The sequence below is a fragment of the Giraffa tippelskirchi genome, chromosome 1 (assembly GCF_054371585.1).
Source record: "Giraffa tippelskirchi isolate mGirTip1 chromosome 1, T2T-mGirTip1v1.2.pri, whole genome shotgun sequence".
Classification (NCBI taxonomy): domain Eukaryota; kingdom Metazoa; phylum Chordata; class Mammalia; order Artiodactyla; family Giraffidae; genus Giraffa; species Giraffa tippelskirchi.
The window spans coordinates 95,117,435-95,261,613 of NC_137275.1; the positions used below are offsets into that span (position 1 = coordinate 95,117,435).

A 144,179-nucleotide genomic window follows, 5' to 3' on the forward strand; every position below is an offset into this window, starting at 1 on the left:
TTATAAAACTTCTCCCATCCCATTGCATTTTGATATTTTTGTCTAAAAGCAAAGAGCTGGCTCAAATGAATAAAAATGATAAGGCAGAGAGCAACCAAAACTAATTAAATAATACACATTTGAGAGAACTGTTTAAAAGTGTGTACATTTGTATAAAAGAATTTATAGATATCGCTTACTGATTTAAATTATAGGACCACAAAATTTTAAAGCTGACACTAGGGTGCTAGGGAGCAAACTTTTAATCCATAACTATAAAGATACGGAAGCAAATGTGCAGGGGTGGTCTACCACTTGTTTCTGTTGTGAGGCAGCCCTTGTTTACCTCTCCTGGGCTTTTCCCACTGGGAGGCGAATTCGGGCTGAGTTACTTCAGTCGTGTCTGACTCTGCGACACTATGGGCTGCAGCCTGCCAGGCTCCTCTATCCATGGGGTTTCTCCAGGGAAGATTACTGGAATGGGTTGCTGTACCCTCCTCCAGGGGATCTTCCCAACCCAGGGATTGAACCGGCTTCTCTTATGTCTCCTGCATTGGCAGGCAGGTTCTTTACCACTAGTGCCACCTGGGAAGCCAGTTGCTCTATAATGCTGTGTTAGTTCTACTGTTCAGCATAGTGAATCAGTCATATGTATACACATATCCTCTCTTTTTTGGATTTACTTCCCATCTAGGTCACCACAGGGGCTTCCTTGGCTTGGGAAGATCCCTTGGAGGAGGGCATGGCAACCCGCTCCAGTATTCTTGTCTGGAGAATCCCATGGACAAAGGAGCCTGGTGGGCTACAATCCATAGGGTCACAAAGGGTTGGACACGACTGAAGCAACTTAGCATACACACAGCAGGTCACCATAGAGCACTGAGTAGAGTTCCTGGTGCTACACAGCAGGTTCTCAGGAGTTCTCTATTTTATACGTAGTATCAATAGTGTATATGTGGCAGGGGGTGTGATGCATCGGTGCATCTCTTCTGGTTTTGCTCTACCCACTCACTTGAGGGGATAGGCACTGCATTAGTTTCCTCGGTGGTTTAGAACAAAATATTATTCTTTCACAGTTCTGGAGGCCAGACTTCTGAAGTCAAGGTGGCAATAGCCTTGCCACCTTGGCAATAGCCTCCAAAAGTGGGGAACACATTTCCTTGCCTCTTCCAGCTTCCAGAGGCTCTAGGCACGCTTTGATCTCAAGACTCTGGGCTTTGCCTCTGTCTTCACATAGCCTTCTCCTCTTCTGTAACAAGGACACTTACCATTGGAATGAAGTTTTTTTCTCACATCCCTCCCCCTTATCATCTCCAGATCCTTGACTCAATCACATCTGCAAGTACTCCTTTCCCAAATAAAGTCACATTCATAGGTTTGGGGGTTTAGGATATGGACATGTATATTTTTAGGGGGGCGCCATCCCACCCACTACCCATATGTTTTCTATCTTCTAAGTTCCTGCAGTCATCTATTTGCTGGTGGTTCTATCACTGTATAATATAGGTGGCCTATATTTTCAGTCTCTTAATAGCAGTGTCTTCACTACTTTTATAGCCTTTATGAGGTTTCATTTTTAGGTTTTTTAAAAATGGTAGCACCCCATTTCCAATGCACATTTCTGTGTCTTGTTACTTAACCTACTTATTTCTCTGTCTTTGGTATTCCAAAATTTAGTGACTTAAGACAATAACCATTTTATTTGCTTAAAAATTTAAGGCTAACAAATTGTCCTTGTTTCAGCTGGACAGTTCCTCTATTGGTCTTGCTGAACTCCTTCATGTTGTTACAATCAGAGGGTGGATAGGCTGGACTGAATGGTCTAAAGCAGCCTCAGTCACATATCTGGGGCTTGATGCTGACTGTCTGCTAAGGCTCCCTCTCTCCACTTGGTCTCTCATCCTCAAAGAGGCTAGTTGGAGAGCAGAAAGATCCAGCTACCAATCCCAGGTAAGGATTCTCAATGCATGGGATGGCAAAGATCATCACAATGCTAACCACCAGCAGGCGGGGCTCATGGTCCTCGGTCCACTGCTTCTTGTAAGGGGTTCTGACTCCCAGAAATGATTCAACATACAATGCACTAGTTGGAACAAACTTTATTTGCTTTACAGGCAACTGCAGCATGTATCCGGCTCTCATGGTCAGAGGGTCCCTCCTGATAACCCAGCAGAATGGTGGGTTGTACCACCTATCTCTCACTGTGAGACCCTGCTTTCTTCCAGCTGGGTGGGGTGGAGGACAGATGTTCTGATGGGGTTGACCAGGTGCCATATTAGGCACATGCTTAAGCAGTAAGACATTCACTGCATACCCAGGGGGAAAGCTTCTGCTAATAAGGAGGAAGAATCTGGGGCCAAGGGAAGACCCAGTACCCAGCTTCCATAAAGAGGAATGTTCCAGGTCCAGGGAGTCCACTGGACAGTCCTGGAGAGGGGTGACATGTGGCTCAGTGACTGCTTCTCAGTACTAGTCTGGGTTTCATTGCATGGTGGCAATGTTGAAAGAGGGCAAGAATGGAAATGCAATGCAAATTGAAGTCTAGGTTCAGAATGTATTATATTCTATTGGTTAACATTCTGTTAACAAAAGCCAGTCCCAGACTCACTGGGTGCGAAAGTGGGGAACCTCTTCTTTTCTCTGCTTTTGAAATCTTCCTGGCCCAGAAAGCACTGTGCTCTCCTACTCACTGCTGCAGATTGGGGGAGCCATCTCCCCTCAGAGAGGCTTGTTGGTGTCCGGCTGTCTGTCAGGAAGTGGTAAACTGTTCTATTCAAAGGTTTAGACCTAGGAAGCCTGTTTGTCTGCCAGTATATGTCACATTCTCTAATGTCAACCTCATAAGTAATGAGAGTGATATTTCGCCCTCCTTTTGCCTCAAGTCAGTAACTCTTTTTTAATCTGTCTAGAGCTCATGTAGAATATAGGGACATCACTTACTGCACTTTAAATAACTCAGTGATTATACAAACAGTAAATGGTCAAGCAAGTCCTCGGGCTCAGGTCTCTTGACTTGTAGCCCAGTGTGGTTTTCCTACTGTACTGCCCTGGAGAGGCAGTACATCCTGAATGTACACAAAAATCAAACACTCTCTGATTTAGATCTAAAATTCTAGGAAATTCAGAGATTTTTCTGGAAAATTTAAATAATTGAAATAATAAATTAAACTGCTTCATGAGTGCAAAGTTCGAACAAAACAGTAATGCAATTATATGTAATATATACTGCACCTACTATAACTACTATACCTTTGGATAGACATGTAGATATGAAAAATATGTAGAAAGTTTAAGTACTCTCACTTGACAAATGAAGCATGACAGAGTAGAGTAATAAGGTTGGTAAACCTCTAAGTGATGTCAGTGTTTCATGTTGCTCCATATAGGATATTAGCAACAGGCATTTGTGTTATTTATTGCTGTCATTATACATTTTTTTTCATCCATGGCAACTTTTCAGAAACCATGTTATTAGTTCAGATGAGGAAAGATATTATTTCAGGTTTTGGTCTAAAGCATCTTAGTGGTATTTTTATTATACAGAGGACCACATACTGTTTCAGACCATGTCTTGCAATTTCTATGCTTATTGAGTTTGCAATTAACACTCATGTATTCTTTTAACTTCAGATATATTTATAATATGGTTATATACTAAGAGATGGATAATTCTATTTTAGACTTTGGGTTTCAAATGAATTATACCTTTAAGAATTAGAAAAAACGTATCCTGTTCCAAAGGTTTGAAGGCAGTGATGGACTATGTAACCTGTGACCATATGTCTTTGCTTTTCTTTGTATCTCATTTAGACATTAGGCCTCACAAGTCTAGCCAGTTGAAAGCAAATCCACAGGACATGAGAGAGCATGAATGAAAGAGTAATTGTATCAGGACAGCAATTCTATTCCACTCTTTTGTTTTTGCTGTTGTTAAAATGATTTCTGTATGGAAAATCTTCGAAGCAAAGGAATCCTTTTCAATACAAGTATTTTAAGGATTTGTGCATTTACATATACACATGCATACACACACTTGCTTGATATTGGGTGAATATTTAAATATTTAGTTCAAGCTGCTCACTTTGGTATAAAATGCTATTCTTGAGGCCAAGGTCATGAGCTCAAATTCCAGGTGGTCAAGAGAATTTTGCATGGAAAAGGACTTGGTTCCAAAGCAATGGATTGCCTCCTTAATCTCAGTCCATCATGCAGCATTTTTATTATTATGCATGTCAAGTCAAGTGGGTTGACAGATTCATGCAAACATGTTACTGGAACTAGCGTGACCACTCAGTAAAACACAAAATTGCTGAATTACCAGCAGTCTATCTGCATGTAAACAGCGTATACATTTAAGATGATTTTCATGCTTACTCTGGTGAAGCAAGATTGAAGCTGAAAAATAATGTCCACTTTTGTGAGTACTCACTAAGGTGTTGGTTTGGGGATTTTATTCTGAGAAGAAAGACTTTGAATTGAAATATCTGTACTAAAAAGAGGCAAAAGGAGCCGTAGAAGCCAAACTTTTAATAGTATCACCTGCCTTCTAAAGAATCCTTCTATTCTTTCTTGAATTTCTTATTTCATCTCCTCTATTGTCTAGCAAGAATTATAATTGATATATTTATAACATGGAACTCAAAGCTGTTATAAAAATTCATATAGACTTAAAGTTTCAAGACTGCTGAAAACCTTCCTTTATGTATTAATGAAGTAAATTAGTTCATTGCTTGGGAGGTCAGGGAAGCAAATACTAAAGAGCAGTTAAGCCAAACCACATGCAAATAAGTAAATATAAATAAAATATTCTGGTTTCTGAAATCAGCTATTTTAAAAAGTTTCCTCAGAACGGTTAAGGTCAGATGAACTCATTTAGTGAGTTCTTTAAGTTCATTCGTCTAGTAAATCTCACGCACGAAATAGATTCGGAGGAAAGGTGTGTTAAGCACAGGCTTGTGCTGTTGATCCACACATGTTACTGAATTCGTTTCCACAACAGACTAGAACTCGTTAGATAAGAGCAGAAAAGTGCCACTTAAATGTTTGCTACTTTGGAAGTTCATCAGATAAATGTTCTCTTTCAAGCTGATTTCAAGTTGATGTTATGTCTGTACTATCAAATTGGGATTAAACATCAAGCTCAGTGTTTGAGATCGTCCCTTACAACTGGAATGCTCTGTAGCCCTGGGTCCCTCACTGCTCAGGGCAAACGTTTGCAGCTTATGAAATGCCCACACTAAATATCAGTAAGCCTAATCCAAGGAGGTGAGAACTCTGAACTAATTTAAATCTTTACAGATTGAGGCTAAAATTTATTTTAGAAGTAAAAAAAACAAAAATCCGAGAGCGAGAGCCTTCCCCTCAAGCATGCCAAAGACATTAAGCTTGCAAAGGCATTTCCCTAGGAAGGAGATTGATTTTTTGTTCTTGTTCAATGCTGATCCATGAGAAAGCTTATACTGTCATTGCATAAAACTTCATGGAGAAGGGAAATTGAAAATAAATGTAATATTGTTGGTTGGGCTGACAACCACAATATTACTTACACTTTAGAATTTGGAAACTTGAAGCATATTGAGGTTAAATAAATTATTCTCAGGTAACAATAAAGAAAGATAATAAATCAACATAAGTACTCTTAAGATTTTGGCTTTACTTGTATGCTTGGGGGCACTGATCTATACTACCCTTGTGTAATTTATTCCTTTCTTCCATATTTTTTCAGTCATCATAAATTTTGCTTTACGTTTGACCCCAGAATTTTTATTGTAAACTGAAAGTGTATATGAGCATGTTTGTAATTTAGAGAGACAGAGCTTCTTTACAGGGATTTTCCTCAAAAGAGGGCTTGGTGCACTGACAGGGATCAGAACCTATGGTAATCTTCAGACTCATCTCTTCCACTGGTGGCAAAATATTTTTCCTGGGTAAAGAATCTCAGATGCTATTTCGGGCAAAATGAAATCAGACAGCCATATGTATATACTTTTCTGTACATTATATCTGACGCTCTTAATATTGTATCTATGACAACATTTACTGATTTATCTTCAACAAAGTGAGGAGAATTTAAATTTTAAATATGACACATGTTCAAATTTTTCAAATAAATGCTAGATAGCAGGGGATCAGCTGCTCCGATAAGAGATGTGTCTGGTGATTATTAGTGCCAGACAGTGATACTAAATGGCAAGTGCATCTCAGGAGCAAACAGCTTTAATGACATGATCTCTATGCCTTTAATAGTTTTCAATAAAAACTTTATTTTGATGTATAGGGAAACCAGGGTTGAAATAATTGAATGAATTTGTAATGGTATGCAGCAGTTTAGAATTGGATGATCTACTAAATATAACAGGAATTCCTAAATCTATGCTATTTTAATATTTGAATACTAGGTATTTTCATAGATGAGCTATGCATACAAAAAGCATAGATGCCTCCATGTGCAATTTATTTGTTAAAGGTCCCATTTCTAGGAGTCATTGAATAAATAATTTAATTAGGGAAAGATAGAAATCAGATCACTTAAATTTTTTAGCAGTTGCCAGTGGTAAATTTCAAGTTCTGCAGCAAATTCTGTAAATCATTCCGCCCAAATAAAGCCTACTTAAATGTTATACTTCTTGTTAATGTTTTAAAGAATTACTGGCATAAGCAAAAACTGTGCTTTATTTAAGCCTTAAAATTCATCATCATTTGACCCATATTACCCTGAGTGTTGTAGCCTATAAACAGACTAAAACCAAAAAAGACATACAGTCATTCTGGGAATGAACATGGTGTAAAAGCTGTAGGAGTTTACTGGAAAGACCTAGAAGCCTTAGAGTCCAGATCTGGTTCTTGTACTGATTTGACATCTTCTCTTGGATGTTTCAAAGACACCTCAAAACCGGCATGTGTGAGACTGAACTCATGATCTTCTCTCAGACCCGGTCATCTTTCAGTGTTTCCTATCTCAGCAACAGCACCGCATCCACCCACGGCTGCAGCTCAGAAACCTAAAAGCTGTCCTTTACACTCCCATCTTTTTAATCCCACCCCATTCAATCCATCACTTGATCCTGTGGATTCTACCCCTGTAATATCTCAAATCTGCCAGTTTATCTCCATCTCTGCTGCCTCCACCCTACTCCAGGATGCCATTGTCTCTTGCCTGGACTCATGTCTTCTAATTGGACTGTGAGTAATCACTGTGTGCACACTACAGCAAAGCGATGGGTTCAAAATGTAAATCTCCCTCTCCTTCCCTGCATAAAACTTTTTACTAATCTTCAGATTAATGGAGGGCAGGGAGGGATCTTAATCAGAACTGGAAGGCACCACTTGCTGTCCGCTGCTGGCCCCTCCAGTTTCATGTTGCTGGCACATTCTCCTTTCTCTGTGGAGGCCAAATGAATTCACCTTTGTTTTGGTCCTCATACTTGCTGCCACAGGACTTTTGCACTGGCTTCCTCTGCTTCTTTCTCTTTTTTGCCTTGTGAATTCCATCTCAGTTTTTAGGTCTCAGCTTGCATCAGTTCCTCAGGGATATCATCCCTGACACCATTAAATTAAATTTCCTACTTTGAGGCTTTCATTGCCCTTTACGTGGCACTTGGTAACACTCTGAAATACCTGTTACTTCTCACTTCCTTCCCCACTAGAGGCTACACATTTTATAAGATTGGAAACAGAATCTATGTTTCTTTATCAGTATGTTTTTAGTACTTGGTAATGTACTAGATGTCGAGTATTTGATAAATATTTATTGAATGAATAAATGATCCATCTATATCTTTGGAAAAGATACTGACTACATGTGCCATGGTATTCTTATCTGTAAAATGGAGGAAGATTTAATATTTTTAATATTTAAAAAAATCTTTCAGAGAATTTTTTCTAGTTGTATCTAAAATACTGCTTATTTGAAACTAAGTATGTGAATTAGTTTGCAAAAACTGTTAGCACTCACTCACTGTACCAATCCATGACTATTGGGTAGAGAAAGGGTCCAGATAGAGAGAAAAAGAGGAGGAGATGAGAGGAGAGAGAAGATGAATACATGTAAATATCTGGAAGGAAAGCAGAGAAGTCAGAGATGGGTAAAGTCGAAAGTGGATAAAAAGAAGGAATAAGTGTGATCTTTTTCTTTACTCCACACATTAAGGAGAAAGAAAATTTTAATTCCATAGATCTAAGTGCTTTCAATCTTGTTCCTCCCCCACAACACACATGCACGTGCATACACACGCCCGCACGCACACACACGAACGTGGCTCTCTGCTTGACTGAATCGGTGAGCTGAGCTAAGGCAAGATTTGTGAGCTGAACTCAGGATTCCTGACTCCTGGTCACTTGCACCCTGGCCTTTCCTTTCATCAAATTAAAATCTCTGCACATCTTTTGTGTTTGGGGGTAATGAGCTTAACATATATTTGAGCTGTCATTTAAAAATTTGTGGTCTATAAGGAAATTAAGGGAGAGGGAAAAAAGAGAGAGAGAGAAAAATCTGGATTGCATTTTCCTGACCCATAAGGGATTTTACTAAGAAAACAGACTTTAATGTAAACAACCTCTATATTCTTCATGCTATCTTTTAAAATAACAATTTTTTAAATAACTTACTTTTCCTAAAATGTATAAATTAGATTCCTAAGATCCCTGCATTGGAAGCCTTGTTTCAGGTTCAGCCAAACGCAAAATCTTCCAAACTCTTGATATTCTTTTGCTCCCAACAGCTTTTCCAAAGGTAGACTAGGAAATGCACTTTCAGTCTCCACTTAGTGCTCTAACATTAGTTTGACTTTAATAGGCTGGGATGATTTCAGCTTATAAATCTTCAACTGGAGGATAAAGTTCAAGTAGATAAAATCAAACAGATGTTGGTGGGAGGATTTCTTCATGACCCATAAAAGTGCTATCATCAAAGCTGAGAATCATTTGTTTTGAATTATTACACTGTTATCAAAAGGACTGTAGCAGTCTGTTTGTTGAGGAATTGGATCTGTTTATCTGAAAACAGAACAAAGATGCCATGCTAAGGCGTTCCTGGGAAAGTGTGGTTCAGATGATAGCTGACATGGTGGGATAGCACTGAGACGCTGTGATTGACATTTGTCAGCAAACATGGTAGTCAGACATGTCATTGTTGGAGCATTGTGAAGAGCCCTGTGTTAACCAGAACTTGGCCAGGGTTGCGGTGGGGGGGTGGGCGGGAGACAGTGGGAGGGAAACCCTCTAAGTCAAACAGGAGAGCTCATTCCTAAGTGAAGAATTAGCTGTTGATGGGGGAAAAGAAATAATTTACTAAATATTTAAATAGATGGTAAGTAAATGGTACTGAAATGTTCCCCCAGCAATACTTGTCCTGAAAGTGGTGTTAGCACACAGACCATTTCATCTTCATCTTATTTACGTAGGAATAGTACATACTTGTGCACAGAGGCAGGCCCATGCTTTATAACTTGATTCTTCAAAATGTCTCTACTCATTCTATTAATTTGGTTTGAGGACCAGGCACGTTTTGTGTGTGTGTGTGTGTGTGTGTGTGTGTTGGATGCACTCTGAAGGAAATGGAGAAATTAAAAATATTAAAACATAACACAAAGAAACAATTTGCTTAAGCTTACAGGTAATCATGTTGCTACTGGGTGAAAACTATGTATCAGAGTTTTGTGGGTTTTTTTTTTTTTACAGTTAAGACATTCAGTGGGGCTTCCCAGGCAGTGCAGTGGTAAAGAATCCTCCTGCTAATACAGGAGATACAAGAGACCTGGGTTGGGAACATCCCCTGGAGTAGGAAATGGCAACCCACATTCCAGTATTCTTGCTTGGAGAACCCCATGAACAGAGTAGCCTGGTGAGCCACAGTCCATAGGGTGGCAAGGAGTTGGCTATGACTGAGCATACACACACACACACACACGTTCAGAATACCCCGCTTTAGTTATCAAAGTTGTGAGGTATGTACAGAATTATACTAGTAGTACAGTTGAACTCACTGCAGGTTTTCTACTTACTGATACTAACCCCCCATCTCCCTCCAGCCTACCAACCCCCCATCCCTTCACCCCCACTTCGGATTTTTCAGACCCTCTATACCCTGGCCTCTCTCTAAGGAACCTAACTTTCCTCACCCCCAGCACTTACAATGTGCTCTGCTTTTTCTTCATCTCCTGCTCTCATTGCTGTTAATCAATGTCCAGTGACTTGTCTTCCCCTCTCGCATCTATGGTTCTCTGCTTTAAAGTTCTTCAGTATTTTATTTTTTTGCTTCAAGAGCTCTTTTGGGACTTTAATAAAAGCAAAAATCATTTTCCAGAAAGCACAGTTATATTTAAAATTTTGCATGCAATCTTGGGACATCCAAAGACCTGATGTCATTGTTGGTCCCCAGCCACACCCCTCAGGGTATGAGGCTCTGATAAATCCTTTAAGGCCCAACAAAAGCTCTATTTCTTCATGAATCTAAGCTTTTGTAATTCATAGTGTGGGCTATTTTATACAACACTTAGTGAAGAAGGCCTCAGAGTTGAAGAGGCTGGGTTCTAGTCCTGTTTTCTACTAGCTCTGTGACTCTAGGACCCAGCCTTTCAGGAATTTCCTGCACCATAAATTATAGGACTGATCTTCATTTCCTCTCAAAAGTTTATGACTCATGGCTTGCTCTTATCGTCCTAACTAGATTGTAAGCTCTTTGTGGGAAAGAGCCATATTTCACAAGTTCTCTCTGTGTTGTAGATAATCTATTTAATAATAACATAAAGCTCACTTTCAGAAATTAACCAGCAAACATTTATCAGTTACATACTTATAAGAAAATGAAGCAAGCAATGTACCATCTGGCTTTTTCTCTGATCTGAAATTTCTTTGTGTCTAATTCAGCAGCAAAGGCATTTTAACTTAAATGAAAAACAAATCATGTGGCATCCCTTTTGTTTTATTTTATTACACTTTACCCCCTTTCTCCAAAAGTTTAGTCTACTTTGTCTCTATGTAGTATTGTCTACAATATTCTATTAATGAAGAATCTTGGTTTTCTTTCCTAGAAAGTATTTTTCTTTTTCTTTTTGGTGAATATGTATGGCAGTTGTTTTAGTGGATATACAATCATGCTATATGAATATCATTTCACATTTGCCTCTGAATAAATCACTTCTAAACCCATTTAATTGCAAACATGCAATGCTTTCCCTATATAATTTTCTCAAAGGACTAAGAAGAGCAAACACTATAAATGGGGAAGTGTTACATGTGGGGAATCCTGCTGGGATGGAAATGCAATGACAAGCCTGTCTTGTCCTCAAGAGAATGCCTGGTACATCTAGCACCCCAGAAAGGGGCACATTTCAGCAGAGAGTACCTCCCTTACCTGACTGAGCTGCAGGTTTGGATGTGGTGGTGGTGGTGGTGGTGACATGTCTACAGCTATTCTAACATTCTAGGATTTTCACAGTGGAAGTTACTAATCCTAACATTGTTCAGAACATTAGGTAGCATCCAAAGCTCTTTCTCTTCTTGCCCCAAAGACATCCTTCAAGAAAGGGAGCTCTGATATGAATCAGAAACTCAAGGAGTGACCTTAATGACAGAGGGTTTCTACAGGAGAAACAAAAAGATTTAAATAGAATTGATAAAACCAGGGAAGGGTTTATCTCTCTTTGCTTTTTGTTCTTTCTCTTTGGGGGCCAGTGGTTGGAATTTCTTCTCCGTGGGGCTGGTATTTTGGATGGGGCATGGATGTGTCCTTCTTCCACCCAGACTTCCTCATCTCTCCCTTTAACACTCACACAGAAACACACACACACACACTCATGACTAGGTGAATCTCAAGTAAAGAAGAATATGTAATTTGAAACTTAGCATATTGTTTTGATTTGGTTGAGTTCATCTTCCTTGTTTATTTCCTACTTAGCTCCCTACAGGACTAAGATGGGGGTGTAATCCTGGAGGAAAGGAAGCAAAGGGGGAGACTGTGGAAGCCTTGAGCTCAGAGAAGGCACACTTTTGATGGAACCAAGTTTACCAGCATTGAAATTAACAGGAAGTTGTTGAGAAGATCCCCTGGAGAAGGGATAGGCTACCCACTCCAGTCTTCTTGGGCTCCCCTTGTGGCTCAGCTGGTAAAGAATTTGCCTGTAATGCAGGAGACCTTGGTTTGATCCCTGGGTTGGGAAGATCCCCTAGAGAAGGGAAAGGCTACGCACTCCAGTATTCTGGCCTGGAAAATTTCATGGACTGTATAGTCCATGGGGTCGCAAAGAGTTGGACACGACTGAGTGACTTTCACTTTCACTGAAACAAAATCTAAAATAGTGGGAAAAGAAAAAGAAAAACAGTGAGAGAGAAAGACAGAAAGAAGGAAGGAAGGAAAGTGTTCATTTATCAGTCATGTCCTCTATACAAATAATCTTTGAAAATCTAACATGATGGTTGGAAATAGACTTGTGAATGATTATTTTAATCTCTCTTCCTTTTGGAGACTGCTAAAGTTTCATTGAAAACAAAATGAAATGAAACAACAACTTAAAGAGCTTTGTCCATACTCAGGGCAAAACTTGTTTTGTTTGGCCCACCCAACACAAGTGGATTTTTTGTTTTGATTTTTTAATGGCTAATATTTAAAACTTGAGAAATTTCAGATAAAAATATTTAGTTTGGGGATTCTACTAAAAATGGGAATTTCTAGCAAATAGGGACCCTAGTTCCGCCAGGGTACAGTTATCTGGAACTCTTCTCCAGCTGAATGTGCCGGGAATGGATTCATTCTCTGGTTTGCAGAGACCCTTACCATTCCTGAGAGCTTTTTCCCAGCAATGCACTCATTGGGGATCACTATGCTAGATATTAAAGGAATGACTAAGAACCATCTGTGAGTTATAACTTCAGATTTCAAGATTCACCATTTTACTGAAAAGGAAAGTGAAAGCTGTAGTTAAATGGTTTGTCTAAGGTTGTGTGGGCATTTAAATAGGCAAAGTTTTCTTAAATGTTTTCAGGTGAAACCTGGTAATACATTTTCTTCAGTCATAAAAGTTCTGCAAAAAAGTTATGTAATAAAAATCATCACCTATCCTATTCCAAACACCGTCACTTTTATGAAGACATCAGGTCACCAAATAGTCATTTCCTACTTAGGGAAAATAAGAGTCTTTCTCTAATAATTATTTTCTAAGGATTTAATCATTGACACTGCTTTTCAGACTATCTTTACAATCTATGGAAAGCCAAATCTGTAACATTTTAAAACCACTTGAATACGGACTCGACTCAGTTTATGTGAAGAAAAGGCTTAGGAGAAGAGTACTATTACTGGCTCCTTAGCATACAAATGCTCTTATGCATCTCTGAGTAGTGTTACATTTTTTGTTTAAAGTGTTTTGGCATTTTTAATATTTGGCAAAAATTTACAGTTGCTTTTAGTTATTTTTAGAGTCTATTTTCTCCATCCATCTTACTTACCTACCTACCTACAAGCCACAGCTAGCAATTAAGTTCATTAATATTTATAGATGGGAAACCAAGTTCAATCTTCTTATTTGGGGTTCATTCTTTCACTTATAAACCAATAAATATTTGTGTGTATACAGTCTGTATTTTATTTCAGACACTGTGCCAGATATTAAAGGAATAACTAAGTGTGGGTCATAATTTCAGATTTCAAGATTCACCATTTTGCTGAAAAGGAAAGTGAAAGCTGTAGCTAAACGGTTTGTCTAAGGTTGTATCATTAATTAAGGTGGAGCAAAGACGTGAACATTAGTCTATTGGATTTGGAAATCCTTGTTTTTTCCATTATGCTGCATTCCTTTCCTAAGTATTAGTTAATCACAGGCAATCAGCCGTAAATAATCACGACTTATAAGATGTAACTGGTCCATTATTTTCAACTTCTCTCTAATTGTCCCAGTTCTTGGATGTGAACTCTGGCAGACTCTAAGGGTCACTCTTCAGTAAAAGAAAGTACAATGGTCACTTTAAATCACACACTAAATCTCAATTCAAAAATCAGAATACCAGATGGAATATATGAATCAACATCTCCCCTCCTTCCCTCTCCCTATCCTTTGCTCCTCTGTCTCTCCATCCTCTCTCCTCCAGCGCAGAGCTGTCTGAATTCTGCAGTCTCGCCTGTGGGTACTTTTATATGTTTCATAAAATCTCCTCTTCTGGGCCCTTTGAACTTGAAGTGCTTGTACCTCTTGTATCCCAGCAAGTATCTCTGTTTCCCTGGAAGCATGATATTAAATACAAAACAAACAAAAACAAAGAAAACAAAAAATTAACTGAATATTATCACAAGTTGAAAGAGAGAGACCATGAAAGAAAGGAAAAAGTTATATTTTTATGTCTCCAATGGCACTTTTTTCCCTGATTTTTGAGTGTTTACTGGTTCCTGCAAATTCCATAGCTTGTCTTGTGTAGAGACTAGACAGAATGGCTGAGGTGGAAGCTGTGCGATCATGAGCAAGCATGGTGTTAGGTCAGACCATCGCACAAGCACGGTGTTAGGTCAGACCATCGCACAAGCACGGTGTTAGGTCAGACCATCGCACAAGCACGGTGTTAGGTCAGGCCTAAGATGGCAGTGCCTTGGACTAAGGTGGAAGCAGTATCGGTTTATTTCTGATAGAGATATATATCCTTCTAAATATACATACCTGTACTTATACATATATATGTGTATACACATAGAAAAGTTGTATTTGCAGGATTTTCTTGCCCCCTCGCTTCTATTCATATGGCAATTCATGTAATTCTTAAAGAGAAGGCTATTAAAAAATAGACTTTGGATAAATTAGATAGAACAGTCATTGCCAATTTGTATATTTAAAATTTTTTTTTAATTGAAATACGGTTGATTTGCAATGTTTCAGGTGTATAGAAAAGTGGTTCAGTTATTCATATATATGCTTGTGCTTAGTATTTAGTTGTTCAGTTGCGTCCAACTCTTTGCAGCCCCATGGACTATAGTCCACCAGGCTCCTCTGTCCATGGAATTCTCCAGGCAAGAATACTGGAGTGGGTTGCCATGCCCTGTTCATTCTTTTTTAGATTCTTTTCCATTATAGGTTATTACAAGATATTAAATATAATTCCTTGAACAAACAGTAGGTCCTTGTTGTTTATTTATTTTACATATAGTAGTGTTTATCTGTTAATCCCAAATTTCTAATTTATCTCCTCAACCCTTTTCCCCTTTGGTAGCCGTAAGTTTGCTTTCTATGTCTGTGAGTCTATTTCTGTTTCATAAATAAGTTCATCCATATCATTTTTTTAAGATCCCACACATAAGCAAATATCATATGGTATTTTTGCTTCTCTAACTTCAGGCATGGCCAACTTAAATGTAAAAATACTCTCTAAAACACTTTTCTGCTAAATCACAGTAGCAATTACACTCAGTAGGTGTTTTTTACTCAGCAAATCATTAACACCATGCTTTGTTATGGTTGATATTGGCATTTCTTGTAATGGATCATAAGTTCATATTAAATATGTAAATAGATTGAACACAATGTGTGAACAACCCTCCCAAGTACAACACCAACTCTTCTGAGACAAACATTATGTGTCTATTAAAAAAAACAATAGCTCTAACATGAAGAAAGACCTAAAATATTTGGATTTTAGAAAAGCTCATTTTGCTGAAAAGGAACCAAATTTCCCTCCTTATCTGGCCACTGCTGATTCTAAACATCAAGTCTTTAAAAAACTGGAATGAAATCTGTTGAGTTTCTATTTCTTATTCCTGGTAGGTCATGATCCATCCCAGACCTGTTTTGGGCATTGGCTCAGGTGCTCCTTACCTGGATGCTTCCCATGGGATTCTGTTTCTCAGGGAGCGAGTCAGTTATTACCATCAGCTAATAACTGCTGTTGAAGAAGAGGGTACGTGCTGAAGAGGTAGTGAAAGAAAGCAGAGGTTAAGCAGAGACTGCCCACAAGGAAAGTAATTGTGTACCTGCATTTTGGCTGGATCAAGAATTATAGCTGCTGTAATTAGCAGTGAATTTTTGTATTATGACTCGCCAGGCCCGTGCCTTCATTTATTTTTTTTTTTCCTTTTTCTTTTTTCCTTTTTCTTCCCTGAGACTTGTCCTAAAGAGAAAGTCAGGGTGGGAGTGGGGGGAATGAAGTGAGAATTAGATTAAAGCTGCCTTGCACTGCCGAATGCTGAGCCTACATGAGCTGCTGGATCAAGGGCCAGTGCTGGAAAATCTTTACTACAGTTGCTAAAAGTAAGCACAGCATCAGAATTTTGTCCTTCTCCAGTGCTAGCTGCTTTTAGTAAGGGTCATTGGTGGTGGGGTGGCCTCGCTGAAAAATCAAGGATAAAGAATAAATAACTGTAAGCCTTAGTGGCTCAAACAAATTATTTTCTGGTTGGCAGACTGAGTGCTAAGTGAGAGGCAGTGAGCTTGAACCTGAGAGTCTCGATTGGTGATCAGTGCCTGCCCTTCTCTGTGTCTGAAAAGCTTCCAACTAAAAACACATTATCGAGTTTGAGTAACACTTCTTGAGCCCACAGAAAGGCACAAAGAAAAGACAGTCAAGTACTTCGGGGGAAAAAAGAACCATGTCGTTTTCCAAACTTCTGTGTATTCTTGCTGTGGGACATAAAAGATGTAGCTTGGATGACTTCTTTATATACGGAAGAAATATTTTATACAACTCAGTCATTGCTTTAAGTTTTTTCTCATTAGTGGTATGGAATTTGATATGTCTTTTGTTCACCACACATTTTTAAAAGTTAGCAAATTCTAGACCATCAACCTCAAAAAAGCTTTTTTATATCTTCTTTACTGGAATTTCTTTTACTATATTTGTCATGCAAATATTTGAACTCTTTTACTGAAATGCTACATTTTCTATCGTTGGCTTCATATTTTCAAAGTAACTATTATCCTGAGATATATGAAATTTAAAGACAGAAAAGAACAGCCCTCCAGCTGAATTTCCACTTTCTGGATGGTAACTCTTATAAACAATGTCTGCTCCTTGGGCTGTTGGCAGCCACAGCCAAACTGTCAAGGAAGTACTTATGACAATTTCTTTTTTTCTAGAGCAAGTGCTGAAAACTTACAACCTCTTTGGGAATTTCACTTTTCTTCATGAAACTGTGAGGGAAGTCTGTTAAGTACTTTTAATTATAAGCTATTTCAAATGTTAAAAGTTTCTTTCTAGCACATAAAATTAGGAGACTGAAAAAATCTCTAGTCACTCTAAACAATGGTAAGCAATTTTTTTCTTAAGCTAAAAAAGGGACATAAAAACTGAGATACTTACAATGGAATCATAATGACATCAATAATACTGACTACAATTATCACTTACTTACTGAGTGTTTATTATGTTTGGGACACTAGTCTCTATACCTTACATGTACCAAAGTTACATTTAACTTTCTCTGCAAAGTCCTAAGAGGAAAATAAAATCATTCTCAGTCTGAAACACAGAAAGTTAAAGAAATTGGTCCTAAGTCATATTACTAGTGTCTTAGTCTGTGTGGGCTGCTATAACAAAACACCATAAACTAGGCAGCTTATAAATAAAAGACATTTATTTCTCACATTACCAAGGCCAGGAAGTCCAAGATCAAGGAACTGGCAGATTCGATGCCTGAAGAAGGCCAGCTTCTTGGTTCATAGTTGGTCATTTTCTTGTTATAACCTCACAGCTAAAGGGATAGGGGAGCTCTCTGGGATCTCTTTTATAAAGGCACTAATAAAGCACCTTCTAAAGGCCTCAAATCCTAGATTGTAGGATTTTGTTTCAACATTGTAAATTAAGTTTCAACATATGAATTTTGGAGGGACATAAATTTTTGGTCATTAGCTGCTGGTATGTGGTAGCCCACACATGTAGCCCAGATCCACATACATAAGCATTAGTTTTATGTAGTTATATATTTCATGGTAAATGATAAATTTCCTTACTTCCTGAAGTTTAGAAATTCTGAAAAAATAGTAACTGCTACATTTGGGAAAATACAAAAACTCAAGATTTTCTACAACTCTACGGAAAATATCTTAATTTATCAAGATTAATTTGGATTCTGAACCAACATTATCTTTAAAATACTAATGACTGAGTACATCAGTAGACCACAAATGGGGCATCGTGGGTTCAAGGTAATGAAAAACAAAACTATTAAGAAAATATCCATAAGTGGAGAAATAGTTGAAAAACAGTGGCAGATCAATACCATGAAATCTTATGTAACCACTAAAAGAATTGATTAGGAGGGAGTTTCAAAGTATATTAACTGTGAAAGCAAAATTCACAGAAGCATTTATAATATTATCTCTTTGTAAGCCTAATGATGTCAAATTCTCCTATATATCTATGACTGTGTTTGGTTGGGTGAGTGGGTGCATGTTTGCATTTGCCGGTATTCATGTCAGCATAGAGAAATTTGAGGAAAGATAACTGTTAAAATTGGTTCTCTGAGAACAGTGAATGGGGTCTAAGGTTAGTCCTGGATGTGTGGGGAGGTGTGTTTGTGCAGAATGAGAGGGAGAAAAATAAAGAAAAAGAGTATAGCTGTATAGAAGGATGCATAAATGATCATTATAATAGTAATAGTTATAATGGGATCACAGGCTTAGCTATCAAGAACCATGGGTACTGATGCCAGTTTTGACAATGGCTCGCTATGGCACCATGGAAGTTATTCTTTCTATTGATCAGCTTGCTCATCTATAACATGGAAATAGTTATAGAGTTTTGACCTATTTTGCAGAGTTATTATGATGATAAATGATATGTGTCAGCGTGTTTTGAAAAACCTAAGGACTATGCTTACATAATACAGCACTAAATACTATATGTCCATTTTGATACTGACAGTAGAAACTAGAAAGAAAAAATAGGTCTTCTATTTAGATACTGTGGTTGCCAATTTTTTTCCTTGTGTTGCTTTGTGTTAAAACTAGTGCAAGTTCTAGTCCTGGAAACACAATAGTGCCTTGAGCAGGAATGATGCTTATCACTGAATAAGAAACTATACAAAGTTTTAAATATCCAAATGTACTCAGAATAAAAAAGTGACTTATCAGTATTATTATTATTCTATTTTTATTCTAATATTATAGTTAGAATTTTGGATTAATTATCATCAAATCTACTCCCTCAAATGAAAAAGTATCTTTTTATGTAATAAGGAAGTATATCTCTTCTGTTAACACTTTAAAAAATGGTCAAAGTGAACATTTGGTCACTGAGTATCAAAATGATGGGCCATTTTACAGATAAGCTCATTTTTTGTCATTGGTGTCATCTTTTATCCACAGAAGATATAATATATTTGTAATCTGCATCTATTCAATATATTCAATGTATCTGCATCTATTCAATATATGTCTTTCCATCATCTGCCTATATTTAGTGTATGAAACAGGAAAGACAGGATACAGGATGCAATCCAAGAGATAGTAAAAGGTCAAAGCTGTGAACTGTGTGTGAGGACATTTGGACCAGATTGGATCAGGTCAGAAAGGTTCAAGAAGAGATTTCTTTAAGAAGATGAATATGTAACAGTCCTAAAAACCATGATGATCAAAAGTTTGGATTTTAATTAATCAGAAGTAGTGAAAAGTACTGAAAAACTAGGCAAATTAAAAATAAGACAATCATGAGCCCCAGGAAAGTTAGAATATTATGCAGAAAGGTAAACTAATTCATGATGTACAAATGCTTTAGTTGTGAATATAATTTTGTAGAGTCACAATGTAAATTCAGGATAGTTTTCCATTTTCACTATTATGCTGTGAATTTTTGAGATGATGGAGCACAGGGAAAATGATGTATCTGCGGTATGTTAGGTGGGGAAGAGGTATTGTTAGTGAAAAAAAAACAAACCTAAATCATAAGCTCCCTAGTGGGAAATCAATAGAAGATGGTGCTAGTGGTAAAGAACACATCTGCCAATGCAGGAGATGTAAAAGAAGTGAGTTCAGTCCCTTGGTCAGGAAGATCCCCTGGAGGAGGGCATGGCAACCCACTCCAGTATTTTTGCCTGGAGAATCCCATGGACAGAGGAGCCTGACAGGCTATGGTTCATAGGGTTACAAAGAGTTGAACTTGACTGAAGAGACTTAGCACACAGGCATAGCTGAAAAAGCAGAGTAAGAAGAGAATACCATTTAGAGATAGGAAGGTGTTTGACAAAAAAAATCAACTAAAAGAGTTGACAGAGTTTCCCTCTGGGATGCAGACATTGAAAAAGAAGAGCAAGAGTCTGCTGATTTTATTTTGCTTTGTTTTCTTAGTGTTATTTTACACTTTATGCATATATAAAACTCTGTTAAAAATAAAAAATAATAATTAGGGACCTCCCTGGTGGTCCAGAGGTTAAGACTCTGCACCTCCATTCCAGGGACATGGCTTGCATCCCTGGTCAGGGAATTAAGATCCTGCATGCCCTGCAGTAAAAAAAATTAATAATAATAAATAATATTAATTTAAATCATTTGCAACCCACATGATGCAGTAAAGATTTTGCATTGAATTTTCCATAATCTTTTTGTGATTCATTGGTGGCAAAAAATGATCTGTGTCAGTCTTCAAAGACATTTATACCACAGAGAAAACATTTGGGAAGATATACTTGTACACGAAATTATATTTGGGATATAGGCAAGTAGGAATTCACTGGACCTTGCCTTACTTCTCCATAATTGTGGGATTTCAGAGCAGAAAGTATCCTTAAAAAGTCATCTCATTTAATCCTTTCTTTTAAAGGGTAAAGAACGTGAAACTCGGCTTAAGAAATAAGGCCAAGTGAAGCATGTTTTTTAACTTAGTTCACTTGCATAAGAACAAATAGATTTTGTTGACAAATAAATATTTAAATGCTGTCCTGATGGCTCAGAAGTAGAAAATCCCCCTGCCAAGAAGGAGACATCAGTTTAATCCCTGGGTCAGGAAGATCCCCTGAAGAAGGAAATGACAACCCACTCCAGTATTCTTTCCTGGAAAATCCCAAGGACAGAGGAGCCTAGCGGGCTGCAGTCCTTGGGGTCGCAAAGAGTTGGACACAACTTGGTGACTGAGCACTCACACAAATATTTAAATAACCTAGTATTTTTGAGGTCAAATATACATAGATTTAAGATAGGCAAAACATGTTTTCATTATCTAATGTTTGCCATTGTTGCCTTTTGCAATGAATCCATTTTTTAAAATAATTTTTATGCTTGAATCCAGATGATGACATAAGGGAGAAAGTTTGAGGATATTTCCGAGTACAATTTAGGGAAATACGTGGGCATGGGTAAATGGGTAATCTTAATTTCTAATAAATGAACAGTCAACTTGAAGTAATCGTCACTAAATTTTCTCTGTTTTGGAAACACCATCTTGATCAGATGAATTTCACATATGGATTCAGTGAAAATCATCTTAATGCAAATATGAAATAGTACCTCTTTCTCACTCTCTTTGATCTGTTTCTTCCTCATTAAGTTACATTTCAACATCAGTATTTTCTGTATGTAACTGATGGTCCATTATAGATACACATTAAAATAAAAATGGCAAAGAATAAGCATAATTTGAAACTGCATAATGTTCAAAACCAGCACAGTGGCTGGCAGTGCTCAGTGGAGTGGTAAACTGAGCAACTAAATTGTGAACATACAAATCTGGTTTTCCAGTAGCTGAATGTGTTCGGTCTCTCAAAATTTTCCATTGTGGAGGCATAAAATATTTTGAAAATTATTATTTTTTTTAGTTAAAAAATAGAAACAAAACAGATGCCTAACTGCCAATAATGGTGTGAACCCTGTGGAAACATGCCTGTTAACTGCTGTGAGTTGTGGAATCACCATTCTTGCACTATGCTCTAGGGCTCTGAGTGAGTGTATGTGTTTTTTAAACACTTTCGGAAATCATACTCAGTTTTTTATTCAATTGTATAATATGCCTATTCCAATCATAAATATTTTTTGCTAGTATAATATGTTTTTTTATAAAATATTTCATTGAATAAAAGTTGCTGGTTTGTATCCTTCTTAGAAATTGCTTGATTACAAAGAATGGAAACAGACTCAAGCTGCATTGGGAAAGGGCGATTTGTGGCGGGCTACAGCGAAATCTCATGGAATACTATGGAGGTTAAGTCAGTAGTAAAGAATCCACTTGTAAAGGCAGGAGACACAGGAGATGCGGATTCTATTTCAGGGTAGGGAAGATGCCCTGAAGAAGGAAATGGCAACCCACTCCAGTATTTTTGCCTGGAAAATCCCATGGCCAGAGGAACCTGGTGGGCTACAGCCCATGGAGTCACAAAGAGTCAGACACGACTGAGCACACACACACTATTCAGAATGAACAGCAGGGTGAAAAGCAGACTCCATCTCCTTTGCTTCTGCCCTCTTTCTCTTTCTGGTAGCAGACTGTGGGTTTGGATTCAGACTGAACATCTCTCTCATGCTTCCTCTGTGTGCAGACCAAGATCCTCACTAAGGTCCTTAACAGCATCTGGAGCCTTGCCGTTCGCGTGATTTGGGTTGTCAGAGATCCAACTCTTATCTACTCTGGGCCAACTTTATTGCTTCAGGCCTTACTAGGTACATTCTCGCTGTGTGACTTCATATTATGGAGAAAGAATCTTCTTGGAAGCTGGGAACCATGATCTAGCGCGTTTTAAAATTACTCCGTGTTGAATGTGCTGTACAGGTGAGTGGGAATGTGGTTCTAGAACCTGCAGTACAATTCCCCCTGAACTTGATCTCTTAAGAATAGAGAGAATGAATTATAGGCAGGGCAGGCAAACTGACTGACTTAATTACTCTTTAGCCCCAGGCTTCCTCCCTCTTCTTGAACGTTAACCTTTGAACAGCATCCATCACATTGCATTTATCTGCCCATCTTTGTTTCAGTAGCTTCCTTTCTCTCCACTTTATACTACTTTGTTTTCCAAGGTGAGGCAATATTTACCTACTATGAAAGGAAGGGAATTTTGCACTTTTTTCATATATATCACCTTAGTGAACTGAGCTCAAATGGGATATTCTAATTTCAGAGATCATTTTTACATGTTATTATGTGTCTAAGAATATTTTAAAGTTCTTCATCCTTAGTTGTATGACTCTTATCCATCAATTTTATTTTATTAATTCTACCTTTCGTATGTTCAGCATCCCTAGTTTCACTTCTAGCTACAATTCACTCCCAGTTAATTTTAAATTAAGTTTTAAAAATTTAAGCTGTCCCTGTGAACATTTAGAGAAAGCAAATAACAACAAAGCAAAACAGGGAGAGGAATGAGGATAGATGTAGGGCTGGGAGAAGAGAGGACCGTGCTAGAGGAAATCAAGGAAACTGAGAAAGAACAGTGTGACATAGTGTGAAGTGAGGAGAGTTTTCAAATTGAAAGACAAAAGGAATCAATACAGAGACCAAGTAGAGTTAGGAGTGAGGAATACTCACTGGAAAAATACGGTGAAGCTAGTTTGTCCATATTTTAATGGTTTGAAATTGTTAGGGGAAGCACACCATTGAAACCGCCCACTCTGGTCAGGCACCATAGTAACCATTCGCATGAGTTGTTTTATGACAGGAGATCCTGTTAAAGAATATGGAACTAATAAGCCGCTACCAACCGGAAGAGTTCGGGAAAGATCAAAAGGAGACACCACGGGTCCGTCCACTTCCCAGAATCCCTCTTGCTAGCATCCATCTTGGCTGAGCGATGCGTGCGCCACCAGAAAAGACTCTGAATTAGAATGATTGGCCAAAGACCACCCGGAAACTAATCCCATCACTATAAAACCCGAGACTGCGAGCCACATGGCAGAGCTGTTCTCTTGGGTTCCCTTACCCTACTGTTCTCCACCCGGATGCCCTTTCCCAATAAAATCTCTTGCTTTGTCAGCACATGTGTTTCCTCTGACAATTCATTTCCGAGTGTTAGACAAGAGCCCAGTTTTGGGCCCTGGAAGGGGTCCCCCTTCCTGCAACAAAATGAAAGTTGATAGAAACTTCTTTCTAAATTTATTTTTGCACTAGGTCTTTACTGCTGAACACAAGTTTTCTCTAGTTGTTACAAGCGGGGTCTACTCTCTAATTGCGGTATACGGGCTTCTCATTGCAGTGGCTTCTCTCGTGTTACAGCGCACAGGCTGTAGAATGTCCCTTACATTGGCAGGCAAATTCTTAACCACTGGACCACCAAGGAATTCTGATAGTATCTTTTATAAAGCAATATGACAGTACAATGATTCTGGGTGATTTTCATTACAGAAAAGCCTATTTGCTTGGCAACTACGGGAAATTGTTAAAATTTGAGATTGTAATTTTTTATATATAATGGGACAGAAAGCAAAGCTTAAAGGAGCAACTTGGGACTGAATGGAGAAGAAATAGAAACTTTGAGAAACTGCCATTTGGTTATAGAAACATGGCTATGAATACAGAGGAGTGGCGTCCTAACAGAAGGTAGGTTGTGGTAAAGACAGGAGGTGGACTACAGTAAAAGTCTGATCAAGTATAGGAAAATGCATGCTTCAAAGCTGAGGGGAAAAGTCAGAGTAGACAAAGAGATTGGCGATGCCAGAGTGAGAGAGAGGATGATAGGTACCTTAGGGAAAGAAGGTGTAGTCAAAACAACAGGCAGTTCATTCATTCAGCCATTCAATGCATATTTATTGAATGGGCTAAGTGCTGAAAAAGAAGCATTTAACAAAGCGTATACAAAGCAAATATACTTCCTACTTTCACTGAGCATAGAGTGCAGTGTGGGAGACAGAGGTTACGCAAATGAACACATAATCACCAACTGGATTAAGGGATTCATAGGAAGTGCACAGGGTGTTGAAAGAGAAATAGGAAAGCAGGGATCAAGGAAGACTACGCTATGGCAGGGTGTTTGAACTGAAACATAAAGGGTAAGCAGAAGCTAACTAAACCAACAGAAGAGAAAGACGGTGACAAGAGTATCTTGGAAAGAAGGGGAAACAAGTGTAAAAGCCCTGGGGAAGGAAAGAATTTGATGTCTGATGGAACTGAGCCTCAGTATCCTTCTCTATAAAGTGAGGATAATGTCACTGATCTTATGCAGCATACGTGCATGAGTGTGTACTAAGTCGCTTTAGGCTTGTCCGTCTCTGTGCGAGCCTATGGACTGTAGGCCACCAGGTTCCTCTGTCCATGGAATTCTCCAGGCAGGAATACTGGAGTGGGTTGCCATGCCCTCCTCCAAGGGATCTTCCCGACCCAAGGATCAAACCTGTCTCTCTTACATCTCCTGCATTAGCAGGAGGGTTCTTTACCACTAGCACCACCTGGGAAGCACACATATTGATGAGTATTTCTGAGGTTATGTTACAGTAAGAAAGAATCCTCAAATCTGAATGACTTACAGTAGAGGTTTGCTTCTAGTTCTCTTTACACGTTGACTTTTCTTATTCTGGAGTCTAGACTAAAAGTTTGCTCCTGTGTGGGACATACCTTCATGACAGGAGGAAAGCGAGAGAGCTGGCAGAAATATATATCACGCCAAATAAAACTTCTGCTTAGCACTGTTTACAATAGCCAGGACATGGAAGCAACCTAGATGTCCATCAGCAGATGAATGGATAAGGAAGCTGTGGTACATATACACAATGGAATATTACTCAGCCATTAAAAAAAATACATTTGAACCGGTTCTACTGAGATGGATGAAACTGGAGCCCATTATACAGAGTGAAGTAAGCCAGAAAGAAAAACAACAATACAGTATACTAATGCATATATATGGAATCTGAAAGATGGTAACGATAACCCTATATGCGGGACAGAATGAGAGACACAGATGCATGGAACAATTTTATGGACTCTGAGGGAGAAGGTGAGGGTGGGACGTTCTGGGAGAATGGCATTGAGACATGTGTATTGTCATATGTGAAACAGAGCACCATTCCATGTTCGATGCATGTGACAAGGGCTCGGGGCCGGGGCAGTGGGATGATCCAGAGGGATGGGAGGGGGAGGGAGGTGGGTGGGGGGTTCGGGAAGGGGAACACATGTAAACCCATGGCTGATTCTTGTCAATGTATGGCAAAAACTATTACAATATTGTAAAGTAATTAGCCCCCAAGTAAAATAAATAAATTTATTAAAAAAAAAAAAAAAAAAAAAACTTCTGCTTAAAATCGTCACCCTACTACACTGTTCATGTTGCTGGCCGGAGCAAGTCACATGACCAACCTTGATGTCAGTGGTACAAGGAAGTGTACCCCACTTGCAAGAAGACACGTTAAGTCACATAGTAATAAATGGGAGTGTATAATTTTCCTGTAAGAAAGAGGGGAGCTAAACTTGTGGCCACTGCTGTGATCTACTATGTTGCCCATCCGTGTCCAACTGTTTGCAACCCCCTCTGTCCATGGGATTCTCTAGGCAAGAATACTGGAGTGAGTTGCCATTGTCTTCTCTAGGGGATCTTCCTGACCCAAGGACAAACCTGGGTATCCTTTATTGCAAGCAGATTCTTTACTGTCTGAGGAAGTCCATGATCTACTACAACATAGACTAAATATATAATACTATAGAAAGACATTGTACTTGGTGTTTATTTCACCATGGTTACAGTTATGAGTTCATTTTTTCTTACTTGTAATGCCTTCAGGTAAATCTTAGAGCTTTGAAATAAAGTGCTGATTATAAAATGAACCACTGGCAATTACTCTTTCCTCTTGACTCAGAGAAAGTTTGGCCATCAGTTTGCATCATTAAACATATATTAAATATATTTGGACTTACATAAAAATATTTGGACTTCTCCTTGGAAGAAAAGCTATGACCAACCTAGACAGCATATTAAAAAGCAGAGACATTACTTTGCCAACAAAGGTTCATCTAGTCAAAACTATGGTTTTTCCAGTGGTCATGTATGTATGTGAGAGTTGGACTATAAAGAAAGCTGAGCACTGAAGAACTGATACTTTTGAACTATGGTGTGGAAGACTCTTGAGAGTGCCTTGGACTGCAAGGAGATCCAGTCAGTCCATCCTAAAGGAGATCAGTGCTGAATATTCATCGGAAGGACTGATGTTGAAACTGAAACTCCAATACTTTGATCACCTGATGTGAAGAACTGACTCATTGGAAAAGACCCTGATGCTGGGAAAGATTGAGGGCAGGAGGAGAAGGGGACAACAGAGGATGAGATGGTTGGATGGCATCACTGACTAGATGGACATGAGTATGGGTTAACTCCAGGAGTTGGTGATGGACAGGGAGGCCTGGTGTGCTGTGGTTCATACTGGGATTCTAGATTTTATTTTATATATTCCATAATAATGTGGTTCATATCAATGTAAACATCATGTGATTCTCAAAGACAGTAGTTAATTTCTTTTTGCTGATTTGTAATTTCAGAAATATTTCTCCCAGCAATCTTGATTCCAGCTCGTGTTTCTTCCAGCCCAGCATTTCTCATGATGTACTCTGCATATAAGTTAAATAAGCAGGGTGACAATATACAGCCTTGATGTCCTCCTTTTCCTATTTGGAACCAGTCTGTTGTTCCATGTCCAGTTCTAACTGTTGCTTCCTGACCTGCATATAGGTTTCTCAAGAGACAGGTCAGGTGGTCTGGTATTCCCATCTCTTTCAGAATTTTCCACAGTTTATTGTGATCCACACAGTCAAAGGCTTTGGCATAGTCAATAAAGCAGAAATAGATGTTTTTTCTGGAACTCTCTTGCTTTTTCAATGATCCAGCGGATGTTGGCAATTTGAACTCTGGTTCCTCTGCTTTTTCTAAAACCAGCTTGAACATCTGGAAGTGCACAGTTTATGTATTGCTGAAGCCTGGCTTGGAGAATTTTGAGCATTACTTTACTAGAGTTCAGAAAACTAAGATCATGGCATCTGGTCCCATCGCTTCATGGGAAATGGATGGGGAAACAGTGGAAACAGTGTCAGACTTTATTTTTTGGGGCTCCAAAATCACTGCTGATGGTGACTGCAGCCATGAAATTAAAAGACACTTACTCCTTGGAAGGAAGGTTATGACCAACCTAGATAGCATATTTAAAAGCAGAGACATTACTTTGCCAGCAAAGGTCCATATAGTCAAGGCTATGGTTTTTCCAGTGGTCATGTATGGATGTGAGAGTTGGACGGTGAAGAAAGGTGAGCGCCGAAGAATTGATGCTTTTGAACTGTGGTGTTGGAGAAGACTCTTGAGAGTCCCTTGGACTGCAAGGAGATCCAACCAGTCCATCCTAAAGGAGATCAGTCCTGGTTGCTCATTGGAAGGATTGATGTTGAAGCTGAAACTCCAATACTTTGGCCACCTGATGTGAAGAGTTGACTCATTGGAAAAGACCCTAATGCTGGGAAGGATTAGGGGCAGGAGGAGAAGGGGACGACAGAGGATGAGATGGCTGGATGGCATCACTGATTCAATGGACATGGGTTTAGATAGACTCTGGGAGTTGGTGATGGACAGGGAGGCCTGGCGTGCTGCGATTCATGGGGTCACAAAGAGTCGGACAGGACTGAGCGACTGAACTGAACTGAACTGAATTTCAGAAAAAAGATACATCAAACTAAAGTATCAACAAAATTTTAGGCCTAAAATATATGCATAATGTTAGTATGAAAAGACTATTTCCCACCACTATCAGAAGGAGAAGAGCTCAACAAAAAAAACAGAACTGTTTGAAAAATGAAGAAAAGTATTTATTCACCATAAATAAAATAGTTCATTAGATAAATTCAATTATTTATGTTTGATAATTTTGACTATGTTGATTCTATACTGAGACTATATGAAGACAATCAAGACAGTAATTTGCCACCCCATGGATAATTATTCCTTTATACTTGTCTTATCATTTGTCTTATTTCAAGATGATTCTGTATTTTTGGAGTTATCGTCGATGAGGGTTATTATTACTATCATTAAACGGACTGCAGATATTTTCTTGTTTAGAATGTTGGAATCAATATACACACACTGCTGAATATAAAGTAGACAACCAACAAGGGCCTATTGTAAGCACAGGAAACTATACACCATATTTTTTAATAACCTATAAGGGAGAAGAATAGAAAAACAGAATAGCTGTGTGTGTGTGTGTGTGTGTGTGTGTGTGTGTGTGTGTGTGTGTGTAACTGAATGTATGTGTTGTACACCTGAAAATAACATAAAAATAAATAAGATATAGTGACACGTTTTTGTAATGTAGCCTATTCTTTAAGGGATAACTGTATTTATAAATCATTTTCTGTCAACATAATGTTTTCTATACTGAGTTTTGTTTTATCCCATTACAGGGTCATTCAAAAGCAAGAAAAGCTCAGCAAATCTGTCTATAAGAGTATCTGTGGGGTTCAGAAAGTTTTAGCACCAGAAAAAGCAAAACTTCAATTTTTTTCCTCTGGTGAAGAAGACTTTTATGGCAAGAAATATCTGCAGTCCAAAATAGAATAAATAAAATAAGCATTTACATGCAAGGGGTTTATTTTCACTAAAAAAATTAAAATGGTTATGAATAGTACTTTGTTGCCAGCAAGAGGAAAATTGTCATGAACAGAAAGCAAAGAGATTCCTTGAAGCTTCACAGTCCTCTGGAAAAAAGGTTGAAACTACTCAAGGATTACTGTGTCATCAATTTCTTTGTTTAAGTATTAAAGTTAGTAAGAGACACTTGCATTACTGTAGATTGCATGATTATTATTTAAAGAAACATTTGTCTTTGCAATGAAATGGAAAATTATAATTGAAAAAACTAATTTTCACAGTTAAAAATATATGTCAAAAATATCTTCTCTCAGGATGTTATTGCTAAATTGAAAATTTTAGATTTTAGTTAAGTAATTGAATAGGAACAGAGGCAAAAATAACATATTTATAAAGTGAAAAATGGCCACATATTTTCTTATTAAATTATTTGTGTTGAAGACAACATCTTCAGTATATCAGTTATCCTCAGAGATAACTTATCCTCACACTTTAGTAACTGACTGTAGCCCTCAAGGCTCCTCTGTCCATGGAATTATCCATGCAAGAATACTGGAGTGGTTAGCCAGCCATTCCCTTCTCCAGGGCATCTTCTCAACCCAGGGATCAAACCCAAGTCCCCTGCCTTGCAGGCAGATTCTTTGTCAACTGAGCCACCATGGAAGTCCATTAGTAAAACAGTTTTGCTTTGTTACCAATTCACTGTGTTATTTTGGATCAATCTTTGTCTTTTAGGTCCTTATTTTCTTCATCTGGAAAATATAAAAGATGGTTTTGGGCAGATGACCTCTACATTTCTTTAAGCTGTAATAACTAAATATGACTTTTCTTTTCTTTTTTGGCTGAGTTGCACAGCTTACAAGATCTCAGTTCCTTGACCAGGGATTGAACCCAGGCCACAGCAGTGAAGGCCTTGAATTCTAACCACTAGGCTACCAGGGAACTCCCTTAGACACTACTATTTATAGTGTACTAAAGGCGAATGGGACTCCTCTGGTGACTCAATGGGTAAAGAATCTGCCTGGAACGCAGGAGATGCGTGTTGGATCCCTGAGTTGAGAAGATCCCCTGGAGGAGGGCATGGCAACCCACTCCAGTATTCTTGCCTGGAGAATCCCCTGGAGAGAGAAGCCTGGCAGGGTACAGTTTATAGAGCCGCATAGAGTCAAACATAACTGAAGCGACTTGGCAGGTGCAAAGGTAAATGACTTTCAGGGTCTTGGGATTTGGTTTAAATGTTATAACACTTGTTCTATAAATACCCTGGGCTATTCTTCATTCTTCATATAGATACTATTTAAGTGTATCTTTTTCTTCCCTAGAAATGTAATTGGCTGCCATTAATTAATTTTTGTAAAGAGCTTTGAAGATGAAAAGTGGCATATAAGTGATGATTCATCAAGCATGAGGAGTTCAAGTTCAATACCACTGTAATATAGTCAGACTCTGAAGATTAGATTAAATTATAATGATATTTAATGACACAAAAGAAAAGCATGAATCCCTTTCTGAAGGAAAGTATTCATAAAATTATACATAAGCGATAAATGCTGGAACATTTTGTTAAATACATTTACAATGACAAAAATGCTAATTTTCAAGTCAAAAATTTCTGAAATGGATATTAAGGAAAACTGTTACTGAAATATAGGAGACATTGCTTTAGAAAAAATATTTAAATAATTTTTTTGCTATTATGATGTGCATTTGGGTAATTATAACTAAAACATTTTGGTTAACCAAGACTGTCAAGGTCTCTACACAGTTCGATTGCAAGAGAAAATTTGATTCACAGTGCCTCTAAGTATATGGAATGATGAACTAGGCTCACAAATAGTGCTATGATGCTACGCAGTATAAAAGACTTAAGATATGTAAGCACACACTCCAATTTTGATTCTACAATTCATTATATAAGAGTGTATTTTAAAAAGAAGAACACAGTATCTAAAATACTTTCACATTAGCATTTTATTGATCCTATACATTACCTATTTGTAGAAGTTTACTGTTAAAACAGGATAAAGTATCACTATGAAACACTATTTATATAATTTGTAGGTCCTATATGATTCTTAGGAAGATAGAGAAGCAAGAGCAAAGAATATTTATAACCCCAAGCTATGACTATCTAATGTAGTCTCATATACACAGAAGAGTAGATAATATAAATATTCTGTATATGTTTTTTGACTTGTATCTTAAGAAGAATGCCTAACATTCATCTTAGTAGCCCATTACATTTTATATACATGTAAAATATGTAATCCAGAATAAACCATAATTAAAATTATATCATATATTCACTTTTTCAAAATCACCAGATGTTTGGTGGCAGCTTCATGTCTATAACTTTCCATTTTGGTACACAGAGAAAAAGTGACTTACTCTCACATTATAGGGCACATAAATTTCCTAACATAAGTTTTGTACTAATTGCAATCATGTTTCATTGCACTACGTAGAAGGCCATTCATCAATTAATCCAAGTGTTTCTTAATCTTAGATGTTTTAAAAAATTGGCAAAAGAATTATCATCATCTTCCAATAAAAACACACACAAAATGAGGATATGATTTGTGTAAATATTTTACCATTTTATATGGCCAATCTTAATTTCTTGTAGCACATATTTTTCCTTCACAGTAATCCAGTGTTTGTGTATTTAACAAAGTAAAGCTGAGAGATTTTGAGTTTCATAAACTTCTTAGCAGAATCTCTTGGCATCATAATTTGCCTGTTAACTTTTAATTGGTTCACTTATTTCAAGATGAAAAAGTAAAAATGTTATAACTTGCTGATTAATATTTTATCATTCATATTATTGCTCTTTCTTAAAAATTAGAATATACTGCTGAAGAATATTTGTTGTAAGCATGACTCTGAAGATATTTCCCTAAGACATAATTCAGTTTCAAATTATGGTGATGATCTTGAGCAAAAAAATTGATGCTATAAAATGAATTTTTATAGGTCAATCAAGGGCCATTCTATGACTAGCATTTGTTTTCTCAAGACCTTAGCAAGTCTATGAGAAAAGCCAATGGAAAAAAGGATACATAAACTAGATTCAAAGTATTAATGTACCAATACATAATATATTTTGAAAATGTTCCCCATATTTGAGAGCTGGAATTTTTAAAAAAGAATAGTTGGTGAAATTTTTAAAGTAATTTTCTGAAAAGTTTGTCAAGATTCATTTCCATAAAGCATTTATAATCTACATGAAATCATACTAATCTTTCCAGTAGAGATGCAAGAAAGAACAAAGGATTTTATGGGAGGATTCCATAATAATTAGTTCAAAGGTGAAAATTCTGTGAGCCAGCAACTGTATAGTTGTAGCTTTAGTCATGGCTTAAATCTCATTGAGGTCTCCTACAAAAAAACATATCTCTTCCTTTGGTTTCAAGTATTAGGCAGTGGTCCATTGTTTTGGACATGTATCTCTAAATTTGGCCTGGTTTCTTCTCTTCTTCTATCGCTAAAACTTTTGAAAGAAGGATGTGATGAAGGAGATGATATTTCCATGTGAAGAGAAAGAAGATAAAGGCAATGAAAAAGAAGAACACAGTATCTTGACATGTTAGAGAACCCTAAACCTATTTTCCTATCTACCTACCTATCTGTCTATGTAGCTATCACCTATCTATCTACGTAATCCTTCCATCAGTCAATCATACTTCAAAAGCTCATCTTTTAATTGTGCTTTGATTGGAATGATTCTGCCCTCCTGTTGATAGTGTTGCAGGGCTTGTTGTAGTTACCAGTTTCCACATCCCTGTACACAGAAGAAAAAAATCCTGTGATGTGTAATAACCAAGTTCCATCGCATTAGATATTGTGGTTTCTTCTATTTGATCCTGACTTGGCTTACCAAACACCTCTCTAACAGTGCCCCATTTTCTGAAAAGAACTCCAAAATAAGAGACATTTTAAGTTTATGCATGGAATCGCAGTAGTTTTGAAGCACTTAAATATCTAGAAATTTCCATTCCAGCCATTGTTTTAAATATTAAATAATTTTACTGACATCTGTTTAAATATTCAATCAGTTGACATCAGCGTGTTCTCAATGATTAGTAAGGATAAGTGTTCTCAGATACTGAATAGTTATTTAAATTGCATTGCAGATATAAGGAGCATCCAAAGTTCAACATTCAAAATACCCACGAAAGTATTTTCAAAATATTGGATAAACTGGAAAAAAAACAAGTAGTATGATTAGGAAAAAGTTAAATCAGGATGATGTTATATAAACTCCTTAGTTTGTCAAATATTTCTTTTACTTCTTAAAGTAAGTATATTATAACCAGGCTTAAAAAGTAGCGATTTATTAGCTAAACTTTAGAGAGAGATTTGTCATCATTTTTGGTATGATGGAATTTCGTCTTTAAATCAGAAATAGCATCCTCTGAAAAGTTTTCCTAAATCTAAATTTCTCAAGTTAATTGAAGTAGTCATCTACAATTTTTTTTTCAAAATAAACATCATCATGATTAGCGACAATTACTATCAGCAACTACAATAGATTTTTCTAAAGAATACTTTACACTTATTTTTCTGTGGCCTCACCGCTTGTCCTGTGAGATCCTCGTTTCCCCATGAGAGATGGAACCCAGGCCCTCAACAGTGAAAGTACGGAGTCCTAACACCTGGACCACCAGGGAATTCCCCAGACTCCTTTTTTTATTCTTGATATATTGACTAACAAAAAATAATCCTACTGTTTATTTTATGTAAAATATATTTTCCTCTCTTTGCTTGTACTGAATAAACAAGAAAAAGACATATTTTAAAGAATAGGAATGCAAAATATTCTTTTAAAAAAATCTATCATATTTGCTGATAGTAATTGTCACTAAGTTGCCTCTCAGTTTCTCACTGCTTTTGTCAACTATTCGGAGGCACATAAATTTTAACATAGCCTATATTGCTTTTAAAGAATTGTTTAGAACAAAACTCAACTGTCCTGGTGTCTCGTAGACCAAGGCTGGTACCAAAATAACAAATACTTTCCTCGGCTAGTAAATGATGCATTATCACTTTTTGAAGTTGATCTTCAGCTAAGAACATAGAAAGGACACTTAATAACATGATTTATTTTGTACAATTTAATGAAGAAGCTTGTTCACACAAGTCTCTTGGAAAAAATTTTTCAGAGAAATAAATACTTTTACCTTATAAATGTCATGTTTACTTTTAAAAATTTCATATTTTATCTGATATCCTCTTACGAGTCCTATTTCAAACATATATACATTGCAGAATTTTGAACTATTTGAAATGCTTTTGCTTTTGTAAACAATAAATGTATCTTTTCAAAACATCAATGTTAAGTTCTCTTAAACTGGGTGCTATGTATTGGGGATCAGGATTTTTAAATCATCGAATTAAAAAATTTAATAAAATTCTTAATATCATTAGTGTTGCTCTTTTAAGAAATTTCTTTGCCAAAGAATAAATCATTTCCTTACCAAATTTTTTTAGTAGCTTTGAGCCACCACACAAAATTTCCAGCATTTGCAGGCTCTAGCAGGAAAACATGGAGATACGAGCATGCACAACCTAGGAAATTTTCTTGTCCCACAGGTACATGTACTCACTTAATGAAATTCAGAGCCTTCCCAGGAATAAAGCTCTCAGGAGAACCCAGGATCTTCAGTATTAATTGTGAGAGTCTAGAATGCTGTATTGTGTAAAGCACTCATTGCAAATTTATACTAAAACAAACAACAAACAGCAAAAGCAAAAGGAGCTAAAATAGCTGTATCCTTTGATACGTTGCTTATTTTTTTAAATGAGTACTAAACTGTTTATTTTTATCTCACATGTAATCTAACCAGACTAGTTATCCATGTCTTAAAAAGGCAAATCCTTGTGTGGCCATCAATGCGTTCGTCATTTTTTTTATTGCACTTGTCATCCCAACTTAAATATTTCCCCAATATTTAATTAAGATGCATCAATGCTCTATGTGAGTAGGCCTGGGTATTAGAATGAGGAATAAATGTATTTGGGAGTTATACACAGTTGATCTATAAGCCTAAAACATAATTAACTAATTTATTATTGTGAAATTATCATCTAAAATAAAATTTCACTAAAAAATCAAATTTTTAGAAAGAATTTATTTCATATTTGATTAAAAATGTTAAAAATTGAAAAATTTAATATTTATATGATTTATAGAATTTATAATTTCTTAGTGGTTAAATGTACAATGCATATTTTGAATTTAGTGACACGCACTGTTACTTGTATGGGATGCTGGGATTGTGATGGAATGTTGAAATAGAATGGTGTTGAAATAAAAGAAACTACTCCAAAAAAGTAGTGAGAAAGATTAAGAATGTTATGAATTGTTTTCTGGCTTTGAAGTGTGCCACATTTAATATGTGTGTTTGTCTTATATTGTCTTTCTATGGTATTATACTTTGACTTAGTGGTTAGTGCCAAATCCATCTCTCTCTCCTTTTTTTTTTTCCTGAAATGATTTAGCTGTAATAAGAAACTTGTTTTTCTTTTCCCCCTTTTACACTTTTTCTGCACAACTTTGCTTTATTCTTTAACCCCTCCTCCTCAAATCCAAATGAAGTATCATGACTTAGACTTCAAAGCAATTTTTTAAAAAATCCAGTTACTCACTTGAAAGAAGGGGTAACTCTCTTCCATGCTGTATATGATTATTTTCTTCTCTATAAGATAGGTCAGCAATTTGAATTTATTTCTATAATGTTGGTGGAAAATTGATTTAAAATACTTTAAAATTAATGATGCATTAAGAGTTTGCTTATTTTCTAGTTTATCTAGATTGGTGGATTTTTTACCAGCTGAGCCACAAGACAGGCCCAGATTGGTTTAAGAGCCCTAAATAAAACTTAGGTGCCAAGATCAAAGTCTGTTAAAAGAATAAAACACTAAACGATTTGCAACTTATTTTGGAAATCTAAGCTATTTTCTAAGTTTGTTATCAGGATCTGATTTAAAGAGTGAATAGTTATTGTATAGAGTAAATGAGCTAATATCGATAAAATCCTGGAAAGCACAATCTATATATGTTTTACTGACCAACTGGCCCAATATTAGGAATGCAGGAAGTCATCAATATATACTTCTGGAATTGTGTTGAACTGGAGATTGAGGATAACTGAGCAAGGTCTCAATCACTGCAAAAATGTCTCACATCTAAGGACTTGTCTTTCTAATTGGTAAATGGACCTACGAAAACTTAAATTTTGAAATTTATGTTATTAATCTTTCAGTGAAGTTTTCATTTTTATTCAATAATCCTCAAGAGTGCATTAACAGTTAATAAAGCAGGATTTTTAATACAAAATTGGGTATTTTAATTTTTATTCTTCTTTCCCAAATATGTACCTTTCTTGCAAAATTTAACGAGAAAGAACTTTGAAGGCAGAGTTTTCTACAAGCCGACTTACATTTACTCCCTTGATTGATGTGGACATCCTTTTACTGTTTTAGGACCCATTTATGGTCCTTAAACTCACAACAAAGATATTACTTTTGTAAGTTATCCTTTGTAATGTATTATTTTTCTGATAGCAAATCTTAAATATATTAATGACCACATTTAGAAAAAAACACTTAAACTTATATTTTGTCTCTCTAGTGACTAATGTTTTGTCTTTTCTTTAGTGTTTAGCAAAATGCCTGGTGCACAGTAAGAATTTTGTTGTGGTAAAGAAGAATACAATCACTTTGGACAAGACAATTAGATGTGTGACAATTACTCCACTATAAAGCCTGAAAAGTAGACATATCATATATTCTATCACTGGAAGTATGTTAGTATTACATACATTTAGAAGACTGTGAATCACTTCTAAAATTTCTAAAATAAACTAAGGAGGTCCAACTGGTTTGTAGGTGATCTTACTCTGTGCTAAAGTTGCCTCTTCAGGTATGTATGTATGTGTGTGTCTATGAGTCTATGTATACACACACTTAATATGTACATATAAGTATATATACTGTGTGTATGTGTGTGTTCATATACATTGGAAGTAAATACATGCATGAAGTATGTACATGCATTTAAAGTAATTCAGGTTTTCTGTTTCATATGCTAGTTCCATGGATGCTTTATTTTCATCATTTTTGATTGATCTCCAATTGGCAGTGTGTCTCAGCAATTGAGCTCTAATTTTTTTGCCCCCATAGCCTCTTTGTCAAGTAGCTAATGATCTGTAAACAAATACTTAAATAGAGAGCTCTGTATTTACAGGAAGCCATCTGTGAATTCTTTTGTGATGTGAATAATCACATCCTAATTTGTCTATTTTCCAAGTTATCTGGCTTTCTCGAAGCAAGGCTATCTGGAGGTATTATTTTAGAATATGAAAAGAAAGAAAATTGATCTCTCAGGTACTCCTACTCTTTGAAAATCTTGAAGAAAATTCAACCAAGATTTAAGAACATGTTTGATGAGGTAAGAAACATATAATTAATAACAAAACAGAATTCTCAATTAGGACCATACAGATCAAGGACAGTGAGGAAGTTCAAAGTTACTACTGCTTAATATGCAGCAATGTATTCCTATGGTTCATGAAAATTTGTAGTGAAGTTATAGAGAAATGTTACTTTATTAAAATATTTTGTAATAAAATAAAACCAATATTATTTGAGGAATTCATTGCTCCCTTGCCTTTTCATGTCTCTTTGTATTTGTATAAATATGCTTTTTATTAACAATATGATGAAATTGAAACCTAAATATGTATATCCTGTGTAATTTACTTCCACATCAAGTTTTAGGTGGAGAGGGAATCATTAGTGTAGTGTACAAAAGCTTTTCTAAAGACCAACGGTTAGAGTTGTTGTGACCTAGAAAATGCATGAAGTTGTTTCTATGGAAACCATGAAAGCTAAGCAATGAAAAAAATTTAGGTAGCATTTACTATTAACAGGGAGGCCTGGTGTGCTGAAGTCCATGGGGTCGCAAAGAGTCAGCCATGACTGAGCGACTGAACTGAACTGAATATGTGTCTCTACTTCCTTTGTAATAAAATAGCAACCTAAGCTTTTCAGGTAATTTTGCATTTTTCCCAAAGTGCTGCATTTTTAAGTCCTTTGGATTTAAAATATAAATTTATATGTATAAATTATATATATATAAATATAAATTAAAGTGACAAAATACTGAATCTGTGAGGAAAAGGGAACACATCGTGTTTCTTCACTTCCACATAGAAACTTTTATCCAGGAGCTATATGAACCTGCTACCCAAAGAACACTGTCTAAATGGTGTAGTAAAATTTGAAGGAAAAATGCAGAATTTTGTTTTAACTGAATTATTGAACATAGAATATGAGTATTACAAAATTCTATATGGTATCCAATAAAAGTTAATAATTTTATTTATCTGTATTTGCCTAAAGTTTTCTTTTTCTGGTAGGCAGGAGGTGAGACTTGAAGTTCCTTGTTCTATGAAAGTAAAATTAAATCTTATGAACTAATATCAGTGTTTTGTTTCAGGAGAATAAAATTGTGCCTATTTAGTTATATATTTGGATACACAGTAGATCCCTGCTTTTTGAAGGCCAAATGGAGTGATTAGAATAAATTTCTTGCTAGAGCTTTATTAAAAGCTTGAATATATATTTTAAAATAAGATGATATTTTATTTTCTAAGAATATTTATTCTTTTATACATATATATGTGTGTATACATATTTTTTCATTTTATAAAATCTTATATTTTAAATATTAAATTCACCAAATCATGTTTAAACTAACATCTCAGAATTTGGTTTATAATTGAAAGCAAATACCTTTATGAAACATAACGTATTTTTTTCTTAAATCTTTCTTAATCCTTAAACCAACTGTTTTTCTTAAAATAGCAGAAAAATAATTTAAGTAGGGAATCTGAGATATTAGTGCTGTAGCATTATTTTTGTGATGTGTGTTTTCCTCCATCTTTTCTGTGCAGTCATAAATTTTATAAGCAAGTGCTTGCATTTCAGATAGGATTCAGAAATTTCCTCTCCTGTTTGCATAATATCAAGGGTATCTACAAAGTCCTGAAAAATAGGATCTACTTGGAGATAATCCAGTATAATCCCAATATAGAAATCAGGAAAGAAAATGGTCACAGCAATAAATTATTCTTTCATTCATTCTTGTTACCTTGATTCCACCAATTTTTTCAAATCCCCCTGATTAAGGCCACCGCCCCTTCCTTCAGTAAAAAAATGTCTTTTAACTATAAATACCGGGAAGTATCAAGTAAACAAATTAGGTCAACAATTTTGATTTAGTTTTAGAATTATAAAAGGCACTTGAAATATTCTTACATAACAAGATTGTGAATATGGCACAAGGCAACAGCTCTCAATTTCCTGTTATAAATTATATAAGAGGGCAAAAATGTTCAGAATATGGCTCAAATATTCCAACCCTACAATTCTCAGTAATAAAGTGAATGATGTTTTACTTTTCTCATTTCAGTACATAATAAACTTAATGTTTTCTCATGGGAATATTTATTTAGGAATACAGTGTAGACTGTATGTTAGAGTTACATTTTGTGTGCCCCACTGTAAAGAATAGAATGGTTATCTAGGATTAGCATAGTCAGTTTTCATTCAAAAGCCTATCAAGTTAAAGAAAGGTTGATATATTACACACGGTGAATGGTATTAAAAAACCGTCCTTAGTACTCACAAAAGTTTCAGAAATAGTGACAAGGACAGGACTGTGAGAGAGCTCAGTGCCCCGCTAGAATGCAGTGGCTTTAATAGCCATAATGTCAATCCACACGTTTTAAAGATTAAAACGACCCTGTTGTTTGTGTTTAGCAGATTGTAAGTTCCAAAGCCTTCCCATTTTACAGCTGCTGCAGTTTAGTTCAGTAAGTTAAAGTTTCTTTCTGATCTATAAACACCTCATTTTTATTTCCTGCGGACACAGCATCATTTCTGGGGGCAGGAGCTTATTGTCTCAGGACTTTATATTCTAGGTGGTTTGATCCTGGTGAGCAGGTATGCACAGCACAGTGTACCAGGGAAGGTTACTGAATGTGAGATCTCTGCTTAGTATGTTTTTACTTTACAAAGAGATTCTTCAGAAGTTCTGAAGTCCCTGGATTCAATTAAATTTCATTTTTCATACTTAATGTGTTTATTTTCTCTCACAGAAATAAATACATTTCAAAATCTTATATAATTTTTCAAATTCAAAATGCCCAAGAAACAAAATAACTTCATGAATATGTATTATTTCTCGGCATTACACTCTCACAGATTATAGAATGCTGTGATGTGTGTGTTAGCAATGCTTCGATTTGTTTAAAAATGCAGCTATTTAATGAGTTTTTATTGCTAAGAATAAAAATTGACTCTGCTGTATGATCATGAATGTGCTTCTGACCCAACATACAAAACGAAAGCTTTGCTTATTTATTTGATTAAAATGGAAAAGTGCAAGCGCGTTCAGGTTTGTGTTGTATAGAATAGAACTTATTTTATCAGTCACTTTCATAACCTTTAAAGAGTCTTAAATAGTACATATGAAAAACACATTCATATCAGGTTCCCCTTGGGGATTTTTTCTTTGGTTTAAGAAAATTTTATTAAAAATCGGCATTGCAAATAACATTTTTCATAACTATATGTAGACCTGTTAAAATTTTTATTAAAACTGGAGTTCGACCTGTTCTTTTTCATCATTCTATCAGATATTAAACTCCTGCAGCAGCTGTAGGAAATAGAGAAAGGGATTTTCAAAGGGATTTGAGTCTCCCTGTCTCTGTGCCTTTAGTGATCATATTATCATAACTATCACACATAACAAAGCTCTAAATCTGTAATTCAGATAAAGTAGTCAGGACTCTGAAATACAAAAATCCAAACATATGCCGTAACATTTTTTTTTTTTTTTTGCAATGCTGGCTCCTTTAACATGGATTTTGTAAACTTGGAGAGGTATTCAAGAGATTTTGTATACGAATACAAACTAAACAACATTGTTAACAGGATGTTTGACAGAGATTTAATTAGAGGTATTTTCATATATCCAAGCAGTTCCATTAAAAGACCATGCCGGCATGTGCTAGCAAATTATGATCAAACCTCTAAAGGTTAATAACAATGAAACTAGAAGCTTGTTTTCAAGCCAGGTCTATTCGCATCTATGTCTGACTCTTCAGCAGGGTCTGAGTTCTCTCTCAAGAGAGCAACATTCCTTAAGCGCAGTGTTAAAAATGGTAAGTGTGACCACGTAATTCCTTTGTGAATTAAGCAAGTTAAAAATGAGGCTAATAAAACTGTGAATGAGCTGAAATCGAAATTAATATTATACAAAAAGAATTACACTAGTTTTCCTCATGTTTATAGGACAAATTGATAACTTAATGTCTGCATGAAAAAAAAAAAAGACTTGTGCTGTGAAAAGTTAGTAAAACTCTCATCAGAATTTCCTACCAGTTTGTTAATGAACAGCTATTTGTATATATTTATTGTAACAGTGCCTTCTACTGGTCACACCTTATTTATGATATAAGTGAATATACTGAATAGTAATGAAAACTTCCATTTATCCTAAATTATATTTGGTGTATTTCTTACTTTGGTTTAAGTATTTCTGTGAATTGCAAATTCTATGCATAAAAAACATAATGTATTACAAATGAACACATTTAATTTTTGTTATACTTTAGCAGTAATTAGACCATTTGAAAAGTTTCTCCTATGGTGCAAGGTATTTCTTAAATAATACAGTTTGAAATGTGGAATATTTTCACCTGTATATTTTTATTGTCTTTATGATTTTGAAATTGATCTTGTACATACTAGCATTTTCCTTTTTAGTTTTTCAGTCATATTGTGTCTAACTAAAATTAGTGGAATTCTTATATGTTATCAATATCTATAACATTTTTGAATCATGACATGTACTTCTAAATTGAGAAATACAGCAGAATTTAAAATATAATTTAACTGACAAAATATTTAACAATATTTAGTGAAAAATTATGTCTTCTAAATAGGAAGCCATAACAAAGATGGTTGGTTTTAAATTTGCTTTGAAAAAGAATCAAATAATCAAAAAGAGAAGCATTTAGGATTGTGAATGAAAGTTGTGTTTCCTCAGAAAAATATTATAGATAGTGTGACTCTAAGAAATTAATCTTTAGTATGCAATAAAATTGCCAATAAAATCTAGTTATGAGTGTATATTAATTTGAAATAATATTTAAAAAAGAATGTACTAGATGGTTATAGAATAATTGTTTTCCTACCAAAAATGCTCCCATTAATTTTTATAATTTACACTGAATGAGCTGTCTTGCTGAAATAGTTTCTTTTTTAAAGAAATTCTGGACATGGACATATGACGATTAGTAATAAAATCTATACTGTGAGAAAAATATTTTACTTTGGTTTCCTAAGTGTTAAATCCCACCTTTATTGCTTGAAGCAAAAGCTTTATCACACAAATTAAAATTCTGAGTATTTGATAAAATTTATTCTATTTTATTAAAAACAATCACTTTAATAGGGACAAGTCTGCTTACGCTAGAAATAATGTAAATCAGAAGGAATCCTCCTGATTTCCTATACCACAAATAGCACACGAGGGCTCACTAGTGCTAACTCGACTAAAATCTGAGAAACTTCCTGAAGAATATATCCCAACAGGGACAAATTGTTAGGATGCTCAATTTGGAATCTGGAATAACCCACATGACCATAACATTCAGCAGAGAAAATATATGTATATTTCTCTGAAACTGTTTATTTCAATAATTATCTTCTCTAGGAGTGAAATTCTGTCATTATAATTATATCTTAACATGGATGTGAGAAAGATAAGAATGAGAAACACAAAGTGCAATATTTTTGGAATAGTGTTTCAGTGAGTTTTAATCAATGATGAAAAGAATTGCCTTAATGGGAGAAGGAGCTAAAGAAAGAGTTGTTAAAGATGTTAAGGGCTCTGTTTCAGGTTTAGAGACCAACATCTTCAGTCTTTCCTGTGTGAAAAAATCCCTCATTTGCTTTATAATGATGTCATCTGTTTGGTTTACCATGTGGCATCCATAACAAAGGTAGAGGTGTTCCTTGTAAAATTTGGTTTTTTGGAATGAAGTACATTATTTTTTCACAAACAAATGTCTAGTTGCTATTTATCCACGGGTGACTATTTCCATATTATATGTGCACATTTACACTTGCATAGATGCATCCATGAATAATGAACTGTGGAATGTGTGCACAAGGACAGGGAAAGAGACAATGCATGACAGTGGGCAGTTAATGCACTTTCATTTCCATGAGTTAGGGATAATTGCATAATTCATGAATGGCAGAGAAAAGTCACAAGTGTGAATTGCATATGGGCATTATAATATATGTTTAATGGTGTCCCTATCATGCTAGTTAAAGGAAACGTTTAAACTTACATCAATTGTAGTTTGGAATTAAACCATTTTAAGTGGCATTATTGATAGGAATAAAAAAATCTGCTTGACATAATGTAGTTCTTTCCTAATAAGGATAGAATATTTATAATCAGTACATCCTGTTTTTGCTTAATTTGCCAGCACACTAGCTTTTCATATCTTTCTACTAACTATGATTTATTCATATTTTATTTTATGCAAAGCATTAATATAAACAAAATTGGGTTCTCATTTTGTTTTGAAATGATCTTGTGCCATCACTTAAGCTGTTAAATTCACTGAAGACCATCAGATCATATTTATACCATGTTTAACACAGACATTACAATGATGTGTATTCTACAGAGAATAGTGATCTTTAGTTAGAACTTACAACATCTCAGTAGTTTCTTGAGATGTATAATAAATAGAATTCCCAATGCTTTTGTTTTCTTTTTTGGTTGGTAGATTTAAATCATAGTACTCAGCAATTAAATATTCATTGAGAAATACTTTCCAGTATTATTTAAATAGTACAGACAAGTGACGTTGTTAAGATGCTTCCACGAGTAGAGCAATGGATTAGCAATTTTAAAAGATAACCCTATATGCGAGACAGAATAAGAGACACAGATGCATAGAACAATTTTATGGACTCTGAGGGAGAAGGTGAGGGTGGGACGTTCTGGGAGAATAGCATTGAAACATGTATATTATCATATGTGAAACAGAACACCATTCCATGTTCGATGTATGAGACAAGGGCTCAGGGCCGGGGCAATGGGATGACCCAGAGGGATGGGATGGGGAGGGAGGTGAGTGGGGGGTCCAGGAAGGGGAACACATGTAAACCCATGGCTGATTCATGTCAATGTATGGCAAAAACTATTACAATATTGTAAAGTAATTAGCCCCCAACTAAAATAAATAAATTTATAAAAAAAAAAGATTTTGAATACAAAGTGCTGTCTGATCCAACAATAACACGGTGTTGTTATGGGGAATGGGTATTGTATGTTTATACACTTTGACACACTGTATAGGAATACCAAATCCATATGTCAATTGACAGACCTAAAATTGTCCCTGAAAGATATACATTTATATCATTATTCTGAGGAGTCGAGGTTAACCTTATGTTTTATATACAGATCTCCAATATGCAAGGATATCTCAACGCCTTCCCTTCCTGGGAAACTTCGCAAACACAAATTGGTAGTGTCCACATCAATGCCCTGTTCTCCCACTGCAGCCTGTGTGTCACTGAGCACCCATGAGGAAGCAGAAACACTGAACCTGTCATCTCAAAGACAAAAGCATTCACCTTTTGGACAGAAACTGCCGGATATTAGTTCTCTATGAGCCGCAATGCTTAGTGAAATAATATATTTTCTCATGTATGAAAAAAAAAAGCGCTTGAGATTCAAATCTATATACCCTTGCATTACATAACTGTAAAATGTACTAATATAAAGTATTACCAGAAGAGTAATATTTTAAGTGCAATGAACATAACGCTGTACCATTAATGAAATACAGCACAGAATTTCTGTCTGGATCATGAAAATTGTCTACAATTTGTTAACATTGTAAAGCATACATTTCCTCTTCTATTAACTGTAGAAGACTAATGGCACATTTTCCGGCTAGTTGTGGGAGATTCCATAGGCAATATCATTATAATCATTCTCAGGCATCAGACAGGTATTTAACAGTTTGCTCAGGTTGTCTAGGACAACAGGAATGTTGCTATGCTGCATCTCCAAGCCGCTGGGATGAAATCAGTTGTGACAAAGCAATGAAGATTAAATTTGTAACAGATGCAACACCTTTGAAGGACTAGCTTGTGATTTCACAGTGGTATTATAAGTCTTATTTCAGTATTTAAGCAGTTAGAAAGAATGCTGGTTATTAGCAGTTGAATTTTGTAAAATAGGATTTTATTGTCGTTAACTAGCCATGGCAGCAGTTTGTATTATCCTAGTACAATATTTTTATAGCATGTATTAGAGTTGGTGAGTACTTTTTCATGCTCTTCGTTTTCCAGGTAAATTCTTTTATCTACATGACCCTCTGTTATACAGATATAGGGCTATATAAATATGTACAAGTCTAAGCATATATAAAACATAAAATATAAATATATATATATGCATATATATATATATACACACACACATATATAATGTATTTGGAAAATTCAGTAGTATTTTATAAAAGACCAAAGGAAGAAACTCTGTTTTCTTTCTCCCAGATGACGTTTTAATGGTCAGATATAATGGCAACGCACTCCAGTATTCTTGCCTGGAGAATCCCAGAGACAGAGGAGCCTTGTGGGCTGCCGTCTATGGGGTCGCATAGAATTGGACACGACTGAAGCGACGCAGCAGCAGCAGCAGCAGCAGCAGCATCAAAGTATCTCAGAGCTCACAGAATTGTAACTTAAAATATATAATACTGTAAAGCTGAACTATTCTCTTAATGATCTTGAAAGTACAGCATCAGCGATATAGAAAACAGTTATGCTTTGTTACTAAATCTGATCACTTCTAACTTTTCTGTCTTATCATGTATCAGAAAGAGTCTAGTTCCTAAAAATAATGCCTAGAGACTTTGAGATGTGCAACCAGCCATTTTTTGATGGGGAATATGATCTCCACAGATGTTTCATTAGAGAAGCGTCTGAGGGTCAAATTCAAATACAACAATTTTATGTAAGTTACTTAATATTAAATTTGTATAATGCCACTTGGTTTTACTCAGTGTGCAGACTTCAATGGGTTAATTTGGTACGAGGGTCAGGTTTTATATGTTTATATTTTCTTAGCCTTGGTCAGGAGAAGTGGCTTTGCTTGCCCTTGTGCGGTGCTGGAGCGGTAGGGTTTCACTCCGTTTGAAAACCTAGCACATCCCAAGAGGTTACCTTGGTGTAGATTTCTTTCTTTCTGTATTAAATCGCTCATTGTCACAAAGTGACTGGTGCTGCTGGGCTTTGAAAGAACTTCTAAGAGGTTAAAAAAAGCTTCTGTATGAAAGGATTTTTTACTTCTGCAGACAGAATACAGTTTGCAGCTGTTTGACTTGCGACAGTGATATGGATCTGATTGTATACAGTAGAGCAGGAACCGTGGATGCAGCTGGAATAGAGGTTATAAATTTTAAAAGCGATGCAGATTTTTGCCATTAATTGGCTGCTAATAAAAGCAAACTCAATGGCTTCTAACTGTGGGAGCCTTTGGCTGTGTATCTGATATCAGGAATTCATACACATTACACAGTTTTAGTGATTCAGACCACGACTAATTGAAATATGAGGCATACTGATCAAATTTAGCATTACCAACATGCACTATGGTTTGGGACTGTATGGCGACAAGGTAGCATTTATTACTTATTCTCCATAACACTCCTTGATTGAAATATCTAGCTATGTTGTCAGCAGAGGCCCAGCTGGGCTTTAGTACAGCTAATTAAGTCATTAAAAGAGAGGTCAAGCAATCTAATTCTTGCATACGAAAGTACAAAAAAGTCTTTTATTATATTTTTTAATAAGTTAAGATTTGAATTTTTAAAGAAATTTCTTTTTAATAATAAATGCATTTACTGGTTTATTTATTTAAGTCAATTTGAATATATAGAGGTAAAAAATTACAAACTTGTCAATATACAATTTCCAAAGCAGTTTATATGGTTATGTTCTTTAATAAGTACATTGTGCCTGTGATCTTTGAAAGTTATCTAATAAATTAAATACTGAATTAAGGGCTATGCATTCTGATGCTTTCCGAATGATTATTTCAATGTAGTGGTCTGTTTTAGGGAAAAATTTTCCAAGATGCACAGAATTGAGTTTTCTTAGTGTATCTTACAACTCAAAGCAAATATATACTATGATAGTCCTTGTTTTGAGTGCTTTGGGTGTAAAAATCTGTAATCTTTTATTTCTCTGTAATTTTTATCTGTAATCTTTTATTCCTCTGTAATTTTTCAAATGCCTTTTCAAACTCCTCTCTACTTCTCTGTTCGAGAGAGCCCGCACGCTTCTTGGTGCTTGATGAGTAGTGGGGATGGAAGCATTAATTTATTTGCGAGAACATGTGTTAAAACTGCTCAGAAATATATTTAAAGTTGTGGGAATTACTGACATATCACCCAAAACGCTGCTTATTTCAAAGTTTCTGAGTGGTATAATGAAAATCTAATATATTCTAAATGATGGCTATTTTGCTTTTCTTTATTATTTTAATATGTATGCATAATCCAATTTATATTTTCTCATGATAAGTGCTTAAGGTAAACACTGAACATACTAAATGTTCTGGAGGTGATTAGCCAACAGATGAATGAATATCTTGGGTGCACAGTATCAATAATTTGCAGGAGAATATAAAATTTTGTGTCTTTTTTTCCATTAACATTAACTCTCAATTATTCATAGTCTCCAAAGCTAAGACAGAAGATAGAGTACAAAGCTAAAATTTGTTGATTTTTTTTTTACTATATATAAATGGCTTGAGATAATGTTTAGGGAAAATATATTTTGGTTGTATGTTGAATTAAATTATCAATGAAATTAATTTCTGTTTATTAATTATTTCCTTGTTATGTATCATTCACAATTAGTAGAATTAGGAGATACCATGGATTGTGGTTTTCTTCTTAGAGGATTTATTGTATTATGAAGAAAATTCAAAAATCAAGTAAGTAACAAGAGAAGAGTGATTAGAGAAGCTTTAAAAAGTTGGGGCAGAATGATACAAAATAGTTCAAATTACAAGTGCTGTCTTAGTTCAAAATGGCTTGAAATATCAAATGAGGTCTGCTTTAGAAAAATCCTAGAACTATAAAGAGATGTAGGTCTCATTCGAGTTTTCATATCTGCTGAGGATCTACTTTCAGCATGCGATTGACATGGGACAACTGTTAGTAATCTTTACACTTTTATTAGAGGAGAGCATGCAGATCTAAATAAGCTACTGCTATTTTGGCAGGAACTGTACATTTTCAAGTAAAATATGCATGAACATCAAATATTTTTGTGATACTAGCTTTCCAAAGATGGAGAACTCTGGACTATTTAAATATAGCTAGCTGTTCTCTAGTTTTAACTGCTTAAAGCCTTTGGAAATAAAATTGTCTAAGACGCAACTTTCCTTGCTAATGCATTTAATTCTGTTGGAATCATAGTTATTCATATCTATTGCAGAACTGATAGTAGTACCCTAGCAATTGAAGCACCTGTCCTAGGACATAGAGTATAAGAAGCTACATAGTCATAAATCAAAAGTCCTTCCCCATGATCACTGTATAAGTTCTGTTAAAAAAAGATTCTTATGGTGACCATACTGAAGACTGTTCATCATTACATATTCAGTTCATATTCCAGGTCATCTTTCTTAGAGAAGAGTAAAACCAGGCCAGACTCAGAATCATGCTAATAAACACAGGACTAGTTTGTGGTTCAAAGCTAGTATCAGACATTTTTTTTTCCTGAAAATATTTTGACCTCTTGTGAAAGTAACTTTTTACATAGCAGATTTCGTTAATAATAATAAATCTTATGTGAGCCATCTGAAGGACACATTTAATGAGACACATGATAATTAGACCAAAGAATGATTATATTCTTTGAAAGGTAACTCTCACTGCTCAGTTAAAAGGAGTTCCTGCAGTCAGAGTGACAGACAAATTCCTTGTCAGCTCTCCCAGACCCTCCTGCCTGCCTCCCAGGTTACAACACATAGGGAGTCTGGGAGGAAGGTTGACACTAGTTAGGCATCTATTACCGATCCTCACAGATGAATTAGAACGTGCTTGAGGAGTTTACCTGTCCCCCAAAACCTATTCAAAAGCTTTATTTTTTAAATATTGTTTCAAACTGGATTCAAATAACAATGTTCCTAACAAATCTTTATATCTCCTAGGAAAAAACGTTTGCAGTTTTTCTTCAAAATCTTAAAACAGATTAATTTTGTTAGTTATCTATTTAAAATCAGCATCTCATTTTTCAGGATTCCGACAGTTCTCAATTTCTTAACATAAATTTATTATGAAGGACTACAAGTATGGAATATGACCGAAGACTGAAAGCCTGGTCTCAAAGGAATTCTAGCTCAATTTTAAAATCAGAAGTTATGGAAGGTTTTGGGTAAGCCTGTGAATCTCTGGGCACCTGTCCAAAATGAACCTCTAAGTCTTTTGAAGTCTACCCATCACTAATATACACAGTACAGTCTAATCCAGCTGTCTGCCCCTTTTCCTGTTTCCCTTTCTCTTTCTTCAATCTGTCCTGAGGTACCAGTAGCTATATACTGTGGGAGATGTTTAGTGGAGTGAACATTGCCTCTTGGAAATGTTCCCATATAATGTATCTAGGGTTTATTTGGGGGAGGGGAGAGGGGAGAACAGGTAATATTTTAGTTATTTGTCTTTCTGGTTGACATCCATTTATACCATAATTATTCCTACCCAACTTCCCAATTACAAACTATTTTAGCTACTGGTAATAACAACAATATCTTTGTGAGATTTGTTTTCTGTTTCAACAAAAGATCATACAATTTTAAAGAGCAGTACAGATTCACAGATGAAAGTAAACAAATATAATTTTAGAAAATCAAATTAACACCTCTTAATACTACAAGCATTTATATTGCATACTATTAAAAGTTTTGCATGGGTCAAGTCAGTGGAATTTAAACATTTTTTTTACATTTTACAACTGATTTGGTTAGTGACCTTATTATTTTAATACATATTTAATTTGAGAGTCTTTTTCTTAAAAATAATTTTTGGCTAGGGATGGATTTGGGGTAAAACAAAAAAATTAAAATTACAACAAAGAAACATCTAAGCCTAGTTTCTAAGAAACCTTTGTGATATACGCACTGAAAAATTCAGATTGTGGTCAGGAGATATTTCAACTAACCAAAATACTTAACATAGTGTGCCTTTTGAGCTTTCCTTTCTTGGTCATTTTGTACTATTCATAATTGGATATTCACTTTTTTTGGACTCACTCTATTGAACTGTTTCTGAAACGGAAATTCTTTACATATTTCTATGCATATCTTCCAAAAACAGTAGCAGAGTCAATTTAAAGCATTTTGTGTTGTTATCAGAGAACTTCACCCAAGTTTACTGAAAACACAGGGCAAGAGCAGAGAAGCGTGTTTCATCACTGCTCTGTGTAATGAAGCCCGATTTTATCTAAATAAAAATCCAGTGAGTTGGAGGGAAGAAGGATCATGACTGAAGAAAAGACTGCACGTTCAAGTAAAGAAAATATTGAAGTCTTTTCTTTTTTTCTCTATTCACCATGCCCTTCTTGTTTTTCTCTTTCCTTATGATCAAAACTGTCAAAGCATTGAACAAGCCTTGTGTGCAGATTACCATACCAAGAGCTGTGAAGTTGTATTGATGTAAAAATAGATGTTCACAATCTTCAAAATAAGTAAATGAACAAATCATACACATACACAAACACACATAAACATCATTTAAAAATCTGTTTTTACCCACTGTCCCCTATGATATTAGGCAATTTATTAAATATTCCTAATATGTATACATTTTAAGTCTCTCGGATGAAATATTATTGTAACCCATTACTTTTTGGATTTGTTGAGAGAATGAGATGAGAAAATGTTTGTTAAAGAAACTTGAAGTTTAATTTCATTCAAAATTCCAACAAGGTTTTGTGGGAAGCTTGCAAGCTGATCCTAAAATTCATACAGAAAAGAAAAGAACAAAGAATGACCGAGACAATTTCTGAAGATTAAGAAAAAGGAAGTATTGGTGCCATTAAGCTATAGTAATCAAGATAAAGTGTTACTGAAATAGTAGCAGACAAACAGACCAGAATGAAGAGCTTAGACAGAGCCTCCTTCATAAACAGAGACTTGGGCTGGAACAGTGGCTGCTTCATTATTCAAAATGATGTATTTCTCAAAAAATGACACTAGGGCAAGTACGTAGTTTAGCCACATGGAGAAAAAGTAACATAAACTTTGAGATGAACTAATATCTTAATGTGAAAAGGCAAAGGTTTGAATCTGTTAGGAGAAAATATAATATCAGGACAGAAGAAGACCAAAAAAAAAAAAAATAAGCACACACCATAAAGAAAAAGGTTGATATATATTTGGTTATATTAAGTGATAAAAATTTCTGCATATCAAAGGATTCTATGAAAATAGAAGATACAATAAAACTGGGAGAAGATACTTGTGCAGTATATAGGCAATAAAGAGTTAACATACAACATATATAAAGAACTTCTACAAATCAAGAAGGAAATCCTGAAGCTCAATAGAAAAATAGCTAAAGATGAGGAGAACAAGGACTTCTCAGAAGAGACAAACTAATAAAATAAACAAACAAAACACAGATGAAAATATGCTTAGAGGCATGGAATGTAGATTACAGTAATGATAAGATATTATTAATATTACTTGGTTGGCAGAAATTAAAAGTCTGGAAAATATCAAGTGTTGATGAGGATATGAAGAAGTGGGAACTTTTATGCACTGCTTGTGTGAATATAATTTGGAACAATAACCTTACAGGATATTTGGCATTTTACTAAATTGGAGAGTGCAGTTATTTTCAAAATAGTTTAGAAAATGGAGATGGTGACTATCAGACCAAAGAAATCTTCTACTCTGTTACTTGTATACAGGGAAATACACAAAGATATATTCCAGTACTCTTTACAATAGGAAAAAATGGAACATCTTAAATTTCCATCAGTGACCACTGGCTAAATAAAATGTGATACAATCATGCAACAGAATACTAAAGATCAGCTGGAATAAATGAACAGAGGCTCATGTATCAACAGGGAGAAAACTAGAAAACGTAAGGCTAAGTGAAAATGTAGGTTGCAGAATCACACAGAGTATATCATTTTATAATGCTTGAAAAGAAAAAACCATTATATATTGTTTACAGATAAATATATACATAGTGAAAAACACAGATGTCAAATTTGCACACCCAACTTTAGAATATTAACTCTGTACAGGGAGGGAAAGAGAGAAATGTATTCCAGGGTAGGTTCAAAGGGGCTTCAACTCTATTTGTAATACATTCTCTTATAAAAATTACCAATATAGAAACATGTTAGAAATTCTTTACATCCATATTCTATGTATTTTTCCATTTGATTGAAATAAATTTTAAAGTTTCAAGAAATTTTTGAGGCAAATTTTAGATGTTCATATTTGTTAAAAACAAATACCCCCAATTAAATATATTCAATATATGGACTTGCGATCAAGTGAATTATATTAAGAGGTTGGGATTATTACAATTTATTAATAGAAGCTTGGAGGAGGAAGTGTGCAGAGATAGAGTTGGACCTCTTTAGGAGACTCTGGCTGGCTGAAGAGGGTGTCTCTGAGCAGAAAGATGAGGCTGGACTGGGAATATGGAAGGAGTAGAGGGGTCACTTTCTGGTACTGGAATATGTGTTCACCGGCAGGTTGGAGAAGGACTGATGAGCTTATGATAGAGAGACAGGAAGGACCACATCCTCTCTCCCTCTTTGGGCCTCCTAGTCTCCCTCTGATGTCCCCTAATGTTGAAACATAATGAGGATAGCTGGCAAAGCCTAAATGTAGTTTGAAGTGTCCTAGTTCCTTAAAGTGTGGCTTTAAGGCTGAGAGGCAATAATTTGATAAGTGCGTACTAGAACACCTATTTCCTATCACCTCACACTGTAGAATATCTCTCTATTTATAAAGGCAAAAGTAGAGCCTTCTTATTCTTCCAAGGCCCATTTTATATAGACGTCCAAGAAGTCAACATTATTCTGGTTTCTGCTGCTTGCCTGCGGGTAATTCTATTCACTACTTCCACTTTCATAGTAATAAATGAGGATTCATGTCTTTTTAATAGACCTTTCATTTTTCCTTGTTCAGGTTTTCCACAGATTTCATGCCCACAAACAAAAACTTTAGCATGTGGCTCAGCCTTTTCCCAGACCTCAACTCTTCCATGATCTTGAGGAATAACAGTGATTGTGTGAAAAACCTATGAGAGATTCCACCTCAGAGTTCTTCCGTCTCAGGGACATCAGTAACTCCTGCTTGATTTCACAAAAGTAACCCAGCCCCACTGCTCCACCTTAGATTTTATGATCTCTCTCTCTTTTTTAAAATATATTTTTGGCAATACTGTGTGGCATGTGGGATCTTCGTTCCCTGACCAGGGATTGAACCCACATCCCTTGTGTTGGAAGCCCCGAGTCTTAGCCACTGGACTGCTAGGGAAGTCTTTAGATTTTATGATTTCTTGAATATCCTTCCATTGTTAAATCTTCTTTACTTTATGGTTTCAGAATAACACATAATCACCTCTCTCTTTCAGAATCTTCTTTCCATTTTGCTTGTTTTCTAACTTGGTGAAATCATTGCTATCTTCCTTTATCTCTTCACTTTTCTGCTTGTCTATTGGTGCCTCTCTGGGTTGACTCATTACCTTACTTGTCTGAGACCCTGAGAGCAACATTTTTTTTTTTAATTTATTTTAGTTGGGGGCTAATTACTTTACAATATTGTAGTGGTTTTTTTGCCATACATTGACATGAATCAGCCATGAGTTTACATGTGTTCCCCATCCTGAACCCCCCTCCCACCTCCCTCCCCATCCCATCCCTCTGGGTCATCCCATTGCCCCAGCCCTGAGCATTTGTCTCATGCATCAAACCTGGAATGGTGTTCTGTTTCACATATGATAATATACATGTTTCAATGCTATTCTCTGAGAGCAACATTTTAACAATATTATTTTAATTACCTTTTACTGTTACTCTCCAGTCATAATTCTCTTACTATAGACATCTTGCAGACCATCAATCCTGGATTAACACACAGATCAAAATTCTTTACTCCTGTATCAGGAATGCTGCTGGGGCCACCGCAGACTCTTGCCTTTTCAACCAAGATTCCTCAAAGTGTAGTCTGCCCTTGCAATCTCGTGTCTTTATCTCTACCCACTGCAGTCTTTCCATTACTTTGCTGAATCTTGTTTAAGGTAAGGACCACATTATAATTTCAGAATCAGAGAATGCATGTTAATCATTATCCTACTTGGTCTCTCAATGTATTTGATATTACTGAATTTGTCTTCTTTAAACTCTATCCACATTTGTTTTCTGTGTTATTTTCTTCAGATCTTCTTTCAGCATTCTGCTCTTTCTCAGTGCATTTTTCAAGCTTTCATTTTTTTCAGCCTCTGTCTTAAATATTGGTGTTTCTTTGGCTCTTTTTTGTATTATGTGATTTTCTACTGAGTGACACTTCATTCTTGCAGTTTCAATGACCACACAGTTGGTGTCTCATCTCCCATCTGGTTCCAACCCTGCACATCCATATTCCTATTGATGTCACATATCGACCTTGACCCATTCCACTCAAGTCTCTTATCACACTATCCACTCAGTTTATCAAGCCAAGAATATGGGTGGTCAAATAAAACATGCCTTTCCCTCTTTATACTGCATATTTAAGCGATGTGAGTGCATGCATGCCCAGTCTCTTCAGTTGTGTTCAACTCTTTGCTACCTTATAGATTGTAGCCCATCAGGCTTCTCTGTCCATGAAATTCTCCAGACAAGAATACTGGAGTAGGTTGTCATGCCCTTCTCCAGGGGGATATTCCTGACCCATGAATTGAATCCGTGTCTCTTATGTCTCCTGCGTTGTAGGGCAGATTCTTTACCACTAGCACCACCTGGGACTCAATAGCAAGTCTTAAAGAATCTACTTTCTGAAAATCTTTCAAATAAGACCTTTTCTCAAAAGTCACTGACACTTCCTTCAAGTCCTTCTCCTATCCTCCATCCTTGTTCTCTTTTAATCCATCCTCCACATCATCATGAAAGTGAGATTTTAAAAAATCTCATCTCCTCATCTTCTTGCCTAGCCTTGTCCCCTGTTTCTTCACTGCCGACAGAGTGCCTTTGGAAGGTATACACGTCTCTTTGGAGTCTGACCCCTGCCCCTTCCACCTTTCTTCTCCCTAAAAGGTCCAGGGTGCAGCTGTTCTGAACCTCTCTTCCAGTTCCCCACATACATTATGCTTTTTCACATCTCTCATGTTTGCACATGCTGTTGCCTTTAGCTGGAATAACTTCTCCCTCTGCCCTCTTCATCCCTGTGTAGTCTGCTTAGAAATATTGAACTTCCTATCTTAGCCTTTAAGTCTCTGATGAAGCACTTTCTTCTCTGTGAAGCCTATGGAGGCATCATGGTTAACCATGAGCACTGGTTCTTGGTGTCAACCACATATGGTTTTTAAACCTGGATCTGCCCTGATTTGGTGCATAAACAATCTTGATGAGCCTTTAAAATTTAATGGTAATGAGCTTCACAAACTTTAAGGTAGGATTACACATGATAAACGGTAAAAGGGGTGAATGAGATAATATACTCAGCCAGTATTGGGTATCTGGTAGACATTCAATCAGTGATTGGTGTCATGAATGTGACTGTGAATATTAACAATAAGGGTGATATTATTAATAGTAACATTCCAGGTGCTGTCAAGCAGAGTTCTAACTCTATCCTATAGATCTATACAGCCCATCTGAAATTTGAGTATGTTACTCTTCCTCTCACGACTGTGAACTCCTTCAAAACAGTGGTCTCCAAGTTATAAATTAAGTTAAATATGTCAAACCTCTTTGCCAAGAGGATTAGAAGCAGTTTTATTGAAAGAGATATTTAATAACAGGACAAAATGTATAGGGATAAGAATTATGACAAAAGAAAAACATGGGTTAAAATAAAATAAAACCAGAATAAATTAGTTCATAAAAATATGTGCCATGTAGTTCTGTGCAGTTACCAGGATAGACAATGGATTTATCTGTGAGCTTCCTAGTAGGCAAGGTCAAGAAGGAAAGAAGGTTTACAACATTTATAAAGGAAGAATCAACCAGTTACTGAGGATAAGCATGACATTTTCCAGAACTGAGAAAATTTTTTCATGCATTCATTAAAAAGTGAAACTGTTGTAATGTGAATATTTGCTACTCCAATTACAGTTCTTGGGCCAATATCAATAGGAGCTCCTTGGACATGTGGAATCTCAGGTCCCATTCCAAACTACTAAAGTCAAATCCAGATTTTGGCAAGATCTTTAGATGATTTACACCCACACTAAAGCTTGAGGAGTGCTTCTAGAGAATAGTTATTTTCAATAACTTCCTCAAATAAGAGAGTTTTCTATGATGTCTTTTCTATATGCTTAAGTTTTGGATTCCAAATTTCACGTATAGAAAAGTATTGCAGAAAACATAATCCAGTTCCCCAATTTGATATATTTTTTATACCTTTCCAAATATGTTTTAAATCACTCTTTTAATGAAGAATAAAACATCGTAGATACATTTACATTTCTTTTCCATTCACTTTCCCCTGCTTCCCTCCTCAAATCACTATTGGGAGGTTAGGGAGCTTCATTCTCATGCAGGCTTTTACAGTTTACCACTTATGTATATTTCCATAGAATATCATTAGTATTTAACTAACTCCTTCTTTGGAAGATCCTCAGTGGAAACCCAGGACAGAGCTTGAAAACATAATTCAGTAAGAGCAATTAAAACAAAGTACATCTGTGTGAGGGAAGTGCTTTCTGCTTTAATCCAAGGAAACAATTTAGGTTTTAAAACTATGAGAATGGGTGGAAAAATGAAAAAGATGTTTGGGCAACATATTGTTTTGGTAATGTACCAGGATAAGAATTGAACATGGCAGAATTTAATTTTCTATTTGGTGGTTGCAGTATTGGGGGAATATGACTGTACTGGTCATCAGAATTAAAATCGGACATTCTCTTTTCCCTTTCTTTTTTAAGGCAGAGATATTTACCAACTTTCATTACATTCTGTCTTTAGATACTACTCCACCTGAGAGAGAGGCCAGTGCCAGGTGTGAGGTCCCTCTGAATAAAAGGAAAGGTTCTGATTAAATGATACAATCCCAGAGGAAAGCATCAAGGGCCTCAGAGAAGAGAGCTGGCTCTGCCTTCAGAGAAAAATGGCAAGGGGAGAGACAGGAATCCAGAACCGAGGAAGGGCAGGGAACTGACCTTGCTAACATCCTGCCTGTTCTTTCCTCCTCCCTCATCGTCTGTTTTTCCTACCTGGCTCTTTTTCATTCTCCAGAAAATTCTTCCTCCAATTCTATTACAACTCTATCAGGGCCTTCTGAAGATATGTGCCCAAACCAGTTCTGGAGGAAATACAAATGACTAATAAACTAGAAAACATTTTCAAATTTGCTAGTAGGTCAAGAGAAGATAGTTAAAATGACTGCAACATACCTTGGAAGAGTTTTAAATCCTAACTGGAAGTGGTCAGAATACTTTTAAAATGACAGCAACTTTGATCAATTCTAAGCAGCCTTAAGTCTCTAGGTATATCTTAAGCATAAGTTATTCTAACTTGAGGCAGTTTTCACACACCAAAAAAACCAGTACCACATACATAAGGTGAACACTTTTGCATTTAAAAGAAAAAGCATTTTGAATTTCAGAATTCCATATTTCTGAAAACCAGCGATGCAGTCACTAACTGTATTCTCTGGCAAGAACCCAGAATACAGATATTTGCACTACATACAAAGGTAAAATCATTATTCCATGGTCTAGTCAGCATTTCAAAAAGCTTATGGAAATCAGAGATATTAAAACAAAAATGTAGACATTAAAAATTTGGTGCCTGGGGTAATCTACACTGTATGCATAATCTTTTGCTAATCTTTATGTGTGGTCTTTTGACTAACTTTGAAGGGCAATTAGATGTTAGCGGGGGGAGAGTAAACCAAAAAATATCTTTGGTGCAAGAACACTGTAGACCATTGGACTAGGATCTCTGATACTTGGGTAAATTTGCCCCATTTGTCTTCTATAAAGTCTCATGTACGTGGAGTCCTAATGAGAGATTTCCACACCTGTGTCAAGGTGGAAGCTGAATTGCACTGGCCTGCAAAGTTTATTATTATTAATTATTATTTTAAATATTTTAAAAAATTTAAAAAACTTTTAAGTATAATTGATTTACAACATTATGTTAATGTTTGCTGCACGGCAAAGTAATTCAGTTATATAAATATATATTCTTTTTCATATTCTTTTCCATTGTTTATTATTATTTTGCCTTTCAGAGTCTTTATTTTTGACACAATCTGAATTCCCAAGGGGAAAGCTTACACATTTCAGGATTTCACTATATATTCTTTATTCCCCCTGTTCACCTTCCAACAAAGGTGAACTAAATATAATACAGAGAACACAATACAGAAAATGTTCAGGATTTTGATGTTTGTGGAAATGATGTGATCTTTCTCACTTAAAATATATTTTTTTAAAGAGAGAAGTTTCTCTCAGTGTGGCCCTGTCCATTTGGTAAGAGTGAAGTCATTTTTGATATAATGCCTAAGTGATACCGAAAAGCCACAACTTGTCCTAAGCTGCATTTAGACTTTCAAACTCTCTTTTAAAGCTCTATTTATTTTCATTAAGGCTCTTCTTTTTAACTCGGGTGATGTATTTGTGTTTAGCAATGTGTAACTTTGCCTTCCTTGGCTATTTTCTTTTCATGCAGATTTCATGCTGATAAATGTGCACTAAAGGGCGTTTGTATAATTACTTGTTTAATCTGGAAGCTCAGGGCACTTTGTATGCTCCTCAGCACAGTTCCCAGCTCAGGTATTAATAATGTTTTTTAATGAGTTGATGAAGTTGATATTGATGGTGATGAAAAGAAAATGAGAATAAAATTAGTATAGTGAGAACAGAGAAGAAGTATGTTTTTATCTTTACATAAAGTGCTTTGCAGGAAAAGATAAGTTTTATGCTTTTACCAAAATAGAATGTCTGTGGCATTTATGATGTAAATATACTCATGAGTACTTGCTTGCTGACTTTAAACAGGCATAGACTTGATTCTAGATGCTAGTTTTGCAGCTGTTTATTCTTGGAAGACATGAGAAAAAATCGGCTTTCTATGTTATTTGGTAATTTGAAAATGAAATATTTATTTCTTATAGCTCATAGTTTATAGGGGGCCACTGGAGATTATTTAGTTCTGTTTTTTGATGGACTAGTCTGTATTATTCCAAACAGAAAAGAATATATTTTGTTTTAAAAAATCTATAATAAATGTCACTTTCAGCAGTTCTAGGAATAGATGTCACCAAACAAATTCCTTGTTTTTACTGTTGTGTTGTATTGGTATAGAAATTATCATATATATATTTGTGGAATTCTTTGTCCCCATATGTTCCTTAAAGTATAATACATTGCTCCTTTCCCCAAGTGTACAATAAAAGCTTTTGTTATTGCTATGTATTGTAGGTTAGTTTTATTTTTTCTCTTAACCTGATATGATTATTGGTCTGTTGGCCCTGCTACTTGTGTATGCAGTATCTATTTTTTTTTTCTCTTCTACTTTTCTATAATGTGAACTAGAACCTAGCCTAGGACCTCAAAATGTGACCTGAGTATTTGGATGATTAGCTTAGTTTCTTCCCACTGTTTTCTGTTCTTTATTATTAGACCTTGGTTAAGACAGAAACATCTATACTTGAATCACATAGGCTGACTATAAAAACTGAAAGTATCAGGACCCTGCCATGTGTTAGTCATTCAGTCATGTCCAATACTTTGTGACCCCATGGACTGTGGCCTGCCAAGCTCCTCTGTCCTTGGGATTCTCCAGGCAAGAATACTGGAGTGGGTTGCCATTTCCTTCTCCAGGAGATCATCCTGACCCAGAGATTAAACCCAGGTCTCCTGCATTGCTGGCAGGTTCTTTACCATCTGAGCCATCAGGTCCTGCTTAAATCTGAATGTGTGGCAGTAGTGGGAGGGGGCAGGGAATATGCACATTAACAGATTCCCTAGGAGACCTGTGGATATTGATATGAAGAACTCCTTGAGTGGTAATCCCTTATCCTGCTTTTACAATCTTTTATTTTGACCACAAAACACAGTTGATCATTGGTACATTAGTACAGCCTCTTAAACTCCAGCCAACCTATAGGTAGGAACACTTGAACAGCAATATTGTACTAGATTTGATTGGTGTTTACTAAGCTGTTTGAGGTTCATATTAAATGACATCTGAGGCCTCCAGGGGGTAGAGTGGGGGGGTGGCACTAACGGGACAGATTTCTGTCACAGTTGCTTTGTCCCAGTTTCCAACTAGATATGGTTTGGCTTATTCCTTACTTGTTCTTTGTAGCTTAAATGGGAAGTCATCAGAATGTTCTTGGTCTATTCAGTACCAGCCTTGGAATGGAATATGGCACTTTTTTTAAGAAATGAGAGGAAAGCAGTGATAATATAGAGAATATATGAGTTCTTCAACTTTCTTCCAGCCAAGCTAGACATTGATTTGCATCTACATTTAATTTTTTTCCTTTTCCAGTTTTCTTAAGATTGAAGAAGTGACATTGCTGACACCCTCCTTTCCAGGGTTCTTCCCTCTATTTGTGCCCTAGATTCCATTCTTCTCACTCTCTAGGTGAAGTTTATCGATTATCTCCATTTCCTAGATCAATATTTTTTCCTTCTTATTGCCTCCTTTTCAGATTTTTACCATGCTCAAATCTTCCTCATCTTTTTTGAATCAACCTATTTCTCTCTTCCACTAAAGTGAAAGTTGCTCAGTTGTGTCCGATTCTTTGTGACTCCATGGACTATACAGTCTGTAGAATTCTCCAGGCCACAATACTAGAGTGGGTAGCCTTTTCCTTCTCAAGGACATCTTCCCAAACCAGGGATCGAACCCAGATCTCCCACATTGCAGGTGGATTCTTTACCAGTTGAGCCACCAGGGAAGCCCAAGAATACTGGTCCAACTCAGTGAAAACAGTATCTATGCTCTCACCTGGCCTCCTCCTTCTCCACTTTTAACCTAGGCCTGCTATGACTTTGAGGCAATCACTAAGCCTGCTTTGTTAGTCACTGAAGTTCTCTTCATGCATGTCTCCATCTTTTTCTAATTTGATATCTTGGCAGCATGTCCTGCAATGATCCCCTTTTACTGAGGATGCCCTTATCTCTGCCTCATCTTCCACTCTTCTTCTTCCAGCCACACTACATACGTTTCAGCTCTTTGAGTAATACAGACTCTCTCTTTCATCAGAACTTTCTCATTTGCCCTTTCATCTATCTAGAACAGTTTCTTTACTCTTCACGTGGATGCCTCCAACCTGTCCTTTAATTCCTCTTCTATGGCACTTTCTCTATTTTTTCAAGTCTGGGTAAGTAGCTTCTCCCATTCACTCTCACAGAACTCTATATGGCATGTTATTTCACTGAACCTTGTTTCCCCTTTTGTCTGTATTCCTTATTAGGTACAAATAATGTTAGGCTAAAGGGTTATGAATTGTTTCATTGACTTTTTCCAATGTTCAGTAACTTTGGATAGTGACTGGCATAGGGGTCAGATAGGAGCGTAATCAATATATATTGGATAAATGCATAGAAATCACACACACGTATACATACTCTTGAGCGCTCACAATCACACACACACAAAGACACACACATGCACATCTGTGGTCCTATATATACTGTGGGAAATCTAATTGAGTATGTGACAACATTTTATTTCTAGATCTCTAAGCCAATAGTTTTTAATTGGGAAGGTATATTCACAAAAGATTGAAGTAAAGGGCAGTAAGTGTTTGGATGATAAAACAATATATATGTTAAGAAAAGGGCGATTACACCCTCAGCTGAGGTAAGCAATATATAGTGGAAAAAAATCCTTTTTAATCTTAACCTTAAAGGGTCATATGAGTTTTATAGGAAGAAGATTTTTTCTTAGAGAGGTGCTAGTAAAGTAGAAAAACACATAACAAAAGTGAGAAAGAGTGCCAAACCAAGTGTTCAGCTGCAGCAGATATATCGAGGAAAGAATAAAAGAAAAGACTGGGAAAGTTGGCAGTTGCAGAAGTTTGCAAAAGGAAAAGCTAAGAGTTTAAACTTTATTCTTTAGGAAGTGTGAAACCACTAAAATCTTGAACTTCACATTTTCCCCACATGCTAACATAAAATATAAAATTGTTAATCATATTTTCTTTTCCCCTTTAACCATGCAGTCATTAATGCTGTCAGCTTCACCTAATAATATCTGAGTGCCAACTCTATCAGAAATTGTGTATCTCAGAATTCTCTTTCCATATAAGTGGTTACATGCTGTTTCTGTAAATGAAATCATTGTCCTGAATGATTTATTGTTTAGATATTTAAAAATTTCAATTAAAAATTAAAAAATTACTATGCTGTCTAACCACTGCAGGTATCCTTTTCATCGTCTTGCTGTTTTACCTGACGATCACATAATATTATCAGAGAATTGAATTAATGTGAAACAGATCATTCCAGATAATTAGGTAATTGTTGAATAAGTAGAGATTGAATTTCAAATCCTGCAACACGTACAAATGTTGTTCCTTGGAATCTTGTACGAAATCATGAAATTTTTCTCTCCCTCCATAGGTTTTATAGTCAAGCTTATTTGTTCTTTGTAATATTATTATAATATTATATGTCAACTGAATGATTTACTAAACTTAGATATACCTTTAAACATTAATTACCTTCTCATAATTGATTTAAATGTGATTTAAAAAATACAAGTTTAGTTACTTTGCACATATTCATTATATTTTTGGAGGTACTGATATCCTATTAAGGAGGAGTAGCATCAAATGCAGCTTGAGTGCATTTTATTTTTATTCCTTTTCTATTAGTCTACAGTCTAATTCCAAGAGTAGTTGATTTAAGCTGTTTCCTTAGTCTTCAGACTTCCAATCCCACAGGCACTTCTCTGCACTCTTGAATGAAGCACTTCTATATTACCAAGATATTCCACACACACATTCTCCCAAGAAAGCCCACACATGTGTTTCTTGAAATACCAACTTTTGGACGCCTGCCATGGCAGTGCCGGCCAGTATAGCCAAGAACGGTTACAAACTCCACCAACTAAATGCAAATGCATTTTCTCCCCTTCCTTAAAAATCCTCCTCCCCTTGCCCCAGCCCTGCAACACTCAGAAGTGGGAAGGAGAAAAGGCAATTAAAGGCAAAAGAATAGCCACAATTTTCTTTTTCCAGAGACATTGATCAGGTGGGAGCTGGGGAGGGGGAGATGATTTGGACTGGAGCTTAAAGTTTTAAATTAAATTCATTTAAAATTCTGAACAGCCAAAATGAATCTTAATTTCCAAGATGATTATTGTTTCAGCTGGTAATGCATGGGTAGCTACTGACATATACTGGAAACATACTGTGGTAAGAAATTTGGAAGGGCATCTTGGAGATAGTGGTGGAAGAGAAAAAAAAAAACTTTTGTATTTTCACTACATCCAGTTCTGCCCATTTAATTTGTCTATAATCATGCAGATAATGTTTGGTACATTAAAGTTGTCTTTGTTATTATGTAAGTGAAAAAATCAACCTCCAAATTATCTTAATTCTTCTCTCCCTCTTCCAGTTCCTCCCTGTTTTCCTTCATTTTTTTCCCTTTCTTCTTTCCTTCTGTCCTTCCAAAACATATGGAGGCTGTACAAGTCAGACACCATACTAGGTGTTAGGAAACTCTGGGGAAAATGTCAGAAACAGTCTGCCCTCATAGCATTTAAATCCTAGTATCAGAAAACAAACAGTTAATAATGGCTTTGAGCTGAGACTGAATGAATTGAGGAAACATACCATAAGAATATTTAGTAAAAATATTCCATGCAAACGGAAAAATAAATACAAAGACCTAAGCAAGAATGTGACCAGCAGCCTTAAAGAAGAGAAGGAGCCCAAAGAGAAATGGGGATAGTGATATGAGATAAAATTAGGAAAGTGAGGCTGAAGGGTAGATGATGTAAAGTCTTGGGTCTTTAGATTGTATTCTAAGCATGATGGAAAGATGTTGGATGGTTCTAATGAGTGATATAATTTGGTTTGTTTCTAAATATAGATAGACCATAGCGAGACAAAAGCAGAAGCCGAATGAACAGTTTGAAGCTATACTAGTAGTTCAGGCAAGAGGTAATACACCTTCCTGGGATATAAGTCATGATTGGATTCTGGTTATAATTTGGAGATGGAGTTGATAACATTTGTTAATGGACTAGATGCAAAATATGCAAACTAGAAGTCAAGGATGGTTCCCAAGTTTGACTGTTTATGTACTTGCTTGTTTTCAAGAGTAATTGGCAGAATATTGATGTCATTTACTGGGATACAAGATTACAGAAAGAACAAATTTGGGAGAGAAAAAGCAAGAGTTCAGTTTTTGTTATATTAAGTTTGAGATGCCTTTAATACATGCTATTTGAGGTATATGGGTAGAGGTAAGAGAAGAAGTAGGATAGAAGATGTACCCTCATCTCTTTTTAGGGAGTCACGAGTTTACAGTTGGTATTTTAGGCTACAAGATTACTGTTGAACACCTACAGAGCAGGGAGATAAAGAGGTTGAAGAGCTGAGCTTGGCTTACGCCAGCAGTTAGAGAATGGGAAAAGAGATGTGTCCATCAGTGGAGGCCAAGAAAGTGTGTGCAGTGATTTCCTAAAAGCCAAATAAAGAAAATGTCTCAGGGACTTGCCTGGCAGTACAATGGTTAAGACTTTGCCTTCCAATGCAGGGGGTGAGGACTTGATTGTTGGTATGGGAGCTAAGATTTGCACAGGTTCTATGGCCAGAAAAACCAAAACATAAAACAGTAGCAATATTGTAACAAATTCAATAAAGACTTCAAAAATGGTCCACATTAAAAAAAAAATCTTAAAAAAAGAAAATGCCTCAAAAAAGGTGAACTAGATTGGTTAGTTGTTAAATGCCACTAAGAGGTTAATTTAGATGAAGACTGACTGAATGCCATTGGAATTGTAAACATGGACATCATTGGTGACTTTGATGAAACAGGTTTCAGTGAAATGGTAGAGCTGAAAATTTGACAGAAGTCAACTGGAAGGGATGGGAAGATTGGAAGTAGGGAGAACCAACAGGCAATCCTTGAGACCAGGATTGAGGAGAGCCTGGGAAGAATTTCAGAGAAGTAGAGTAGTAGCTGCAGCTGATAATGGATCAAAAGAAGGCTTGTTTTTAGATGGGTAATATTTCAAAATGTTTGTGTGCTGATGGGAATCATAATGTGAGAGAGGAAGGGACAATGAGAGAAACAAAGTAGGTAAAAAGGTAAAAAGGGGGATGAGATACAATAAATAGTATGGTCTCTGATGTGAACAATGACATCAGTTGTGTCCTGCATAAACAGAATAATACGGATGCTATAGACATAGACCTGCTGTTAAGAGCATCAGGTCATGTAGACCATGGAAAAGCTCTTTGTCTATGGAAAACTACTCATGAATATAAAGGCTTACATTTAGTTGAGTCAGGTTTATCGATCAGATCATCACGTCACCTACCCCTGACATATTCATTGCCATACGAGTCTGCTGGGGCAAGGTGGCAGTAGCCTGTGTTCTTACATGTTTATTTGAACACATGGCTTTTACATAATTAGATCAGCAACAGATATTGGGGCATTTCTGATGCACCAGGTGCTGTTTCAGGCACTGGGGATACAGTAATGAAAAAGACAAAGTCACTGCCCATAAGGATCTTCCATTCTACCAAAGGGATAGACATTCATATGTCTACCCATAAATATTCATGGATAGACATATGAATAAATAAATATGATATTTTCTCGTGATGCTTGTCAAAAAAAGAGAAATGTAATAGGGAGACACAGACCTCATTTCTTTGGGATTGATTTAGTAAATAGGGGACAAGAAACACAAAAAGTGTGCTGAGCATGGTGAGAGTTTCTCATTCTCACAAACTTGTGAGACAGGTGAATCAAGACAGAATTAATTCCCACTTTTCAGATGCTGCTGCTGCTGCTAAGTCGCTTCAGTCATGTCCAACTCTGTGTGACCCAATGAGGAAGTACCATTTCAGGGAACTAGGCAAATGTTGTAAAAGGAAGACGCAAATAGAGATATTTTGGCTTCAAGCTTATTATTCTCTTCACAATAGCAGGAAAATATATGTGTATAAGTCAAATATACTTATTATCCACTTTAAAGATCATTGTGCATATTTAAAAACAAGCATAATTATAAACATACAAGAATTAACATCTTTTGGCTTTCAACAAGATCTAGGAAGTTTAGGTTGGGACTTCTTAAGAAAAATGTAAAACTTTAAATTCTTGATCAATCTTCTGTAATAACATTCTTTTAGTTTGTGTGAAACTTATTTTCTCATGTCATGTTTTAAATGACTTCATTTTACTACCTTTATTCTTTATCATGTATCTTAAACATTAATATTTGCCAAGAGAAAAGTCATTTATAAAGTCTTTTTTCCCCCCAGACTACAGAGAGAGATTTTCCTAAATAGAGAGATAAATATTTTAAACTAATACCCTCTAAAATTTCACTTTGGAAACATGAAACCATTTGGGGAATATAAATGTGCTGTACAAGCTGTTGGCTAAGCAACTCTAAAGCCACATATTCCTTGTTAACTCAATGCTAAAGCAATGGATAAAAAAAAAAAAGTATGATTGCTTTAATACCTTCTTTTTCCTTGTACTAAGCAACAATTTGGATCTGAAAGACAATTTTATCTTTTAAGCTCCTGAAAATTTTGAGTCATTGGTATTTGTGCTGCTAATTAGAGGCAATCGAATTTTGAAATTTATTTTCCAAACCTTCTGATGGTGGTAAAATTAAAGAAAGCCTTAACTCTTAAAAATGCAATGTTTCTAAAAAGGACTCTGTGTAATATTCTAGGCTGTCTTTCTTCATCCCTGTTTTGTAGATGTAAGCTCTGGGCTTTTAAATGCTTTAACAGATGTTAAAATGTGTAGTGTTTATGATGATGATGATGGAGAGTAATGTAGTAATTTTATGAATATGAAGCAATTGAGAATCAAATGGCTTAATACTGACTCTGTTTTAGGGAGTATCAGATGTTTGGTAATCTTATGCATCAACTTCAGGGAAGCCAGATATCACAGGGAGTGTCTAAAATCTTTGTCTGAAAGTCTTTTTGTTCTCAACTGTCAGAGAATATAAAAAATCAGCTGTGGTATTTTCAGAACTCTCCAATTTCAAATGCCCTTTATTCAGCACTTTATGACCAGTTGCTTGACAACATATAGATATGGTTACTTCACATCAATGTTCCTGTTCTGTTGGTGCTGGCCTATTCTTCTGGACATTTGCTGATACACGGAAGTTCCCAACCTACAGATTTTAAACTGGCTTACTCTTGCATTTTCATAAATATTAGAGATTTTTGAAACTAAAAAATTTCTGTTACATACTCTTTGAAATGTATTTGGAGACAAGTTTTAGTCACTAAAGTTGGGTGTGCTTTAACAGAGATTTGATATTTGTTAGACCTTAAACATGCTATATGCAATCTCAACATATAAAAAAAAACTTCTCTATTCCTGTACTAATTTGAGTATTTGAGAGTGTATGTTTGCTGTTATTGATTAACCAAAGTTTTCAAAATAGAGGCATTTTAAAATAGATCTTTTAAAATACAATTAATAATTATATAATTTCAAATTTATTTCAACTATAACTATGACTTTTAACCTCCTCTTTTGGTTTTATATCAATTTTATTAGCTTAAGCAGTATATATATGTGTATATATATATATATATATAAAACTTCATGCACAGATTTTTGTTTCTCTGCATTTATAAATTTCTATAGGATATTTTATACACATAGATAAGAACGTATGTTTATAGTATGGTCACATAATATGTCTAATATTTGAAGCACATTGGAGAAAGATACTCATGTAAACATTTCTTCATCATATTTTGCTTATTGTGTCATCTTAATCATCATTATATGGGAGAATAGATTAATAATACAATAGATCAAGGATAGAAGAAAAATGTAAGATTAACTCCACACAAAATTTATGCAAATAATTGAATATAAAATAACCAATTACTGAATCTTCCCAGTTTAGCGAATACCTTAAAGCCAAATGTTTAGACTCAACTTGGCGGAGAAAGAGACTTAGAAGATGGTTCCAGGTTAAAGCACTTGTATGTTTGAACTAAAAACAATGTACATGGGGCTCCTAAGCAATTCTAAGGGATTTTTTTTTCTTTTAAGAAAAACACCACCTTGTGGATCACCAAGTCCAGATTTGTACAAAGAAAAACTAGTTCAGGGCTGAGATCGAGAGCTGATACATTTCAAGGAGGACCGGCCGGCTGCACTTGTGAGCGGTGACAGATCTCTGTGAAATATAATCCTGATTAAAAATGCATGTGTGAAACCTCTTCGAATAAAGCGCTGTGTCCAACAGCATTTTTTTGAGCTCCTGCATGTAAGAAGGGAAGAGTAATGTAGCTACTCTTTTAGTATTTACCCCATAATTTGCTGGCTGTTTTACATTGCTGAAATTGTCTCTGTCTATGAATTTGAATATGTATCTTTCAGTAAAAAAAAAAAAGTCTTTGATGCTAGTAAATTTAGAGATTCAGAAATCCCACACACACAAATACACATGCAGTCTCTTTATAAATTCAGCCAAATCAAAGTAATGTGCTAAGTGATGGAAAGTAGTGATCTAGATGAACATCAATGACTGTGACATTTAAGATTTTACTACTGCCAAGTCATGTCAAATAAAAAGAAGCATATGTGTGCAACTACTTCACATAGATAAGTAACTCTATTGTTGCAAGTCTATTATTTTTGCAGCGCCAAAGCTTTAATCAACTATTGAACAATTTTGAGTGTGTAGATAAACCAATTTTCCTCATTTGGGGTCCAGATTTGAGGGAATTCAGGTATAAAAAACTTGAGAGGTTTCTAAAATAGAGATGAGGGACATATGTCTAGCAAAAAATAAAAGTAACTAATGCAACTATGAAGATGCCTACTACAATCTGAGCAGTCAAGTTACCTCTGTGCCCATGTATTTGTTACAACTCTGTGATTTTGATCCTGTGATTATGGCTTAGAATGCCTAATCATGGCCATGTCTACTGTTGGGATCCAAAAGATAGACATAAACAGTGTAGGTATTCACTTCTTAGGAAATAAAGAATTGAGGGGAAAAAATCTATAAAATGACCCAGTGGAGTAACACACAATGTGATAGATGTTTGTCTGGAATCATGTCTCTAGTTGTTTGTGTAATTGTGATACACACAGACACACAGACATGTACACAGATGTGCACACACACATACAATATATATATGTATATATATATGAAACATATATATCAGAAACAAATATTTTTTGAGCTTCCTCTATGGGCTCTATGGCTTTATAATAGGTACAGCTTTCTAGACGTCCCTGAATATTTATTTTCAATGGTTATTTTGAAAGATAGAGTGTTTTATTTACAAAAAAGGATGATCTGACATTTTATGCATAATAACTTCCAACTGAGAACATTTTAATGTAATTCCTGCAAATAAAGTGTGATTTTCTGAATCTACACTCTGTAAAATGTGTGTAGAAGTTCTGACCTGTGTGAGTGTCTTTGTTCTACCTCCTCCTGCAGGCCTCAGCCTAGAACACTGTACCTATCATGTCATTTATACCCTTTCACAGGCAAAAAGGAAAATAAACTCACAAATCAGTGCATTTCATATATTGGAATTGAGTTTCTTTGTGATTATGTAAGCATCAAAATATGTAAGGTTTTAAAAATTCTAATTTTATACAACCAGGAGCACAGGTGAGAGGAATGTTATTTGCCTTCTCAGAGGTCTCAGAGTTGAAAATATGATTAATTACATACTTACCTTTTCTTTTTTTTCCTTATTCAATAAACATGATTTGAATACTTATTTGTAACACAATTGTGTTTGCAGATACTCAATTTTAATCAGAATGCTAAAATGGATATAGTTCAAGGGGTAAGTAACAGCACCACTCGCCTTAACTTTGAGATTTTAATTTATGATTTCTTAAATTTTACATCTTTCTCAAATATTTGTTTGTATTTTCAATAATGCCAATTCCTTATAGTATTAATCCTATAAAAAGACTTCTTTAAAATGCATATGTTTAATTATGTGTATTATTATATGTTTCTTATAGATAGTGATTCTCCTAAAATAAATGTAACTACTTTTTGAGGCATATGTTCATGTCAATGTATACAACATGAAATGATGGATGGAATTCTACAACAAAATATGTTGCAGGTACAAAGTAGTGAATAAAAATTACTATCACCGAGAACAACAACAACAAAAAGCGTTCTAAAACCTTTAAAACCTTGAGTATTTTTCCTAATCCCCTGGTGCCTTTTAACAAGTGAAACTATTTTTTTTTTTAATAAAATTGTCAATGGCTTTTCTTTAGATTTATTGGGGTCCTGCTTAAATGGAATATCTGTCTTTTGTGTTTCAACAATATCCAAAGCTTTCTCATGTATTATTTTCCCGGTACACATGCACATACATGAAAATGCTTACAGAGAAGTTCATCAGAGTGAAAGCCTGATCACCTTCATGAAAAATGTGATCCTCTATGTCTGGTGAAAACATAAAATGAGTAAAGCATACATGCATTTTTTTTCTTTGCTGATAGCCTCTTAGTAATGAATGCTTTCATATTAGAAGTGAAATGTAATTCATCCTTATCATTGTGTATATTTTACTTTATTTGCAATTAATTCTCTTGCTATATTACATCTACGTTAATATATGTTTTCCTAGAAATTCTAAGGAGAGTACTGCCTCTAATTTATTTCCCATCTTACCATTGATTTAAGCAGGATTTAATACCAGTGATCTCCTTTCTTAGTTACAAATATACACAGTGAGTGTTCTGAGACTTAGGTATGAACCTAGAATTCAGAAATGGGTTTTTATTGCTCCTTTTGATTTAAAATTAATTACCAATTATTAATTTAAAAATTCACAATGAGAATTAGTAGTCTCAGGTTGCTATTTAGTTCATTCCTCTTATTTTCAAACTTTAAGTTGCTATTGATATTAATATCAATGTTTTTGAGCAACCATTTCTAGTATCAAAAGGATATCTGATATCCATAGATGGTCTGCAATCACTCTGTGCCTACGTATGTGAATAATTTTTAAATTTCTTTCTGATTTAGAGAAATTTAAGAAAAAATTGTAGTCTAAATGTTGATAAAAATGTTTATCAATTACAGAGTTCTGTAAAGACAACTGCAATAATTTTTATACATATCAAGTTGTAGTGGTTTTTAATTACAGTTTCAAAAGTAAAAATTATTAGGAAAAAAATCACTCAATGGAGTCACTGATAAGAATTGTTATTAAATGTTATTAAATGCTTGATATTTCAAATGTCAATTTTCATCCCCTTGAAAAAGTCAATCTGCAAAACAAATGGGTTTAGGAAAACAAAAAACCATAACGTTTAAAGCAATTCTAGCTCAATAGGTATAAAAATCTATCATAATTATAAAACAACTACAGGAATGAAAAGGAGACAAAGGCAGGAGGAAATGTTTCAAATACTGAAAAATATTTTATTTTAGTGCGTATACTCATACGTGTTGAACACTTTTTTTTGAAGTGCGACGTAAAATAACGACGTTGTGACAATTTGGGATGAAATCTCCCTCTCTATGTCGTAGATCTGGATGCAGAATGCATGATCTTCCCTAACAATAGTTTTTAAATGATGCATGAAACTCCAGGACTTTCCAAGAGAGATTTTGAGATTTCCTTTTATCCAGTGATATTTTATATATCACACAGTCCAGTTGCATATGGCGTCTTCCACAAATGGAATGTGAAATATTCAAGTCCTACATGTAAGAATGTGAATGCTGACCTTTGTTTCTGATTGACCTGGTTGATATATGTTCCAGATAACCAGCTGTGAGCCCCAGAAGGCTTTTAGTTACTGTTAATTTGCATAACAAATTTAGAATCCCCCCAAATATGTTTCTTCTTAACATTAACACACAGGTACAGTGATGGTAGTGCCTCTCCTGGTCCAGAGTCTTTAGTTAAATCATCAGTTTGTTAACTGCTGTTTGCAAGGTAAACCCTCCCTCTGGAATGAACTTCTTTAAAGCAAAATGAAATAAAATAAAGGTAAGTAAAAGTAAATAGATTTTCCTATTGAAAGTTATTACTTCAGGAATGAAGAAGATGGATATTGATCGGTACCATCTTTTGCCATTACGGTCAGGTCCACGTAGATGGCTAAGACACTTTATACTAAGCAAACAGCCATTTTCTCTTCTGACATGGGATTCCAGTGAGAATTGAAAAAAGTAAAAGGTTTGTAAAAACATTTTTCTGTCCTTCTTACAGGGACAATTTATGGTGAAGTAACAGTTTCTGAGATACTTGCACCTGTTATTGATTTATTTCTTCTTTGTCATGGACAGTCTCCTGTTTTATAATACAGTTACCCTTGTAGGCAGTGATTTAGAAATAATTTTCATGGCAACAATGTCCCAGGGGCTCAAAACAGAGGAAGAATATGAATCAAAAACCTAAACCTGTATATACATTTTCTAGATGTTCTCTGGTACATAATGATTGCTGTGATATTTATTTTTAGCACTAATATGGGTGGGCTCCCATGATGAACTCTTGTCATAATGTTGCAAATGGAATTCTAAATCCACGAAGTCCCCACGGTTTCTGGTCAAATAACCCTTCCATGTGACCTTGTGAATCCACAGAATGGAAAACAGAAGAGAGTGTGAATGATATAAACTTAAGATAATCGAGGTATAATTTATTATCATCAGAGATGGGCTAAGTCTCTTTTGATAAGAAAGCAAATTTGAGTCAAAAATCCAGTAAATCTGAAGAAAAACTTCTGTTTAAATCACTGAGTACCTTTGATGTGCAACTATAAATTTGTACACCAGTACATGTATAAGCACCCACTTTATCTGTGTGCCCACCAATACAGTATACAATTGTTTCCTCCTAAAAAAATCAATATGACTGTGATTTCTTGATGGTTCATTCACTGTTTATGGATAGGGATTAATGTTTGACCTTCCCTTGCCTTCTTGACTTGAACCAATTACTTTAGAATAATTTTTCTGGTTTAACTTTTTATCACATCTTCTGACATTTTAGTGAATAATATTTGACAGCTATGAACATCTGCAAAAGTTATCGTTATCATAAGTGGAGCTCAATGGAACTACCGTTACCAATGCTCTGAAGATCATATTGTACTACAGAGGAGGGACACGCTTATATTAAAAAAAAAAAAATTGTTTGATTTCTTAGCAGGAGTCTTTGCTTAGTTTGCTTTAACAAATGCAGATTGTTTCAAAAAGTGACACCTGGGGGTGGAAAGCACATTTGCATTCCATACCAAGGAAGCCTCAAAGTATTTATTTTTCATTTTAGAATTTTATGCATTATTGTAATGCCTGAAACAGCTTTTAATCTTCTCTCTACGTATATCTTTTTCTTAAAGGAATAAAACAAAAATCTTTGGAAACATTGAGCACTGCAAACCAGTTTTATGCATCACAGGCTGGCAAGTCATTTCTGATCAAACTATTTCATTTTAGCATTCTGATTTCTTATTCAGTGTGCACCCAGTAAAATTGGTGTATTGCATTCTCCTTGACGAAAGCAATAGAGACTGAAAACGCAGTTAGTCATTTATGTGCATATAACAATATAAATCACAAAGATTAAGGGAAATCATTTTGGGGAGCACTACAATTTTGCAAGCAAAGGCGCTTAAATAATTACCTTTCTTAAGCAACTTTTACTGACTATGCAGAAGGATAAAAAGTAATCTTACTTATTTTAAATGGCATAAAACAACCAAATGCCATTAACAGAGTGTTACATTTCTTATTTTACTAAGACTGTTGAAGCTTACCAGAAAGGGATAAAAAATGTATAAATTCAGGAACACTGGCTAGTAATATCCCAAACCATTGTCAGTGGACTCCTACTTTCTTCTGCCAAAATATGTGGAAGCATGCATGGATTGTACTAGATTAGTACGAGGGGCTCGTTTCCGTGGCATTAGCCAGGTATCTTAGCAACAAGACCATACCAGATTCTAGCAGTGCTCTGTGGTGGTGCATGTAATATCCTGGACATAATCTGTCTTTTAATTTTCTTTGGATTGTAGTGATATTACAGATACATGTGTTCAGTTATAGATCTTTATTTAATAAGAAGAATGCCTTAGCTGAAGATTTGTACTATGCCAGGAGTGGGCAGCTCACAATAATGTTGCTGGCGGCTTAGCCCAGGTACTGCCTTGTCTCACATTTCAGATTGACAGGAAAACTTACTCCCTTCATTAAGATGTGCCTCATAGTTCATATCTTTATGCTGTGGAGATGAGGATGCTGCTGGAATTCATAATACTAAGAACGTTATTTAATGTCAGATAGAATGCAAATTGCTCGTACAATTGAAATGTCATCTAAAACATGCCACCGTATGCAACACCACTTTATTATAAGTCACTGAGAGCAATATCTTAAATTTGGAATTGCACTAATCCTTCATCTGCTTTGTTTACCTTTCATCTATAATAGAGATGTCGAATTTCCTCCAAACTGGATTTGCATGTTTTAACTGCTTGCTCACACAGCTCAAGATGTGTGGGAGAACTATATAGGGGTACTTCCTTTGATTTTCTTGTCTTTTTGCTGTTTGTTTAATGCAAATTAATAGCAAAAGATAGCTTTCAGATACAAAGCAAAATGCCATGCCAACCCTTTTGGGGAAGTAAGCTAAAGCTTATGGAAGAACATTTGATTATTTAAAAGACGAATTATAATACAAATATGCTGTCAGTTTATTGGTAATTGATTTTCTTGGCAATTTAGTTTCATGCAATATTTTCCTGCATTTAATTGAAACAATAATAATTTTGTAAGATTAGTTTTGTTCACAGTAAAATCACACAGAAACTATATAGCCTTTTGTCATGTTTGCTTGAAGAAAGTGTCCAGAGTAATTGCCTTCCAAAATAAAGCTATTCTGACAAAAAAAAAAAAATACTTTTTGTACATAAGAGTTCTTAAAATTGGTTTCTAAATATTCATCCAAGACAGATAACTTATCTCTTATAGATCAGTTTTCAGTGCTAAAGAAGGCTCAGGACACTTCTTTACTTAGTACGTTGTAAAGTTTCTCATAAAAAAAATATCACATTTTTACAGAGACGTGAGTGATTCAAAGAAAATGGGGAAAAAGAAGAGAGTTCTTGAAACCACACTTCTTGTTTCTATCCTCTCCAACTCAATATCCCCTTCCCGCCACCCCCCTCCACTCTCCACCCCCCCCCCAACACACACAGCTTTTCTCAAAGAATTTCAGCTCTAAAGTAGTGCTTAGTAACCTCTGATGGGCAGCACTGTAGATTCAGGGTTTTTTTTGTTTGATATTATATAACATTTTTGTTGTTCAAAACAAAGTACTGCTCAACAAACACGAGTAGAACTTAAGAACTCTACCAAAAAGCTTATTTCTTCATACCCATTATTGATGTGAAACTACTACAAGAGAGCAAGGAGTCCCAAAGTTAAAACTCTTTGAGTTGGGTATGTATATCTATATCATTTGCGATATAACATCTGAATAGGACTTTTACAACATTTATTTTTATTAATGAAGATATGCTTTGACTCTTTCTAAAGAAGCCATTCATATGAATAATGCCGTGGTGTTATATCATTTACTCTGGTTTTAAAAGGTCTCCGGAATCACTTACTTATTTATTCTTTATTTTTAATTTATTTTTTACAATTTTTGTGTTGGTTTCTGCCATACAACAACACTAATCAGCCATAATTATACATATGTCACCTCCCTCTTGAGCATCTCTACCCTCCCGGCAACCCACTCCTCTAGGTCATTTATAACAAATAATATATATATATATATATATATATATATATACATATATAAATATATATAAAACTTTAGATTTTACTAAAAAATAACTTCAAGCACAGGGCTTGGAATTTTTAAAATCTAGTTAAAATTTTGCAATTTGTCATTATAAGCTATTTTGCATAGAGCTTTTCAATGAGAACATTAACTTGAAGACCCATGATATCTTTTAAAATCATGTGGGAAGAGGATATCTTTTTTTCATAGCTGGGGATTTTATTTGAATATTTCTCTTAAAATACAAGAACCCAAAATATGTTTTATAAATGCATAATATCAAAATATGATTTGTTGCATTCCTTGAGGTAACAAGAGGGATCAAGTCAAAAATCAAGTACTAATGCCTTCTAATTTGATGGTGCTTTTCCCCCATTTCTTTTAATTTTTCATACTATTGTTGGTCTGAATGTTGGCTTTAAAGTCAAGTTACATTTTTCTTCCTCTTTGTCTAATTGTTAGTGAACAGAAATAATCTTGCATTTACCAACATCTTGGTTCCAGAAGTTTCTCTGAGTTTTATGTAAACTAAATACAGAAATCAGTTTAGCCAGCTATGAAGTACAACCATCTCTTGGGTGTAAAATGACATCTGGTTAATGGTGAGTTACACTATATATAGCAGTAGTAAAGAGAAAGTGAAACACAGAAAGGCAAATTAAAGCAGTTTAGAGTCCATGTAAATCAGTCCATGTAAATATGACTGATTCCGACCCAGATCATCAGCAAATAGTTTGTAATGGATACACGTAATTCCAGAGACGAACAAGGTGGGGAAGGATCAGAAATGTAGGAGCAGTTTTTCTGTGATACATCTTTGAACAATATCTCTTTGTAGGTGTGGTATAATAAAATATGATCAGATAAGGAAACATTTCTAACAGCCCTCTCAGAATGATAGATATTACTTAGAATTACCCATCTGACCTATAACTTAGTAGTCTTTTTAGAATTTGAGCAATTACTGTTTCATGACTCTCAAATATTCATTTACAACCTTGATCTTTTTCTTACACAATTGTTGCTTGCTAACTTCCTATCATTAGATACTCTGCCACCATCTAATTCAGCCTTCCCCAAATCAAAATGAAGGTTTTCCTCTGAACACAAGATTGCATTCAAAGCCTCTCAGTATCTATATTACATTCAGCACCTATTATAAGGTCTAGTCAATTTTGTAGATTTCTAGTCAGTTTTTTAACTTATATGTTTATTTATATAATAAAGTACAAGTTTATTTAAGATATTTAACTTACAAGTATATTTAACTTATATGCAGAGTACATCATGGAAAATGCTGGGCTGGATGAATCACAAGCTGGAATCAAGATTGCTGGGAGAAACATCAATAACCTCAGATATGCAAATGACACCACCTTCATGGAAGAAAGTGAAGAGGAAATAAAGAGCCTCTTGATGAAGGTGAAAGAAGAGAGTGTAAAAGCCGGCTTAAAATTCAACATTCAAAAACGAAGATCATGGCATCCAGTCTCATCACTTCATGGCAAATAGATGGGGAAACAATGGAAACAGTGACAGACTTTATTTTCTTGGCCTCCAAAATCACTGCAGATGGTGAGTACAGCCATGAATTCAAAGATGCTTGCTCCTTGGAAGAAAAGTTATGACCAACATAGACAGCATATTATAAAGCAGAGACATTACTTTGCCAACAAAGGTCCATCTAGTCAGTTCAGTGCAGTTCAATTCAGTTGCTCAGTCATATCGGACTCTGTCACCCCATGGACTGCAGCATGCAGGCCTCCCTGTCCATCACCAGCTCCCGGAGTTTACCCAAACTCATGTCCGTAGAGTCAGTGATGTCACCCAACCATCTCATCCTCTGTTGTCCCCTTCTCCTCCTGCCCTCAATCCTTCCCAGCATCAGGGTCTTTTTAAATGAGTCAGCTCTTTGCGTTAGGTGGCCAGAGTATTGGAGCTCAGCTTTAACATCAGTCCTTCCAATGAACAACCAGGACTGATCTCCTTTAGGATGGACTCGTTGGATATCCTTGCAGTCCAGGAGACTCTCAAGAGTCTTCTCCAACACCACAGTTCAAAAGCATCAATTCTTCTGCACTCAGCTTTCTTTATAGTCCAACTCTCACATCCATACCTGACTACTGGAAAAAGCATAGTCTTGACTAGGCAAGCCTTTGTTGGCAAAGTAATGTCTCTGCTTTTTAATATGCTGTCTAGATTGGTTATAACTTTCCTTCCACGGAGTAAGCATCTTTTAATTTCATGGCTGCAGTCACCATCTGCAGTGATTTTGGAGCCCCAAAAAATAAAGTCAGCCACTGTTTCCCCATCTATTTGCCATGAAGTGATGGGACCAGATGCCATGATCTTAGTTTTCTGAATGTTGAGCTTTAAGTCAACTTTTTCACTTTCCTCTTTACTTTCATCAATAGGCTCTTTAGTTTTTCTTTACTTTCTGCCATAAGGGTGGTGTCTTCTGCATATCAGAGGTTATTGATATTTCTCCCAGCAATCTTGATTCCAGCTTGTGTTTCATCCAGCCCAGCATTTTGCATGATGTACTCTGCATGTAAGTTAAATAAGCAGGGTGACAACATACAGCCTTGACATACTCTTTTTCCTATTTGGAACCAGTCTGTTGTTCCATGTCCAGTTCTAACTATTGTTTCCTGACCTGCATACAGGTTTCTCAAGAGGCAGGTCAGGTGGTCTGGTATTCCCATCTCTTTCAGAATTTTCCACAGTTTATTTTGTTCCACACAGTCAAAGGCTTTGGTATAGTCAATAAAGCAGAAATAGGTGTTTTCTGGAACTCTCTTACCTTTTCGATGATCCAGCAGATGTTGGCAATTTTATCTTTGGCACTCTGTCTATCAGATCTAGTCCCTTAAATCTATTTCTCAAGTGCACTGTATAATCGTAAGGGATTTGATTTAGGCCATACTTGAATGGTCTAGTGGTTTTCCCATTCAAAGCTATGGTTTTTCCAGTTGTCATGTATGGATGTGACAGTTGAACCATAAAGAAAGTTGAGTGTCAAAGAATTGATGCTTTTGAATTGTGGTGTTGGAGAGGACTATTGAGAGTCCCTTGGACTGCAAGGAGAACAAACCAGTCAATACTAAAGGAATTCTATCCTTAACATTCATTGAAAGGACAGATGCTGAAGCTGAAACTCCAATATTTGACCACCTTATGTGAAGAGCTGACTCTTCAGAAAAGACCCTGATGCTGGGAAAGATTGAAGGCAGGAGGAGAAAGGGACAACAGAAGGTGAAAGATGATTGGATGGCATCACCGACTCAATGGACATGAGTTTGAGCTAACTCCGGGAGATGATGAAGGACAGGGAAGCCTAGCCTGCTGCAGTCCATGGGGTCACAAAAAGTTGGACATGACTGAGCAACTGAACAACAACAAGAAGTCAGTTTTGTTATCACTGTGAAATAGATTCATTTTGAAAATAGTCCCCAGATGAGTTGAGAAACATCTTTGACCCAAGATACTGAGCCAGATTTATCAACATCAGTAGAATGACACACTCCTCCTCTAATCAAGTAAAACAAGAGAATGTGAAACTTTAAGAAGGATGTTTGATCATATACATAAAACCAGCAGAAAGGTAAAGGATGAATAATAGAACTTTTACCTGAAAAAATCAAGAGCCTCTGTTTATTTTTTTTCTTCTTCAGTGAAGGAAGAGTTGATGATTTTATCTAAATCATTTGCTTATACACAAAGAGAATGTTTAATCTCTTAAGCCTCTTTGGTTTTCTTCCTTACTACCTTGTTCTTTTCTTAGACACAACCAACACCAAGGCTAGCTTAACAGAAGCAGATGGTGATTTAGCCTAAGATGGAGACTCAGAAAAATAGTGCACAGGACATGAGTTAGGACTGAGAAGCTGATGGAACTGTAGGGAGGAGACCAAGAAGAATGACTGCTTCTTAATTTTAAAGGCCTTTTTCGGGTGAACTGGGAATGAAACATGGGAGCATTTGAAGACTGGAAAGCATGCCTAATCTCCTCGTGCTCCATCTCAGACTCTGTATGGCTTGGAGGCCACAATTAAATCCAAACAATTAAGGTTGTTTTATATAGAGAGAGGGGTCCTGATTAACAGTGTTTTGGTTTTAAAATGGACTATACCACTTACCCTTCTGCCATAAAGGGTATGATACTGGACATAAAATATTCTTAAAGATTGAGTTTTGGGGGCCCTTTTCTCTATGGCACTGTCATATCTTAAGCCTTGCCCATTACAGAAAAGTTGACAAGAAAGCTCAAGCAATAGACTTCTGAGAGATATGAAGTAAGAAGGATCCAACCCTTGACAGGACTGGTATTTACCCCTAAGTGTCATCATGAATTCAAATATTGATTACCTCCCTTTTTCCCAACTACAATTATGAATGCTGTATTTTTACAAGGTAGCAGAGCCAAAGTGTTGGAAATCAGTGAAAGAAGATGAAAATAGGCCTGCCCACCTTTTCAGAGGCTGCCACAACTGGAGGGGTCCTTTTATACACATCTTCTACCAGCATATCCTGGAGATATTTGGGATTTCATTCCAGACCACTGTAATAATGCAAATATTACAATAAAGCAAGTCACATGAATTTTTGTTTTTTTTTTAGTGCATATAACAGTCACATTTACACTATACTGGAGCCTATTAAGCATGTAATAGCACTATGTCAATTTACATACCTTGGTTAAAAAATACTTTATTGCTAACCATCTTCTGAACCTTCAGCCAGTCATAACTTTTTGCTGGTGGAGGGTCTTGTTGCAATGTTGATGGTGACTGACTGATCAGGGTCATGGCTTCTGAAGGTTGGAGTGGTTGGTCAGTCAGAACAGACACATTTATCAAGTTGGCTATCTTATATGGCTGTGGTTTGTGACACTCCCAAACAATTACGATAGTAACATCAAGATAACCAATCACAGATCACCATAACAAACATAATGATAATGAAAAAGTCTGAAACACTTCAAGAATAACCCAACTGTGGCACAGAGATATGAAGTGAGCAAAAGGATATTGGAAAAATGGGACTGATAGATTTGCTCAATGCAGGATTTTTCAGGAAACTCCAATTTGTAAAAAACACAGTATATGCAAAGTGCAATAAATCAAAGCACAGTGAAATGAGGTACATCTCTATTTGCTGAGTAGTGAAGTCCTTTCTAGCTTATTATCCCTCCCTTATGCAAGAGGAGGGGGAAGAGTTAGAGAAAATTAGAAAGTTAGTGAAAGTCTTGCTACTAAGAAATTCGTTGTAATCCTACTGCTAGAGAAGTGAGAAGTGAGAAATCCGCAAAACCAGCTCCAGAAAATAACCAGTGAATCTTGAGCACTCACTCCTACATGCCTTGGACTTTGCCAAGGGTTTGCCACGACATGTTTTTTGATCCTCATTACAACCTTGTGAAGTGGATACTGTTATTACCCCATTTTAAGGATGAAGAAATAGATTTTGATAAGCAACTTTCATGAAAGTTCGTCAGCTATTAATAATCATGATAATAATAATGATACAGTGATAAAGCAAATTCTTGTGTAGCATTTATTATGAGCCTGGTACCAAATGCTTAATATGGTACAATGCTTGAACAATCCAATGAGACAGGCACTTAGTTATTCTCATCTTTAGAGATAATTAAATCAAGGCCCAGAAGTACTGTTACTTTCCTAAGTCACACATCCACTAAGTAATAGAACCAGGCTTTAAAACCAAGCATTCATAGTTTTGCCTTTTTACAGTTTTTGTATATGAATTTAGACATTTAATGTATTCCATTGATATAAGCATTTTTTCAACAACAGAGGACTTCAGATAAAGCAATGGAAAATAAGAAAAAAACATTTGAGTAAATAAGTAATCTGAGATGTTCATCTCCCTATAATTTTGAACTTTCAGGTGAACTTGATTTGAATGTGTTTATAGATGAGAAAATTAAGTGAACTGTGGAAAATTACACTGTTGGCATCTTTTTGTGGTTATGCTGCTTGACAAGTAAGTCATCTCAAAGAATTGCAGCCCTGTCAAAGCATATAGGATGGAGTGAATTAGTGTGTATTTACTATTAGTGGGCAATAATGAATATTCTGCTAATCTTTAGAAATTACTTGTATCTTATTCCAACAGCACTCAGCAAAATACCGCAGACTTCCTTCATAATTTGACCTTTACTTTTAATCTGAAATTAATTTTACATATATAATTATTGGTGTACTATTTGGTTTTTTTTTTTGCTGTTAGTAGCTACACAAACAATAGCTTGTGACTAGTAGACACTTTAATCTTAGTATTATTATTGAATAGTAAAAAATACATGTCACAACTTTCATGATGTCATATAAACTCTAAAAAGCTTAGACTACTTATTGAAATATCCTGAATTTCAAATTGTTGCTGACATTAAAAAGGATTGCCTGAAATGATAGTGTCTTGTAGCTGTAAGTAGCAGTCTGAAGTAAATCTAGTAACAATTATGGTTACATCTTGATCGCTTGCCTTTTCCTGTTTATTAACCTTGTAAGGAAACATATTGTTAGAGTCATCTTTAATTCATATGAAAAATTAATCCCCTTTCCCTTCCATTTCAGACCTTAAAACAAGAATGGAGATTGCAATTTCAATGCTTAAACTTTTTTTCCTGGAGGAATTCCCACATGGAAAATTGAAGCAATGCTACTAAAAGTTCACTACCGTGATCACACATTAGCTTTAGTACCTTTTGTCACTGTGCTTTCAGGAAGGAGCTCCAACATTATCCTGGGCAGCTGGAACCAGCTTGGGGTTGAGCTGTTGAGACCAGCCCATTTGAAAAGAAAATAACTAAAGACAAGAATTCACTAGCTAACCTGAATTGCTGATCCCTGGAGGGTACTCTAAGGAAAGTTGGAAAAGATTATGCAAAATAGCTCTCATATGTTAAGCAGGAAAAATTACTTATTGCTTCTAAATGGGAAGATTGTAAACAAGGTCTCCCATTTTTGTAAAAAAAAGGCAAGATCAGCTGCATAAAGATACTGCCCTCAAACGTAGTTTTCATGAAGTGCCATTGTGTTTAGATTTATCCACATCGCTAAGAGAGAAGGAGAGAAAAGGAAGAGGTTTGTCGCTTATTTCTGAGATCCTTTCTCTGTTGGAAAGAGCTGGAAGTCTAAACAGGAAGCCTAAACCCACACCTCTGCTTTTACATCTTAAACCTAAAACAAAACAGTGGCAGTCCTACAATCAAAGAAATAGTAAAATATTTTGTAAAGGTTTGATGCTGCAGGTGTGACCAAATCAGTGTTTACTTATTTTGTCTTTCCTTAATGTAAGAACATCCGTTATACGTGTAAATTTAATCTGTGTTATTCATACTTGACTTTTTAAATGTGGGAGTAAATTAATAATGTTTACAGTTGTGTCAATGCTATTATTAATTGTAACTATTTTACAATTTCATGCTTTGGATCTATAAATGTTACTGGTAAAAGTAAGAAAAGTTAAGATGTATGTGATGTCTATCTGGTAATTGTGTATATTTTTATTACATTTTTATAAACTTGCTAAATAAGCATGATGACTTGAGTTTCTGTTTTATTCTTTTAAATTTTACTTAGCCCAAGTGCACGTATTTCTTGTCATGCCCTTTCACGCAGTCCCTTAGAGGTCTCCTCTTTGTAATAAACTCAAGGAACTATGGTTTCCAGACTTGTTACTGTGTAGAAAATTATTAATAGTTTCCATCCCTTTGGACCCTATGTCTCAAGATTTTATTTGTTTTATTTACCCAACATGTCTTTGCTTAATAATTTATTTCTTCTCATTCTATTTGCAGGTAGACAGCAGTCGACAACAGTAGCATTGCTCTGCCAAATTTGAGGAGAGGCCCCAGGTCTGGGATTTGGACTGAGTGGATGTGGGCAGATGTGGTACAGGTGCTTGGAGGCTGCAGAGGCTGCAGTCCTGGGGCTCCCTGAGCAGAGCTGAGTGATGTGGATTAAAGGACTTGGACAGAATTGGTGAATGAGCTGATGGCTGGAAATGTGTGATTGCCAGAATGCTGTGCTAAGCCAGAAGGGGGTCAGGAGCTGGATCACCTAATGTCCACAGAGGATCCAATTGTGAGCGAGAGGCAAACAGCCCAAGAATAAGTAAATGGAGAAAAATGAAGGGCAATCACATACAAACTATATATTCCATATAACCCAAGCACGGTTCCATTCAACAAGAGATCTACAGCTGCCCTCTCTCCGTGCCTTATACCTGGAGTGGGATTTAAGGAATCCTATATACTCCTGAAATAATTGCAGCTAGGTGTTTTATCTCTGGTAAATGAACATTAGCGTTTTTAAATAGTAAAATTATTGAACATTTCTAAGGAATCACTGTGTTAGCTCTCCCTGTAGGAAGACCATACTTCTTAGCCCCTATTTCCCTTGGTTAAAGAACATTTAAATGGAAATTGCAACATATTTCTAAACAAAGGTTTTAAGATTTCTTGTGTGATTCCTCCATGCTCTCTTTCCCCTTCCTTCAGGTAGAGAACAAAGAAATGTGGAAGATATATCATTCTTGACCCCAAAAGGACATGTAACTTGAGTGAAAAATAAACTTTATTTGGCAAGTCACTGAGACTTTTTAGATTTTTTTTGTTATCACAACATTATTTAACCTCAGTTGACTGAGACAGACTATCATTGACATGATTGCCTATACTGGCGTTCAGACAATACTTGTATGATCTTTGATATTTTGTATAGCACTGTTTTAAAATCTTATTTACCTTAAAATTGTGTGTCTCTTGAAAATAATCTCAATGTCTTTTGTTTGATCCACCATATAAACCTTATACCTATAAAACAAAATATTTAAAAATACGACATGATGAATCAATGAATAAATAGTTAACATATGTTCATTGCAGTAACTATGAGGGATACAAACATGTCAAAGAAAGTGAAATTAAGATAAATATTTCCATTTGGAGAAGTCTATTTTAGTTATAAGTTGATTCATTTTTCCTGGTAGTAAATCAAATGATTCTTCTCTTTTATAATGTGGCATCAGTACAGTACAGTACTGTACATAATGTACAGTATATAGTAGAAAATACTCCATGACTACATTGCCAAAATCATATTGTAAAAATAAAGTGCCACACATTTAACTGGGGCTACTGAAGACTATATCACATTAAGTACTATACAGCAGTTACAGCACACATTTTCATGAAAGAAAGAAAAAGCGAGAAAAAGAGGAAGAGTTCCACATCTTCTTTGGAAGAATTTTTTCCCTGACAACCTCAGGATATTTACCACAATTCTGAATCAGACTCTCATTTTTGATGTTAGAAAATTAAGTTTTATTATGTATTGACTGATAGATTGAAAGGGGTTATAATCATAGCCAATTAAAATATGATTGAGAATGTTAACTCATTATTTACAGAAGAAGAAGATAGTGCTTTGCAGAGTGTTGTACCCCTATTCAGACAAACTAGAAACTTGAAAGTACCTGGATTTTGAACTAGTTGTTTGAAGTTTGCTTGGTGAGATGTACAAAATCATATGGCCAATGTATCCAGGAATCAGTTGGAAGTGATGAAACCTTTTTGCCTTTGTCAGAAAATACTTCTCTAGTGCTAGAATGTGTTTCCAGAGCTCAACACCAGTCTTCTCTTTCCCACCAAAATTGATATCCAAGATTCATGTTTAAAGCAGACCACCCTCTCCTGCTTATATGTACAGATGTGCTTATTTCTTTAGATATACTCATATTTCTAAGTTTGAAATATGCTTTTAACAGTCAGATGGTAGGACTGCTTAACCATGTGTTTTGATTTAATGAAAGCAAGTCTTGGACTTTTTTTATTCTTTTTTATGTTTTCTGGTCTATAGGAAGTACTTCTCCCCCCCCCCCCGTTGCTAATATGTGCTGCTTTTGAATACATATTCTTCAGTTATGAGAAAAGAAATGCTTGGTTTAATAGCCAGAAGACCTAGGTTCTAACTCAGATTTTGGATTTTATTACCTGTATAACCTTGGTCAGATCACTTATTTTTTTCTCATCTGTGAAATGGAAGTTATAATATCTTCTTCACAGAAATGTGATGATGAATAAATAATATATAGATAGTAGGTAGTCTAAATACAGACTTGGTGAAGCTATCAAGGAGCACACCAGAGCATCATGTGTTCTCACACTTCTCCTGTTAGAAACCAAAGCTATGGCTGAACCAGGAATCCAGAGTCCCACCAGCTCCTGTAAAGGTCTCTCACCTCCTCTCACCACTACTGAATTATAGTCTCCCACCACAGTTTGCTGAAATGACCCTTAGGAGTCTTGGTCTTGGATTTTACCTGTTTACCTCAGTCAACATATGATGCCCTAAACTCTTGTTATTTCTCATCAGATTCCTATCCACTTATGATTCTGTATGTGTGTGTGTATGTGAGTGTATGTGTGTCCAACACTTTGCAAACCCATGGACTGTATGTAGCCCACCAGGCTCCTCTGTCTGTGGGATTCTCCAGGCAAAAAAACTGGAGTGGGTTACCATTCCCTTCTGCAGGGGATCTTCCTGACCCAGTGATTGAACTCACCTTTACCACTGGTGCTACTTGGGAGGCCCCATGATTCTATATACTATTCTCAAATTTGCTCTAGTCAAACACTTTCCTGGTCAGTCATTAGCAAAATCTTCTATATCAGAAGTTGGCAGATTTGTGTGTGTGTGTGTATGTGTGTGTGTGTAGAAGTGATCTTTCTCCAGTGGAGGAAGGGGAAGGCTAGGGAAGGTAGGAAGAAGAAGTTGTTCTATGTGACTGGAAAAAATACTATATGGCTGTGTTATGTTGTGTTAGAAGTGCCATAGGTTTTATAGATACCAAATTGCAGTGTGTTTGTCTGCAAATTGGCCTTTGGAGATTCTTCATAAATCTTGTGCCTGGTGGGCTACAGTCCATGGGGTTGCTAAGAGTCAGACACGACTGAGCGACTTCACTTTCACTTTTCACTTTCATGCATTGGAGAAGGAAATGGCAACCCACTCCAGTGTTCTTGCCTGGAGAATCCCAGGGACGGGGGTGCCTGGTGGGCTGCCGTCTATGGGGTCGCACAGAGTTGGACACGACTGAAGCGACTTAGCAGCAGCAGCATAAATCTTGGGTAGAGTTTGGGTGAAAGTTGTAGGGAACAGCTTTGTATCTCAAGATCAGGACATGTGTCTTCACCCTGTTTGTGCCCTGAGCACCTGCAGCTGATCCTCTGGACTAGGGGTGGGAGATGTTTGGTTTTTGTGAAAGGGTTGGATAGTAAATATCAATACTTGAGGCCTTTTGGACCAAGAGACAAAATCAAGAATATCATGCATGTACTTATATAACCATTTAAAGTCTAAGTCTAACTCTTTAAAAATATAAAACCTATTCTCAGCTCCCAGGCATAAAAAGCACAGGAGGCTGGCTGAATTTGCCAATCTCTGTTCTGTGTCTTTGGCTTCCTCAAGAAATCTCTGCAGCCTCTTGGTCTGAGTGGAAGCTGTCTCTCATGCAAGCATACATTTTTCTGCTATGTTCTCCAGACATGACAGTTTCTTCTCCTTGAACTTAATACTATTGTTCCTGGAGGTGGGAGTCTTTCTTGTTCTGATTACTGCCTCCAAACATTGTAACACCACTCTCCCCTTTGAAACATTTCTTCTCAGGAACTTTGAAGATTATACTACTTTCTACTCCTATTTGCCATAATCATGCATAGATCCTTGAGACAGTGTTTCCTTGTCCTATCAATTTGCAATCCTTAAGTCAATGGTATCAACTAATTCACCATCTCTCCCTTCAATACAACTTCTATCATAAATCTTGGTAATTTCAATGCAGATAAATCCTTCCAGTAGTCTAACTGCCCAGGTCTTTGACCTTCCCATATCTCAAGAGTTTGCATTCCACCCTACCTTATTCACTCCAGCCATATCTTAGACGTTAACACTTCAATTTTAATTTCAGTTTCAAGCACTCCAATCTCAAGTCGCTGCCTGATTTATCATTCCATCCCCTCCCCTTATCCAGTCCCATTCTCTCTCTTTATGTAATATTCTTACTCCAAAATTCCTTTCTTTCTGACTCATCACTTTTTCACTGTGCACCACACCACACATCTCCTCACTGGCCTCCTTACCCAGCTTAGAAGCTGTGGTCTGTCATGACTTCCTTGCCTACTACCATTGATTCATCTCCCAAACTTATCTTGGCCTCACAAAACCTAAAGCCTATAAAATCAACTCTTCACCCATGGTACAGTTGCCCACGCACCTGACTTAGATCTGAAGAAAGCTCACGGTCAGTTGCCCACATCTCTATCTTTGTTCATAACTATTAATCTCGAGTGTGCTCTTCGTTCAGTTCAGTTCAGTTCAGTCCAGTCGCTCAGTTGTGTCCAACTCTTTGTGACCCTATGGACTGCAGCACGCCAGGCTTCCCTGCCCATCACCAACACCCAGAGCATACTCAAACTCATGTCCATCGAGTCAGTGATGTCATCCAATCATCTCATCCTATGTTGTCCCCTTCTTCTCCTGCCTTCAATCTTTCCCAGCATCAGAGTATTTTCCAGTGAATGAGTTCTTTGCATCAGGTGGCCAATGTATTGGAGTTTCAGCTTCAGCATCAGTCCTTCCAATGAATTTTCAGGACTGATCTCCTTTAGGATGGACTGGTTGGATCTCTTTGCAGTCCAAGTGACTCTCAAGGGTCTTCTCCAATGCCACAGTTCAAAAGCATCAATACTTCGGTGCTCAGTTTTCTTTATATTCCAACTCTCACATCCATACATGACTACTGGTAAAACCACAGCTTTGACTAGATGGACCTTTATTAGCAAAGTAATGTCTCTGCTGTTTAATATGCTGTCTAGGTTGGTCATAGCTTTTCTTCCAAGAAGCAAGCATCTTTTAATTTCATGGCTGCAGTCACCATCTACAATGATTTTGGAGCCAAAAAAAATAAATAAATCTGTCACTGTTACCATTGTTTCCTCATCTATTTGCCATGAAGTGATGGGCCCAGATGCCATGATTTTACTTTTCTGAATGTTGACTTTTAAGCCAACTTTTTCACTCTCTTTCATTTTCATCAAGAGGCTCTTTAGTTTTTCTTCACTTTCTGCCGTAAGGGTGGTGTCATCTGCATATCTGAGGTTATTGATATTTCTCCCAGCAATCTTGATTCCAGCTTGTGCTTCATCCAGCCCAGCATTTCGCATGATGTACTCTGCATATAAGTTAAATAAGAAGGATGACAATAAAGTAGGGAAAACCACTAGACCATTCAGGTATGACCTAAATCAAATCCTTTACAATTTTACAATGGAAGTAACAAACAGATTCAAGGGATTAGATCTGATTGACAGAGTGCCTGAAGAACTATGGACAGAGGTTTGTGACATTGTATAGGAGGCAGTGATCAAGACCATTCCCAAGAAAAAGAAATGCAAAAAGGCAAAATGGTTGTCTGAGGAGGCCTTACAAATAGCTGGGAAAAGAAGAGAAGCTAAAGGCAAAGGAGAAAAGGAAAGATATATCTATTTGAATGAAGAGTTCCAAAGAATAGTAAGGAAAGATAAGAAAGCCTTCCTCAGTGATCAATGCAAAGAAATAGAAAGAAACAATAGAATGGGAAGGACTAGAGATCTCTGCAAGAAAATTAGAGATACCAAGGGAACATTTCATGCAAAGATGGGCACAATAAAAGACAGAAATGGTATGGACCTAACAGAAGCAGAAGATACTAAGAAGAGGTGGCAGGAATACACAGAAGAACTATACAAAACAGATCTTAATGACCCAGATAATCACGATGGTGTGATCACTCCCCTAGAGCCAGACATCCTGGAGTGTGAAGTCAAGTGGGCCTTAGGAAGCATCACTATGAACAAAGGTAGTGGAGACGATGGGATTCCAGTTGAGCTACTTCAAATCCAGAAAGATGATGCTGTGAAAGTGCTGCATTCAATATGCCAGCAAATTTGGAAAACTCAGCAGTGGCCACAGGACTGGAAAAGGTCAGTTTTCATTCCAATCCCAAAGAAAGGCAATGCCAAAGTGCTCTTTGTGCTCCTTACAAGTCTTGTTGCCTTCCTTAGGTGTTTCCCTCCTCACCTACAGGATGATTCATCATCTTTTTATCTCCTCTCTAACCTCTCTCACTTGTTCTTTTGCTCTCCTTTTCTTCTTATTTTACTGAAAAAAAAAAAAAAGAATGAAAACAAGCAACAGCAACTTTCATGTGCTTTTGCACAAGCCTACCTTCATACATCTGCCCCTATGCATTCTGCCATCCACTGTATTTTCTTTGCTCCATGGAAGGCTAGTAGCTCCTTTGTTCATTTTCCCCCCTTCCTGTTTTAAGGACTTTGTTTCTATGGCTGCTGTCCTCATCCTGAATGAAATGATCCCTCTCTACAGGAACATTCCCAATATGATGTAAATATGCTACAACAGCACATATCATAAAAGATCTTGCCTTGATCCCAATATTCTTCCAAACACCTCAGCAGTTCTGTGCTAACTTTTCTAGAAAATCTCCTGAAAGATTATGTATAATCTCTCTCTACTCCCTTTCCCATTCTTTCTTAAATACACTTTATTCTGGTTTCACCCCTATCACCTCAGGAACAGCTTTTGTCATATCACCAAAGAGCTCCAGGTTGCAAAATTCGATGATCACTTTTAAGTCCTTATTGCACTTACCTCGAAGCAGGTTTTGACACAGCTGATGACTCCCTCCTTCTTGAAACACACTTGACTTCCGGCATGCCACTCTCTTTTGGTAATCCTTCTGCCTCACTAGATGCTCCTTTTTGGCTTGTTACTCTTCATCTTCTTCACATCTCAACACTGGAGTGCTTCAGGGCTTGCTCTATGGACCTTTCCTATTATCTCTATATACTCAGTCTTTGGTGAACTCATTCAGCACCTTAGCTTTAAATGTCATTTGTTCACAATTGCAAGAATCTTCTTCCTGGAATTTCAGACTCCAGTATCTCACTACTTATTCAATATATCCAACTGGATGTCTAATATGAATCTCACATCTAACAGGTCCAGTCCAAATTATATTTCTCCCAAAATTTCACTGACAAGAGCTGTTCCTTTTGCAGCACATTTTATCTCAGTAAATCAGAATTTCATCCATCTAGTTGCCTGGATAAAAAATTTTGAGCCTTTTTGACATCTTTAGTTTTTTTCACATCCCACATCTACCAGTTCTATAGATTCTACCTTTAAGCTTTGTTTAGAATCTGACCACTTTTCACTTGCTCCATTTCTGAGGTATCATCATTTCTCACCTGGATGCTTTTAGTTGCCTAAGTGATTTCCTTCTTTCTATTTTCATTCTCTATAGACTATTTAATAAATAGTCTATATTCAGGAGTTAAGAAACACCCTATTAAATGCAAGCAAGTCATTGGTGATGTCCCCATTGCCTCCCAAACCCAGTTGTTTTAACAATTCTATATTTATTTGAGAATTTCTGCTTTTTCATTTCAATTAATGTTGTGCTAGAAATCCTGAATTGACCCTTTGCATTTTTTTTTCATACCTTTGCATTCTTCTCTGTAAACTTGGGTATATCTTTGATTTCATTTTCTTGTCTTTCAATTGAAAATGTTAATTTTAGATACCATATTTTACCTGCCCCAACAAACTTCCTCTATAATTGTATAGTGTATTTTGTATAGCATCCTATTTTTGTGTGTGTGTGAGTATAATGTTTTCTTGAACATTCATGAGTGTGTTAATTAGAATTCTTTAAAAGTTATCTCATATTCTTGAGTTACATGTTCATTTCAAGATTTTTTTCTGTTAATTTGCTTAGATCTTTCTCTTTTATTTTTTTTCTTATTTGTCTGAAAGCCCTTGGTTGTCTCTTTGTATTAAAAAATGAAGTATTGGCCAGTTAGCATGCATTTCTTCTGCTAACAGGTAAACAACTCAGTGTGTGGCCATAGATTATTGACTGGAAGGCTTAGCTTTAAGATCAGTGAACAGAGAGCAGCTATCAGGTCTCAGGTCTCTCAAAAAACAAAACAAAGAAGACTTTATTCTTGGCAGTAACTTTGACACTTGAAAACTTGACTTAACCCAAGAGGTCCGTTCAGACGTGTCAGAGAGGAATCCCCAGGGAATTTAATTTAGAGAAGATAGACTCGGAACTTTCAAATTCTGCCAGTTGGAGGTACAGATGGGTTAACTGTTCCATATACAAACCTTCATTTCACTTCCCTGTTTTTATCCTCCTCATTGCTCCTTACATAACTTCCAAGCTTCCCAATGGCAGATAGCTTCCTTCTCCCTTTCATTACAATCCTTCATAGCAGGTCTTGGGCTCAAATCTTCCTAAAATCGTTTCAGTCATCCATTAGCTTTTATAACCCTTTGACTTTCAAAAATGAAGGAGTATTTCTTCTCCATTGGCAATTCACTTTCCCCACTTTCAAATGATGAGATTTTTATATTTTTTTTTACTATTCTAAATGTAAAATGACTGGCTAGATTTGTGACATGGGAAGGATAACTCTATCTATTCATATGTTGCAAAGCTTGTCACTATTATAACTACTGAGATCATCATATTTTTCTTTGTAGTTTCCCATTTTGGTGAGCATGACAGTTCCCTTTTATCTCTACCAATTACAAGAACAATGTCCTTTGTGTCTAATGGAATGAAGAAAATAGTATAGTATTTCTGCTGCTGCTAAGTTGCTTCAGTCGTGTCCGACTCTGTGTGACCCCATAGATGGCAGCCCATCAGGCTCCGCCGTCCCTGGGATTCTTCAGGCAAGAACACTGGAGTGGGTTGCCATTTCCTTCTCCAATGCATGAAAGTGAAAAGTGAAAGTGAAGTCGCTCAGTCGTGTCCGACTCCTAGCGACCCCATGGACTGCAGCCCACCAGGCTCCTCCATCCATGGGATTCTCCAGGCAAGAGTACTGGAGTGAGATGCCATTGCCTTCTCCGAATATAGTATTAACTATAGTCAATATTGAGCTTCCTAGGTGGCATTAGTGGTAAAGAACCCATCTGCCAATTCAGGAGAGGTAAGAGACATGTGTTCAATCCCTGGGTCAGAAAAATCCCTTGGAGGAGGGCATGGCAAACCACTCCAGTATTCTTGCCTGGAGAATCCCATGGACAGAGGAGTCTGGCAGGCTATAGTCTATAGGGTTGCAAAGCGTCCGACACAACTGAAGTGACTTAGCACACATGTGTAGTCAATATTAAAATCCATATGAAGGTGAAATTGGGTGGGCAGGATTTCAGTTCATCAGTGTTTGGTAAAATATATTCATTCTCTATGGAACATAGTGTAATGTGTTAAGTAAATAAAAAGTCTTGTTTTCCTTTAGTGGCATCATGATGATTACTTAGTATGGGGCATTTTCATTACTAACACATGTTTGTTGCTTTTTGATTTGTTAAGTATATATGATTCAGCATCATTTTCTCTAATACAAGATGACGAGGAAACCCTCAAACCACAATGGTTTCTGTTGGGATATCCTCTCAAAGTATTTGCATTTGTCTACCAAGTGTGAGAGAAAAAAAGAGAAGAGAGAGAAAACAAGCAGGAGAGATTTTCCTCATAATAAAGTGTAAATAACTCATAATTATTCTCAAAAATAACTGAAGAAATTCAGTTTTCCATTGAAAAGTTTTTGCAAAGTTAAAGGAAAATTTCCTCATTTATCTACTTTTCCCATTTTCTAGCTTTAAAACTAACAGCATATTTTAATAGTTCCTTTGGATAAATTACATTTAGTTTTTTCACTACCAATTTGAATTTACAGCATATGTTTACTCTAATTACAGTTTACTTCTCTCAACATCAATAATAAGCATATTCTCAATGTCCAGAAAGGTAGATAAACCCAAATGAATCTGATTATTTGGAATATAGGTTATCATTCTCTCACATTCTCCTAATATTACCTAGGTGACTGAAACATTTAAATTACTGTAACTTGTAGTTACCTTAATGTTAGATAGCATCACTGGCTCAATGGGCATGAATTTGGGCAAACTCTGAGAGATAGTGAATGACTGGGAAGCCTGGTGTGCTTTAGTTTGTAAGGTCACAGAGTTGGACACCACTTAGGGACTGGACAACAACAGCAAATGTTCATCTCACTCCATCTAAGTTACTGCTCAGACTCTTCTCAGACCCTGAGCATTCCTTGCCAGATGTTTAGTTGTCTGGGTTCCATGGAGTTCTCCCTGAGCTACTTTCTATCTCACTAGGCCAGGAGATGGCCAGACATGTGTGGGATGCTTGAGAGCTGTAATGCTTTTGTCCTTCTGCTCTCCCAAATGTCATTGGTTAAGTTGAAATGATGTTAAAATTCTAGTTTGTGTCTTCAATATCTTGGCCTTGTGTAAGTCTATTTTAGACATTGATACAACAAAAATTCTTTTGAGCTTCATTTTATATTACATCACATAATATTTGGTACATATTAGACCTTCATGTTTACACTGTATGCAGTTTTATGATGTATATTCTTCTGTTGTCACTTTTCTGTATTCATATTTTAATGCAGCCTGTTTGGAGGGAGAGCAAAAATATGGCTACCTGCTTTGGGAAGAAAAAAGCTTTGTTCTGAAATTATGTTCTAAATTTGGGAAATTAAAATGCCAGATGCTCTTTTGTTTATAAAAGGATGATGAAAGCAGATGGTAGTTTTAATTGATGTTTATTTTAATTCTATTTTGAGACATCATTTAAAATGGTGACTCTATATTGTGCTCAGTTGCTCAGTCATGTCTGACTCTTTGCAGCCTCATGGACTGTAGCCCACCAGGCTCCTTTCTCCATGAAATTTCCCAGGCAAGAATCCTGGAGTGGGTAGCCCTTCCCTCCTCCAGGGGATCTTCTTGACTCAGGGGTTGAATCCCCGACTCTGGTATCTCCTGCATTGGCAGGTGATTCTTCACCACTAGTTCCACCTGGGAAGCTCTCAACTCTATATTAGATGATCTATTTCTTTCCCTTTGTCATTTGCAAACCTGGCAAAGTGTATCTGTTCTGGTAGCCAAACTCCGAGTGACTTGTCCAGTGTTGTGAATGTTCTTTCCTTCCCTTAAGTTTTCTCCCACAGTTCCATAAAAGCAGACATAAAGCACTCTTCTGTATTTTTTGCACACCAGTTTGGAGTCTAAGGTCTATGAGTCATACCTGATGGCATTTAGTCATTCTAATTTCAGGTGGCTGGAAGATCTGGGAAGCACTTTGTGCTGTAGAATTGGTTCACAGGTTTTTATTTACATCTATAATCTCCCAATTCCACTCACTCCTTTTGCTGTCTTTCCTATGCTGTCTTCTTACCCTTTTCTTTTCTTTGAAGAGCCCCTGAATGTCAGAAAAGCAATTCTCACTTTTTTGCAGTTAGATTCCCATCCCAGGTTTGATTTCTTTTCTGCTTTGAGTTACTCTTGGATTTCTAAGAGTCAAATTGTATTACTGTGAATGTAAAATAATTACAACTAAAGTTTTCATTTTGAATAATTCTATTAATATAAGAAAGCTGAGCATCGAAGAATTGATGCTTTTGAACTGTGGTGTTGGAGAAGACTCTTGAGGGTCCCTTGGACTGCAAGAAGATCCAACCAGTCCACCCTAAAGGAGTTCAGTCCTGGGTGTTCATTGGAAGGACTGATGTTGAAGCTGAAACTCCAATACTTTGGCCACCTCATGCGAAGAGTTGACTCATTGGAAAAGACCCTGATGCTGGGAAGGATTGGGGGCAGGAGGAGAAGGGGACAACAGAGGATGAGATGGCTGGATGGCATCACTGACTCGATGGACATGGGTTTGGGTAGACTCCGGGAGTTGGTGATGGACAGGGAGGCCTGGAGTGCTGCGGTTCATGGGGTCACAAAGAGTCGGACACAACTGAGCGACTGAACTGAACTGACTGATTGATATAAAAAGTAATATTCTTTATATTCAAAGTTATCAAAATATGATGGTGCTACAGGTTACAAAAATCTACTCATCTTCACATTTAGGGGACAAGTTTTAGACCATGTTGGGTCATTACCTACGACTTGGAACCAGAGTTCAAAATCTCATTTGAGTAAATGAGGTCTTTGATATAAGATTCTGGGCTTGAACTGTGTCCTCTGCTCTCTTATCAGCCCAAATTCTTAAGTAGCTGAACTGCTGCATTTTGCACCAATGGTGAAAGCTTCTGGGTGGTTGGTTAAAAGAGACATAAGCAAAGCTCCCTGCAGTAACTGGTCTGGAGGTCACAGAGGCATGGGAGACTGAGACTAAGGTCTATAGAAATGAGACAAAGCCATAAAATGATTGTGAAACAGAGAAAGTATGTTCATCTGTTGATGCTCAAAAATCCAGTAGCATCAAGTGACCAAAGCACACACCCTGTCTGCAGACCCCAGAGGTAAAGAGTAAATCGCTTCTTTCAGTTAGGGCACCTGCATCCCTGGCTCCTATGATTGTCTGCTCAGCTATCTTTGGCAGTTCCTCACCTTGGAAATCGAGGAAGGTTTGTATTAGGTGTGTCTAGCTACTTTTCCACAAAATAAGCACAAAAGAAGTTATTAATTTATATATGTTGTTTATTCACTTGATTTTTCTATTTAACATTGGCTTTACAATAGATGGTCTTCCCTGGTGGCTCAGATGGTAAATAATCCGCCTGCAATGCAGGATACCTGGGTTTGATCCCTCAGTCAGGAAGATCCTCTGGAGAAGGAAAAAGCAACCTACTCCAGTATTCTTGCCTGGGAAATCCCATGGACAGAGGAGCCTGGCCGACTATAGCCCATGGGAGTCACAGAGAGTCCGACACGACTTTCAGTTATACAATAGATGAATTAAAACATAGTTCCCTCTGGGGGCCAACAATTACTACCCCAAATAAATGGTCACTTCTTAAGAGCTTCTTTTTTGAACTTTAATAAATATATCTTCTATATTTTTTCATAGCAATGATATATTTCCCAGACTCAATAATGCTAAACAAGACCAGTATTAGGTTTGCATGTGTGATGTTACTAGCAATTTATTTATCATTTCTCTCCTTTAAAGAAGATCTGTTGTATTAAGTAGCTGATTAAAAAAGGCATGGCTTTATTTTTTTAAAGCACTGAGACCTCTGCGACTCACCACGATGCCTTAGATATTAGCAATAGAAATAGAACCTAGTTCATTACAGTCATCTTTGTCTTTTAAGTGAGATACATCCCCAGATATGAGGAAGGGATTTTGGCCTGTGTGAGAGCAAATGTTTAATGTTTTCAGAGATTTAAAATATAAATGCCATTCGGTATCTGACATGTTTATTTAAAAAATGCACCAGATTTTAACAAATGAGTTCCTGGACTAGATGATGTCTAATAATGTTTCCAGGCCTTCAATTTTATGTGTTTATGTGGCATTACTAATATGGATTTTTATGTATCTCTATGTAAAATTATCTTGTTAAGACTATGACTGTTTTAAAAAGTATGTGATTGCCCCAGAGAGGTTATATCAGTTTTTTAAATAAACTGCCCAGCAATCAAAATTTACATTCTGTTGGTAAATTTGCCAGGAAGGCCATTTCACTTGTTTATATTATGTCATAATCCCTGTTTTTCCTCAGTCACAGTTTATTACAAAATATAACTTAAACTCATTTGTATGTGATGCTAGAACCAGTGGATAGTTCTGTGCAGGGCTAATACTTCTAACCTCTCTGCCAGACTTTGAAAATCAATGTTCATTTCACACAGCAACCCCCTCCCCAATACTGCTCAACAAATACCAATGCCAAGAGAGATGACCCCTTTTAATTCCTTAATATAGGCCACAGTTCTCTTTGATTTATAGAAGATGGGTAGTCTATTTATAAAATATGTATCTGCAAGATGCAGTTTATGAGAAACTTGGCTTTGGGGACACATTAATTCTAACTGCAGATGCAACTTTCATGTTTTATAATATAACCCTGACAGCTGTAATTTCAGATTAAAGATTTTTCATTCACATTCCCATCCTGATTGCTCTGCACGGTCCTTATATTACCTTATTGTCAATAGCAAGTGTTCACTCTATTGGGAGTCATTTAATAACCAGCTGCCATTTAAAGTGTGGACAGAACATTTGTCTCAGCCAGGCCATCTTGAACAGAGTTCCTCAGCATACGGAGCTGGGACCTCTTCAAGAAAAACAACAGCTGGCCTTCACTATTGTCCTGACTTTTCCTTTTTTGTGGTGGCTAGTTAAAATAAACATGGACACTCTTGGTGAATTTCTGAATGCATTTGTGAGTTTGTTATTTTAGTAACCAATCATCCTTTCCATCAGTCTCTCATCCCCAATCCCTTATCCTACCGTGACCCCCATCGACTTTATGGGTCAGGCTTTCATTCTTTCTTGAGTTCTTTAAACGTATATTCCTCTTAAAATCACTTATATTGGTTACTAAGAATCAATCAACCAAGGTTGTAGGTGAAGTGGATATCATAAGATATTTGGTTTTTGGGTGGCTAATATATCTGCTTTTACAGTTTATGTTTGTAAATTATGATACTATAATTAAAATAAGACAATCTCTCAAATATAATTATAAATCCCAGCTTGAGATCCATGGTTGCTATATGAAAATGCATTCATGATTGGTAATGTTTTTATTTAGTGTCTACCTTTAAATTTCCTTAACTTGACAGCTGGGGATTAGCTTCTACAGCAGGCAGTGGTAAAAGGAAATAAAAATGAAAAGTAAAGGAATGCTTTAAAAAATGGACTCTTTCATGGCTAATTAAACCAGAATACAAATCAATCATTGGAAATAAGTGATGAATCTTTTATGCTTGTAAGCTTACTGTACCCTGTAGTGTTTGCTATATACTGAAATTACAATTCCCATCAGCTTATAGGGTAATCGTTTACTTAAGCTTTACCTTTATCTATCATATTGATCTGAGACTCAGGGAAGGAATGGAAGGTCTAAGTCAGTGTAAGGAGTAAAAATGTCTCTGATAAGAAACATCAGAACCTCTGCCTTGTAGTCTAGACTCTATTTTTTCCTCATTACATTTGAACTCTTAGTATCGCCACCCTAAGTCCTCAGGCAAATTTAATAATAGTAAATAGAAGAGGAGATGGTGGCCCTTGCAGAAGCCAAAAGTAGATTGAGAGACCGTTTCTGTCCATTGAGTTATGTCACATTTACCTGCTCCCTTGCTTAATGCTGACTAAGTGCTAGGTTTTAAATTGTGTTTTCAACAGTTATTGGGAAATGGTTGCAATGTTGGTTTCATACTACAATGTTAAATGTTAAATTGAGATTGACATCCTTTTTTTTCTGATTATTTTCTAATATTCGAGCTCCCAGCCACTTCTATGTGTAACTTATTTTCTGGGTAGACTGTAATATCACATTTTTTCCTTGTGTATCAGGCCAACTTCACATAATGACAGGGTTTTCCTTTCTGCTAATGTCACATGCATATCATGGGGGATCATTTAGACCTCTAAATTGGCTCGTGATTTTTGCACTGAGAAAATCTGATAGCATACATTTCTAATATAAAAATATGTTAAATTTAGAAATATTTCTCTCTGTATATATAAATGTCTAAAAATTTTGCAAAACTAAATCCCATGACTCTTTCACAGACCCTGGGGTAAGATGTAAGGAAGTGACTGACTAAAAGCAAAATGAATGGCAATCAAACCCAAAATATGATTATACCCACTTAGTAAGAGAAAACTGCTGACCTAAATTTTCCCTCTTGCCAATGTGACATTCACAGCCTGGCTCCTACAAGATAATATGACTTCCCTAGAGCCATAGGTAACTAGGGCTGTAACTAAGCTGTTGAACTCTCAGCCTTAGGAAATACTCAGGTCTCTGATCCAGCTTGGTCACCTTGCCCCCAGGGCTGCCAGGCCTTCTCTTGGCTGTGTTAATGCCCTTCTTGTATTAGCCACTCCTAGAGTGAAAGAGCATCATCCCAAACTTGGCCCAGCTCTCCTATGTGTCATTATCCGCGGGCAGTAATAAAGAAAGAGGCCAACTGCATCCAGTAGAAGAGCCTGCGGCCTGAAACATCTGCATTTCAAATACAGCTCTAGATGAATAATAAATCGAGATGTCTCTGCCTTAAATTGGAAAAGAGGTCCCATGACTAATCACGCCTGTAAGAGCACTAGTCTTAGAGTTTAGGAAGAAAATGAAGGCATCTTCATTTTCTGCCTTTGCACTTTGGTACTTTCCTGTAGATGGTTAAATACAATTGAGAAAACAGTTGTTTTAAGGCCACAGATATTTACCTTCAGATTTCCCCCTTGTTTTAAAAAGTAAAAAAATGAGATGAGTCATTATTTAAAAATATAAAGCAGACAGAGTGCAGCAACAGAAAAATCCTATAAAAAGGCTTAGAACATCTAAATGGAAGAAGAAATTCAGAAGGCCCAGGCCTCCGGGTGCTGGCTGTCTTACTATTTACTATAAACAAAGCATGGAGAAGTGGGGAAGCTAATGGGGTTGCTGGTTGGTGTTTACGCATCCCCACAGGATCTGGTTTCTGATAATCCAAGACTACTCCTGTGTATTGATGAGAGTAGGCTGCTGGTAAACTAGTAATGCCCACTTAGAGGTAGGGGAGAGGGTCTTGTAAGCGCTTCATGACTAGGTTGAGTTGAAAGACTGTTTATTTAGAATTCCTCCCAAGTCCTCCAGGACCATAGCAAAGGCTGCAGAAGTCAAATTCCCCAAAGCCCTGTGTATCTTTGTAGAAGCATCTGGTTGGTGAAAGACTAAGGAAGAAATCTACAACATTCTTTAAAGGAGCCCAGGGCATTTTGACGTAAATTTATTGTTTCCTTTAACAAAATGAATTTTGATGCAACATCATTTAGACATAAGCTATTTCAAGTCAAACATGGAAAAGTGCAATTCTTCACATTTGCTCTAAAAGCAAATTTTTCAGAAAAAAATCCAAGGTAACCCTTGTTTTAATGACACTTCAATATTCTTTGCTTTTAGGAGCCTTCTAGTTCAAAGTTTTATTTTTCCTGTAGTTTTGAGATATAATTGATATAAAATATGTCATTAGTTTAAGGTGTACAACATAATGAATTGATACATGCATATATTGCAAAGTGATCACAGCAGTAAGTTTAGTTAACATTCATCAATCACCTCATGAAGTTATAATTTTTTTTCTTCTGATGAGAACTCTTAAGATCTATTCTTAGCAACTTTTAAATACACAATACAGTATTGTTAGCTACATCCCGGTAACTTATTTTTCTTATAATCAAAAGTCTGTATACCTTCACCCATCTCCTCCACCCCTGCTCCCCATCTCTGGCAACCGCCCATCTGTTCTCTGTTCTATGAGTTTAGTTTAGATTTCACATATAAAGCCCTTAAAGTTTTAGATTTAAGCAGATGCCAAGACTATTTTGACAAGCTCTTCCCCATTAAGTAGAGGTTGCTTCGTTATAAGTAAGAGCCCATGAAAAATTTTATTCCCCTGATTTCAAATCCAGTGTTCTAATCTAATCATGGTGATTGTTCTGGATAAGAAACAGAACTCTAGATGCTTAACCCAATGATTCCAACTTTTTGTGATCTGACAACCAGATTATGTGATTTTGAGCTTAGGACCATGAAGAAAGTGTGCAACCTAATGACACTGTAAACTCAGTGATGCTGTAGTTAAACCGTAGTAAGTGATAATATTTAGTAGCTATTTGATCTTGTCAGAATCATTTCTTTTCCATCTCCAATTGACTTAACCATCATTCTGCATCTCCACCAAAAGAAATAAGGCACTGATTTTCCATATATTAAATTAGGCTTTGCTGAAGATCATATTTTGGTTAAAATGCAAAATTTGAAAACACATGGATTTGTTACAATGTCGGTACCTTTAATTCATGTATTTTGAGCTGGCTATTCTTGCAGAAAGGTATCCCATTTTCCTTATCATTTTGTTATTGTATTTTTATTATTCATCATTAAGATCTTTAGTGAAGTTTATCATATTATTTCTATTCCAGAATATCTGTTTTTTGAAATATTAGAGGCTATAAGATAATATATAAGCAGTGTGAGAATAAAGTTTCTCTCATTCTGTTTCTAATTTTTGTAAGATATTTTATGACGATCAAATGCATATATCAGCATCTCTTCTTGTTGAGTTTAGTTTTTTAGCATTAATAGAAGTAGATAAAGGCAAACCAGTCATTCAAAATATAAAGTATTTACTGACAGTGTAAGAATATAAAAATCTTATATCTATCAATCTATCAATTTATGTTTATTGAGTACCTACCATATATCTAATATAGTGAAATATATTTGTATATATTATAGAAAAACAGAATATTCTCAGTTTCTCCTAGGAAGTTATTATAAACATGAGGCAGGCTTGAAACTGGATAATTAGTTGGGTAATACAGAAAGCACATATGTGTGTACTGGACACGTAGTAGAGATGATTTGCAAGATGGGAATTTGAAGGTGAGTTTGGACTAAGAGGGAGAAGTAGTTTGGAAGAAATAGAACTTGAAATGAACCTTTAAAAAAAAGCTTGAAATTGAATAGAGAAAAGGGGGAGAAAAAGTAGGAATTCACACATGGTATGTGTTCAGAAACCAGCAAGGAAATTAGCCTGAAGAAGGGAGCTAGTTTTAAAGAAAAGCATTTGGATGGTTAGAAGGACTGAAACCCAGGAACAGAATTTTGATTCCAGTGAGGTAAATAAAAGGGAGCCATTGGTGGCTTTGAGGCAGAGAAGGAAAATTCCATAAAATCCACAAAATAATTGGATAAGAGAAAATCTAGGGCCAGTGAATAGGAGGGCTTAAGCAAGGTTGGGCAATGGAGATTGAGAGAAAATAACTGATGTTATTCATCCATTTAAATATGAGTATTAGTTATGCTTTCAAACATTTCTTTTAGAGAATTGTAATTTGTTATGACTTGCTTTCTGTAGCTTTTTTTTTTCTGGGGAGATTTTCTAATAGTATTTAAAGACTATATTAATAGTTTTTCTAAAATATTTTATATGTATGTTATAAGAATAATGTACATACATTGAAGAGATTTTTCAAAATATTAAATGAGCAAAAAGTAAATGAAAATCATATAAAATTCTACTTTTTTGTAAATCATACCATTGATATTATAACACACAATTTTTTAGTTACCTCTATACTCACATTATTGTTGTTGCAAAAGTAGAACTGTACAATGCCCTTATTACATAACCCATAAAGAAAGCTGAGCACCGAAGAATTGATGCCTTTGAACTGTGGTGTTAGAGAAGACTCCTGAGAGTCCCTTGGACTGCAAGGAGATCAAACCAGTCAATCTTAAAGTGGATCAGTCCTGAATATTCATTGGAAGGACTGATGCTGAAGCTGAAGCTCCAATACTTTGGCCACCTGATATTGAAGAGCCAACTCTTTAGAAAAACCCTGATGCCGGGAAATGTTAAAGGCAGGAGGAGAAAGGGATGACAGGGATGAGATGATTGGATGGCATCACCGACTCAATGAAAATGAGTTTGAGCAAGCTCCGAGAGATGGTGAAGGACAGGGAAGTGTGGTGTGCTGCAGTCTGTGGGGTTGCAAAGAGTCGAACACGACTGAGCTGCTGAACTGAATTGATGTACTGAACATTTTTTTCCCCATGACATTTAAATAGTTTTCTAAAACAATAATAATCTAAATGATTATGTTGTACTGTGTGGTTGGAATAGATCGAGTTTATTTTCCTAGTGTTCTACTATTGGACATTAGATGGTTTCCAACTTTTTATGTGATAAAAATGGTAATGTTAACATTCTTGTGGGCTTCCCTGGTAGTTCAGCTGGTAAAGAATCCACCTGCAATGCAGGAGACCCAGGTTTGATTCCTGGGTTGGGAAGATCCCCTGGAGAAGAGAATAGCTACTCACTCCAGTATTCTGGTCTGGAGAATTCCATGGACTCTATGGTCCATGGGGTTGGAAAGAGTTGGACTCAGCGACTTTCACTTCAAACATCCTTGTTGTTACATCTTTCTGTGCACAAAAAATAACTAGTTACATGACAGTAGAATCAAAATTGTTTATAAAATGTTAGGCTTAAATATAAACACACCAGGAATTTAGTTGTTTGAGAGGTGAACAGAGTTCTTGTCTCCACTGATATTTTTTATCTTGTGACAAAAACTGCTCATTTTCCACCCAAGTTTGTGCTGTTGTGTTCATGCGTGCTCTGCCACTCCATGGGTTGTAGCCCACCAGGTTCCTCTGTTCATGCGAGTCCCCAGGCAAGAATAGTAGAGTGGGTTGCTATTTCCTCCTCTAGGGGATCTTTCCAATGCAGGGATGAAACCCAAGTCTCCTCTCCTGAATTGGCAAGTGGATTCTTTACTGCTGCACCACCTGGGTAGGCTGGCCCACTCAAGTTTATCTTTTTCTTACTTTATAACATAAAAGTTAATTGTTACTACTGGTTATTGATCACATGCTAGGCAGATGCAAAATATTTTATGAGCATTATCTCCTTTATACATAATGTCGTGGAACTTTTGTTTGAGGAATGCTTTGCCATTCTCGTAATCATTATTAGCAATTAGAGTATGAAAATAGAGTTGTGTCATAGATTGTCCTGAAACCTTATTTTGATGTGGATATTCACTTGTGTCTATTTAGCCTCTCTATATCTGGTTACAACAGTTATGATAATTTCTACTGAAGTCATAGGACATTCAGAACTTTACTATGAGCTTTTTGTAATTATAATGATAAAATGTCTAGAGTATGACCATAGTTTTTATCTTGCCAATGAGGAAGTTTGAAATATGTGATTCCTTTGCAAATACAAATGGATAGCATAATGCAAATTATGTAATGCACTTGGCTCTTGGAAGCAAGGTTTTGCAGAGGTTTAAATAAAGGCCTTTGTGTCTGAGCAATGGGGAGAAAAACTATCTACCTCTGCCTCCTCTCAGCTGAGTTCCTTTCCCATGCAAATTTCCTTCTTCCTCAAAGAAAATGTGGCTGTGAAAGAGTGCATGCAAATGTCCACAGGTGTTGAGCCTGTAGCATAGTGTCAGGTGAACAACACAGGAGCTGAGTAAACTATACATGTATCTGTAAATAATTGCCCATGGTTTCTGAAACTGGGCCAGCAGGCTTGGGGTTTTTAAATCCCCAATGTATATGCTGCTCTTAACTTGTTCCAGATTTAGTTTCTCAGTTGCACTCCCAATTTCTAAAGGTATAGACGTTAGTAAGGCCACCTTTTTCCTGTAAAATGTCATGTAACCCAGCCCCTGAATAACGTAATGTAAAAACCACTGTAGAAGAACATTTTAGTATGTGCTTTAAGCTTTAAATATTGGGGGGAAAGACTGAAAAAGAATGCTTGCATCTTCTGCAAAAAAAATCTTTAAGACACTATTCATTCTGTAGTTCAACTCCCCCTGAGCAAAGAGCTACATGATAAATTTCTGTTAGAACTTAGGAGCTGCAGAAAAACAAGGTTTGCCTTAAAAAAAAAAAAAGCCAAAGTAACAGCTATGTTTCATTTTATTGGCCAATAGGAAATAGATAATTCATTTTCCCCAGTCCTTTGACCTCATCTAACAATAAGCTCAGTGTATTGTAGACAGGTTATATGTGATATATGCTTTTTAAAATTTCATTTTAATCCTTTGGTTCAAGTAATACAAAATAAGGCAGTCACATAATTGGATAACACGTCCATTAGGAAGAATGGTTGCAACATCCTATCATGGGATCTGCAATACTCATATTTGTATCCAAGAGCCTACTCAGCATTATTAAAGATGATATGCTCATTACCCTCATTCTCATCTTCACTTTTGCTTTCTTAGTTCAGGTTTCAATTTCTTGCTGTCCTAGCTAGTCTCCTCCATTCCATCCAGTCTTGTTCCCTTTAAATCCATCCAAAATAGTACTAGAGTTTTTCTCAATAATGAAAATATTAGCATCTCTCTCACTTGCTTTTGAGCCCCAAATGGCTCCCCAAGGATGTTTCATAAACTAAAGAGTTGTGGAATGATTTGTGACTGCTGTATCAAAAAAGCATTCTCTATTCAAATACATTGGAAAGTTTCTTGGAGTTAAATGGATTTCCTTATTGCAAGACTACTTAGAGCCCTTAGTGTTCTAAAGTTCATTGGGAGCTACTGATAGAGCTATAGGAGAGTATGTATAATTTCCCAGATGCATATATCCACTGGGTCCTTCATCATGGAGGTCCCCACCTACTTTGTCAGCCTTATCTTGGCCCAAATATAGGCTGGAGCACTTGGTATTTCTGGGCTACATCGTGAACTTCTTCATCTTAGTGTGAGTTTATGCTATTCCTTCTGCTTGTGAACACATTTCTCTTTCTATAAAATAAATGCACAGACATTCTTCAAAATCCAAGTCAGATTATATCATTCCTATAAAGCCTTTCTATGATTTCTCTAGGGCAGAGCTATTCCTTTCTTTTTTCATATGGCCATTGATCATTTTCTTGAAAGTCTATTATTGAACTTCTAACTGTGGGTTATTTATTCATTTATTTTCTCATACAAATTTTTTATCTTTTTAAATAAAGCGTACTCATGATTTAGAATTCCTCTTAAATGTATAGGTGACTATGGCAGCTAATCTCCACAGTGGCTCCCCATCTCAATGAACCATAGCTACCAGATTTCCTAAAGATTTCCTAAACAAAACCTTTTGTGTACCAGAACCCAAAGACCCCACAGAGACTGAGACACACCTGCCTTTGAGTGTTTGAGTGTCTCCTGTGGAGGCACAGGTCAGCAGTGGCCTGCCATGCGGACAGGGGCCCTGTTTGCAGCAGACTTGGGTCACACAGCATGTGGCATAAGCCCTCTTGGAGGAGGTCGCCATTAGCCCCACCATAGAACCGCCAAGAGGATGACCCACAAAGTGCAGAACAATTACACCAAAGAAATGCTGACACTGTTAAGAAACTTCTAAGACCCACAACAGATTTCTCAACCTGGGGATCCAGCACAGGGACTGAGAACCTCAGGCAATTTGACTTTGGAGGCCAGTGGGATTTGATTACAGAACTTCCATAGAACTGGGGAAACAGACTCTTGGAGGGTACAAACAAACCTTGTGTGCACCAGGAGCCAGAAGAAGGAAGCAGTGTCCTCACAAGAGACCAAGATAGACTTGCCTGTGAGTATCTAGGAGTCTCTGGCGGAGGCATGGGTCAGTGGCCTGCTCAGGGGTCAGGAGCACTGAATACAACAGTGCGTGCACAAACTTTTTTGAAGAAAGTTGCCATTACCTTCATCACTCCTACCATAGTTTGGCCTTAGGCCAAACAACAGGGGGAAAACAGCTCCCACCCCCACCCTTACCAACAGAAAATTGGATTAAAGATTTACTGAGCATGGCCCGGCCCATCAGAACAAGACCCAGTTTCCCCCATAGTCAGTCTCTCCCATCAGAAAGCTTCCATAAGTCTCTTATCCTTATCCATCAGAGGGCAGACAGAATGAAAATCACAAACACAGAAAAGTAACCAAACTGATCACATGGACCACAGCCTTGTATAACTCAATTAAACTATGAGTCATGCCGTGTAGGGCCACCAAAGACAGACAGGTCATGGTGGAAAGTTATGACAAAACGTGGTCCACTGGAGAAGGGAATGGCAAACCACTTCAATATTCTTGCCTTGAGAACCCCATGAACAGTATGAAAAGGCAAAAAGATAGGGCACTGAAAGATGAACTTCCCAGGTCAGTAGGTGCCCAATATGCTACTGGAGGAGAGTGGAGAAATAACTCTGAAACGAATGAAGAGATGGAGCCAGAGCGAAAACAATGTCCAGTTGTAGATGTGACTGGTGATGGAAGTAAAGTCTAGTGCTGTAAAGAACAATATTGCACAGGAACCTGGAATGTTAGGTCCATGAATTAAGACAAATTGGAAGTGGTCAAATAGGAGATGGCGAGAGTGAACATTGACATTTTAGGAATCAGTGAACTAATATGGACTGGAATGGGTGAATTTAATTCAGATGACCATTATATCTAACACTGTGGGCAAGAAACCCTTAGAAGAAATGGAGTAGTCCTCATAGTCAATAGGAGTCCAAAATGCAGTACTTGGGTGCAATCTCAAAAACAACAGCATGATCTCTGTTTGTTTCCAAGGTAAATAATATCACGGTAATTCAAGGCTATGCCCCAACCATTAATGCTGAAGAAGCTGAAGTTGAACGGTTCTATGAAGACCTACAAGACCTTCTAGAACTAACACGAAAAACAGATGTCTTTATCATAGTGAGGGACTGGAATGCAAAAGTAGGAAGTTAAGAGATACCTAGAGTAACAGGCAAGTTTGGCCTTGGAGTACAAAATGAAGCAGGGCAAAGGCTAAAAGAGTTTTGCAAAGAGAACATATTGGTCATAGCAAACACATTCTTCCAACAACAAAAGAGAAGACTCTACACATGAACATCACCAGATGGTCAATACTGAAATCAGATTGATTATATTCTTTGCAGCCAAAGACAGAGAAGTTCTATACAGTCAGCATAAACAAAACTGGAAGGTGACTGTCTCAGATCATGAACTCCTTATTGCCAAATTCAGACTTAAATTGAAGAAAGTAGGAAAACCACTAGAACATTCAGGTATGACCTAAATCAAATCCCTTATGATTATACAGGGAAAGTGACAAATAGATTCAAGGGATTAGATCGGATAGACAGAGTCCCTAAAGAACTATGGATGGAGGTTCTTGACATTGTACAGGAGGCAGTGATCAAGACCATTCCCAAGAAAAAGAAATGTAAAAAGGCAAAATGACTGTCTCAGGAGGCCTTACAAATAGCTGAGAAAAGAAGAGAAGTGAAACGCAAAGAAGAAAAGGAAAGATATACAATCTGAATGCAGAGTTCCAAAGCAAATAGAGATAAAAAAGCCTTCTTCAGCAATCAATGCAAAGAAATAGAGGAAAACAATAGAATGGGAAGGACTAGAGATCTCTTCAAGAAAATTAGAGACACCAAGGAAACATTTCATGTAAAGATGGGCACAATAAAGGCCAGAATTGCTATGGACCTAAGAGAAGCAGAAGATATTAAGAAGAGGTGGCAAGAATACACAGAAGAACTATACAAAAAAGATCTTAATGACCCAGATAATCACAATGGTGTGATCACTCACCTAGAGCCAGACATCCTGGAATGTGAAGTCAAGTGGGCCTTAGAAAGCATCACTGTGAACAAAGCTAGTGGAGGTGATGGAAGTCCACTTGAGCTACTTCAAATCCTAAAAGATGATGCTATTAAAGTGCTGCACTCAATATGCCAGCAAATTTGGAAAACTCATCAGTGGCCACAGGACTGGAAAAGGTTAGTTTTCATTCAAATCCTAAAGAAAGGCAATGCCAAAGAATGTTCAAAATACCACACAATTGCACGCATCTCACACACTAGCAAAGTAATGCTCAAAATTCTCCAAGTGAAGCTTCCACAGTACGTGAACCGAGAACTTCCAGATGTTCATGCTGGAATTAAAAATGGCAGAGGAACCAGAGATCAAATTGCCAACATCCGTTGGATCATCTAAAAGGCAAGAGAGTTCCAGAAAAACATCTACTTCTGCTTTATTGACTATGCCAAAGCCTTTAACTGTGTGGATCACAACTAACTTTTGAAAATTCTTAAAGAGGTGAGAATGCCAGACCACCTTAATCTGCCTCCTGAGAAATCTGTATGCAGGTCAAGAAGCAACAGTTAGAACCAGACATGGAACAAAGGACTGGTTCCTAATTGGGAAAGGGGTACATCAAGGCTGTATTTTGCCACCCTGCTTAGTTAATTCATATGCAGAGTACATCATTCAAGATACTGGGTTGGATTAAGCACAAGCTGGGATCAAAATGGCAGGGAGAAATGTCAATAACCTCAGATATGGAGATGACACCAACCTTATGGCAGAAAGCAAAGAAGAACTAAAAAGAGCCTCTTAATGAAAGTGAAAGAGGAGAGTGAAAAAGTTGGCTTAAAGCTCAACATTCAGAAAACTAAGATCATGGCATCCAGTCCCATCACTTCATGGAAAATAGATAGGGAAATAATGGAAACAGTGACAGATTTTATCTTCTTGGGCTCCAAAATCACTGCAGATGGTGACTGCAGCCATGAAATCCAAAGATGCTTGCTCCTTGGAAGAAAAGCCATGACCAACTTAGCATATTAAAAAGCAGAGACATTACTTTGCCAATCAAGGTCCATCCAGTCAAAGCTATGGCTTTTCCAATAGTCATGTATGGATGTGAGAATTGTACCATAAATAAAGCTGAGTGCCAAAGAATTGATGCTTTTGAACTGTGGTGTTGGAGAAGACTCTTGAGAGTCCCTTGGACTGCAAGGAGATCCAACCAGTCCATCCTAAAGGAAATCAGTCCAGAATCTTCATTGGAAGGACTCATGCTGAAGCTGAAGCTCAAATACTTTGGCCATCTGATGTGAAGAACTGACTCATTTGGAAAGACCCTGATGCTGGGAAAGATTGAAGGCAGGAGGAGAAGTCAGTGACTGAGGATGAGCTGGTTGGATGGCATCAGCAACTTGATGGACATGAGTTTGAGCAAGCTCAGGGAGTTAATGATGGACAGGAAAGCCTGGTGTGCTGCAGTCCATGGGGTTGCATTATTGAGCGACTGAACTGACCACGTTTTCTGCCAAAGAGTATTCTCTTCCCCATGAACCTTGGCAAGCTTGGTCACTTGCTTTTGATCACTAGACTTTTGTGCAAAAGACACTGCATGACTTTCAAGGCTCTGTCACAAGAAGTCTTGCAATTTTCAAATGGATTGGGTAGAATGTTCATTTTCAGGGAAGCTTGGTACCAAGTAAGAAGGTTGACTATACAGAGCCACTCTTCTCTGAGAAAGTTCATGCTAGTATTGTGAAGAGATGAGGGAGAAACACAGGGAGAAGGAGAGAGAGGGAAACAGAGAAGAAGAGGGAGATAGAGAGATGCCCAGCCAGCACCCTGCTGTTTTGACATTTTAGACAAAATACCAGACATATGAGAGAAATTACCTTGTATATTTAGCCTACCCACTATCTGACTTCAGCTGCAAACTCACATGGTAATTGTCTAGCTGGTCCAGTCAATTTGGTAGTCGGGTGATGCTTTCTCTCTCTCTCTCTCTCTTTCTCTCTCTATCTCTCAAACACACACACACACACACACACACACACACACACACACACACACACTCAGACACGTGGCATTTGCTTTGGTATCAGTTGGGAGGGAAGCTGAAAGAACCTTAAAAAGACTGTAAGTCAAGTCTGTCAAAAATGTCAGCCAACTTATGCATTTTAAGACTTAGAAACAAAAAATACGAACAAAAAAACTGTTCAGTTCTTATGCAAAATCTAGAAGAAGCATTTCTAAGGCAGTTGCTTGCCTATTAAGAGTAAAAATATTTGTCTTAACCAACTTCTCATCTATCCAGAAAAAGACTCTCAAAGGAAGAAATGGCTTCAAGCTAAGCATAAGAATTAGGGTGCAACTAGTGAAATATTGCTTCAGAGTAAATAGTTTCAAGATTCTTGGGTAAGACCTCAAAAATATTCACAGCATGTTCAGTAGACCCTCTCAAGTAGACCATGGATCGGCAACTTTCTCTGTTAAGGGCCAGGTAGCAAATATGGGTTTTGCAGGCTACATAAGACATAAGCCCCATATTCTTTTTTGCTTATTATAGCATAATACACAGAACATAATATTTACCATTAATGATGTTTACCACACAGTGTTGTATGACCATCACCATTGTCAAGTTACTGAATACTTTTTACCCCTAAGGGAAAGCTCACACTCATTAGGAAGTCACTTCCAGCCCCTATTGAGCCCTCCCTGCCTCTGACAACCAGTTTCTGATTCTGTGGATTTCCCTTTTTAAACATTTTATATAAACAGAAACTTACAATATGTTGTCTTTTGTATCTCCCTTCTTTGTTTAACATAATAGTTTTAAGGATCATCCCTTGTACACTGTACTATGTATCAGTGTTTCTTTGCTTTTAACAGCAGAATAATAAACATCCCAGTGTATGAACACACCAGGTTTTGTTCATCCATTCATCGTTCATGAGTATTTGGGTTGTTTCACCTTTTGACTATCGTGCACAATGCTGCTATGAGCATCTATGTACATATTTTTCTCTGAATACTTTTATTTTTTAATAAATTTATTTATTTTAGTTGGGGGCTAATTATACAATTTTGCTTTTTTTTTTTTTTTTGCATTTCTTTTCCATGGGGATTTTCTTGATCCCTGTCTCCTGTACAATGTCACGAACCTCTGTCCATAGTTCATCAGGCACTCTGTCTATCAGGTCTAGTCCCTTAAATCTATTTCTCACTTCCACTGTATACTCATAAGGGATTTGATCTAGGTCATACCTGAATGGTCTAGTGGTTTTCCCTACTTTCTTCAATTTAAGTCTGAATTTGGCAATAAGCAGTTCATGATCCGAGCCACAGTCTGCTCCTGGTCTTGTTTTTGCTGACTGTATAGAGCTTCTCCATCTTTGGCTGCAAAGAATATAATCAATCTGATTTCGGTGTTGACCATCTGGTGATGTCCACGTGTAGAGTCTTCTCTTGTGTTGTTGGAAGAGGGTGTTTGCTATTACCAGTGCGTTCTCGTGGCAAAACTCTATTAGCCTTTGCCCTGCTTCATTCTGTACTCCAAGGCCAAACTTGCCTGTTACGCCAGGTGTTTCTTGACTTCCTACTTTTGAATTCCAGTCCCCTATAATGAAAAGGACATCTTTTTTGGGTGTTAGTTCTAGAAGGTCTTGTAGGTCTTCATAGAACCGTTCAACTTCAGCTTCTACGGCGTTACTGGTCGAGGCATAGACTTGGATTACCGTGATATTGAATGGTTTGCCTTGGAAACGAACAGAGATCATTCTATCATTTTTGAGATTGCATCCAAGTACTGCATTTCGGACTCTTTTGTTGCCCATGATGGCTACTCCATTTCTTCTAAGGGATTCTTGCCCACAGTAGTAGATATAATGGTCATCTGAGTTAAATTCACCCATTCCAGTCCATCTTAGTTCGCTGATTCCTAGAATGTCAACGTTCACTCTTGCCATCTCCTGTTTGACCACTTCCAGTTTGCCTTGATTCATGGACCTAACATTCCAGGTTCCTATGCAATATTGCTCTTTACAGCATTGGACTTTGCGTCTATCACCAGTCACATCCACAGTTGGGTATCGTTTTTGCTTTGGCTCCATCCCATCATTCTTTCTGGAGTTATTTCTCCACTGATCTCCATTAGCATATTGGGCACCTACTGACCTGGGGAGTTCATCTTTCAGTGTCCTATCCTTTTGCCTTTTCATACTGTTCATGGGGTTCTCAAGGCAAGAATACTGAAGTGGTTTGCCATGCCCTTCTCCAGTGGACCACAATCTGTCAGACCTCTCCACCATGACCCATCCGTCTTGGGTGGCCCCACACGGCATGGCTTAGTTTCATTGAGATAGACAAGGCCATGGTCCGTGTGATCAGATTAGCTAGTTTTCTGTAGTTTTAGTTTTAGTGTGTCTGCCCTCTGATGCCCTCTCGCAACACTTACCGTCTTACTTGGGTTTCTCTTACCTTGGGCCTTGGGTAATTCCTCTTGCCGCCGCCACCGCCGCCGCCGCCCCCAGCCCCCGGCCCCCGGCCGGGCCTAGCCCCTGTCGGCCGCCGCCCCCGGCCCCCGGCCAGGCCTAGGCCCTCTCGGCCGCCGCCCCCGGCTCCCGGCCCCCGGCCCCCGGCCCCCGGCCCGCGGCCCGGCCTATCCCCTCTCGGTTGCCGCCCCCAGCTCCCGGCTCCCGGCCCCCGGCCCGGCCTAGCTCCTCTCGGCTACGCTTCTGCGCCGAGCCGTCGCAGCCGATACTTTGGCCACCTCATGCGAAGGGTTGACTCATTGGAAAAGAGCAATGCTGGGTAGGATTGGGGGCGGGAGGAGAAGGGGACGACAGAGGATGAGATGGTTGGATGGCATCACCGACTTGATGAACATGGGTTTGGGTAGACTCCGGGAGTTGGTGATGGACAGAGAGGCCTGGCGTTCTGCAATTCATGGGGTCGCAGAGAGTCGACTGAGCGACTGAACTGAGCTGAACTGAATTATACAATATTGTAATGGTTTTTGCCATACATTGACATGAATCAGCCATGGGTTTACATGTGTTCCCCATCCTGAACCCCCCTCCCACCTCCCTCCCCATCCCATCCCTCTGGGTCATCCCATTGCCCCAGCCCTTTGCACTTGTCTCATGCATCGAACCTGGAATGGTGTTCTGTTTCACATATGATAATATACATGTTTCAATGCTATTCTCTCAGAACGTCCCACCCTCACCTTCTCCCTCAGAGTCCATAAGACTGTTCTATGCATCTGTGTCTCTTATTCTGTCTCGCTCTGAATACTTGTAGTTCTTTTGGGTACATACCCAGCAGTGGAATCACCGAACGTAGTGAAAGTATTAGTCGCTCAGTCGTGTCTGACTCTTTGCGATCCTATGGACTGTAGCTAGCCAAACTTATCTGCACATGGAGTTCTTCAGACAAGAATACTGGAGTGGGTAGCCATTCCCTTCTCCAGGGGATCTTCTCAACCCAGGGATGGAACCTAAGTCTCCCACACTGCAGGAAGGGAGCCACCAGGAATCGCTGAGTCACATGGCAATTCGGTTTAATTTACTGATGGGTTGCTAAAATTATTTTCCACTGTGACTGCACCATTTTACATTCCCATCAGCAATGTATGAGTTTTCTAATTTCTCCACGTCCTCACCTGTGCCTGTTATTTTCTGATTTTATTTACTTTTTAACATTAAAACCATTATAAGGGTGTAGAGTGGTATCTTAATGGGGTTTTGATTTGCACTTCCCTAATGATTAATAATGCTGAATTTAATTTTAACGTGCTTCTGGTCATCCATAAGTTTTCTTTTCTTTAGTAAAGTACGTATTCAAGTCTTTCTGTTGTTGCTGTTGTTATTAAGTTGCTTAGTCTTGTCCAACTCTTTTGTGACCCCATGGACTGTAGCCCCACCGGGCTCCTCTGTCCATGGAATTTCCTGGGCAAGAATACTGGAGTGGGTAGCCATTCCCTTCTCCAGGGGATCTTCTAGCCTCAGGGATTGAATCTGAGTCCCCTGTATTGCAGGTGGATTCTTTACTGTCTATAGGAGAGCACAGCTACCCACTCCATTCTTCTTGCCTGGAGAATCCCATGGACAGAGGAACCTGACAGGTTGCTGTCTATACCATCTGAATCAACAGGGAAGAGTGCTAAATTAAATTATTTTCAAAGGGAGGCAGTCTATTGCAGTGGCTAGAAGTCAGATGGTCTGGATCAAAACCCTGCTATACCATGTGCCAGTCGGATGAGCTTAGACCAGCTATGCAACATTTTGGGGGGGGAGGGGGTCTTTGCTTCTTCTCCTGTAAAATGGGAATTATAAATTTATCTCCTGGGGCTGTTGTGAGAATTAAATGAATTGACATATACAAAATGCTCAGAAAAATGGTTGGCCTTGACTAAGCATGAAGAAAGTATTACCCATTATTTTTATTGTTGCTATTAACACTAAGCAGCTATGCATAAAATCAGACCTACAAACACAGTGCCAAAAGGTCAATGCAATAACAACCACTGAACTAAAGTTTTTGCCCATATTGATTCATTTAAGAGGTGGGAATTATTATCTTATATCTAAGAAAATACTGACTTAGAGCTGTTGATTATCTTGTACAAGACCAGACAGCTAGTGACATACAGTATTTGTTATTAGTCTGTCTAGTTTTAAAACTTGTCCTCTTAACCTGTATATCTTCTCACATGCTATCATAAGAAACAGAAATACGGAGAGGAAACAATTCATTCTGCTAGGTTGCCAGCAAGGCTTTTCAGAGAAGGCAGGTTTAAAAATTCTCAAGTGGATTGGAAGAAAAAAAGTTTCTAGCCAATGTTTCCTAAGTTTTTGTAGAGTTTTTTCTCGGTTTCCCAAGGTGTTTTTGTGAGTAGAAGGGAGAAACCTATAATACTTACCTAATGGTTTCTATTAAATATTGAGTTTTACTTAAGCGTTTAAGTTCAATTTTACAAATCTTATTCTAGTTTAAAATATATATATATTTTTATGTGAAAGTGGAACAGTTATCTTTCAAGGGGCACTTTGATTAAAATTCACTAACTGAAATTGAAAGCACTAAATTTCCCTTTTATAATATAAATCAGTCACATTTTCAAACTTAGTTAATTAAATTACCTTAAATGTCTTCAAATGCTTGTATAAATTTTTAAAAATGTCCTTTTTTTTTTTTTTAAGTTTCAGGTGTGCTACCTAATGATTGACATTTGCGTACATTATGAAAAGATAACCACCACAAGTCTAGGAACCATCTGTCTCCGTATAAAGTTATTATGGTGTTATTGACCATGTTCCTTATGTTTTATATTAAATCCCCTTGGCTTATTCATTAAACAACTGGAAGTTTGTACCTCTTAATCCCCATTATCTATTTCACTCAGCCATCCACCCCCAATTTTTTTAAACACTTAAATATTTAACCAATAACTTCATTGTCCTAACAAGGAGAAGTTTCCCAAATGCTTAAATGGCTCTGGAATTTGGATAAATAAATCTTAAAAATCAGTATTTTTAAAAACAGAATTTTTTACCTTCATTTTGTAAAATGTGGACCCTTATCTATGTTAATCGAGAAATTTGTTTTTCTAATTATTTATTTTTTTCTGTTCTATATTAAATTATCCTGAGTTCCAAAGACAGGCTACTAATTATTAAAATATTGAAATGTAATTCAGCACTTGAAAACGAATCTATATTGCTTTTTACTTTTGGGTGATATAGAACATACTTTGGTACTGTTGGGAAGTCATTATTATGATGATCACTTACCATTAAGTTGGTTCACCTCTTTTAAAAAGTGTTGATAACACACTTTTGGATAAATAACTTACATTTTTTGATAAAATGTCTTAAAATATATTGTAGTTCAGATTTTCTGTACTTTTATTAAATTTATATGTCTTTCCTAGATTTGTTTGTTTTTTGTTAGTATCATCTTGTTTCTCACCACTCTTTCTGGCAGCTGAACATAAAAATGTTTCAGAATAAGGAGATTTAAGGGCAAGACCTCCATTTTTATTTATACCACATCAAAACATTTGTCTGTATATTTATGTGCACAGAACTTATTTAGGTAGTCACGGGAAATCAAAAGCAGCAGTGCAAAGAGAAATTGAATCAAGATTATTTTTACATATATCAAATATGATAATAGAATGAAATAAAAGACTGAAAATGAATCAGTTGAAGTAATTTTGGATTGCTAAATTGCAAAAGGAAATTCTAAAAAGCCTAAGAAATGAATAGGAAAAACGAAACAGAGGGAATAACAGATCTTTTCTGGGAGAAGTAAAATATACAAGAAGATTTCTATGAAGATTTTGCTAATGGAACTGTTCTGAACCAGGACAGTGGAAAGTGATAAAATCCCTTGATTGTCTGCAACTTTATTTCTTTAAAGAAAGTGGGCAGATCTTTGGCAATGAGAAAAGAGGGAAGGAGTTATTTTTATAATACCGGATAATAGCTTGAAATCCCAGAGTTACTAAATGAATTCAGGGTACTAAGCTATTTTACTTTAATGCAGGAATCTGTGCATCTTTACATCTTTGGCAGAAAATGCTCTTAGGGTTTATTTATATCTTTCATCCTCTTATTGTTCACTCAGTGAATCATGGTATTATCTGTTCATTGTTTTGTTTCTTCCAGCAATACTATAGTTCTTGTTTACCAGTAATTTTGTAACATTCTTTCTTTCTCCCAAGTAAGACAGGATGCCAGAGAAGGCTTACTTTGGGTGAGAATTATCCTGGGTTCTCCCATAGGTTAGAGCAGCCTTGCTCAGGACCTGCTACTTCTGGACTATGCCAGGCACCAAACCCTTCCTGGGAATCTCCTTTGTGAGTGTGGGAGGACTCCTATCATTTTTTTCCCGTGGTCATTTCATAGATTCTGAAAGCCTGATCTGGTTCTTTCCTAGAGAAGGTCTCACCTAAGTTGGAGGAAAAAAAAAATGTCTATGTTTTGAGCTCAGAAAATGTGAATACATTGAGTTTGATTGTCCTATCCTGCATTTTATGAAGAGCCTGCATTTAGGATAGTAAAGATGGAAAATGCACCTTACACAGTAAAGCCTGTGAGGGCAAGTGCTCTCTTTATTCATCATTGTTTTTTCCATAGTCACTGTCCCCTTCAGTACCTATGCATAGATTTCAATACCTAATTGAGCTTGTTGAATGGGCTAAGAAATGAAATAAGAAAATCAAATCCTATGGTTTTGTTTTGGAAAGAATATTTTAAAAAATTTTATTGAGATATAGTTGATTTACAATGTTGTATTAGTTTCGGGTGTACAGTAAAGCAATTCAGTTATACATATACATATTAATTCTTTTTTAGATTCTTTTCTCATATAGGTTATCACAGAATATTGAATAGAGTTACATGTGCTATACAGTAAGTTCTTGTTGGCTATCTATCTTATATTGATATATAGTAGTGTGTGTAAATCCTACTGTTTATCTTCCTTTTCTATTTATTGTTTTGGTTCATCTTCTATAAAACTGAGATCTTATTGTATGAAAAAATGGGAAAATGTATTGTTTATAAATATAGCATTATGCATATGGAAGCATAATATACTATATGTTGTCTTATTTATATTTTACTTTAAATTTTGGCTATTTATTTGGATGTTAGTATTGAAATCGTGTAAATATGATATAAATGACTTATAAAACTTGAGAATGAAAAATTTCAACAGCTGAATATTTTATAAATATTCTTTAATTGTGTTTTGAATGTTTATTAATTCTAAATTTAAGTTCAGATGGTTCAATCTGAGCACTTCAATTCCTGTTAGTCTTTTTAAAAAAGATTTTGAAGTATAAATTATATGTCTAATCACTTCCAATTTTTTACCATTGCTCATGTTTCCAAAGCGACTTCTTTAAAACATATAAGACTCTCCAAAGAGAGAAAAAAAAGAGCAACAAATATTGCTAAATGAGATGGCAGAAATATTTCTTGTGTCTCTCTACCTCATTTCCCACTCACTCCCTCTACCAGTTTGCAATTAACTCAAAAGCTTTTTTATGAAATGGAGCAGTTACTAAGGGCATATGTGCATATACATATTCAGGCCTATGTAGTTTCTTTATAATTTGACACCTTTAGAAAAATAGAGGAAGGTGTAAAATGACTTGCAATCCAGTATTCATTATGAAAGGTATCTACAATCAACAGACAGTTTTTTTTTTAACTAAAAATCCCCTATTAATCAGGCAGGGAAAAGTCTATATGGTAGTATAGCATCATTTGCTATTATTAATATTTATTTCTTTTTTATAGTTCTTTCAGAAAATGAATGGCAAAAATTAGGTAAGAAAATAAAAATACTATGTTTTCTCTCTATGATTCTGTGAACCTTTAATTTCTCTAAAGCCAATATGATAGTAGATGAAAGAATATTACAAAAATATTTTAATTTGTAAAAACTCAAACTCAGTTCACAGCTTACTTTTCTTGAGTATCCTTTTCACTGCGTGTATAACGTAGCTAGAATATATGGCAGTTGGTGAGTTCCCTATACTCCTAGTGGGATTTCCCTCTCTTCCTCTTCCTCTGTCTCCCTCTCTTCCTCTCTTTCTCAATGAGAATATCAATGTACATAAATGGTTTTATATTTGGCCTCTCACAGTGTTCCTGAGAAGGCACATTTTACACATACATGTACTATTTAGTATTTGTAACTCCATAAAAGAGACTAACCTCTTTCAGAGATAGAAAGAGTTCAGAGAAGAGGTCACAAAGAAATGGTCTATGCCTAAATGATGATCCTTTACATCTTGATTGAGATCGTTTGTTATTTGGGGGTGATGATGTAATGGACTCACTGCTTGACTAGGAGAACTATCTAAGGTCTTCATGGCAGCAATTATCAGGAGGGCAGGGCAGAAGGAAATTCTTCATCGTTGTAATAGAGTAAAAAGTTCTTAGACTCCAGTATATGGGCTCAAATCCTACCGGAACCTGAAATTCAGGCTATCAGCATTAGTTTGATTCATTTGTTTTAAGTATTTTAATAGACCCTGGCACAGTGTAAGCATTGGGTCTCATGGTTAAATGGAAATAAGAGCATAATTTGATACATATAACACCCTCTTGAATTTGAAATTATAGCAACCCAACGGAGCACCAAAATAGAAACTTCTACTTTTGTTAACTATGTAAATAGGGCAAAGTGACTGCCCTGGAATTCATGATTTTATCATTGTTCTCTTTTAAAAGCTTATGGCTATGTCTGCCTCATTTTTTTGCTTATTGCTAATTAGGATTAATGCAATATGCTAATAACTATGATGCTACAGATAAAGATTATGGGAATGGGAAATGATAACAGGAAAAATAAAATCAACCCAGATTTTACTAAAAGTTCCTGGAGAAAGAGTTTAGAAATGATACTCTAGTATTCCCCAAACTCCATTAATCTAATGGAAGAGGAATATGTGTGCGTGCATGTGTGTGTGTGTGTGTGATCTTGATATGCCTACAGTTGGTTGAAGATAGATTGGCAGTAACAGCTGCCACCAGTGTCAACAATCAAGTACAATGAAGTGTGGCAACCCCCCAACTGTTTTCCATTCAAATGAGTTATGAGTTCTCACCGTTCAGAATCAATCTAATTTAAAAATATATATATATATGTATATATAATTCTAGTTGTGAGAATTGGGGAATATCCACCTGGCAGGGAAATGTCCATGCTTTGAAAATCAGTGGAAAAAAGAGATTACATTAGATCAATCAAAGTCACTAGAAAATGTTAAAGTGAGAAAAATCAGAGTAGCAAGAAATAATAAAAGAGCAATCCAGAGGAACACATTAATAAGAACGAGGGTCAGTTTTGCTTGGTCAGGGACTGCTACAGCGGATTAGAACACGGAGCACCATGTCAGAAATGCACAGAGGCAACTGCAGATGGCAAGGGGCCCTCTCCACCCCTGACATCAAAGCCTAGTTGGAGAAAAAAAATGCTTGGTTTCTTGTCACTTAATCCAACATTACACACTTCTTTCAAACATCAAAAATGCTGCTCAGCCTTTGGATTGCTGGGCATTCTTATGACTAATCCAGCCTTAATTATAAAAATTTTATATTCCCTCAGTTTCCTCCCCCTGCACCACCAAATGCCTGCTTGGAGCAGGAGGCATTGAACATAGGTGAAAGGAAATTAGGGAATATGGTATGGTAAAAGGGAATTGTTTCTGACTTAGTGGTCAGAGTTAGCTTGTATGTTCTAGTAGTATCTGCATGTAAAGATCTTTTTCATAAAAATATTAATTCAACTTCAAGTTATCCCTTCGCTTAATAGGAAAATTAGTTTTTGTTTTTATTTTTTTCCTTTCTAAATTCTTCCTGATAGATTGAAACTTATTCTTGCTCTGAAGTGTCTTAAGTGGCACTGGGGTCTCACAGGTCACTTCAGGCTTCTCATCTCAAAAGGTAAAGGCTGCATATTTCTTTTCAAACAGTTTTGATCCAGGGATGCTGATTTGCAATTTTTTTGTGCCTTGAGGCCTAAAAGTACATGCCATTTGTGTCTATGTACTTGAGCTTGACTGATGTTAAGTCACAAAGTTAGATAAATTACTAGGAGAGCAAAATAAAGAAGTTATTTCAGGCAATTCCCATGAATATCCTAAGCTGATGGCTTCCTCCTCTTTTCCTAATGATTAACATGGTCTTGTCCTTTCTCTCCCATAACATCTCTAAATGCTTGTAGGCAATTAACATGTCTCTCTTTCAATTGTCTCTCCTCTAGCCTGAACATGCCCATCACACACAGGTCTGCCTTATTTCCAAACCTTTTATCAGTTCAGTTGCTTTCCTTTGAACTCACTCCAGTGTGTCTTTCTTTTCAAACATATGATATCCAAAACAAGAACACAACCCAAGGAGGCCAAGATGGAGCAACTCAAAGCTGTGAAAGTGACTTCTTTCTTTTTGCATTCCACTTAAAACCTAGTCGCATTAAAGTCTTTGCCTTTATTGGAAATAGATTTTTGTTAATCCCTCTAAGTTTATTGCCCACAATCTGTAACACCAGAGCCTTTGGTACTATTAAACTTCCTCTTGTGTTAATGTGAACAGATGATTCCTTCACAGGACTATTTCATCTCTGATTTCAAGCAATTTTTCCAATGTAATAAAAGTCATTCTGTGTTATTATCTCTCTTCAACGCTCGTTACAATCATTCATTAGTTTGTTGCTTGTGAACACATTTAATAATTGTTTGGTTATCTTTTTGATTGTGTTTCTAATTTACAACACATCACTGAATTATATGATGGAGGAAACAGTGTATAATGTACATTTTTTTTCCAAACATGGCATTCGTCTATTAGCAATTATTCTGTTACCCCAAAGATCAGAAACAATAGGCTATCCATCTTTCAGTAATTTCCTCTACTCCATATTTCTCTGGTTTCTCTATAAGAATGTCACCCCCTGCATTTGAAAAGAGGACAGGTGTTAAAGACAGCTGCACTGGGTCTCTCCTGGCAATCTCCCAGCAATGAGAATCCTCCCCCATCTCCTCTCCTGGAGCTCAATCCCCAATTCTCCTCACCTCCTTCGCAGACCGTAGATATGTTACAGTTGGAATGGAAAAGCAACCATCCAAGCTGGGATGTATAATGCTTAATTATTAATAAAGTCTTTTTATTTGCAAATTTACTAGTGATGGATGATGATAAAAAAATACCACTAGAGGAAATGGCTTGAGGAAACTAACACTGGACTACGTTTTTGGAGGAAAATTGTATTTATAAGAAATTTCTCAAAAATTATATCTTATGAGATATATTTTATTTATTTCTTAGTGACATCTAAGAAACATTTATTCCTTACCAATACCTGACAGTCCATCCAAACAGTGGCAAAATTAACCCTTTAAATCTGAGCAAACTTATGTTAACTTTTACAACACGGTAGCCCTCAGAACAAGAGAGAACTTTATCAACAGTGTTGTGAAGTATAGACCTGAGTGGTCAGTCACAAGAGCAAAATGGCTTTGAAATCTTATATTTTATCCAAAACATTCATATGAATTTTTAATTCTACTCCATTATATGCCTGTGGTTGATTTCATATAAAAGGAAAAATTTAGATTCAATACCAGCTGAATTCTCACCTAGATTATTTTTCTTTTGCTGAAAGTCTGAAGCTAAGATGACTAATATCTATTATGATATTGTAATATGTAATACAATTAGTGATTGATTGTTTATTATCTGATTTTTGCCCCAACGTCTAAGCACTGGAGGACAGGAAGGACTCACAGACACTGGAGCAGTGACTTTTCACATAGGTGATGCTACACAAATATTTGTTTGAAAGAATAACTTAACCTCATGTGGCTCCCTTTGCCTCTGATAAAGAAATTTTCAGAAATATTATACTCCTTTGTGAGATGCAGGGAGTTAGAACATCTTAAGATTCATCACCTAATCTTGAAATGACTGTATCACCTAGCCAATTTGAACAAATAAACCAGAACACTTGACTCCACAGACTTCTTTACATAGCCCTAAACATACTGCATTTGATGTCTCTTTACCTGCATATTTTTCTCACTTAACTGAGTGGTGAAGAAGGAACGGAAAGCCTGGAGGGCAAAAATAGTACAACATTTACCTTTCCGTTCTCAATGAATGATTGAAGGGCTGAAGGAATGAATAAATGCATCAGTGGAGGATTGCATGATTCTGCCTCAGAGGGCAGGTAAGATAAACTTATTTTTAGGTGATCCATGACATGGTCCAATATATTTTAAGGTCCTCCATAATCTGATTCTTTTTCAACTTTATTTTCTACTTTATATATTACACTGATCAATATAGTAGGTGCTTGGTACACAGAAGGAGCACAATAAAAGCTGGATTCCATCCAAATTCCAGGTAATATGTGTGTGGCAGCCAATAGTGCTCAATAAAGGCTATTCTCACTATTCCATTGCCCTAGTCTATAAATTAAGCAACAATATTTACTAACTTCCCATGCCCAAGCACACACATCTGTATCTCAAGCTCACATTCACTTTAGTTATTCATCTTGTGACTTGCATGCTCTTAGAAGACTGGGCTCTTTTTTATTATCTGCACTCAAATGTAGTCCAGTTTTCACCTCTTTTCTTCTGAATTCTCCAGCCTCTTTTAACTTTCTCATCCAAGAATAACTATAGTTGACACCCCAAATGAATCTATTTAATAATAATATTCTGCATTGTCACAAATCACTGCAGAGACAGTCTTTTCTCTCCAACAAGAAAACATTCCCTAGGATTAAGATCGTGCATAGACAGATAGCAAGTTTTCAAACATATTTTTTGACAGATTGATAAATATCTGTCTTTCATGGTTCTTAACTTTGTTTCTTTCTCTTAAATTGCCACAGTTCATAAACTAATGAAAACATGGGAGAAAAAAAGATTATTAAAACATTGCTCCCGTGGAAAATTATTTAAAATTCCTCTAGTTTGCAAGCACCCATTTGAATGCTTATTGGAATGAAAGGCCAACATGATTTAAAGACTGAAATGTTCTCATATTTATTCGTGGGATCAGTTTTGCAGCTCTGGATGACTTTAGACTTCATGGGAGTCATTTTGCAGGAAATTGCAAATTATTCTGCATCAATTTTCTTTGTCTCTTATTCAATGCTGCCCTAACTTAAAAGGAAGCAAGAATTTTCTTCTCCTGAGGGCTGTTGTAAATTGATTTGGGAGTAGAAGAGTAGAGAGCAAAGGAAACATCTTCTTACCATCACATTTAAATGCCTCTTCACTTCTTGAATACCACATCTATTCTAATAATAAAAGCTCTGAATGAAAGAAAAGTATTTTATTTTACTTTAGAATATATTTTCTTTATTCAGAGTATATTTAGACACATTTAAGTTTTCAAACATGCTCCTTTTAATATAGTCAAAATATCATCATCTATGTATTAGTTATACGGCACTAATACTTTCCAGAAGTTATAGCAATATCCTTTTACTATTTACTTAGTACTTGTTTCAAAAGACGATTGAATTAATCTAGTTTAAAAAAAAAAAACAACCTCAAGTACCTGTGTCTCTTGTCTGTTATTATACTTGTAGCAGATTGCTAAGGTCCTAGAAAGACAAAAAGTCCCAATTACAAAGACAGAAATAGAGTATGCTATTTCCACATTTTGACCAGCAATGATAGCTGAAGCATATGAGAGCATGTGAAGATACAATTTTATTTTTCCCAAAGCTTTGTTGGAGGTATAGAAGAAACAGTCTAGACATGATACTGGATTAAGAACTAACAACAAGAAGTTAGTGGATTATGGTAGCGGGAAAGCATAATCTTCTGAATACTTTGTTGGGCTTACCTTGTATGTCAAATGTCAGTTCTTTTTTTGCACATGTTCTAAAGACAATAGCGTTGTTGATAGTTTTGCCCGTGCATTTGCGAAGATGCTTTGTTGGAACCAGTCTGTCTTTGGCACATGGAGGCAGGACTGTGTTGAAACAGCAGAAAGGAAATGCCAAGGAAGTTTCTCCAAAACTATAATATCTGTTTACATTTTTGTGTGGGTGAGAGAAAATGAAGCCGCTTGGAAAGTTAAGAGATGAAGCACCGAAAACATAACGTTGAAAGATGTTACTGTCACAAAACTTCAAATGTACGTTATTTTGTGGAAATTGACACAAGGAACTTGCTGAAGAATGACGCTTTGGGTTAGTCATCCCATTGGGTCAACTTCTGAGGAGGTTTAACGGAAGACTGTGTGATAATATGAAGAGAAAGAAAGAAGCTGGGGGATGAGTTCCCCAGGGTTGTGTTTTACAAACACTTCAGATATGTTGCCCCAGATCTTTGAAGGGATGAGTCACTCCCAGGCACTCTCTTGACCTTTTATAAAGTATTTTTGTGCTCTCATTTTGCCATTTCTACAGTGTAGCCTCAGAGAAGACAGAGGGCATGGGCTTCCTTTGAAAATCTTGGCAAGACAAGTGTGGTGTTGGGAGAAAAATGTGCCCTGGGGATTTTGAATGTGCGACACCAGCACTCTACTTGTAGACTTTCCAAAATCACTCATGTCTTTCAGTAACTAATGGCAGCACTGGTGATAAAAATTCACCCACCATGGGACTATGTCTCACCACTTTTATTCCTTATTTTCTGCTCTAAGCTGAAGCAGTTATTTTTAAAAAGTGAATAAATTCTAGCCACAGGTAGTCCTTAAATATTACATCATCTTTTAAAAGAATGAGTAAAGGCAGTGTCCGGGGTAATTATCCCCATAGTTTGAGCATCCCTTCTTTGCAAATTATCTCTAAAAGACAAGGAAATTTAGGGCAGGCATGTACTTTATTTGACCTATGTTCATCTCTGATCGTGATCATTTTACTGATTTTTCTGCTTGTGGAATTTCACCGTTTAAAGGTTATTCTTTTTTTCTGTCCAAATGATGTATAGGCATGTTGTACTTTATTTGAAACTTGCCGCTTTTCACTGCAAAGCTATTTGCATTCCTATGGTAGTTGAAATGATTGGAATATCCTTATTTATTTATAGCTAGATAGGTAATAACCATACATAGAAGGCATACTGATGATAGTTTTCCTTTTTTCATATTTCCATAGGTCATAATTTCCTCAAAAGCATTTTTCCTGGCCAAAAATTTATACTAGATAGTTCCTGTGCCCCACTTTGACATGGTTGAGCTATTTAAGTCATTTAACATTAGCCAAATATAAGACAAATGCAATTATTCTCCTTGTAAGAAAATGGTTTTGAACTTTATATCACTCCTTTAACTCAAAGCCAATGTAGTCCTCATCAGGGGAGGAGAATACAGCCAAGTCTAAAGAATAACAATTAAATAATTTTTTTACATTAAAAAGGTTTTAAAATGTTGAAAATTATAGTTTTGTGCGTTAGCACTACAGTTAGACCATCTTCCTGACTTCATAAGTCATTTCATGCTTTTAAAGACATAAAGAGACTGGAATGAGATATCTAATTAAATGCACCTTAAATATAGAAAAATACCTAACTCACTTCCTGATTTAAAAATAATTTGTTGGGGGCCACTGAAGCCAGAGAGTGACGTTATTATATGTTATACTTGTGTCTTAGGCTGATAATGCTGTCTTCAGTACTTAGGATGGATTGGGAAGAAAGAGAACAGTCATCAGGAAATCCAATCAGCTTCTTTTGAATAGCTGGATTGAGTTAGTCAGCAGACATGGGATTGCAAATGAAGGAACTGATGAAAATTTTCTCATAATCTAAATGAATAGGGATTAGAAATTGTATTTAGGAAGCAGAGGGGAAAAGAGGAATTGAAGACTCAGTGTTTAAAACCTGAACAACTCTGGGAATTACAATGACACTGATCCATATGAAATGCAGAAAGGAGAATGGGTTTTGAGAGGAAGATTACCTGCTTCTGTCATTATTACAGCTCTCAAAAAGCATAATTTTTGAATGAATGAAAGTTTAACATCATAAAAACTCTGAGGAACTTCAGAGTTTAGAGGTTGGGTCGGCACAGAGATACTGAAAAGGACATTGAGAATCTTTTGGAAATCCTCATTACTGTAGAGGAGCAGCATTCATGAACATTTCATGGATGACATATTGATAAAGGTTAATTTATCTTCTAACTCACAGTGATGATGTCAGTTTAGAGAACAAGCAAGAGAGGAGAGACATGAAGTTGGTCCCCTGGTGAAGTCTCCATCTGTACCAGACACCTGCAAACTGGTACTTTAGTGGGGCTTCCACCTGAAGGAGAAGTCAAAGGGATAAAACATTTTTAAAACTGATTAATTTTATTTAATTGAATTCAACTTTACAATACTGTAGTGGTTTTTTCCATACGTTGACATGAATCAGCCATGGGTATACATGTGTCCCCCATTCTGAAATCCCCTCCCACCTCCCTCCCAATCCCATCCCTCAGGGTCGTCCCAGTGCACTGCCCTGAGCGCCCTGTCTCATGCATCGAATTGGACTGGTGATCTATTTCACATATGGTAATATACATGTTTCAATGCTATACTCTCAAATCATCCCACCCTCGCCTTCTCCCACAGAGTCCAAAATTCTGTTCTTTATGTCTGTGTCTCTTTTCCTGTCTCGCATATAGGGTCATCGTTACCATCTTTCTAAATTCCATATATATGCATTAATATACTGTATTGGTGTCTTTCTTTCTGAGATACTTCACTCTGTATAATCGGCTTCAATTTCATCCACCTCATTAGAACTGATTCAAATGCATTCTTTTTAACAGCTGAGTAATATTCCATTGTGTATATGTAACACAGCTTTCTTATCCCTTTGTATGCCGATGGACATCTGGATTGCTTCCATAAAGGGAAACTTCTTACAGTGTTGGTGGGAATGCGAACTAGTACAGCCACTATGGAGAAAAGTGTAGAGATTCCTTAAAAAACTGGGGATAAAACATTTTTTACATGGGTTCCTTCTCAAAGTGAATTGCTGTTCCTAGCAGAAACCTGTCAAGCTTCCTTTCAAGAAGACAGCAAATGATATCAGAAACTCTGTATCACAGACTTCCTCTCCCAGGGGACAAGAGTGAGACAAGTAGGAGTTTTTTCATGACAGAGAAAAAGTACTTGACCTATTAAAATGTATACGAGTCAGAAATTGCACACCAAAGTATTCAAGGGGACAGCACATATGAAACTAAATCTGATGTCTGATGAAAGAGAACATGCAATTGCTAAAGTCTGTACAGTGATAAAAACATGCATTTGTAGAATTAAAAACTATGCTGGAGGCTGCAGTGAAGACACTGCAAAAATAGAATTAACAACATAGAAAGTGACCAATAAATTCTCCCACTAAACCGACAAAAATTGATGAGTGAAATAAAGCGAGAGAGAGAGAGGGAGGGAGGAAAAAGAGATTCAGGAAATACAATATATATATGACAAGAATTCCCTAAAGATATTAAAAATATACCTATAAAGAGTATTCCAATAACAACAAAAAGAAGTAGAGATAGAATATAAGCACTGTTTAGATAAATAATAAAATTTCCTGAAGTCAAGATTGGCTGCATATTCAAAGTGTAGAAATGTTATTTTCATTGTTCATGTACAAAGAAAATATAAATACTACTGATATTGCAAAACACTAATACATCTTTCAAAAAATTACTCCAAAACAAATTACAATTGCCTGAGAGACATAAATTAAAATTTAAAAAGTTAAATGTGGGTGATTGGTGTTAAAAGACTACACAAGGGGCAATGCAGTCAGCAAAACACAGAGTTAAAAAAAACTGTTGTTAGTGAGGTTATAACTTATAAGAAACAGAAGTACATTGTTAAAAGAAAAATATATGTCAAAATTATAATTTAATTATGATAAACTGGTAATAAACACAGTATTCAAATAAATATTTAAAAAGTACTCAAATCTACTAGTTAACATAGACATAAAAAAAAGCAGAAATCTCTTTAAAAACAACTAAACTGAGAAAATTAAAAGTGTTGATAATATCTAGTTTTCGTATATAAATTCGAATCACTGTATCTGTCAATATTTAAAAGGTATATATCAATTAAGCAATTACATTTATAAAAACTTATTCAGCCTCAAATGTTTGGAAAGATTGAGGACAAGAGGAGAAGGGGACGAAAGAGGATGAGATGGTTGGATGGCATCACTGACTCAATGGGCATGAGTTTGAGCAAGCTCCCGGAGATAGTGAAGGACAGGGAAACCAGGCATGCTGCAGTCCATGGGGTCACAAAGAGTCGGACGTGACTTAGTGACTGAACAATGAACAACAAATTCAGTAGATCTATTTGCAAATGTGTTTAAAGACTTAAGTGAAAAGGCAATCATTGCATTACTGATTTAAAAACACAAATCTAAGAGGACTGGATAAATTTTGGCATAATACACTGAATTACTTACTATGTTTCTGCTTAGAAAGAAAAACAGTAATGAAAGCAAATAGGCAAACAATGAAAGCAAAAATTTCCTGACTCGGAGAAATCTCGGAGATGAATTGTTATAAGAAGAAAAACTAAGATGCACACATACACTGTATGTCTCATTTAATTATAATAATAAAACTACCTAAGCTTACTCTCTCTTTTCCTTCTGTTATAAAAACATAAATATGCAGTCATAAACATTCATACATGCTAGATATATAAATGCATATTTAGCTATTTATACATATGTTCATAAATACATATATTTATATAACTATATAGTTACATATACACTTAAATGGGAAAATGAGTTGATTGTAATGAAAATATGAAATTACAAGATTGTGAACAATAATATTAACAGAAATTATTTCTTTGGAAAGGGCAGGTTGGACAAAGTGGAAGGTGAATTTAACTTTTTCCTCTATTTAATTTTATATTTTTTAAACGTTTTGCTGTGACCTTGGAATAATAGAAATAACTAAGATACTACTATTTCAGTGATTAGATTAACAAGATTAAAGATAATTTAATCAAAATCTATGTTTTTTAAGCTTCAGTTCAAGAGATACTTTCATGAGTACACCAATTCTGGGTATATCCTTTCTGTTGTTTAGTCACTAAGTTGTATCTGACTCTTTTGCAACCCCATGGACTATAGAGTCCACCAAGCTCTTCCGTCTATGGGATTTTTCAAGAAGATACTGGAGTGAGTTGCCCTTTCCTTCTCCAGGGGATCTCCCGGATCCAGGGATTGAACCCATGTCTCCTGCATTGGCAGGTGGGTTCTCTACCACTGAGATACCAAGGAAGCATATATCCTTTCTACATGTCCTCAGAACCAGGATTTAGGTCATCACATTGCAGTTAACTCTCAGGTAAGTCAGCAATTTCTTTAAACAAATGTAAGCAGAGAATTTTTGTTGAATGAGGTGTAGAGGAGACAGGTGAGGTTGGGGATAGAAGAGAAGGGAGGGGTGGGCAGAGAGAACACTCAGGTCCTCATCACCTCATTCAAGCTGCTGCAGGAAGCTCTGAGATTTTCAGTCCCAGGAACAAGTTAATTTTCTTTATCTCCTAACTTCTTTGCTATTGAGTTTTCTCATGCTTGCAGTATGAAAATTCCAAATTGAATCAAAGAAGTAATACAAATTTTTCAATAAAATGTACCCTTTCGAGCATTTGATGGGGAAAATAGGACATGGTAGCGGTCATAAGTTTGGGGATTTGTTAAGGTTTCAGTTTGTATCCATTCTGAACATCAACTACATATGGTAGTTGATTCAAAGTCACTTTTGACATGTGTCATCTTTACCGTCTTTGTTAACATTTTCTCAGAGTTACAGATGATGGACGATATTGTGAGTGGTTTATGACAGGTTTAATACTTTATGGGGATATGACTTTGGAATTTGAAATCTAAAAGCTGTCTTGACATTTTCCTGATGTCTTTATTGTCTCCTTGGTCAGACTCAAGTTGAATTCTGTCTTTATCCACACCCCACAACCCCCCTTTCTCGGTTTTTCTCACTACTGGGAAAATAGGTCCAATAATTCAACAAAAGAAGCAGCTAGCTAACAAGAGACCTTTCAAGTAGATGTCATCTTCTAATGAAGAATTATTGCACTATATATATTATCATAGTTAGAGCAGAAGCACTTTGAGGATAAAAATAAAAGTTATTTCTGCTACATACACTTTTGCACCAGAAATGGGAAATATCAAGTCTCCTCAGCTCATACCCTGTAGTGAAAAGAAAAAATATGGAGGAACATAGGCTACATAATTAGGAAAAAAAGTTTATTCAGGTAATATTCCACATGTCATTACTAAAATATTAGCCTGATAAGGAATTCACAGAAGATATTATTTGACTAAAATAATAAGAAACCTCTAAAATTTCCATCAGAGTTTCTAAAATAACTTTTCTCCTGATTAAATAATAATACTTATTCCTTATAGTGAATTTTTAACATTTAAAAAGAACTACAATCAATGCATTAGTTTTGAAGTTAGAACTCAAGTGTTTAAGAGAATAGGATAAAGGCCAAATGACTAAACACATGTAGTTAGTGACTATTCACAGTTTTGTGGACAAAGGTATTTCGGAACCCCTAGATTTGTAGCTCCTTAGGGGCAAATATCCTCTGGCATCCAAAAGTTTCTTTCATTTGAACTCAGAGTTCAGTAGCTGTGTGCTAGAAATCTGTTGAAAGTTGGTCTAGCACAGAGGTGAAGCTAATAGAGATTTTTCCTCATTTTCCCCTCTTATGAAGTAGACAAAATGGGCCAGTGACTCAAAGAACCCTGAAAGGATTAGGAGCTGAGTGGAAGCAAATGGGTATTGTCTGGAAAAATAGTCACCACCTTCCTGCTAATCTGAAATGTCTCCTGACCCAAGAGTGGATCTCCCACCTTCACAGACTTCTGGAAATGTGATTTCCATGCTATATGGTTAACAGAATGGGCTCTAGCTGCAACTTGCCTGAGTTAGATGCTGATTCCTCACTTGATTTTGTAACCTTTGGGCAAGTAATTTACTTATTTTGTCAATTCTTCAGTTTCCCTCGCTGCAAAATGTGGAAGATGTGACATCAAAACTCATAGGGTGATTTTGTATGAATTGAATCCCGAAATCCATGCCATGTGTTTAGCCCCCCCCACACTGTAGGTAGGCAATACATACATTCTAAACATTAACTATTATTAAATAGAAATATTTGCACATTACCAATAATTTATAGAACTAGGAACATACACACAACTCCTATAAAACTTGGTAGTTTAAGGACTGATAGAGTCTCAATAGATACACACTCAAAATTATACTGTAGAATGAGAAACAGATTTTTTTCTATAACTTAAAGTGTTTGTTATATAGGTATTTCCAGAGTTTTGTCAGGGATTTTGAAAAGCCGTAAACACTGAGTAAGCCCATCCCTTACCCAGCTGCCTGAGCATTTGTTCACCTCCCTTAAAGTTCTGATCTGCGGCAGTAAATAAAAATATTTCCTTCTTTCCCTCTTCAATCTCCAAGTAACTGGCCTGCACTAAAGGAAGACTGGAGTTCTGCTTTTTTGAATTTAACAAATGAAAAGGGGATATTTCTTTTTTTGTTTTTATTCAGTGGACCATCATTTTTAGGTAACCTCTGACGTATATATCATATCATCACATAAGCCTCATATTAACTTCAAAGGGAATGACACACAATGGCACCCAACGTGGTAAGAAACATTTCTAGGACACAATGGAGTATTATCTGCAGCAGTGCTGAAGCAGATGTCTTGGGAGAGGAAACAGTAGCAGCGCAGCAAGTATAGGAGCCGCCGCAGTCAGTCCCAGGTCACTCATCCTTAACGAGATCATGCTGACGGCCAACCAGAAAGGCAGAGCTGGAGGGGGAAAAAAGACAAAAGAAAGAAAAGAAAAAAGAGTCATTGGAGCCACCACTTTTTCAAGTTAAGGCCAGCTTGTACATGTGACTTACTGGCAGAAAAGACTGGTCACTGATAAATCTTCCCATTTTCAGGGCACTGGGAATATTGGAAAATGACCAAGACCCAAGTCCTCATGGAATATAACAGGAACCCCTAAAAGAACAGACCCTGGAAGAGAGGCCAGGCTCACTACTCCCGGGTTGCACAGGCATTTGACTTCAGTCCCTGTTGGACAGGTGTCATCCTCAATTCCTTCCACCTACATCACAGCAAGGTTAGGACCAGGGACTCTTGCTCCGATTGAGGGTGATAAAGAAAGTCTTTTACCACTGAGAACACTGTCTTGGCAGCAGTGCAGTTTGGCTGTTTTCTTCCCCATTGTCTCTTGGAAAGTTCCAAGTCTTCACATACTGGGGGTGGGCTTCCCTGGTGGCTCAGATGGCAAAGAAGCCTGCAATGCTTCGATCCCTGGGTCGGGAAGATCCCCTGGAGAAGGAAATGGCAGCCCACTCCAGTATTCTTGCCTGGAGAATTCCATGGACAGAGGAGCCACTACAGTCCATGGGGTCACAAAGAGTCAGACATGACTAAGCAACTAAACCGCCCCCCCCCCCCTTCATCCACTACACACACACACACACAGGGAAAACAGGGTAGTCAGAGAGACTCAGAACTGAGCTGAGAGTCTAGTATCCCAAATATCATTATATGGAAATCTCTTCAGTTATTAGATTCCTCAGGGCTACAGCTCCTCTGCTTGGGCTTGGGATGGAAAACACAGAAAGCTATCAGTTTATCTGAGTAGAAAGAGCAGAAATTCTACAGGGAAAGAGGTGTGGCAGGGATAAAAGGATCAATGCCCATTATTATTAAATCTCCCTGGACCTCTTTTGTGACTGTACTACTTAACTTCTAGTAGAGTACAAAACAAGATGTAGTGGGAAAATACAACTTTGGGAGAGAAAGCATTTTTATTGTCTACTACCCAGGGCTCTTTGCACTGGTGAACACAGATTGCACCCGAGGATTACCCAGTGCTTTGCTGAGGAGTTGTTAAGGGGTCTGATTAATGGAGCAAGTATGGTTTTGGCATAACAATCAAGATGGGCTCTTTAGACAAAGCAGGATTTGTCTGCTTTACCCAATGCCCATTCAAGATGGACAAGTCGACATTTTGAAAATGGAAAACAGATGTTTCATACAAAGCTTTAAAAGTGTCATGTATAGATGAAGGACCCCAGCTACTCAGATGGATTGGGTCCAAGAAGGGAATGTGGACAAATCTGGCATTTCATCCGGCAGACACAAGTGTGTTCTGAAATAATCATAGTTTACGTTTGAATAAACGGAAGTTATCCAGAATTAGTAAATCAGGAGAGAATGAGTTCTGAGTGACCCAGTAATCATCACACTAATTTCTTTCCAGCTTTACTGAGGTATAACTGACAAAGAGAAGAGTATATATTTAAGGTTACAGTGTGATGATTTTATATATATATATATGTATATATATATATATACATTGTAAAATGATTACCACAGCATGCTAATTAACACATTTATTACTGTCATCCTACTAATTAATTTTTATTCTAAACAACTGGTTTGTCAGACCATTATCTCCAAGGGCCTCTTAATAAAGAAACAAATAAAACTTTGAATAAAAATTATAACTATGAATATACTGGTAATTGATTATCATTGAAATTTAGTCCATTGCATGACACTCCACAAACTAGATATGGAATACTGAGTAAACTTACTTTCATTCTCTAAAAACAAAGCAAACGGAGACCATCTGTAAAGACATGTGTCTATTTTTAAATTTTACATAAATATATATTTTTAACTCTCAAATGCAATGGTATCACATTACAATTACCTGGGGACTTTTTAAGAACTCTTATGCTGGGCTTCACCCTCAGACAGTATGATTTTATTTGCCTGTGGTGGAGCTGGGACACTGGAATTCTTTAAAAGCTCCTTGGGTTATTGTAAAGTGCAACCAAATTGAAAACTCCTGCTTCACTGTAGCTAGGTATCTAAAATATATGGCTCTATTATAACTTTTGTACTCTCCCATTTGCTGGGATACTTTAGAATACGCCAAGGGCCACTTTCAGTGTTTATTTTGAGGAGCTACCATCTCTGTTTATGTTCTCAATAGTTGTGCAGTGCAATGAGAACACAGATTCTGGTATAGAAATGCCTGGTTTGGATTTTCAGCTCTCTGTCTACCATCTATGTGATTCGGACAAGTTACCTACACTCTCAGTTCCGTTATGTGCTAATGATAATAAAAATGGTATCTAACTCTTAGAGTTATTGTAAAGATTAAATGAAAGTATATAATGGTAGTGGTTTAGTTGCTAAGTCATATCCGACTCATTGTGGCCCTATGCACTATAGCCCATCAGGCTCCTCTGTCCATGGGATTTCCCAGGCAAGAATACTGCAGTTGGTTATCATTTCCTTCTCCAGGGGATCTTCCCAACCCAAGGATCAAACTCAGGTCTCTTGCATTGCAGATGATCTCCAACATTGCAGATGGGTTCTTTACTGCTGAGCCACCAAGGAAGCCCTGAAAAAGTATATAAGTGAGTTATTACATATGAAGCCCTTAGAAAAATTTTTGGAAAGATAATTTCTTACTACTAAAAAAAAAAAAATGATTCTTGAGTCTTGCCCTCTTTCTCCCAGTTGCAAAGGTCCAATAACTATAAAGTAAAAACAACCACTAAATTTTTATATACATAGCAACACCTCCAGAAATCCACATTATTTCTCCATTTTGTCAATAAAATTCTTTTTAGTAAAAGACATGAGAATGTTTCTGAGTTGTCCCCAGTTTTTTGGTTTCTCAAACTGTGATCCCTGGAAACAATATAAAGTGTTTCTCAGATGCTGAGTTGCCTGGGCTTGGATACCAGTTATTCTGAGTGTGATCCTTATGCACAATAAAGTCTGAAAACAATGGCGCCGGTCCACGTGATTGAATGGACAGCGGTAGGAGAAGAATTATTGTGTCCTTTAACCTTCTAGCTCTGGTGTGCCCTCGGGAAGCATCTTGAAAATATCAATACAAGTGTCTCTTAGAGGGCATGGTGTGTTTATATGTTTAGCTAGGAACTCCGTCAAAGCTGTAGATGTTGACTTTTCACGACAAAGCAGTTTAACTTTATCTCTAAAGGAGCACTTGCCACCTTATATAATTTTGGGGTGGGTTTCTCTTCCTAGAAAGTCTTTTGAAAACATAGACATATTACTGTCTTCATCTGGTGGGCCCACAAGGGTGGGCTGAGTGCCATCCTCAAAAGGCTCAAATTCTTCCTCTGAGACTGGCCAGAACTGAGAGTCTGTCTGGGAGGGGAGAGGAGACTCTGAGCCTAGGCCAGGACCCATTTTCTGAACTTCATTCGTTTCTTGTTTCTCTCCTTGATGCTGCTCTCTAACAGCTAATACTCTCCTACTCTTCACCCGGAAGAGCTCTAAGACTCGTGAACAAGGAGTCCTCAGGGGTCCCAAGGCCAGGCTCGTGTCCAGAAGGGCAGCCTGGTGAGTGGGTTGCTCCCATAGGCTGCCATGGAATTTTTTTCATGGGATTTCAAAAGAATGGACTGCCAGATGGCGCTGACATGCTGATTTTGAGAGACCCACTCATTCCATTCAGAATAAAAGAATTTACATTTGCACTGATTGGGAAACAGTATAGATACACCTCTTCTCTACCCGTTATTCTAAATCTTCATCCGTATGTCACAATACCTCACCTCAAATTATTTTTTTTCTAAATGTAAGAATGCCACAATAATTATTTATATGCCCTAGGGATGCTCCTGACTCCAACTTTTACTCTCTTTTTTATCATGAAGTGTAAAGCCATCAGAAATAACTACAGCTTTTCTTCTGGAATGCCTATTATATAACAGCAGTCATAGTTATTTTAAGATCTTTATAAGAAAGCTGGCTGCATTCAGAAGATTATTACTAATGGGAAGAGTCAAACTCTAATAAACTAAGAATTAGTGCAATAAAAATTAGAAAGATAGATGGGAAGTAACTTAGGATATGCTTCTGTAATCAGACCACAATCCTTTTTCAATTACCAAAAAAAAAAAGAAAAAAAAAGCAAACTGTTTCTTACTCAAGCAGCAGGTCCATTGTGCATTGATTATGAACTCTTTTCCAAGTGTCTTTTTGGGACTCAGGCTGGCAGAACAGCAATATCAGAAACATTGCCAGTTCCAGTAGCAGGGGGAAGAAACTCTGGAAGGCCTCACATAAATAATTTAATAGCTTGGACCAGAAAGGATATGTATCACTTTGTTCACAACTTATTGATCAGATGTAGTTATGTGGTTCTCACTTAATGACAAGGGATCCAGGAAGTGCAATCTAACCATTTTTCCCAAAGGGGAAGATCCAGAAATATTTGGGGAATAGCACTAATGACCACCACAGATGTATTCAAGGTAGTACATTTATTCAGTATTCTGCAAGTTTCTAAAGGAAATGTCTAGAATTGTTGCTTTTCTTATAAGGAGTATCTTTGAAAAAACTGTACAAAATGAGAAAAGAAATAAATAAAGGACTTATGAATAGCAAATATTAGAAATTTTAAAGCTAATTTCCATATTTATAATTTATAAAAAATAAGTCAATAAAATTAATTTTATTTCCTATTAGGACAGAGTCATGTAGTATGGAATTCATGTTAGAATCCAAAAGTAAAAATCTGAGCAAAGGAAAGGCAATCTACCCAAATATTAAGAGTGTTGTTTTAGATGAGGAGTACATGAGTAACTTAACTTTTCTTTCTTTTTGGTTTTTTTTACCTCTTATTCCAGATTCCATAATGAGTTCTGTTTTTATAATGAAAAATTAAATAAAATAAACTAATGTTAGTAGGGTAATTTCTTAGAGTAGAGGAAACTGATGGATTTTTAGCATTAAATATAAAATCAGATTACTAACTGGTAGGTTAGTTAGCTGGGAAAAACCTTTTCCTTCCTAAGAAGTTTAAAAGTAATATTTACACTCATTAATTTGGGGGATGAAACATAGTTAAGAGATAAACGTGATCTATCCCAGCCTTGGATTGGTATCCAAAGCTTTTCACTCTACTTCAGACAATTTTGTGAGAGGCGTGTGTGTGTGTGTGTGTGTGTGCGCGTGTGTGTTATTCACACAGTCGAGTCTGATTTTTTGTGATCCTATGGACTGCGGAACTCTCCAGGCAAGAACACTGGAATGGGTTGCCATTTCCTTCTCCAGGGGATCTTTCTGACACAGGGATTAAATTGGTCTTCTGCATTTCGGGCAGATTTTTACCGTTTGAGCCACCAGGGAAGTCAGCTTGTCAAAGATATCACTGTTTATATTTCAGCTTTTAGTGTTTTGTATTTATGGGGTATCCTTTAGGTATTTGATTTTGCTGAGATCTGGAATGTCACTTAGGAAAATTACGATGTATCTTAAGTTTTTACTGAGTTTGAAATAAAATAATGGATGATCAAAGTTTTTGAAAGGAAATTTTTTTTTTTTGAAACTTCTAAATTGAGTTTTATTGATGTTTAGAAAAGAGAAGTAAGTCACAACATCCTCTGGCCCCTTAGCCTCAGGCAGAGTGGTCCGGAATGTGTGACTTCAGGGAAGTTCCTAAAACTCGCTGAGCCTCAGTCCCTCATCTGTAAATTGGGTACTCAGTGTCATTGTGACAGACAGCAGAGCAGTGGTTCCTTCAGAAGGGAGACAGGGAAGTGTGGAGGGATTATAAACGGTGTGAGGAAACTTGTAGGATCAGTGAATATGCTTATCCTCTTCATTTTAGTGGTGATTTCACACATATGTTATAACATCAAAGTATTTAATTTATGTGCAATTATACCTAAATGAAGATGTTTGAAAATATAATTCAGTGTATTCTACAATTGGTAGTTATCTGAGGGCCTTTGTCTTACACTAAGCTACTAAGCTACAAAGATCAGACCTAGATCTCTTGATATTTAATGTTTTTTTTAATCAAACTTGGAGACTGGAATGTGAAATTTTCAGAAGATACCAAGCTGCAGAGAATGAAAAGAATTGTGATAGTCAACATCTATATGGAGTAAGGATATGAAATGAACAAACTGGAAGTAACCAATAACCAATGATTGTGCTTTTAAGTTATAAATGTGCTTGTAACTTTGAGGGGTGTGACATATTAACTAGACAGAATCTTTGTCTGAAGCTATTTTTTTGGTAATGGTTAAACACTATTGTAATCCACCAATGTGTCTTATGGATGGTACCAGAAAGTTTTGTCATTAAAAGAAACTGACATATTTCAGGTATAGTTTGAATGTGACTAAGGAACAATTTATATAAAGCTACTATGACTTGGCAGTTCTGAAAATAGCATCATGTGTGGGTGTGCAGATGATACACCATGGATGACCATAAAATTTAAAATTTAAAATTTGAAATTTAAAATTTCAAGGTAAATATCAACATTGACTGTTAGCATATGCAATGGGAATAAGCTGGGCTATTATTGTAAAATTTAGAAATATTGTTCTTGCTATAAAATGCGATTTCTTTCTTTATATTCTCAATACATTGAATTCTGGATCCTAATGAATAAGTTCAATGTTTAAAATTCAGATTAAAAACTAAAATGATGCTAAGCTTGTAACTGAGGCTCTTTCTACAGAAAGAAATGTCAGAAGTGAGGTGAAAATATTCTTTTGATCCAACAGATCAGCTGTGGCACTTACATTCTACAAAGACATACACATTTGAGTCACTTTGATCTCCCCACCGTTTATAAGGGTCACAGCTGATTGGATTAAGAGACATTTGCTTTCAGGCCTATCTTACCACTGAACCACTGAATATGTAGAAATAATCTTATTAACAAAATACTTCTAAATTCTAATATTGCACATGCACATGTAAAAGGATGTTTAACATTTCCATGTTAAACTGCTAACAGTTCAAAGAGTAACTGAAAAGTAGCTGAAAAAAATACACTCTCTTATAGAAAAATCTCCTGTATGAGAGCATGATTTGTACCTTGGCCAAAATAGACAGACAGTTTTCAATATATTTTTCCTCAAGCCCTTGAAGTGGAGCTCAGGAAGCATTACCTTAAAAAGTTTGGAAGCTAAGTTCCTGGAGGTGAATGCTATTGACAGTTCTCTTTCTTTAGGAACTAGCAGAGTAACTCTTTTGAGGAAGAACTAAAAATGTGTTTGAATTTTAAAGACCAGCACGATTAGACTAGCAGGATCAAGTAGGTCCAGACCACAGCTAACTAATGAAGTTCATGAAGAACCGTTGAAGTTCTTTAAAACTTCTGTTCCCAGTAGTTGTCAGCACATAGGCACTAAGTGAGTGACTGGTGAAGATGCTGTGACATTAAAGAATGGGAGAGAACAGAGCATCTCTAATAAACACTAAAATCTGGAGTCCATTATAATGATAGTTATAGTCACAGCATAGTAACACTAGCAATACTTCTTCAGGACAGTGAGCTTTCTTAGAACAGTTCAGGAGGAGAGGGTAACAACTGATACACCAATAATCAAAAGCTCAGTTCTATAAAACCATCTTGTGGTGTCGAGAAAAAATCTTAAATCTTAACAAGCCATGCTCTTACTGAGCCCATAAATATTTATCAAAATAGTGGCAAAGATGGTTTGCAGTCCAATTTGGTGTTATCATGTGACTGAGTGTTAGCTAATACACAAATGATAAACCTTGCAGATTTGCTCATAAGAACCTCCTATAGGTAAACTTCCCAGTTCCTTCACTCTCTGGCTGTTTGGAATGGAGGTATCTCCCAGCATGACCATGTTAGATGAAAGACAATTAAACATCTGAACTGTCTCCCACTGATAGGGAACATCCTTTTTGGACTTCATATGAATGAAAAATACATTGCCATTGGGTTAAGCCACTGGATATGAGGGTTTAAGACACGATTAAGACAACTGACAAACTACTTATTGTCACATCTGTATACCAAAGATGGGGCATATTAGAGAAAATATTTAGCTGATAAACGCAGACTATGAACAAGGAAGAATTTGCTACATTTTAAATGAAATATACTAGTTTTTTATTGCATCAGGAGCTGGGATTCAAGTTTTTTGATATTCAGCTATCTGATACACTTAATTGAAAGCAATCTGTCTTAACTTTAAGATACTATATAATTTAAGCAAACTTTTCTCATGATATTTATCAAATTTCTCTGAACTACAGATATTTGGATATTTTTAAAATACTATTTCTCTTCCTAGGTGTTATTCTTCTAAACCCTGTGATTGTGTGTGATAACATTTTTGCATAACTTAAAATATCTTGTTCAGCTCTTTGTTAAGCATTTTGAAGTCTCTATTATTGTTTATCAAATGAATGTTTGAGATATAAGTCAATATTTCTTTATATTAAATATACAAGGGATCTTCTAGATATGCATATAAATTTAAAAAATTTTGTTCCATCTTTGGTTAGATTGTGACTTAAGACTTAAGCTTTACATTGTTAGAAACAGAAAAATCTCCGATGCTTTAAATTTTTTTGGCAATACTCCTTATCCAAGAGTTAAATCAAAGGGGTTTTATTAGTATTTATATTAAGTACTGATTTTTTATGTATTTTAAGGTGAAATCTGAAATATTCTTGCAAAAATTACTCAGCTTCTAAGTTGTCATTTTTTGAAAAAAAAAATACAAAGAGTTCATGTGTTTATTTTTTTATGCTACACATCAATGAATAACTGGAGAAGAATAAAAATTCTTTGTATGAGCTGTGATCCTGCAAATGTATATATATATGAATAAGCAGTTGTAAGCAGAGGATTCATTTAATTCTAATAGTAAGTTACATCATCCTAAAATGCAACTCAGATTATTTCTAGATATTTGTTTGCATACTTTTTTCATTAGCAGTTCTGAAATTTTGTGCTCCTAGATCTTAAAAGCATCCTTTTTATTTACTTTGATAAGGAAAAAAAGCACATTTGCCAAATGTACCTTTTAATTAAGGGCTGAGAATGTACCCAAAGTGAAACTGTTTATGTTTGTTTAGGAAATGCTATAACTTTTAAAAAATAATTAAAATTATTAAAATATTTAATATTAAGATGTTAGTACTAGTCCTGCAATGCTTTATAATATGAATCAGCCATTATTTGTACAATCACATAATTTAGAAATCAATAAGGTTTAGAAATACTACCATAAGCCCAAAGAACACTATATTTTTTCCTCCAATGTGGTGTATATATATATTTTCCTTCTGTATTATTGGATACATCATCATCCTTATTAATATATTAGACATTGTGAGAAAGATAACAAGCTCAAATTTTGCTGCTTGTTCTTTAAGAACACATAATCTGGCTGGAAAGAAAGAAATTCATGTTAATACACAACTATGAAGCAGGGTACTAAATGGAGTACCATTTAAGTGGTAGAACTTAGGCAAAATCTTTAATAGTCAAAATCTAGACAGGCAGAGGTGAGAAATGAGGATTTTTTTTTCAACAAAGAAAACTAGTTGAGAAAGGTGGAGATAGAATAAAGGTGTAGTTCTCAATCCATTAGAATCATCTAAGGAGCTTAAAAAAAATCCTTGTGCTGAGGCTGTATGCGTGCTAAGTCGCTTCTGTCATGTCAACTCTTTAGCTCACCAGGCTCCTCTGCCCATGGGATTCTCCAGGCAAGAATGCTGGAGTGGGTTACTGCATCCTCCTCC

The 144,179-nt window shown here is 36.4% G+C and overlaps 2 long non-coding RNA genes across 3 annotated transcripts; one reads left to right on the forward strand and one right to left on the reverse strand.

Annotated features, from left to right (window-relative positions):
* Window positions 1–13,124: 13,124 nt before the first annotated feature.
* LOC145521322 (uncharacterized) lies at window positions 13,125–74,890 on the reverse strand. Its single transcript, XR_014065319.1, has 3 exons — window positions 74,743–74,890; window positions 15,926–16,062; window positions 13,125–14,190 (listed from the first exon to the last, which is right to left on the reverse strand). It is a non-coding gene; the product is annotated as an uncharacterized LOC145521322 (long non-coding RNA).
* A 28-nt stretch (window positions 74,891–74,918) lies between these two features.
* Window positions 74,919–85,393, forward strand: LOC145521324 (uncharacterized). Of its 2 annotated transcripts, XR_014065321.1 has the most exons (4): window positions 74,919–75,124; window positions 78,055–78,350; window positions 84,601–84,657; window positions 85,303–85,393. It is a non-coding gene; the product is annotated as an uncharacterized LOC145521324 (long non-coding RNA). The 2 variants fall into 2 exon arrangements; XR_014065322.1 differs by lacking the exon at window positions 78,055–78,350.
* The last annotated feature ends 58,786 nt before the right edge of the window (window positions 85,394–144,179 follow it).